Source organism: Microtus oregoni, unplaced genomic scaffold (assembly GCF_018167655.1).
Source record: "Microtus oregoni isolate MIOR12 unplaced genomic scaffold, Mior012 000019F_ref0000042, whole genome shotgun sequence".
In the NCBI taxonomy this organism is placed as follows: Eukaryota; Metazoa; Chordata; class Mammalia; order Rodentia; family Cricetidae; genus Microtus; species Microtus oregoni.
In genome coordinates, this window is record NW_024543078.1 from 3,710,881 (window position 1) to 3,835,666 (window position 124,786).

The 124,786-nt window shown below is 54.6% G+C and overlaps 7 protein-coding genes, 1 non-coding gene and 1 pseudogene across 19 annotated transcripts; 3 read left to right on the forward strand and 6 right to left on the reverse strand.

The window, feature by feature from the left end:
* The first annotated feature begins 490 nt into the window (after positions 1-490).
* Onecut3 (one cut homeobox 3) lies at positions 491-14,845 on the forward strand. Its single transcript, XM_041670015.1, has 2 exons — positions 491-1,679; positions 14,556-14,845. The coding sequence occupies exons 1-2, from the start codon at positions 491-493 to the stop codon at positions 14,843-14,845; spliced, it is 1,479 nt and encodes a 492-aa protein (XP_041525949.1).
* A 4,305-nt stretch (positions 14,846-19,150) lies between these two features.
* On the reverse strand, positions 19,151-39,116 carry Atp8b3 (ATPase phospholipid transporting 8B3). Its single transcript, XM_041668721.1, has 27 exons — positions 39,071-39,116; positions 38,659-38,750; positions 37,368-37,481; positions 36,456-36,554; positions 36,154-36,215; positions 35,340-35,412; positions 35,122-35,192; positions 34,709-34,791; positions 31,583-31,741; positions 30,891-30,979; positions 30,139-30,329; positions 29,838-30,046; positions 29,606-29,637; positions 29,338-29,494; positions 28,647-28,835; positions 28,454-28,566; positions 27,729-27,893; positions 27,523-27,634; positions 26,802-26,877; positions 26,615-26,714; positions 26,121-26,487; positions 25,795-26,018; positions 24,738-24,821; positions 23,779-24,018; positions 21,950-22,088; positions 21,685-21,812; positions 19,151-20,705 (listed from the first exon to the last, which is right to left on the reverse strand). Exons 1-27 carry the CDS (start codon positions 39,114-39,116, stop codon positions 20,112-20,114), a joined length of 4,008 nt encoding a protein of 1,335 aa, XP_041524655.1. The 3' UTR covers positions 19,151-20,111.
* Trnad-guc lies at positions 33,443-33,514 on the reverse strand. Its single transcript has one exon. It is a non-coding gene; the product is annotated as a tRNA-Asp (tRNA).
* A 3,750-nt stretch (positions 39,117-42,866) lies between the features above and the next one.
* Positions 42,867-61,990, reverse strand: Rexo1 (RNA exonuclease 1 homolog). Of its 2 annotated transcripts, none has more exons than XM_041669258.1 (16): positions 61,672-61,990; positions 50,346-52,066; positions 49,495-49,596; positions 48,774-48,987; positions 47,342-47,505; positions 46,932-47,063; positions 46,518-46,641; positions 45,814-45,927; positions 45,503-45,664; positions 45,258-45,371; positions 44,916-44,989; positions 44,571-44,681; positions 44,138-44,253; positions 43,916-44,054; positions 43,717-43,837; positions 42,867-43,637 (listed from the first exon to the last, which is right to left on the reverse strand). In XM_041669258.1, exons 1-16 carry the CDS (start codon positions 61,817-61,819, stop codon positions 43,549-43,551), a joined length of 3,645 nt encoding a protein of 1,214 aa, XP_041525192.1. In that variant the 5' UTR covers positions 61,820-61,990; the 3' UTR covers positions 42,867-43,548. The 2 variants fall into 2 exon arrangements, with proteins under 2 accessions (XP_041525192.1, XP_041525193.1); XM_041669259.1 differs by having other exon boundaries at positions 45,503-45,640; positions 61,672-61,984.
* A 5,765-nt stretch (positions 61,991-67,755) lies between these two features.
* Positions 67,756-78,068, reverse strand: Klf16 (Kruppel like factor 16). The gene is made up of 2 exons (XM_041668993.1): positions 77,134-78,068; positions 67,756-69,796 (listed from the first exon to the last, which is right to left on the reverse strand). The coding sequence occupies exons 1-2, from the start codon at positions 77,582-77,584 to the stop codon at positions 69,495-69,497; spliced, it is 753 nt and encodes a 250-aa protein (XP_041524927.1). The 5' UTR covers positions 77,585-78,068; the 3' UTR covers positions 67,756-69,494.
* Positions 78,069-85,727: 7,659 nt separating this feature from the next.
* Positions 85,728-92,407, reverse strand: Abhd17a (abhydrolase domain containing 17A, depalmitoylase). The gene is made up of 5 exons (XM_041668982.1): positions 92,270-92,407; positions 88,514-89,035; positions 87,632-87,826; positions 86,218-86,397; positions 85,728-86,140 (listed from the first exon to the last, which is right to left on the reverse strand). The coding sequence occupies exons 2-5, from the start codon at positions 88,843-88,845 to the stop codon at positions 85,915-85,917; spliced, it is 933 nt and encodes a 310-aa protein (XP_041524916.1). The 5' UTR covers positions 88,846-89,035; positions 92,270-92,407; the 3' UTR covers positions 85,728-85,914.
* Scamp4 (secretory carrier membrane protein 4) lies at positions 91,744-120,982 on the forward strand. Of its 9 annotated transcripts, XR_005975964.1 has the most exons (8): positions 113,103-113,814; positions 114,433-114,480; positions 114,839-114,967; positions 115,065-115,221; positions 116,137-116,238; positions 117,344-117,461; positions 119,504-119,644; positions 119,790-119,918. XR_005975964.1 is itself a non-coding variant. In XM_041668986.1 (7 exons), exons 2-7 carry the CDS (start codon positions 114,474-114,476, stop codon positions 119,964-119,966), a joined length of 690 nt encoding a protein of 229 aa, XP_041524920.1. In that variant the 5' UTR covers positions 91,744-91,757; positions 114,433-114,473; the 3' UTR covers positions 119,967-120,982. The 9 variants fall into 9 exon arrangements, 8 of the variants coding, with proteins under 8 accessions (XP_041524920.1, XP_041524918.1, XP_041524921.1 ...); XM_041668986.1 differs by lacking the exons at positions 113,103-113,814; positions 119,504-119,644 and adding an exon at positions 91,744-91,757 and having other exon boundaries at positions 119,790-120,982; XM_041668984.1 differs by lacking the exons at positions 113,103-113,814; positions 119,504-119,644 and adding an exon at positions 108,752-108,835 and having other exon boundaries at positions 119,790-120,982.
* LOC121459567 lies at positions 107,900-109,143 on the reverse strand (annotated as a pseudogene).
* Positions 108,775-113,359, forward strand: Adat3 (adenosine deaminase tRNA specific 3). 3 transcript variants are annotated; one of them, XM_041668980.1, is made up of 3 exons: positions 108,785-108,835; positions 111,648-111,730; positions 112,009-113,359. In XM_041668980.1, exon 3 carries the CDS (start codon positions 112,025-112,027, stop codon positions 113,078-113,080), a length of 1,056 nt encoding a protein of 351 aa, XP_041524914.1. In that variant the 5' UTR covers positions 108,785-108,835; positions 111,648-111,730; positions 112,009-112,024; the 3' UTR covers positions 113,081-113,359. The 3 variants fall into 3 exon arrangements, with proteins under 3 accessions (XP_041524913.1, XP_041524914.1, XP_041524915.1); XM_041668979.1 differs by lacking the exon at positions 111,648-111,730 and having other exon boundaries at positions 108,775-108,835; XM_041668981.1 differs by lacking the exons at positions 108,785-108,835; positions 111,648-111,730 and adding an exon at positions 109,060-109,193.
* Positions 120,983-124,786: the final 3,804 nt, after the last annotated feature.

Consider the following 124,786-nt stretch of genomic DNA (forward strand, 5'->3'; position numbering starts at 1 on the left):
GAGGTTTATTATTATTTTATGCATACGGGGTTGAGTCTGAAAAAGAGCCACGTCTTCTTATGGGGTAACAACTGAGTTCGGGGTACGTGTGATCATACCCCAAGGATTCAGGGGGTGTGCCAGAAGGGCCATACGGGCCAGAGATTAAAAGGCACAAAGATGAGACACATATACCCAGCCTCAGCTAGGGCGCCTCCCCCAATCCCTCGGGTTCTCTTGGCAAGCAAAATGGGGGGCACAAAGGAGCCATCCTGGAGCTCCAGGGGGGTTGGTGGGTGCAGGCGGAGCAATGGGCGGGGGCGCTGACGTCAGACCCGGGCTCGGGCGCCGGCGGCGGCCGCCCCGCCACATCCTGGTGGCCGCTGCACGCAGCAGCCAAAGCCGGGCGAGAGCACTGAGCGACTGGGACAGCAGCCGCGGTTACCTGGAGCGTCGGCCAGTGGGTGGGGAACATGCAGCGGCCTTGAGCGCGCACGGAGGGGCGCCCAGGATGGAGCTGAGCCTAGAGAGCCTCGGGGGGCTGCACGGGGTGACACACGCTCAAGCTGGCGAGCTGCTGAGTCCCGGCCACGCGCGCTCCGCTGCGGCCCAACACCGAAGCCTGGTGGCATCGGGACGCCCAGGCCTGGTGGCGGGCATGGCTAGCCTGCTGGACGGTGGTGGAACCGGGGGCGGGGGCGCCGGAGGCGCGGGAGCTGCAGGGGCCGCGGGTGGTGGCCCTGACTTCCGTGGGGAGCTGGCTGGTCCCCTGCACCCGGCCATGGGTATGGCGTGCGAGGGCCCAGGTTTGGGTGGCACCTACACCACGCTCACGCCCTTGCAGCACCTGCCGCCGCTGGCCGCCGTAGCCGACAAGTTCCACCAGCACGCGGTGGCCGGGGCGCACGGAGGCCACCCGCACGCGCACCCTCACCCGGCCACCGCGCCGCCACCGCCCCCTCCGCAGCGCCTGGCGGCCAGCGTGAGCGGCAGCTTCACCCTTATGCGCGACGAGCGGGCGGCGCTGGCCTCGGTGGGCCACCTCTACGGGCCCTACGGCAAGGAGCTGCCCACCATGGGGTCGCCACTGTCGCCGCTGCCCAGCGCGCTGCCCCCGGCTCTGCACAGCGCCCCGCAGCCGCCACCGCCTCCTCCGCCGCCGCTCGCCGCTTACGGGGCTCCGGGCCACCTGGCCGGGGACAAACTACTGCCACCCGCCGCCTTCGAGCCACACGCCACGTTGCTGGGACGCGCGGAGGACGCGCTGGCCCGAGGGCTTCCTGGAGGCGGCGGCGGCGCGGGAGGCGGCGGGGCGGCTGGCGGGGCGGCCGCGGGTTTGCTGGCTCCGCTAGGCGGGCTGGCCGCGGCTGGGGCTCACGGGCCTCACTCAGGTGGTGGTGGCCCCGGAGGGGGCGGTGGCGCCGGCGGAGGTGGCAGCGGCCCGGGAGCCGGCGCCGCAGCCGAAGAGATCAACACCAAAGAGGTGGCCCAGCGCATCACCGCCGAGCTGAAGCGCTACAGCATCCCACAGGCCATCTTCGCGCAGCGCATCCTGTGCCGCTCGCAGGGCACCCTCTCCGATCTGCTGCGCAACCCCAAGCCTTGGAGCAAGCTCAAGTCCGGTCGCGAGACCTTCCGCAGGATGTGGAAGTGGCTGCAGGAGCCCGAGTTCCAGCGCATGTCGGCGCTGCGCCTGGCAGGTAGGGACGAGGGCCCCAGAAGCTTGGCCCTGGGGGGGACACACTTGGCTCAGGGTGAGGAGCTGACTATCTAGGGCCCCTGGAGAGTGAGTCTCGGTCGGCTGGGGGGTGGGGGAATTCCCCTGGCCTAGGAGGCTGACCTCGGGTCTGCACCGCCAAGATCGCACCGTCGTCGCCGTCCCTGTCCTTGGGGGACTGTGTAGAGTGTCTGGTGTCTTTGGGGGACTGTGTAGGTGTCTAGTGTCTTTGGCGCTAAACTAAAACAGCCCTCGCGTAGACCCGTGTATGCGCGCGCGCGCGTGGCACACTCCTTCGGTTCCTGATCCAGTGTGTCCCCCGCGACCAGAAGGTGCCACTCCCCTCCTCATAGCCACCCTGCAAGAGGGCCCACCGGCGCCTCCCTGCACCCAGTCAAAAAGCGCCGGGTGGCTGACTATGCTCAGCCAAGGCCTGGCCACCGCTTGGCCCCCAGCCCCAGCACCGATCTCTCTTCCTGTGTAGCTCAACCCCTGCCACCGATCGATCCGCTAGTCCCCTCTCCCTCCCCCCTCTGGCTGCTGGCAAAGGTCATTTGAGATTGGGGGAGGGGCGACCCATGGGACCCTGGGTTCCGTGGCATCCAGCAGAGGCCTTCACACCCGCGGTGGCTCCCCGGGCCTTGCTGTCCTTGGTTTCTCTGTCCCCTTCCTACTTCTCTCCATCCACCGGGACAAATGGCAGTCGCTCTCTTTGGACCGGCGCTCGGGTTCCCAGTCCATTCTCTCTTTATTCTTTCCTTCCCTCGTGTCTTGCCTGAGACTCTCCCACACAAGCACACCAGCCAGCCCCTGGGGAGCCCGTTGTCTCCTCCTTTGGTCTAATCTATCTGCTCCCACCCTATCTGTGAGTGTGTGTGTGTCTAGTACCCTACATCCCGTGTGCTTGCGGGGTCTAGGCAGAGCGTGGTGAGGAGGGAGCTGTGTACCCTGTTCTAGGGACAATAGCGGTTTCCAGAGAGTCATCGATCCCTCTGCACACAAACACAGAGAGGGGCGGGGCTCGGTAAGGCGCCCCTGAGGCAGGAGCAAGCCAGCTAGCAGAGCACCAGGTTGACTGTATCCCCAGGCCACCCTGCAAGCTTGGGGGGGCGGGGCGGTGCAGAGAAGCAGGAATACTGGGTAGAAGCCGACCTGGTTGAAGCCTTAGACACCTGCTCCTGTCCCAACATTCCAAGCCCTGAGCCTCCTAGCCTCCTGCAGCCAGCCTCAGTTTCCCCCTCCGTGTGATGACTACTTGAGATCGGTAGGTAGGCAGGTGAGAAACACAGGTTTATCTGAAGGGTCCCGTTGCTGGTGACCTAACTGGGATAATGACACGTCTCAACACACAGCCCCTCTCCTTCACCTCGCTGATTGTCCTCAAGTGGGATCGCCAGGGACCAGTGTAGTCAGGGCCACAAGCTTCTGGGTGACTGTCACCACATTCTGTGTTCTGTAACACAGGGACACTCCCTGCCCTGCACCCTTCAGCAGCCATGCTGGTCAAGGTAGTGTTTCAGTTGGTCTTTCGTGGACACCATACAAAAGGCAACCACACCGCAGGTGTCTTGGGACATCTCTTGGGTGCAGGGTCCTGGAGCCTTAGGTCTAAATTCACATCAACACCAAGGCCGCTGGCCCTCTGTGTTAATACGGACAGGAAACCTAGGCTAGACTCGTCCTTTCTTGTGCTGCTACGGTGACCGACGTCTCCTTCTCGGGGACTGTATCATGTGAGGTGCTGGACGCTGAGCACACGCGGGGCGCACACTGTTGCAAATAATGAAGATGGTAGACCTGGCCTATTCCAGACCTACCTTAGCGTCCACACTCTGGCACTGCAACCAGAAGTGGCAGCCAGCCCAACCAGGGTCATTAGGTCCCAGTCTTTAGTTCTGGTCCTTGCACAAATGGAAAGCAGTTAAGTGGCGGTAAATTGTGCTGTTTAGCCGGTGGGGGAGGCGCCAGGCAAGTCCCTTCAACATACTGTGTTTTGGTGACAGCCGGAGGCCTGCAGGTGTCCCCACACCAGTGCCAGACCGGGAGCATCACTCCCTTGTGTGTCTACTTGGGGCAAAATTGGACCTTGGCTTCCATGAGCCCATGAGGGAAATTCTCCTTGCAAGTCACAGCCTCACTAGGAAAACATTGTCCCCAATGCTACCAACCTAAGAGTATCCTGCAAAGCAAAAAACAGTGAGAGAAAGGGATGGTGTGCGGACAGGGTGTGGAGGGGAGATGATAGAGGATGGATGGATGGATGGATAGATAGATAAATGATTGATAGGAGGATAAATGGATGGACGGATGGATAGACAGACAGACAGATGATTGATAGGCGGATAGATGGATGGACGGATGGATAGACAGACAGACAGATAGATGATCGATAGATGGATGGATGGATGGATAGATAGATGATTGATAGATAGGCAGATGGATGGACGGATGGACAGAAAGACAGAGTAGAGAGAGATGAAGAAGAAATGAAAGGTGGAAGAGAAGAGACAGAGAAAATAGAGAGGAAAAGAGAAAGAGATGGAGAGAAATGAGTCAAAGAGAGAGGGAGAAAGAGAGAGGTGAGTTGGAGAGACAGAGAAAATATAGAGGGATGGAGAGAGGGAAAGAGACCAAAGCAGAAAGAAACAAAAAGAAAGACTGGAGACAAAGAAAGGGAGGAGCCATGGCTCCGAAGGTGGGAAGGTGGCTGAGCTCAAGCCCGGGTCCCCTGGCTGCTCCTGACCCCAGATCCAGGAAAGCATCACAGCCTTCCCTTTCCTCATTTGGAGACCACTGAGGGTCATTCCTTTCTTTGTCCTTCCCAGGTAACACAGCAAAGAGCCCCAGAATCCTATCCCTACCTCAGTGTACATTGTTCCCCCCAAGCCTCAGTTTCCCCAATGTAAAATATCCATTGTGTGTATGGGGTGAGCTACTGGGGTCCAGGCTCTGGCCCCTAAACACTTTTCCCACCATGCTGGGGGGACATCTGTATCTGCTCCCATCCCACCTCAGAGTCCCCTCTCTGAGCTGCACTCCCCCCACAGATACCCCAGCAACAGCGACTGTGACTATGAGAGCCAGCTGGGGGAGGGGAGGCTCCTGGCGGGTGGGGCGGTCGATGAATTCGAATTACCGTCTGTGATTCATCACCGTGCAGGTCGATAGCCTCGGCCGGCTTCAAATATTGTTTAAATTGCAACTCTGGACTGAAAAAAAATTCTTTTTTTTTGTAACTGATCAGAAAAAATATACATATATAATAAGACATTCAAAGAAGGGGACAGGAATTCACACACACACACACTCTGGCACACACACCACAAACCATACACATCACACACTCACCATATGCATGCATACATACATGCACGCACACCCCCCCCACAAACCATACACACACATGCACGCACACACACACTTGCATGCACACACCACAAACCATACACAACATACACACGCCATACATACACATACCATACACACACTCTGTATACACATGCATGAACACACACCACACCACCATACTTACACATAGACACCATACAACCACCATACACACATGCATGAACACGCACACCCTCCCTTCTTCAGCCTCTGCCTTAGGTCGCTACACACTGGGAAGGGAAACAGAACCTGCATGTGGACAGGTGGGAAGAGCATGGAGAAGTTGAGGCAGGAAATGATGGTGGATCTGTGGGGTGCTTGATTCTCTGGGGGGCCACAGGGGGCTGGGGCAGAGGCAGCTGGCTGGCAGAAAGGCCTGCGACCCAAGGAGATGGGCCCAGCTGCGGGGTCCCTTGTGTACCGAGGGAGGCGAGGGAGGCGTGAGACAGGGTTTCCTGGTAATCCAGGCTGGCTGAGGCTGACCCTGAACTCTTGATCCTCCCTCCTGCCTACACCTCCTGAGTGCTGGGGTGACAGGCATATGCCATCATATCTGGTTTATGTGGCGCTGGGCTGGGCCTAGGACCCCATGCGTGTCAGGCCAGGACTCTCCCCACTGAGCTACAGTCCTGCCTCTCTTTCTTAAAGGCCAGGAGTCCTTGTGTAAACATCAGATGCTCTGACTGACAGACACCCCCACACACAGGAGGTTCCGCCCCCACAGGGGTTAGAAAGACTGTTTTGAAGGCTGTATTCACCTCTGTCTCATCCTTGACCGATTCTAGACAAAGGTCTTAGCCTGGGTTTCCTAATCTGAGAAATGGGAACAGTCAAGCGCCTGAGAGAGCAGCAGGGACTCTGGGAAGGTACCGGGTGGGTGGGTGGCACAAGCCCACATGGGGAAAAAGTGAAGACACTATTTGGGCTGTGGTGGCACACTCTGATACCAGCACGTGGGAGGCAGAGGCAGGCAGATCTCGGTGAGTTCGAGGCCAGCCTGGTCTACGGAGCGAGTTCCAGGACAGGCTCTAAAGTTACAGAGAAACCCTGTCTGAAAAAACAACAACAACAAAAGTGGAGCCATTGCAAGTGCCACCGAGAATACCCGACAGCTGGAGGCCATGTCCCCAGGGCAGACCATTCCCAAGGGGATGCTCAGGATAAGGACCTGCTGACCGGCTAGTTCCCTGAAGATTGCAATGGAAAGATTTACAACTTCTCTCAGCGCTGAGACCAAGGCCTCCTCAGCACGCTAACACCTGACCACGCCCCCAGCCCCTCACTGGGGATTGTGGGCGGGGCTCCACACTGATCACATCTCCATCCCCTCACTGGGAAAGACACAGTCCTTTACGGAGCAGTACCTGGTAGTCCTTGACACACCAAGCAATCACAGTGGTTTTGAGGCCTGTGTTTGGCCTCCAGCTCTCACGAAGGTGACAGTATCCCAGGCACTGGTGAGTTGTTCTGGAACACAGGAACACACAAACTCATGAGCGCCCACGCCTGCCCGCTTGCACGCACATGCACACACTGCCCAGGAGTCCTCAGAGACCCTCAGGGGAGAAGGAAGGCTTTGACTCAACTGGACACTGTAACTTCCTGTCCCCTCCTGATGCCAGTGTCTGAGGCCAAGTTCACACCTTCCTTCAGACCCAATGGCCACTTCCTGTGACCACACCAGAGTCTGGTAGACAGAAGGTAGACAATTGACCCCGTGACTGCTTGGTAAGAGGCTGGGCTGACTTGACGGGGAGTTTACATGGCTCAGTGGGGAAAGGCGAGGTCTGAGGACTTGGGGTCAATCCTGGGGACCCACATGGTGGGAGAGAACCCACTCCTACGAGTTTGTGACCCCAGCCACATTCATATACACACAAAACAAAATGTAGTTTTAGCTGAGCGGAGGTGGCTGATGCCTTTAATCCCAGTGCTCAGGATGCTGAGGCAGGAGGATCTCTGTGAGTTCGAGGACAGCCTGGTCTATAAAGTGGGTTCCAGGACAGTCAGAACTACACAGAGAAACCCTGTCTCAGAAAACAAAACAAAACAACAACAAAAAGAACAGAAAAACTTAAGCCCCTTTCAACTAAATTCCTCACCTGAACTAAGGCCCTGTAGATCCCCTATCAGCTACCCCCTGTCCAACCTGAAGCACAAACGACCATTTTCTCCCAGCTCATCCCTTGGCTGCACTCCCCACCGGGCCAGAGCCCCTAAGTTGCGTGAGGCATCTTCCCGGGACAGCCTTTCTCCTGCAGCTCCCTCAGTCCTCCCTGAGAACCGGGCTGGCGCAGGACAGGTGAGGAACAAAAGCCAGGAGGCAGCGAAGTCGGGGAGGCTGCCGGAAGCTGGCCGGCCCCCGCGGCCCCTTTGTATTAGCCGGCACACAGCCTGCTTTAACCAGGGAGTTCAAGCTGGTTTGAATCAAGTTTTTAATTAAAAATAGGCCGTGATCAATACCCTAGGCTGTGCTGGAGGGGGGAAGGGCGGGGCTGGGCCCGGAGGGGGGTGGTGACTGAGAGGTTCACGTGATCCTGAGGCTGCTCTGTGACACCTGTGGCCGCAGTTTCCCCTAGGCAAAGTGACCCGGACCCTCCCTCATCTGGGAGCCCTGCCAGTGGAGACAGCGGCGAGATTTACAGAATTATGGCCACGTTGAAAAACCACAGAGAGAAAGAGAACCGGCTAAAGAGGCGGCAGGAGGTCCCTGGTGTGGACACCCCAGGGGAAGAGGCCTGGGGACCCTGTGCTGTTGGGGTACAGGATTATTCAACTTGAGACACTGTGCCCAGGCTGCCAGTAGGCGATCCATGCCTCCGTTTACACCCAGACGCCCCCTCTGAGACGGTGCCCCCTACTCTGAGTCGGCGTTCCCCCCCAAGTCCAAAGCCCTGGGCGCCTCCCCACGTCCAGAGCCTGGGGCGTCCCCCACGTCCAGAGCCTGGGGCGTCCCTCACGTCCAGAGCCTGGGGCGACCCCTCAACACCGCCCTGCGGCCGTGGGGAAGTCGCAGCTCTGGAGCCCGGAAAGCCAAGGCAGTTAAGGCAACTGACTGAGCAGAGAGCCTGGGGATCCCCGCTGCTGGGAGGGGGCACAGCCCTCCAGCCTACCCTCCTCCCCGCTGCACCTGCCCTTCCTCCTCCCTTTGGCTGGGCCGCACAAATCTCTCAAAAGTAATTACGATTTGTTTTTGAGAGAGTCTCCTGTAGCCCAAGCCCTAACCCTAACCTTAAACTCCACCTCAGTGCAGCTGAAGATGAACTCTTGGCATGCGCCTTATTATTATTATTATTATTATTATTATTATTATTATTATTATTATTATTATTATTTTACTTTTCCGGATTCTGCAGGGTCCCGATGGATGCTCAGCTGGGGAGCTTCCTAGGTTTCCCCAGGGCCCACTCGTCCACACCCGGCCACCGGCCCGCGGCTTCTCACTGCTGGGCTCCAGCCGGTCCACAATCAGGTGTTTGAAAACTGTGGCCACCCTTGGGTGCCAGGACGTACTTCCGGGGACGCGGAGCCCTTATCAGTGGATTAATTCACAAACAATTGATCTGCTCATTCACTGCCCAGCCTGTTCTGGGTCAGCTTTTCTCTGCCTTCCTAGTCACCTGTTTCCTTTCCAGCCATCTTTTTCTAATTCTTCTCCCAGCTGCCACCTTGCCTCCTGCAAATGACCCTTTAAACGGCAGAGCTCAGCCTGGCGCGGTGGCACAGGCCTGTCAGCTTTGGGGAGACAGAAGGATGGCCGGGAGTTCTAGGCTAGCCTGGGATACAGGAGTGAGAACATATATATAAATGTGTGTATATACATATATATGTGTGCATATACATATATGTGTGCGCATACATATATGTGCATATATACATATATGTACATATATGTGTGTATGTGTGCACATGCATATGTGTGTATGCATACATGTGTATATATACATATGTGTGTATGCATATATATGTGTGTGTATACATATATATGTGTGTGTATGTGTGTGTATCCAAGTTTTGGACGGTGTGCTCTTCGCTGACTCGGTTTACCCCTGGCTGCCCCCGGTGGGTGACCCCGCCCTGTGACCCTTCAGCTCACAGGTGCCCCTCATCCTGGAGGGGCAGGCCAGGTGGGTGTGGACTGTTGGTTCGAGATAAGACTTTGAAAAATGGAGCCCTTAAAACCCTTTGGAAGGGAGGGAGTGGGAGAGCACAGGGAGGGCGGTAGGACAGACTGAGGTGCCTCAAGGGCCTTTCTAACCGCCCTGGGGACTTGTGACCCTGGCAGAGTCGCCCGCCAGGCTGGGAGGGTGGGGGGAGCGCAGCCCGGATGGGTTGAGTCATCTTGAAGAGGAGGGATCCTTGGTCCCAACACCTGCCCCCACCCTGCAGCTGATGGTGGGGCAGGACTTGTCACCAAGGAAACCAGCCATCATCCCAGCCGGAGACCAGGCTGGTATTGAGTTGTCCGCTGCAGGAGTGTGGGGAGGGAACAGGCACGCCATTGCTGCTGCTCACAGCCTTGGTGGGCAGTTGGGGGGAGAGGGTGTGGGTGAGAGTGATTCGGGGCACCTGTGGGGCACGGCGTACATGGGGGCCTGGAAAGGGACACCTGCTTGCTTTAAAAAAAAACCTGGAAGCCGGGCGGTGGTGGCGCACGCCTTTAATCCCAGCACTCGGGAGGCAGAGGCAGGCGGATCTGTGTGAGTTCGAGACCAGCCTGGTCTACAAGAGCTAGTTCCAGGACAGGCTCCAAAACCACAGAGAAACCCTGTCTCGAAAAACCAAAAAAAAAAAATAATAATAAAAATAAAAAATAAAAATAAAAAAAACCTGGATTATGAGGCAGGGTCTCATGTAGCCCAGGCAGGCCCCCAATTCCCTAAGTAGCCAAGGATAGACCTTGAACTGATTTGTCTGTGTCTTCCTCTCCAAGACTGAGAGGAGACCGGACAGGCATGCGCCACTGTTTTATTTAATGCTGGGAATGGAACCAGGGCTTCATGAAGGCTGGGCAACCACTCTTCCCACTGAGCCCCAGCCCTGGGACCAGATTTTACAGCGATGGAACCAAAGCTTTACAGGCAGCGACAGAAAGGGCTTCCTGGGGCAGGGGCCAATGCGGCTGGGCTTTGGGGTGCGTAGGAGCTGTCCAGTCAGTTCCTGCAACTCCTAAGGAAAGATCCCAGAAAGCTAGTGAGTGTGAGACCTTGCTAATAACGGGTCCTCATGGCAACATGAGAAATAAGACCCAGGTCTCACCTCTTCTCAGACACAGCCCCCCTGTGAATCTGGGGGGCCTCTTCTCTTCCCCAAATCATTAAATATTTTTCTGCCACTGCCTAGCAATGGAAAAAAGGGAGTCCTGCCTGGGAACCCCAGAACAGCCATGCGTCGGACCTGGACCTGGGGTGATCTGTGCACCCTCCGTGCAAATCCAGGATTCTAAGCAGATTCCCCCCAAAACTCCAAGGTATTCCTCCAGGACACAACCCGAAAGACGGGGGTGGCTTCCCTCTGCTGGACACAATGGGAACTGCAAGACAATGGGCGAGGTGGATGGGCACACGAATGAATGAATGAACGAACGTACGAATGAATGAATGTAAGGTTTAAAGCCAGGGAGTGGAGGCACTTGGTCCTATTCTGTGTTCTGTAGACACAGCAACAGGAGATGCTGGGCCGGTCTAGCCTAACCTACAAGCTCCAGGTCCAAATGAGAGAGCCTGTCTCAAAAAATAAGGTGAGGGGCTGGAGAGTAGGCTCCCTGGCTAAGGAGCACTCGTGGAGGGGGGGGGGGGGGTGGATGAATGGGTGGATGGATGGGTGGGTGGGTGGATGGATAGATGGATGGATGGATGGATGGATGGTGGGTGGGTGGTGGGTAGAATTTAAAAGCTGGGGCTATTGATGCTCTCCTCACCTTGCTGGCTCCAGTTGTGCCCTCGTCCAGGGATGAGCACCTGGTCTCCTGTGAGCACGGTAGCACAGTCAGGTCCAGAGGGGCCTCCCGCGAGAGTGGCCCCTTCCGTCCATCCTCCTGCTCTACCGTGACCAAATCTATGTGCATATATATGGGGCTCAGGATGGAAACCAGGGCCTCTGCACGCAGCAGCTTGCATTGACAGTCAGTTTTAAATGTCCCTTTGCAGCAACCCAGGACCACGTGGGAGGGAGTCTCAGTGGAGGACCGTGTGAATCAGGGTGGCTGTGGACCAGTCTTGAGGCAAACTCTTTGTGTTTTATTGCTGTCCTTTGTTTGAGTCAGGGTCTCTGTATTATATAGTCCTTGCTGTCCTGGAATTCGGTCTGCAGACCAGGCTGGCCTCAAACTCAAACCAACCTCTGCCTCCTGAGTGCTAGGATTAAAGGCGTGCGCCACCACGACCGGCAATGGGATTGTCTCTGTCCTTAGGTGGGAAGACCTGTCCTTTGTGAATACCAACAGTCACCGGGTTTGGGTCCTGGACTGCGGAGATGCCTCAGTGTTTAAGAGCACCTGGTACTCCTCCAAAGACAGGGATTCGTTCCCAGATCCCACACCAGGCAGTGGCCTGTAACTTCAGTTCCAGGGGAATCTGATGCCCCCTTCTGGCCTGGGCAGGCATTGCACTTACATATGCCCATGTGTGTACTTGAGCGCACAAATCTAAAAATAAAATAAAAATTTAAACACAAAGAGTGGAAAAAGGCATTTGAGCACAAGCAGCTTGCAAGCTGAGTAGTCATGAACTCGTTTCCCCCTCGAGTTTATTTTTTCTCAGGGTACTTTATTACAGCCATAGAAATGAACCGCAGAGCCCGGTGCCTCAGCGCCTAGGCTCGGTGCGTTCGCGCATGCGCACGTGAGGTCAGAGGGCTACCTGAATCCCTCGCCACCTTGTTTATTTCTATTTGATACATTTGAGTATTTTGCCCGCATGCATGTCTGTGCACCACATGTGTTGCTGGCCCCATCGGGGGTTAGAGAGGATGTCAGGTCACTGAACACTTACGGTTTGATCATGGTTCCTGTGAATGCTGCCCTCGGCTGAGCCGCATGGGCTGTTAGGATTGCCTTTCTCTCTCTTTCTTTCTTTCTTTCTTTCTCCTTCCCTCCCTTCCTTCCTTCCTTTCTTCCTTCCTTCCTTCCTTCCTTTCCTATAGAGCATAGCTTTTTTTTTTTAAGATTTATTTATTATGTATACAGTGTTCTGTCTGCATGTATTCCTGCAGGCCAGAAGAGGGCACCAGATCTCATTACAGATGGTTGTGAGCCTCCTTGGGGCTGCTGGAAATTGAACCTGGGTGTTCAGGAAGAGCAGCTCCTAACCTCTGAGCCGTCTCTCCCGTTCAGGATCGCATTTCTTCTTGTAAAACTCTCTGCAGACCCTGGAGTCACTTGGAGCCATGCCAATTCCCTCAACACTCCCAAACAGGATCCAAAGCCAACTCATTAAGACTTTTGGAAATAGGGGCTGGTGAGGTGGCTCAGAGGTTAAGAACACTGACTGCTCTTCCAGAGGACCCAGATTCAATCCCCAGCACCCACATGGCAGCTCACACCTGTCTGTAACTCCAGTTCCAGGGTTTCTGACACCCTCACATAGACACACATGCAGGGAAACCAATGATCATAAAATAAAAATAAATTTAAAATAACTTATGCCAGGCCATGGTGGCACACACCTTTAATTTAAAGATCTGTTTTGTTCGGGTTTTTGGTTTTTCAAGACAGGGTTTCTTTGTGTAGCCCTGGCTATCCTTGAACTTCCTCTGTAGACCAGGATGGAACTCAGATCCATCCACCTGCCTCTGCCTTCCTAACTGCTTGGATTTAGGGGGTGTGCCACCATTGCCTGGCTCTTATTTTAAATTATGTGTATGAGTGTGTCTCTGTGTGTGCCAGTTCTAACCAAGGCCAAAAGAGGGAGGAGGCTCTCCAGAGCGTCTGTTACAGATCTGGAGCGCTGGCTGAGACCTGGACTCGGGTCCCTGCCAGAGCAACAAGTGCTGCCTCCAGCTCTGACCCTGAAATTTTTTTCTCCTAGATTCTGAGCCCCCCAAAGCCATCCTGATTCTGGATGTTTCCATGGCACTTGCCTTTCCTTTTGGGAAGCTTAAGGAAATGTCTGTCTGTTCCCAGAGATGTGTCTGTGTCTTGTCTACTCGTGTACTACTGGAGTCTTCCTTACAAAGGCCACTCCAGGGGGCAAGGGTTCATCACCAGGGGAAGAGAGGCTGTAGGCGCTCCGGGAGATGCTCACACCACATCCACAGCCAGAAGTCAGAGAAAGCACGCATGCTGGGACTCAGCTCACTTTCCACCATCAGCCAGGATCCAGCCTAGGGGCCGGGCCACCCATAGAGGGCAGGTGTCGTTCCCCCCCCACCCCACCCCCCCGACAAACCAAGACACTCAGTTCCTAGGTGATTCTAGGGTCTGTCGATCTGACATTACTTTAACCATCAGGCCTATATATTTACATTTTATCTTATTTATTACTGTTGTGGTGTGTGTATGGTGTGTGTGGATACACCGGTCATGGTGCACAGACGGAGCTCAGAGAACATCGTTCTAAGGTTGCTTCTCTTCTTCTACCTCTGTGCAAGTTCCAAGGACTGAACTCTGGTCACTAGGCCTGGGTGGCAAGTTCTTTCACCCTCTGAGGTATGGCCCTCTTTCCTCCCTTAGCCGATCATCTGTTTCATCTGGTTGTGAGTGTCATTGAGAGCGGATGACAAACATGCTAACTCCAATGTGTAGGCCTTCTACCTCAGAGTCACACTCCCAGTCCCCTCCCTGGGGGGTTCTAGGGTAGCAGAAGACAAGGGCCTTGAACTCAGTGTCATCTGCTCCTGAGGGGTCAGGTCTGTGTCTTGCTTGCTGAGACTTGAGGCCTAGAGTCAACCATCTCACAGTCAGGAGTCCCATCCTGTCCCCAACAGTCTCCAGGTGGGATTGTAGCACGGCAGGGGGCTATGCCCTCCGCACCTGCATCCACAGTCTTTGGGGGAGAGGTCATGTTGGGATCGCGACTGGAATGGAAGGATTGGCAGTAGGAAGCTGGGACTGGTCACCCCGGGAGAGAGGCTTTGCTGAGGGGGTGACTGTGACATGCTTGTGTTGATTAGATGCTTTGCTTGGCTCCGTCCTCCGTTTGTGGCTGCCTATCTCCCACCCTGGTCCTGTTCACACTGCTAACGACCCTTCTCTTTCTTCTTCTCCCCTCCTTTTTCTCCATTCTCTGAACCTTTCTGATGTGCGCCCTCTGCGCCCTGAACAACCCTCCTTCTCTGTGTTCCCTGACTCGGCCTGGCTCCTGTACCCTGCACCTCCCTGGCCCTGGTACTCTGGTCCGCTTCCCTTCCCTTCCTGGGTGACCCACGCCCCCTTCCTCCCTATGTCCCTTCATCCTGCCCTGGCCCCGTGCTCCGGTCCCCGTCCCCTCACCGCCCCTCGTGGTGTACTCCCTCGCCCCTGTCCCTCCTACAGCCTGCAAGCGCAAGGAGCAGGATCAACAGAAGGACAGGGCTCTACAGCCCAAGAAACAGCGACTGGTGTTCACCGACCTGCAGCGCCGCACGCTGATCGCCATCTTCAAGGAAAACAAGCGGCCGTCCAAGGAGATGCAGGCCACCATCTCACAGCAGCTGGGCCTGGAGCTCAACACCGTCAGCAACTTCTTCATGAACGCCCGACGCCGCTGCATGAACCGCTGGGCTGAGGAGCCGGGTGCCACTCCGGGCACCGCGACAGCCACTGCCACCTTCTCCAAAGCCTGAGCCTTCCACTCCCCACCCCCACCCCAGCCCCAGGGAATCGCACACCCCAGCCCCGGGCATGGGGACCCCTCCCCCACCCAGCCAAAGGAAATCCCACCCACCCCCAGGGGACAGGGACCTACCCGAGCCCCCTTCAGTTTTGGACACTAAAGGTACCTCGAGGGAAGAGTGGGTCAAGAATCAAGCACACCTTACAAACAAAACCCGGGTATTTAAAAAAAAAAATTAAATAGAGAACCTTTCCTTCCCAGATCCCAGACCTCCTCAAAAGGGGGAAAGCAGACAACTGCCTGTTTCTCCGCCCCCCCTTCTCCTCCAGGCCAGGTCTCTCTGTCCCCTTGCCCCTTCCCAGGAACTGAGACTCGTCCCAAGTGGCCAAAAACCGACAATAAGCCGGATCCTTACAGCACCCATCCCCAAACCTTGCTCCAAACCAAGCCCTCTCTCCGGGCAGGAAAGCCCCTCACCGCGGAGACCCTGGCCGCCACCCCCACCTCAGCGGCCTGCAAATCCTGTGCCAACAGTCCCCTGCCTTAAGCCGGGGAGGGGAGCTACGAGAGCCCCCTGTCTCCAAGGAGACAGTGGCATATGTGGAGATGAGGGTCGCCATGGCCGCCTCGCCTCAGCGCCCCTGGTTGAGTTCGCTATGAGCACCTTGCTACGTGAAGAAAGCTACACAGGGAACAATGTCACCAGAAAGCAAAAAACGACACCCCAGATCTTGGGGGCACATCAGAGTCTCCAAATCCGGGGGTGCCTTGGATGCAAAGCTCTGGAAATCTCTGGAACTCATCGCCTGGTTTCTGGTTGCTTGGGGGTGCACATCTGGGCACCCCACACACCAGAGGACATTCGGGGGGGTAAGCCTCGCCTTGGTGACGCCTCTCTCAGAGGAGGAAGTGGAAAACTGCTCGCTCCGTTGTTTTGCCAAAAAATGTACAATGGGGAAGGGTCAGAAGCAAGGGGGCACCCCCACCCCGCTGCTCAGCCCTCCCCTCGCCTGGGAGCCAGATCCAGGAGGCTGCCTCTCCCCCTCCCCCTCTGGGGGTTCAAGATCCTGGGAACTACTCTCTTCTGAACCCTATCCCATGGCTGCTCCCAGGAAGGGCGCACCTTCAGTTTCCCTAGAGAATGCAAGAGACCTTTCTAGTGAGAAGAAGAAAAGGAACCTCCCATCCTGTAAAGGCTACCTCACTGAGTCCATGCTGTGATTCAAATATCACGTCTGATACCAAAGATTCCCCCACCCCCCAAGGGTTTGTGCTGGAAGCCAGGGTGTCCCCACCCTCACCCCATGGCTGTCCCCACCCGAGAGAGAGAGAGAGAGAGAGAGAGAGAGAGAGAGAGAGAGAGACAAGAGGACAGCGAGGTCGGTGAGTGCCTTTTTATTGAACCAAAGATGTGTGTAGAGAGTCCTCTGTCCTAAATGACTGGCTGCTCTCCCATGGAAGCAACTTGGATGGATGCTTCTAGAACCTTCTGGTGTGAGGCAGAATGCTCAGAGTGAAAAGAGCCCCCCCCCCTTCCCACTCAGCAAGAGACAGGTCTCCCCCCCACAGACACACTGAGACACGCACACATCAAACACACCTGGCTGGCTGGCAGGCTGGGGCGCGCGCGCACACACACACACACACACACACACACACACACACACACTCATCCGGAACTCTAGTTCCGAAGGACTCAGCGCCCTCTTCTGGTCCTCCCAGGCACCTGCACTCTCACACACCCATACACGATTAAAAATAAAATATGAGCTTTTTTTGTTTGTTTGAGACAGGGTTTCCCTGTGTAGCCCTGGCTGTCCTGGAACTCAATCTGTAGACCAGTCTGGCTTTTAACTCAGAGATCCGCCTGCCTCTGCCTCCTGAGTGCTGGGATTAAAGGTGTGCGCTACCACGGCCCAGCTAAAAGTAAATCTTTTTTTTTTTTTTTTTTTTTGGTTTTTCGGGACAGGGTTTCTCTCTGGCTTTGGAGCCTGTCCTGGAACTAGCTCTGTAGACCAGGCTGGTCTCGAACTCACAGAGATCTACCTGTCTCTGCCTACCAAGTGCTGGGATTAAAGGCGTGCGCCACCATCGCCCGGCTTTAAAAGTAAATCTTTTAAAACACACCCGTTAGCTCCCATCTGTGGGGACTCAGGCGCCCCTCTCACCTGCACTAGCACTGAGTCCTCCCCTTCCCTCGCTCCCACACTTGTGATGCAGGGGAATAGACAGAGCCTGGTGTGGTGGTCACAACTTTAATACCAGCATTCAGGAGGCAGAAGCAGGAGGAACTCTGAGTTCACATGGTAAGACCCTGCCTCAAAAGATCTATGACTCAAGTTAGAAAAGACCAATATATGTGTGCATCTGCATCTGTACATCTGAGGGCAAGGGCTTGCTCTGCAGCCAAGGCTACTGTCCAGGCTGAGCGCCCCTCCCCCAGCCTCCTGAAGACTAAGACCACAAGCGTGCAGCAGCAATCAGACTGAGTTTTGTTTTTCTCTTTGTCTTTTTCTTTTGTTTCTGGTGGTGATGGGGTTGGAATCTAGGAGCTAGTATATTCTAGGAAAGTATTCCCCCTTGACCACACCTCAGCCCCTCTACCTCCTGACCAGGCCCCAACCCACACTGGGGGATTCTAGGTGGGGCTCCACCTGAGCCACCAATGAAACCTTCCAAATACCATCACACACACACACACACACACACACACACACGCATGCACGCACGCACATCAGGACCCTCTCCAGGCCCCGATGGGCCTCCATCCTTCCACTTTGCCCCATACACCTTCTGGTCCTTCCCTACCAAAGATCTTTCCTACAGAGGGAGCCCACAGTCCAGCACAATTCCTTCTAGCCTTTGACAATTCTCTCTGAAATACCTCAAAATATTTAATGTATAGTTTATGTGCTAAAAACAAAACAAACAAAAAAAAACCTTAGCTAGTTTTGGGAACATGTGACTCGAAGCTTTATACCGTTAAATTATAATTTTGAAAATAATGGCATGTTTATCTCTGATCGGTTCCGTGGGAGACGCACTGAATGTCAGGGCAGCGAAGCCGGTGGTCCCTGTGAGAGCGAGGGGGGACCGGTGGCCTTCACAGATTTCCTATGTACAAGAGTCTCTTAGGAAAGAGAGAAGGGCGTGCTCTGTGGCTGTACCTCTCCCTGGCTTCTTCTGTTTCCTTGTTTTATGGAGTCGAGTCTTCTAAGAGTATTTATGATTCTATGTGTTCCGTGTTCAAATGTAATTTAAGAAAAAAATAAGAAAAAATGAAAACCAAAAAGGTGATGGAATTTGATTCATGTCTCATATATTTTGATGACGAAACGTGGAGGGGGTATCGCGTTATCATTGGCCCTGTCCCAGTACCCTCTGCTTACGGGTCCACTCCACCGCACTGGCAAGACCCTGAGTTAGAGAGGGCTCCTGGAGCAAGCCAGACCTGAGCACCATGGCCATTGCTTCCTCTCCTCTGATCCCGCCAGCTGTGTGTCCATTCTGGCAGAGAGAGGGCCATCGCTTCCCCTCCTTCTCCATTGCACCTGGCGAGCCTGTGGGTGGCTGTGGACCCCTTTCCCCACCCAGGTGGGGTTCACTTGAGCACAAACTTCCCACAACTAAGAAATTTGTGAGTGTAGTCAAGAAGCTTGGGTGCACCCCAACTTCCCCAGATGCAAAAGGCCTTTCAGAAACCCAGTCACCTGTCCTCAGACGCTCTCAGCTTTCCCAGCATGGGTAGTACCTTTCTGAACTCACGTGGGGACCCTGGAGAACAGGGCTCTGTGCAGCCCCATCAGTGGAGAAAGAAGTGGGGTACAGGCCACCTTGTGATTCTTGTGCTGTCTGCCCCGACCCTTCCCAGGGAGGTCTCAAGGATGCGGGACAAAAGCTGACTTCTAAGGACAGGTCCCATGTAATAGGATTGGGGTGAAAGAAGAGCTCAGTCTCCCACCTGCAGGATTACCCCAAAATGGTTCAACCAAAGATTGGCCACGGGGCTGGAGAGATGGCTCAGTGGTTAAGAGCATTACCTGCTCTTCCAAAGGTTCTGAGTTCAATTCCCAGCAACCACATGGTGGCTCACAACCATCTGTAGTGAGGTCTAGTGCCCTCTTCTGGCCTGCAGACATACACAGAGACAGAATATTGTATACATAATAAATAAATAAATATTTCAAAGTTTGGCCACCAGGTATAGGGCTTATCCTGGGGGCCTGTACGGCTCCCTGAGTGTGGTGTTGGGGGTGAGCTCAGGCCAGAGTGGTGTGAGGGATCTCCCAAGTATTCTCAGAGAAGGAATCAGTCTAAGGCTCCAACCCCTAGAGGAAGACAGAAGGGCAGCCGGTCCCCACCCTGCCCTTGGGTGACACAGGCAAGAGAAGCCGTCCGTCATTAACCACACTGTGCTGCTTTTGTTCTTTTGTTTTTTTTTCCTTCAATAAAGTATTCCCTGGTCATTCAGCTACATAGCTGTGCTGGCCAACTGTGGACTGGTACAGACAGGGAAGAATGGGGCTCCGCCACCCAGAAGGTAGCGAGGCAGGGGAAGACCTTGAGGTGGGCACACCACACCAGGACCTGCTTCAACAAGGGAGGTGGCCTGGAGGAGGAAGGGGCCCAGGTGGGTGGGGTGGAGACTGAGCACTTTCCTTTCTCAAAAGCAATGAAGCCCCATGAATTTAGAAGGGGGGATAAAAGAAAAGCCCACAAAAAGTTTCCTGAAATTTAACTACTTGACCAGTAGGGGTCAGTGTTTTGATGATTTGGGGGTTGCTGGGGTTGGTATTTTTATTTGTTTTTCAAGCCAGCGTTTCTCTGTAGCTTTGGAGCCTGTCCTGTAACTTAGCTCTGTAGACCAGGCCGGTCTCGAACTCCCGAGTGCTGGAATTAAAGGCGTGCACCACCACTGTCCAGCGGATATTTCTTTTTTAAGTCTGGAAAGGAATGTTCCCTGGCTTTTACCAAAAGAGAAGTTGGAGAAGGAGAGAGTCCAAAGCAGCCCTGGGGTCAGAGGGACCCTGTTTTATTAGAAAGGCAAGGGTGCGGCCCCCCTTGTCTTTGGATGCTGTTTGTTGACTGTCTCTGCCTATTCCTGTTGGGGCTGGGACGGGGGTAGTTGCTGTATACTTGAGCAGGGTGGAGATCTGACTTGAAAGGTCCCTGGCACCCGCCATGCTGCTGGGGCTGTGCCTTGGCCGTCTGCTCACTCCCAGGTGATGGTTCCACTGTACTGGATGACTGGGGATGTCCCAGCGAGGGACTTCTGGTCAACTGGAGGTGTGACTATGTTGCTTCTTGGGGACTTCCAGTTGGCTCGGCTCAGGAGAGGGTGGGTCCTTCCAGGGAAGTCCCTTCCAAGAGGCGGACCTGACGTCCAAGCGCTCTGGTTGGCTCTCCAGGGTGTATCGTGAAGGCACACTGTGGAAGGCCTGGTCATCAGAGGAGGACACCGACGTGGCACTTGGGGTGGAGGGTGGCTTCAGAGTGTCAGAGGGGTCCAAGTACAGAGTGGCCTGTTTCTCTGTCTGGAAGCTTGTATCGGTGTGGACCTCCTCCTGGGATGCTTTAGCATGATGCTGCAGTTTCATCTTAGCCAGGATGGAGATCTTTCGCGGATTAAATATCGACTCCCTGTGCTGTGGGGGTTGCTGTGGGGGTAGGTCTTCTTCAGACGGGTTCAGGGACTTGCTGATGGAGTCCTCCATGGACTTGCGCAGGATGGTGCCCTGGGTGATCAGGTCTGCATAGCCCTCACGGTGGGAGAAGGCATAGCTGGATCGGCGGGCAGGGACGCCGCGGCGAAGATGCCTCACCGCAGGCTCCACAGCCACTTCCTCTTCCTCACTTGGGACCTCCTCCTCCTGTAGAGCAACAGCCAGGGATAGCAAGGTGATCATCATGCTCCCATCCCCCCCCCACACTATATATAGAAAAGTAAATTTAGAATCCTCTGTGACCCACCCCCACTGGGCAATCAGCAGTCTTTCCCTGGGACCTGACTCAGAATTTTATATCAGATAACAAAATTTTAGATGGGCGGTGGTGGCGCACGCCTTTAATCCCAGCACTCTGGAGGCAGAGGCAGGCGGATCTCTGTGAGTTCGAGGCCAGCCTGGTCTACAAGAGCTAGTTCCAGAACAATCAGAGCTACAGAGAAACCCTGTCTTGAAAAAGAAAGAAAGAGAGAGGGAGGGAGGGAAGGAGGGAGGAAGGAAGGAAGAGAGCTGACGCCTCCGGCCTCTGTGGGTGCTGGGCCCACACATGGTACACATAACTGCACAGACAAAACATCCACACACACTACAAATAAAAAAAATAAATAAATCTTAAAGGTTTTTTCCCCCCAATTGCCACTTTAGCCTCATTTAAGGGCATTTTCTGGCTCTACACACATTCAGAAAGTTGTCCACCTGTTACTTCCAGAACCTTCCATCATCTCCAATAAAGCCTCATTCGACTGCCTTCTCTGCAGCCCTCGTCACCCAGTGATCCACTGCCCACAGTTCCCCTGCAGAGTCCCACACTGTGTGTCCTTTCTGTCTGCCTCTCTCGCTGACCACAGCGTCTCTGGGGTCCTTCTCTTTGGAGCACGTGACTGGGCCACATGTCAGCCCACGGATAGATACTGGAGCCTACTTCCCTTCTGGCCTAAACTACCCCGAAGCCGTCGTCCTCCCTCCCGGGGCTCTGAATGACACATGGCAAAGACCCCAAGGTGTCAGGAGTGTTCTAAGATATGGCTGTGCTCAGGGATTTGAGTCCCCAGGACACTGCCCCAGGCAGGACACGGTCAGTGTCCGTGACAGCTGGGAGGGGCTGGGGTCCCCTGCTCGGCCTCACCTTGGGGCGCAGTTTGGAAACAACTCTGTGGATGACGCGCAGAGCCAGGACTGGCAGCGTGCTCAGGGCCACGTTGAGGATAATCACCAGCAGGCTGCTGGGGTGGCTCAGCACGTTGTAATCAGCAACTGGAGACAACGGAGAAGCAGACGGGTGGGGCGAGCTCGAGTGTCCCTCCCACCCCTCAGCTTCCTCCCTCCAGATGACACCAGGGGGTCCCTGCAACCCTCCTGGCCAGGCCTCCCCACACACACAGGAAGCTCACACAGGAATGGGAAGGTCTTTGGTGAGATCTTGAACAACCACAGACTCTGAGTGAGGCTTGTCATGATGACATAGGAGGCAAGGCTGATCACGATGCAGCCCACACACAGGAGCGTCCAGTACTTAATGACAAGAATAACCTGATGGGAAGCCAGGAGGAGGTCAGTAACAGGAGGCAGGACGCAGAGCCCCCAGGTCAGCACGTGAGTCTAGGCTGAGGACCCGAGTTCCAATCTCCAGCACCCATGAGGAAGCTGAACGTGTGCTCTGCATGCCGAACCCCAGCACTGGGGCAGGGGTGCTCAGTGGGAGAAGCGGTCTCAGACTGGAGGCTGAGGAGTCCCAGGAGACATCACGAATAAAGCACTGGCTGTGTCAGCCTGAGGACCCACATAGAGCTGCTGGCTGGGTGTGAGCACGCCACCTGCCCTCCTGGCCAGCTCGTGGCTAGATGGGAGGCCGTGGCCAGGCAGTCTGACCACGTCTGCAGCTGTTCTGTAATCGCTTCCTTCCAGACAGAAGCACTCTATCCCTCAGGAAACTCCATGAGCAGGAAGGCAGACAACACAAAATGCTTCAGGAAGTCCCTGAAACTGACCAGATTCACTAGGTCCCTGCCTCCCAGAGTGAGACCAGCAGCCGGCCTGGAAGACACAGACACTTGCTGAGCTGCCTGGAGAGGCTTAGAGCCAGAGTTGGCCTGTCTGCGGTGCTCCAGCTTTTGGGAGCTGTCACCCAGACTGGGATGGGCTTGCACTGGTTCACCATGCTGGACTTCAATGGAATCTCTACTCGGGCCTGTTGTGGCTCCCTATCTGGGGTGAGTAGACAGGAGATGTCTTCTCACACAACAGCAGCAATGAATAAGACCATGCCTCAGTCAGAGCACACGTATGCACAGGCACACAGGCAGCCACGTCTACACAGCCTCTAAAAGCTTTTCTGAGTTGGACACGATGGTGTATATATTTAATCCCAGATGTCTGAAGGCAGACGCAGTGGATCTCTCTGAGTTCAAGACCAGCCTGTGGGCTGGAGAGATGGCTCAGAGGTTAAGAGCACTGACTCCTCTTCCTGAGGTCCTGAGTTCAATTCCCAGCAACCACATGGTGGCTCTCAACCATCTGTAATGAGATCTGGTGCCCTCTCTGGCATGGAAATACACAGGCAGTAGAAACGTTGTATACACAATAAATAAATAAATCTTTTTTTTTTTTTCGAGACAGGGTTTCTCTGTAGCTTTGGAGCCTGTCCTGGAACTAGCTCTTGTAGACCAGGCTGGTCTCGAACTCACAGAGATCCACCTGCCTCTGCCTCCCGAGTGCTGGGATTAAAGGCGTGCGCCACCACCGCCCGGCCAATAAATAAATCTTAAAAAAAAAAAAAAACCAGCCTGGTCTATCTACTGAATCCTAGATCAGTCGGAGCTACATAATGAGACTTCATCTCAATAAACAAATAAAAGAGGGGAAGAAAAGAAATAAAAATCATATATATATATATATATATATTTTTTTTTTTTTTTAGAGGGCAGCCTGGAGAGATGGCTCAGCAGTTAAGAGTCCTTAGTGCTCTTGGAGAGCACAGCTAAAATGAAACACATCTGTTTGTTTGTTTTCTGAGACAAGGTTCTCTGGGTAGGCCTCTACAGACCAGGCTGGCCTTGAGCTCACAGAGATCCACCTGCCTCGGCCTCCCAAGGACTGGTGCACCAACCACCACGACCCTGGTGAAACACAACTTTTTTGTTTTTGATTTTTTTTTAAAGGCTAGAATAGTCAGTGTGAGGCAGATGCCTCCATGGTTTCTCAGGTGTCATGGTCCACCTACCTCCAGGGTGATACACAGTAGCCCAGATATCGCCACCAGTACCCCAAAGGACTGGTAGTCACTAGAACTGCCAAACTTGGAAAAGTCACTGCTGACGAGCACTGGCAAGAAGAAGTTGATGAGCGATGTAAGCATGCCGTGGACGATGGCTTGCAGAAAGATGCTGTAGTTGAACAACTCATCTTTCTGGCCGGCCACGTACAACTCTGGCATCTTTAGGCTCTTCTCCGCAGTCACATCCTGGACAGGAGCCAGAGGCTCTTAGTGGGGACTGGAGTCCGCGGGTGGGGGAGTCCATGTGGGGGGAGGGAGTCCGCGGGTGGGGGGGACCGCGGGTGAGGGGGTCGATGGGTGGGGGGGTCCGCGGGTGGGGGAGTCCGCGGGTGGGGGGGTCCGCGGGTGGGGGGGTCTGCAGGTGGGGATTCTAAGAGTGTCTGTAAAAGTTCACTCAGCATGTGGAAACACATATTCATGCAAAATGGCCCAATTTTCCTCCCACCAACAACTAAATATTTCAATTTTTTTTATTTTTTTTAAATATTTATTTACTTATTACGTATACAATGTTCTGTCTGTGTGTATGCCTGCAGGCCAGAAGAGGGCACCAGACCTCATTACAGATGGTTGTGAGCCACCATGTGGTTGCTGGGAATTGAACTCAGGACCTTTGGAAGAGCAGGCAATGCTCTTAACCACTGAGCCATCTCTCCAGCCCCAATATTTCAATTTTAAATGTGAGATGGAACTGAAACTCTTGCTCCAGTCCCCCTGGTCCTCACCCAAATTAATCCCCCTGGCGGCATCACTCTGGATCATGGACGGGAGGCACAGCATGGGCTCTTCCTTCTGGTACCCCCTTCTTATTACACAGAAGGCCAGACACAAGATCTGGTTCTTGGGGTGCAGGAACCTCTCCAGCCAGAGGTCCCCCTCCCGCAGATACCCCTGCGTGCACTCACCTGCTCAAACAGACCGATGTAGAGAACCGGGAGTGTGGAGTACAGCAGATTAAAGAGAGCCAGGAACCAGCCTTCATACAGGGGCTGCAAGGGAGGCAACAGCTTCACTAGGGGCCCTGCAGCCAGCGGCTGGCACCCGGGACAGGTGACCAGCAAAGACAGACACCCAAGTCTGATGTCTGCACTGTGTAAAGCTTTGGAGAGAGAATGAGCTTCTAGATTGTTCTAGAATTGCATCAGATTTGATTCTGATGAGGGGAACTAGAGGCTAAAGAGCTAGGAGAAACCCAGCCAGACCAGTTCTTCTCTTGGAGCTACCTGAGCTAAAAACTAAAAACAAACAGCAGGAACCCAGAGTCCAAGCACCCCAACCTCGGGGGAAGCTGATACAGGAGGATGTCCAGTTGGAGGCCAGCCTGGTCTACGGCTGGCAAGCGCTCACCTGGTTCTGTGTCCCACCGCACACGTAGAGGCTTGGTTCCTCCCCAGGTTCTCTGCATGGCTACAGCCCTGCCACTCATTTTGTAGTTCTGAACCAAGGTCTAACCAACTGCCTAGTTACATTTTATTTTTTGGGTTTTTTTGTTGTTGTTGTGGTGGTTTTTTTTTTTTTTTTCGAGACAGTGTTTCTCTGTGGTTTTGGAGCCTGTCCTGGAACTAACTCTTGTAGACCAGGCTGGTCTCGAACTCACAGAGATCCGCCTGCCTCTGCCTCCCAAGTGCTGGGATTAAAGGCGTGCGCCACCACCGCCCGGCCCCTATTTTTTGGTTTTTGAAGACAGGGTTTCTCTGTATGCTTCTGACTGTCTTGGAACTCACTCTGTGGACCAGGCTGGCTTCAAACTCACAGAGACCCGCCTGTCTCTGCCTCCAAGTGCTGGGATTAAAGGCGTGCACCACCACCAGGCTTAATTTAGCTGTTTTGAGCCCATGGTAATCTTCGTGCCTTATAATCCCCCAAACTGTCATGATAGGCATGCACCACCACACCTGATCTGTCCAGGTGGTCTTAGACTAGTGGCAATCCTCCTGCCTCAGCCCTCACACCACCACACACCTGTGCTGTAAAGCCGTTGAACATGGAGAACCATATCTGAGCCATCATGCTGGCCACCGTCTTGTAGAAAAAGTAACGCAGGAACTTGCAGACACGCATGTAGGACCAGCGCCCGTGTACAAGGAGCAGTCGCTGCAGATAGCAGAATTGGGCCAGCACGTAGTCGCTGTTCTGAACCGCCTGCATGCCCTCCTGACCTGCCAGCCCCACGCCGATGTCTGCAGCTGCAGGGGCCATGGCAGCCCCTGTCAGCCATTGGGGGGCCTAATCCCCAGGCTCCAGACTCCCCCACCCCACCCCACCCCAACTACAGGTCTGCCACCCACTCTTGATCATGTTCACGTCGTTGGCTCCATCTCCGATGGCCAGCGTCACCACCTGCTGGTATTTCTTCACCAAGGCCACCACCAGGGCCTTCTGCTTGGGCGTCACCCTGCAGCAGATGACAGCTTGGCACTTGGAGGCCAGGTCTACAAAGGCCCTCTCCCGCCGAACCTCGGGGCTTTCGTGGATCTTAGAGGCGGCTGACGGGGACTGTGTCAGGGAGGATCCAATGTTTCGCCACATCTGGGAGATCCTCCGCGCCTGGAGGAAGTCCATCCTGGACATAACCGGCTCCTCAGGGGCCTCATCCACCACTGCATTCTGGACCAGAGCTCGGGGCTCCTTGCGCAAGGACAGGAGCAGCTGATCCTAGTGTCGGGCATAGGGGATGGGAAGGGGGCGAAGGGGCTTGGGTCACTAGGCCTGCATCCCTCTTCTTAGCATGCCCCCCCCCCAGGTTTCCCCAGCCCCACTGCTCCTGGCCCCCACCACTTACCAGGAACTCCCCGTTGATAACCAAGGCTATGTTGTGGTGAGTCATCATCTTGAACGCCCTCTGCTGTTCGCTTTCGTTCCAATAGTTCTCCAGCAAACGTCTGCGGAGACAAGGATGGTTGGAAAAGTGGCGCCATCGTCCTAGCCATGGGACGGTGTGAGAGTGCCAGAGAGCGCGACCTGCTTACTTGATGTCCTTATCTTCCAAAATGAGCATGTTCTCCGACAGCAGCTTGCACGCGAAGCCGATGTTCACCGCAGTCTCTGTAAACCCATCCGGGTGCACGCACTCTGGCTCAGGAGCCCCGCCCCGCAGGCCCCGCCCCGCAGCCCCCGCCCCGCAGGCCCCGCCTGCCACGAAGGTCCTCGTCCCTTGCAGCACCCCCCCCCCTGGCTGGCCGCAGTGATTGGCTCGAAGCGGCGCCATGTCATAACAGAACTGGCCAATCAGAAGTAGCCGTAGGACTTTGACTGCTGGGCTTGGGTAGGATGCTTGGGGTACCAGGGAGACGGGGTGGAGCCGGGATCCTGAGGCCCACCACGTTTTAAGCAAACACGAAAATGTCAAATTTATTTGAAAGTCAGAAGCGAAAAGTCAAAAAGAAAATGGAAAAAAAAAACCCAAAATTAAAAACCTCAAAAATTGTCAGAGCGGACATGTCTCTACATGGGCCCTAGGGAGCGCCTCAATGCTGACCTGGAGGCCAACAGGTCACCTCAGGGCAGGTGTGTCTCCAAGGGTGTGAAGAGGTCCCCACCCGGCTGTGTGATGGTCACGATGAAACTCCGGGAGCGCAGAGGTTGTGCGAGGCACGTGTCCCACTCCTGGGGACATTGCGGAGAGCCCTGCCGCTGGTGCAGCACCCCAGGTGCAGCATGTATTCTGTGGCAACAGTGCCAGGGACCCACCTGGCTTGTCCCCGGTCAGCACCCACATTTTAATATTCCCCTTTTTGAGGCACTTGATGGTCTCAGGGACACCGTCTTGCAGTTTGTCTTCAATGGCCGTGGCTCCCAGCAGCTGGGGAAGGCGAGCATGGGGTTCAGGCACCAAGAACCAGAGGGCAGGAGCCCAGTGGCCGGTCCCCCCCCCCCCCACCTCCCCCGTCACCCACCTGCAGGTTCTGCTCCATCTTGTTATACACCTGGTGCAGGGCCTGCGCCCGGTTCTGCAGCAGGAGGGTGGCCTCCTGGTGCTCCGGTTCCCACTGCTTATAAACCTCCTCCGCCACCTTCTTGTAGGCCAAGCACAGGGTGCGCAAGGTCTGCTCTGCGAAGGCCTGTGGGCACAGGCGACTGACCATCAGTCCTCAGGGCCCTTCTCATCCCAAGTCACCAGTGCCTTGGTGTCTCTGGACCTTTGCCCTGGGGGCACCCTCTCTCATGTATGCATGGCTCAGCCAGCTCTTTCCTAAGACTTGATAGCCCAGGCTAGCTTGAGTTCCTCACCCTCCTGCCTCAGCTCTGCAGAGCTGGGCTGGCAGGTGTGTATGTCCACACCCCAGCTGCTCAGTGATTTTAAGGTCCTACCCCCTCTCAGGGTCCCTGTCCCAAGACTCCTCCTAACATCACCATGGGGAGGGTCCTCCTCTCAGGCCTCCGAGCATGTCTGAAACATGTCACTCCTGAAGGCCAGGACGGCTATGGCTGACAGGGATTTGGTTGGGGTGGGAGCTTAGGCTTGACTGTCACACTGGGTCACCTCAGACAGGCTGGTGCTCTTCACTGGACCTCAGTTTACCCACCCGCACATGGAAAGTTCATCTATCTGATGGAGCCCTGGCTCTGACTGCGCCTGTCTACAGCCGTGCACACTGGCCTCCCCCAGCAGGAGACTCACGGCCAAGGCTTCCTCTGTGGTGGTCTCCATGGCGCCCTTCTTGTGAAGCCGCTCCAGGATGACTGTGTCAGCACCCTTGGTGTAGAGGCAGATGGAGCCCTCTGGGTTTCGGACTGTGGGGGACGGCAAGGTTCTGATGTCTGCTTGCCACTGTGCAAGGCACAGGAGTAGCAGGGAGAGGCCTGGGGCTCACCAAGCACTGACATCCGTTTTCGAACGCTGTTGAAATCCATCATGGCCAGAACCTGGTAGACCCGTTCCTCCCCCAGCTCCACCAGGGTGATGGTGTCCTGGGTCCGAGACCGAAACACGTAGCCAAAGTTCCGAGCAGCAGTGACCAATGCCTCCTCATCAGGGGAGGCTGCCTGATACAGCAGCTGGTCTGACAGAGAAAGGGAGCATGGGGGTGAGAAGGGGAGGGGTGGGGTGAGAAGGGGTGGAGTGAGAAGGGGAGGGGTGGGGTGAGAAGGGGTGGAGTGAGAAGGGGAGGGGAAGGGTGGGGTGGGAAGAGGTGGAGTGAGAAGGAGAGGGGTGAGAAGGGGAGGGCTGGGGTGAGAAGGGGTGGAGTGAGAAGGAGAGGGGTGAGAAGGGGAGGGGAAGGGTGGGGTGAGAAGGGAGGGGTGGGGTGAGAAGGGGTGGAGTGAGAAGGGGAGGGGTGAGAAGGGGAGGGGAAGGGTGGGGTGAGAAGGGAGGGGTGGAGTGAGAAAGGGAGGGGTGGGGTGAGAAGGGGTGGAGTGAGAAGGAGAGGGGTGAGAAGGGGAGGGGAAGGGTGGGGTGAGAAGGGAGGGGTGGGGTGAGAAGGGGAGGGGAGGGGTGAGAAGGGGCCATCTCCCAGCCCCTTGGATGGAGGCAGCAGGCGGAGAGCAGGCTGCCTGGCCACTCACTGTCATTCTCGTGTACCATCACGGTGTGGCAGATGGCGAGCAGACGCCAGAACTCCTGTACGACTGTGTCCTGCTGGCCTTGCACCATGTGTTCCAGCTCCTTATTGTAGAACTGGAGTTTGCCGTCGGCGAACGGGTTCCAGGCATATGGGTTGCGCTGGGAGATGGCAGGGTGCAGGCAGGGTTAGGTGATCTGGCACTCACCTCACCTAGGCCTACTAGGCTGCTACAGCGGCAGCAGCAGCGAGGTAGGCTCCACAGGGCTCACCTTCCGGAGAATCCCATGCTCATCATCCGAATCTGGGGAAGAAACCTGCTTCAGGATTTGGCTTCCCCAGGAGGCCACACTTAGGATCCCCTGGTTCCTGCTCCAACTTCAGACTTTCAGGGGACACCTTGGGACCACGTGGCCATTGGTCTGGTTTTGAGCTCAGATGCTCATTAACAGATCCCCAGGGCACCCTAACTAGGAAGCTGGGGGGCGTGGCTGGGGGCGTCACCGTAGATGCAGCCATTGACACAGCACTTCTTGAAAGTCATGATATTCTGTGTGAGCGTCCCTGTCTTGTCGGAGAAGATGTACTGCACCTGCCCCAGCTGGTCGTTCAGACTGGTGCTGCGGGCCTTAGCTGGCATGTCCAGGGGCTCGTAGTACATATTAAGGTCCCAGTTGATGAAAAAACTGTTGCCTAGGTAGATGAACTCGGCACTGCGAACGGCCAAGCCCATGTTCAAGTCAGTTTTGCTCCAAGTTCCACACCCTGTGGACAGGGACCCCCCCAGGCCTGCCCTGAAGCTTACATGATGAACATGGCCATGGGCACCATGACGCTCAGCAGGATGAGGAAGCCCCAGAAAATGAAGAAAGACTCCACGACCTCTGTGCGTGCATGCAGTGCCAACACGTAGTGGTGTTTGCCTTTGAATTCCTTCACCATGAAGGCGAAGCCCAGTGTTAGCAGCAGGGACACAATCACGAGGGATATGAAGATCTGTGGAGTGGACGGAGACGGGTGGAGGACCTGCACGTGGGGATTTATCCAGGGGCTGCCCAGGCTAAGGGAGGACAAGACAGCAAGAGGGCTCTCGGAGTCCTAGTCTGGCTTTGGGGCTCTTTGTCTTTAATCCAAGGTGGCCTCTGAGTCCTGATCCTCCTGTATCTGGGCTACCATAAAACACAATACAAAAGGAGCCCAGGGTAGGCCTGTCACCTTGGCGCTGGGTGCAGGCTGGAGGAAAGTTCAAAATTAGCCCAGAAGCCGGGCGGTGGTAGAACACGCCTTTAATCCCAGCACTCGGGAGGCAGAGACAGGGTTTCTCTATGAGTTCGAGACCAGCCTGGTCTACAAGAGCTAGTTCTAGGACAGGCTCCAAAACCACAGAGAAACCCTGTCTCGAAAAACAAAACAAAACAAAATTAGCCCAGAATTTTTAGGAAAAAAAAATAGGAGGAAAAGGAGGGAGGATGGACGGAGGATGAGGAGGCCACAGGGGACCCAGAAGCCATCGCCTCCCTCATCGGAAGTCCCCACAGGCAGTCCCGGACACCTTACCCAGATCACCAGCTTGTTCATCAGCAGGTCCAGCTTGGTTCTCTTCATATGAATCTTCCCACAGTTCTTCATGATCTTCGTGTCTAAACCTGCAAGATTTATTCCCATCTGTTATCTACCGCATAACATTCAAACGTCCATGCATGTACCCATCCACTTATCCATGCATCCACCCATGCACCCATCCACCCATCCATCCACCCATCCATCCATCCACCCACCCATCCACCCACCCATCCACCCATCCATCCATCCATCCACCCATCCACCCACCCATCCACCCACCCACCCATCCATCCATCCATCCATCCACCCACCCATCCATCCACCCATCCACCCATCCACCCATCCATGCATCCACCCATCCACCCACCCACCCATCCACCCACCCATCCACCCACCCATCCACCCACCCATCCACCCATCCACCCACCCATCCACCCATCCACCCATCCATCCACCCATCCACCCACCCATCCACCCATCCACCCACCCATCCATCCATCCACCCACCCATCCACCCATCCACCCACCCATCCATCCACCCACCCACCCATCCACCCATCCAACCAGGGTGCTGACCACTAGCCCATCTGACAGCACCCAGGGCCCACATCATGTAGGCTTTGAGGTCCCTCACCAGATTCACAGTTCTCCCTTAGTTCCCCATGCAGAAGCCCAATGCGCTGTACCAGCGTAGATGACCAGGCCGTAGCAGGTGTCTGTGTTGCGGATTTTGCAGCCACGTAGGAGGAGGTTCCCAATGTCCAGCGAGTACTTCATGTTGTTCCACTCAAGGCTCCCCACGAAATGATGCATCCGGCTGTTGGGTTCCTCACAAGTCACTGTACCTGTGGGACCCAGTGAGCGGCAGCCACATGGCCTCAGCACTGGTGCTGGTCCTGCAGTTTCCTGCCACATTGCTGTCACCATCCAACCCAGGCCACTCTCCTGGCACCATCTCCCAGCTCTCTCGAAATGCACCAGAGATGACCCATCATGGCCTCAGGTCGTTTGCATATCCTACTCTTCCTGCAGCCCAATTGCCTTCCCTCCCTCCCTCTCTAGCCCCATCCCCTGTGGCTGAAAATTGGATGAACATTGCTGCAATGCCCATGCCTTTGATGACATCGGTGTCTGCGACCTTCCCAGGCCTGCAGAGAGGTGACCCACAGGAAGCAGGAAGGCAGCTCTGCTCAGTGCGACACCGTAGCCAGAGATGCTTCAGACTTCTCGAGTCTCACCCACGGAACCATTTATTTTAGGCATATTTAAGTACGGCACAATTTGGTGAAAACTTATTCTGGTAGTAACTAACTCAATTCTGTGAGCACGACAGTGCATAGATAAATCTCCTTGAGGAGCAAGATAGGTCTGCATTGAAACTCTGTGAAGCCCATAAAGAAATGTTCTAGAAAGGTGGTAGCACACGCCTTTAATTACGGCACTCGAGAAGCAGAGGCAGGCGGATCTCTGTGAGCTCGAGGCCAGCCTGGTCTACAGAGGGAGTTCCAGGACAGCCAGGGCAAAACAGAGAAACTCTGTCTGGAAAAAAAATTAAAATTATTTTTAAAAATCAACAAAATGAAGAAAAGATAAGCATCTGAGGATGCTTGGTTCCAGTGGAAGGCAGCCTAACCCATGATCCTCTGCTGTCTTAAGAGACACCTTTAATCCCAGCATTCGGGAGGCAGAGGCAGGCAGGTCTCTGAGTTCCAGGACAGCCAGCCCTACACAGAGAAACCCTGTCTCCCAAAACTAAGAGAGAGAGAGAGAGAGAGAGAGAGAGAGAGAGAGAGAGAGAGAGAAGGAAGTACCTAGTTGTCATGTGTTTCCTAAGGAGGGACAGGTAGAGAAACTAGGCAGGGACTCGGTGTTTGGCATTTTCCCTGGATCCCAGACACCTGAGATGTTTGGCATGGACAATTTCTTAGGGTCCTGACTTGTTGATCACCAAACATTCCAGCAGGGGGCAGCTCTGTCCTTCAGAGAAAGAGACCTAAAGATGGGGGCGAGCAATGGAGCGCCTCAGCCACCACACAGTGTCTCCTATGGAACTTGCCCTTCTCACCTGACACACTAAATGAGCGTGTACTGTGTGCCAGGTACTATGCCTGTGGGGCCTGGGGTCACTGACTGCTGGAGGGTGGTAGGAGGCAGAGGTCTTTGTTTTCCTAGATAAGCACCAGGAAGGCCTGGAATGTGAAACGCAGCAGACGGTTCCTTCAGGGGAAGGAATTCAAACTGTTCTCCTCCCAGAGCTGGCGACCTTTGTGCCCTGAGGCCAAAGGCCACACTGAATCCTTTCCCAGACCCTTACTGTAATTGTTTTTTTTTTCTTAGTCAATTTATAGAACATATCTTTTTGTTTTATTTTATTTTATTTTTTTTTTTAGTTTTTCGAGACAGGGTTTCTCTGTAGCTTTGGAGCCTGTCCTGGCACTAGCTCTTGTAGACCAGGCTGGCCTCGAACTCACAGAGATCCGCCTGCCTCTGCCTCCCGAGTGCTGGGATTAAAGGCGTGCGCCACCACCGCCCGGCAACTAGCCGACCTCCCCGTCGGGGAATTGAACCCCGGTCTCCCGCGTGACAGGCGGGGATACTAACCACTATACTAACGAGGAGTCGTTGTTTTATTTTTTGACATAGAGTTTTTCTGTGTAACAGCCCTGATTGTACTGAACTCACTCCATAGACCAGGTTGACGTTAAACTCACAGAGTTCCACCTGCCTCTACTTCCCCAGTGCTGGGATTAAAGGTTAAAGGCGTGCCCAACCTTAATATATGTATATATATAACTTTACTTTATATGCACTGGTGTGAAGGTGTCAGATCCCCTGGAACTGGAGTTACAGATGGGTTTAAGCTACCATGTGGTTGCTGGGAATTGAACCTGGGTCCTCTGGAAGAGCAGCCTGTGCTCCTAACTGCTGAGCCGTCTCTTCAGCCCCCTCCCCCGCAACCATAAATTTTAAATTACACATCTATGCACAGGTGTGTGCACATTAATGTACAGGTGTGTGCACATTCATGTACAGGTGTGTGCACATGTATGTACGGGTGTGTGCAATCCATGCACAGATTGCGCACATGTACGCACAGGTGTGTGCGCACATGCATGCACATGTGTGTGCACATTCATGTACAGGTGTGTGCATGTATGTACAGGTGTGCGCACATGCGTATGCAAATGTGTACATCTATGCACAGGTGTGTGCACATGTATGCACACGCGTGTGCATATTCATGTGCAGGTGTGTGCATGCATGTACAGGTGTGTGCACATGTGTATGCAAGTGTGTGTACATCTATGCACACGTGTGTGCACATGTGTGCAGGAGCCTGTGGAGCCCAGAGGCACTGGGTCCCTTGGGGCCAGAGTTACTGGCTGTGGTGAGCCAATGAGAACCAAACCCAGGTCCTTTGTTAGAGCAGCCAGTGCTCTTAACCCGAGTCACTTGTCCAGCCCTCAGTCCTGGGTTCCTCCTGCCTCAGCCTCCTGGGTGCTAGAATTATTGCTAAGTTCTGAGGAAGGTTAGAGAAAGCCAGCCGGGGTGCTGTGCTTTGAGAGAATGGCTGAGTCTATACCACTTAGCGCTAAGACAGCAAAAGGCCAAACCTCCTAATTGGCCTTTACAATAGAACCGTAAAATCACCTCCAGCAGCATGGGCACTTTCCGAGGTGGAGGAGGAACTGCAGACGGCAGGGGGTCCCTCTCCATGGGTGGCACACTGAGCTGTGTAGGGCCCACCCACCACCCATATGGGCCCAACAAGGGAGGTGGAGAGAGGCACACAGGCTGCCTCCTTCCCTCACCCTGGAAGGAAGCCATCTTCTTCGGGCTAGTAAGCTCCCGGTGTGTGACCATCAAAGCCTGTCTGAACTTCAAGTTGGTTTCCCTGGGGACAAGAGCAAGGTGTAGAGTCATGAAAATATGGCCGTGGATGACACCCTGTGTTGAGAAGTTGTACTTCCTCCAGACCCTTGACCACTTTTGCTAAGTGCCTGCTGTATCCACAGAAAGATGACGCCCAGAGAAGGAGAGGCCTTGTCTGAGGTCACATAGCACACCTGCTCCCTGAGTCAGGGCTGAGCAGTGGCTGGCTGCCCTGGGTACAGACACACCGGTACCCTGAAGGGTTAGTTGGACTACCTGGCTATCTCTTTCAGCCACCGGAAAAGAAGGGTTGCTCTGTCGCCAAGCCCCCAGGGAAGCCATGGTCTCTTACCCATCAATGTCTGCGGTTTCCACATAGCACAGGCTACTGGGCTCTGTACTGGCCAGCAGGAGCAAGTCAGCCTGTGGTGGGGCAGAAAGGCACTGTTGGCAGACCCTCCCCTAGGGGCGCTCGTGGGAGGGGGCTCACCGGGACGATGCTGTCTTTGCTGAGACACACAGCATCCCCCACAGCAGACCCACCCCTAGGGGCACTCGTTGGGGGCTCACCGGGACGATGCTGTCTTTGCTGAGACACACCACATCCCCCACACACAGATTCTTCCATTTCTTCCACAGGAAACTGCAAGGAGGGGAGTGGAGTCACGGCGTGGGCGTGGCTTACTCCCCCATGTGCCCAGCTCCTCTCATGGAGCTGCAAGTTGCCACCTCTGGAGCCCTCGATCCTACTGAGTCACCACCTACAAGGCCCAGGTCGGCAGCCACTGTCCCCAGAAAACCTTCCCCAACCTGCTTCTGCCTTCAGCCAGGGTCATGTCTCCATGTGATGTGCTCCAGCACCACTAATGTCCTTCCTAGCCTTCCTTCAAGGGGAACCCCCTATGTCTCAACTCCACAATCTACAGAGCAAACTGTCAGGTCCCCATCCGAGAACCACCTCCCCTCAGCTGGGATGGACTAGCTAAGAAAAAGCACCCATTGTATTGGCCCATGGGCATGTCTTTATCTTGATGGATGATTGCTGTGGGAGGGTCCCCGCCACCACCAACCCCCCTGCCCCGCCCCGGCCCGCCCACTGTGGCTCTGGGCTGTGCAGGACAGCAGGCCCTACAAGCCCCGGGAACAGGTCCGTGAGCAGTGTCCTCCGGGGCCTCTGCCTCAGCTCTGCTTTGAAGCTCTGCCCGCCTTCCCTCATGATGGGCTGGAGCTGTGAGCTGAAGTGAACCCTTTCCTCGCAAGCTGCTTTTGTCGTGGCCTTTATCACAGCCACAGAAACCCAACTAGGGCAGTGTGGGAAGGTGCTAGCCGCTCTGGGGCTCTCCCAGGGTTAGTCTCCTTGTCCTCAGATGTCCCCAGCCCTCACCTCTTCCCTTTCAGGATCTGGCAGGGCCTGTTGTTGATGATATTATCACTCCTGTGTCGACCCTGGACCAATAAATGAGGATCTGAGAGGCAGCCCTGTCCCCTGTCCCCACTCCACCCCAGAGCGGATCCCCAAGAGAGAGGTAGAGGCAGAGGGTACCTGTCTACAAGTGCTCCCGGTCGAGCCTGGAGGCCCAGCACACCCTGCCCGAGGCCCCCTGGGCTCACTCTGCTCCCTGTGTGTGGTCTGGGGACAGTCCCAACCTCCCATACCCTGGCCCATGCCACCCTTGCCTCACTCACGATGTCATCCACCAGGTCACGGGTGGCTCGGATCAAAAGCAGACAGACCAGAGGGGCAAAGAGCGTGAACCAGGGCAGTGTGGAGATCTCAGGGATGCCCTGGAGGGGCCAGGAAGTCACACTAGCCTCTCCTCTCCCCCTCCCCAGACACCCTAACCTTCCCTTTCTGTCTTGTCCTCTCCGGAAGCCAGGTTCCTATTCCTTCAGACCTGAGCCTGTCCTCTAGCCCTTCCTAGACTGCCACTCTCCCCAGTCTCTGGCAAACAGAGCCAAGGCGGACAGGGCCTGGCTGACTCCCCGCACACAGAAGATACTCCATACATGTTTTGTAATTTGACAGGTTAAAGCAGAGCAGAAATGAGGTGCCAGACTAGTGGGGGTGTACTTGAGACACTATTCACAGCTGGGAGGGGAGGCACCTCCTCCCAGGGCGTACCCCTAGGCCAGGCATCAACCAGGTGCCAGGACCTGTCCCAGTGGAGGGCACCCACGCCGTTCTCAGAGCCCAGGCAGGTGGGTGGGGCCGCGGAAAGCCTGTGAAGCCCCACAGTGCTAAGTGCCTTCCTGATCCCGCAACCAGCATTTACTGAGTGCTTGCTGAATACAAGGCCCCAGGACAGTGTTTGCTGAATACGAAACCTCTCTCCCGCACCCACCTTTGGCTTTCAGCATACACGATACCCCTTCTGCCTGTCCGGGACTGTCCTCTAGCATACACAATACCCCTTCTGCCTGCCCAGGACTGTCGCTAGCATACACTGCCAGCACAGGAGAGGGGAGGCGGAGCGACTTTAAGACCTCCCATCACACAGTCTTCAGAGAGAAGCCCCCACCTATGGTGGTTCCTGTGACCCTGAGGTCCCACTTCACTTCACATCCGCCCACCACCTTGCCCCACCCTGCCCGGCCCACCTGTAGGATGATGATGAGAAGGAAGTAGAGATTGGACATACGATGAAACTGCTCAAACAGGTTCAGAGGCAGGAAGGTGAAGAAGTTGTACTTGGCTGTGTGGATGGCGTTGCTCTAGAATGAGAGCTATCAGTTGTCGGCATGCAGTACCTGCTACCCCGGTACAGAAGCCCTTGCCGGCCCTGCCCACGGCACCTGGCTCCCCACCTGTCCCACCCTGCAGACTCCCCCGAGGCCTTGCCAACATCAACAGCATACACCATGCCAGTACCGAATGCCTACAGGCCTTGGGGATTAGGAAACCACGAGGCTTCCAGCCAGCATCTACTGAGCACCTGCTGAGGGCAAGGTCTTGATGAGTGCCAGCTGAGAGCAGGCCTTCAACAGGCATTGTCTGAGGTTCTACTTAGGGCAAAGTCACGGAGCTGAGTGAGACATAGCGAGGGACTGTAGGTAGGCCTGTGGGAGTCCTGAACTGGCAGCTGTTGGATTAGCACCAGGAAGGAAATGGAATTAGGGACTTAGAATGACATCACTGTTATCATGGTTAAAATAAGGGCGGCAGAATGCCTGGTAGCACAGGCATGTCACCCCAGCACTCAGGAGGCTGCACAGAAGGATCCTGCCTGGCTGACAGAGGGAACTGAAGGTCACCCTATATTTGTACAAAGGGTAAAATGTGTGCTCTTGTGTGGAGCCCCGCCTAGAATCCCCCAGTGAGGAGCTGGGGGCGTGGTCAGGGTGGAGCCCCGCCTAGAATCCCCCAGTGAGGAGTTGGGGGTGTGGTCAGGGTGGAGCCCCACCTAGAATCCCCCAGTGAGGAGTTGGGGGTGTGGTCAGGGTGGAGCCCCGCCTAGAATCCTCCAGTGAAGGGCTGGGGGTGTGGGGCTGGGGGTGTGGTCAGGGTGGAGCCCCACCTAGAATCCTCCAGTTAAAGGCTGGGGTGTGGTCAGGGTGGAGCCCTGCCTAGAATCCTCCAGTGGGGGGCTTGGGGGCATGGTCAGGGTGGTGCCCCACCTAGAATCACCCAGTGAGGTGCTTGGGCATGGCTCAAGGGATGGAACTCCCCCCAGTATTCAGAGGCCTTTGGTTCCAGTTCTAATCCTAGAATAAATTCCCTAGCACTGGAGAAGCTGAGGCAGAAGGATCCTGAGTTAAAGTGCAAGTCAGGGTACCTAGTGAGATCTCCTTTCAAAAAAACAACTCCGAGACTCTCAGGGTGGATCCTGGCTCATCATAGAGTCAGGTGCTGGGCGGGGGCCCTGGGGTGCAGCTGTCAGGGGCAACTCACCTTGTACTTCTTCTGTCTCCAGCACAGGAAGCCTTTCTTTCTGAACTGCTTGTGGTAGGCACGGTTGTTGGCCTTCACCTCCCAGGTGAACGCTGCGGGGGAAGGGGGGGAGGGCGGGATGGCTGGTGCTGCTGGGGTTCCACCAGGGACAACTGCTAGCGTATCACCCTGGAGCCTGAAGGATAATAGGCCCCCAGGAGCCCCAGGTACAGTGATGCCCATCTCAGGCCTGGAACTTGGTAAACACCAGGCTGGACAGGGGGGCCACTGGGAGCCCAGTGGTCTCTGTGCCTAGGGTCCCAGGAACTCCAGCCCTGGCGGTCCACTCTGGTATGTGGTACGGGCTGAGGGTATACCCGTCACCCAGCGGCCTCCCTCTCCACACTGCCTTACTGGGGACACAGGACCGCACCTGTGTCTTTATCCTCTAGGTCTTCTCCAAGGTGAACATCATCCATGCTGGTGGGTCTGTGGGATTGGGAGGAAAGAGCCCTAAGTCACAATCACCCTGTCTCCACACTTCTTCCGGGTAGTGTCTGTCACTGCTCAAGGACCTCGAGGTCTCCTCTCTAAGAGTGCCTCACTGCTGGACCCACAATCCCCTGCCTGGCGCTGAAGCAGAATTGCTTTACAGTCCAGCTCAACGTGGGTTGCATAGCAAGTCCCTGTCTTGGGTGTTGCTTAGGGGAGACATTTATCTTGCTCACCCCTCTTGTCCATCTGAGCAGTCAGTCTTACGTCCCCCATCTATCCCCAGCACCCAGGACAAGGGACAGCATTGCTGAGATGCTGTGGCCTCCAGCCACAGCAAGGCAGCCTGGCTGCCCTCTAGTCTCCCCCATGCCCCTCCTGTTCCACCTGCTCCCCACACATACTCAGCTCATGTTCATGGGCTGACCCAATGGGGCCGAGGCGTGTGCGTGTGTGTGTGACATCATCTCACAGCCTGTGTATGTGAGCATACAGCCATTTAAACATAGATCTGGCCTGGTGTGGTGGCACATGCCTTTAATTCCAGCACTTGGGACATGGAAGGCAGGTGGATCTCTGTGTTCTGGCTGCTAAGTGTAGTGACAGATGTCAATCTGATAACCTTTCTCATGATTTTATTATGCTTCTCGAGACAGGGTTTCTCTGTGCCGTCCTAGCTGTCCTGGAACTCTCTCTGTAGACCAGACTGTCACAGAGATCTGCCTGCCTCTGCATCCCAAGTGCTGGGATTAAAGGCGTGAGCCACCACTGCCCGGCATGATGGTTTATTTTTTGAGGCAGGGTCTCACTATGCTGACCAGGCTGGCCTTGAACTCATGATTCTCCTGCCTCAGGCTCCTGGAATAGCTAGGGCGAGAGAGGGGTGCTACCACACCTGGATGGTCTGGAAACTTGAGCCTGGTGTTGCAGCTAGGGACCCTAGTTCCCATTTAAGTCTATACAAATTGTACCTAAGCAACCAGCAGGTGCCCCCCACCCCGGGAACACTTCACCCCATACCCCCACACTACAGCAATCTCCTAGCTTGCCCAGGTGTGCTGTGTGTCCCCCCCCAAACATCCTCCCCTCCCTGATAGGTTCCTCACCTTTCACTTCTCACTCTGTACTTCCCAGACCAGCTGGTCGGGATCCTATGCCTCCTCGGGGCTTCCTGAGTAGCTGGGGCGTCCCCCATCCCGCCTCTAGTCACCTCTTCTAGAGCTTTCACAGTCTGAGTCTGCTGCACCCCGCTTCTCTCCAAGGGACAGGGACTGTGGGCGTCTGAGTCACGTGTGTCCCCAGGGCATCCTCCTGGCTCAGCACCAGGTTTGTCTTGGGAGACTGAGTCCTGCCTCTCCCTGATCATCAGAGGAAAACTGAGGCTAGGGAAGGATGTGGGAAGGATGGGGTGAGGAGGCCCGCCAGGCAGCTGGGATTCTAGGGGACCCATAGGCGAGTGGTTCTCAACCTTCCTGATGCTGCGACCCTTTAGAGTAGGTTCCAGGTGTTGTGGTGACCCCAAACCATAAAATTATATTATTATTATTATTATTATTATTATTATTATTATTATACTAGTGATAATAATACTAGTATTTTTGTTTTTTTCGAGACAGGGTTTCACTGTGTAGCTCTGGCTGTCCTGGCTCTCAGAAATCCTCCTGTCTCTGCCTCTGAGTGCTGGGATTAAAGGCAGGTGCCCTCACCTGGCCCAGCTCCATTATTTTGTTACTATTTCATAACTTTAATTTTACTATTATTATTTGATTGTAAAGTTAATGTCTGTGTTTTCCGATGGTCTTAGGCAATCCTAAGGGGTCCTGACCTGTCCGAGTCAAGAGACGCCCTCTCCAAAGTGCATCTAGGGCAGGAACACCGCCCACTTACCAGACACGCCATTGGCAGTGTCCCCTCTTGGCCACAATGCACAGTCCCAGTAAACTCCATCTAGTGGTCACCAGACTGTCGGGTCAGTAACCCTCAACTCGGTGTCTGATTTTATGAGCCTCTAGGGGGCGCCATCTCCTGCACCCAATGCTGACACCCCAACCCTGTGACCTACAGAGCCCTGAGAGGTCACACAGATGTCCTGGGATGCACGGCTGTGAGTAGCGGTGCTCACCTGCGAGGGCCGGGCTTGGTGGGGCCGGGCTGCCTAGGGTGGGCCGCCAGCGGCGTCCAGGGCCGCCGATGTTGTGGGAGCTGTTAGCCTGGTGCCAACGGGTCTGAAACGGGCGGCACGGGCTTGGGGGGCGGGGCATTGGGAAGGGGCGGGGCCTACCAGGGCCTTAAGGGAGGGGAAGGGGCCGCCGGCAGCTGGACCGGGCCTGGAGAAGGTGGGGCTTAGTTGAGTGGCATGGATGTAAGGGTCGGGCAGTGTTGTGAGAGAGACCAGGTCAGTGTGGTGTGGCCAGGTTTTGTGGGCACGGCCATGCTTGTAGGTGGGCCAAGAATGGACTGGGCCATCATGAGTGGAGGCCAGGTTTCGTGGCATCTATGGATTGTGGATAAAGCCACGCCTCGTGGGTGGTGTCATGTTTCATGGGTGGAGCTATGCCTCATGGAGAGAGGCCCACCGTGGGCCAGAAACCAGAGTTGGGGTTTGGGCACGGAAGCTTTGCTGAAAGGTCAGGTAGGGGTCTGCTTGCAGCCTCTGAGGGCGAGGCCTCAGAGGAAAATTGTGAAAGGGTGACGTCATGGCACAGGAGGCAGGCTGCAAGGGACGGGGAGCTACCAGGGCAGGGCATTCCTGAGGTATCAGGAAGGGACCCGGTGTTGGGGTCAGTGGGCTTCGTTCTGCAGGGCCTTGAGACCCACAGATTGAGAACCACTGGTCTAACTATGGGATGCATTCATACCCTTTTGGATGGCCTTTATCTGGGAGCCCCCCCCCACCTGACTCTCCAGGGGAAGGGGTAATTACAATGAGGCAGGGGCTCCTCCAATGCAGAGCCAGGGTAGGCTAACAAAAAGGGGTGAACCTCCCAGGGGACCTTGACACGTCCAGGCAGCCACACACACCAAAGCACCCAGGGCAGACACTTGGACTTCTGTGAATACGTCGGCACCATTTATTTTTTTAAAAAAACTTGTTTATAGAAGGTAAAAGGGGACAAATTGGTCAAAAGAACCCCTGAGGGTAGATTGCCCAGCTTAACCAAAAAAGCTCCCATGGGTCCTGCAGTTCCCTGTCCACCAAATAGACCCGCCCCCCCCCTCCCAGGCTGCTGCTGCCATGAGCCGGAGCCCCCACAGGTGACTTGCACAGCATTTGGACTAGGCTCAAACAAGGCTCTGACCATCACAGTGGGGTGTCCCTGCTTGGCTTTAACTGCAGCCAAACCAGGGCCTGCTCACTCCAGATCTCACTGTGCTGCAGACAACTGCCAAGAGGAGGTCAACCAACCGAGGTCGTGTGGAAAATTTATTGTTTTCTGGTCTTAGAAACCAGAAAACCTTGATGGCTATAGGCCCCTTCTCAGGTGGCAGGGGTCCCTGGTCTCAACCCTGGACATTGTCTGAGTAGCTGGGTTTATACCAAGAAAAGAGGCATGGACCACACACCACCAGCCTGCACCAGGGACACTCAGGAGAGGGCTGTCTCACAAAGGTCCCCAGAACAGGATGGCAAGGGCCCTCTTGAGCAAGGGAATAAATTGTTTTGTCAACCCTGGCCAATAGGACAGGGGCCACAAGAAGGTGTCCTGCCTGGCCAAAGCACCACACATATGAAATCTAAACTTCATATAAACATTTATTCTGTTCCTACCCATGGAGAGGCAGCAGCTCCCCCCCCCCAAAGACGGCCTTGGGGCTGGCTTGGCTCTGAGGCTGGAGAGCTCTGGTGGGTTGTGGTGAGTTCTAGAAGCCACCCCACAAGGCAGGGCAGACATCCAGGCCCATGGGACTGACTGTGTGGGGTTCGGCCCCTGGATCCCAATGGCACCAGGGCTGAACTCCTCTACTGAGGAGTTGTGCAGGTCAGCAGGTTTAAATTAAAAATTAATAAAAATAACAGTATAAAGTAAAAAAAGACAACCCCTGTCTCAAACCACGAGGGCTTGTCCTGTCGCCTGTGTTATATACAAAGGAGGGAGGGCCACTGCCTCGAGCAGCAGGAGAGGTGGGGGCTGACTGGGCACGGGGGCCAGGCCAGCTCTATCCTGGGCAGCTGCAGGCTCAAGGACAGAAGTGGGGGGGTGGGTGACACGTGGGACTGTGTAGGGCTCAGGGCCGCTCGGTCTCAGCCCCAGCTCAGGGCCACTGCAGACCTGGAGCCTGAGCTTGGAAGCGCATGGTCAGCTGTCATGTTTTATTACACAGTTTGAAAAGAGGCCATGGGGCATAGGGGCTGAGGGCAGCCAGGGTCGTAGGAAGGGAGGGGCAAGGTAGTGGCGGCGGCGGGTAGGGGGTAGGGAGTCATCGCTTGGTCTTGGCGTCTTCTCGGATCTTCCAGATGACAAGGTGCATGCAGGCGCTGGCATCCTCGCTGGAGCTGTGCCCATCCACTGCAGGGCAGACATGTCAAGCACAGTCCTGACTTTCTGTATGTTTCCCCAGCCCCCACCCTGGACCCAGACTCCGCACCATTGTCTTGGATGATCTGTCTGAGGTAGTCGGCCATGAGGTTCCGCAGGGAGCGCTTGTAGGGCAGGCCCAGGCGGTGTGGGAACAACACTGACGTGTCCACCACCGTGCCATGGATCACCTACAGGGAGGAGGGTGGATAATGGACAGGACCCGGTAGGCATGGCCTCCCATCCTTAGCCACAGAAGGCACAGATACCTTGAGGGCCAGCAGGTCACTCTCCAGGCTGTGTCCGATGAGGATGGTGTCAGCACTGAACATGCTCAGCAGGACGGCCTGCACATCCCGCAGTGTGATACTCGTGTCTACAAGGTCGGCCTCCGTCACCCCTGAGAACCTGCAGAGGGCCGGATGTGAGAGGGGCGTTGGGCCGGGCAGGACAGAAGTGAGGCTGAGGCCCTGCGGGGGGCCAGGACACACCTGGTGTTGTAGTCAACAACTTCGTTGTCGGGCTTGACAAAGGTGTCGTACACGACCTGCATGTCTGTGTCCACGACTGTGACGCGGGTCAGCTCCAGGCCGTATGTAGTGTAGGACTGCGGGCATGAGACGGACACCAATGCAGTCGGCTGCCCGGCTCACCTCTCCCCGCTGTGGCTAGCCATAGCGGCTGCTCAGACCCCGGATGACACCAGGAGGGCAATGCAGCAGAGAGAGGCGTGGGCTAGAGACTCAGAGAAGCCTTCTCAAGTGGGCTGAGAAGACTGCCCCGCCCCAGGCCACTAGCCTGATAGTGCAAGACAGCCATTGAGATAGGACATCGGTGACAGCTCTTGGCCGGCTTCCCTTCCTCACCTTCCCAGAGTGGATCCAGCCACACACAGCACCCAGGTTCCTGAGACCCCAAACTCACCATCTCACAGTCGAGGGCGAAGACCCCTGCATGGGAATCTTCTGGTAGCTCCTTCTGGAAGGTGCGCACAAAGCCCTCCAGGTTCTCCTTCCGGCCGTCCTGCACGTGTTGCTGGGGAACAGGGGAGTGAGCAGCAGGGCCGGCACAGGCCACAAGTGATGCTTGGGGACTTCCCTGCCCTGGCTAGGCCTGGGACCAGGTGCCTGTGGAGGCGGGTGGGCCCAGTGTACTCCTCACTGGAAGGGCTGAGTGGGGCCACATAACAAGCCTGTACATAGCGCTCAGATGTGTCCCTCAACCCCAGTGCAGAAGCTAAGAGCAGGGCGTGGCCACAGCAGGCCTTACCTTGGCGACCTGACAGCCCACAGAGCCAACCGCAGCGGAGCAACACATATACTGGGTCTCCCAGCCCCCAGCCACTGGGGAGAGAGAGCAATGGTGTTCAGGGCACCGGGCAGGGAGCCTTGCGCACCCAGTCAGGGAGCAGGATCCAGGGAAGGCACCTGGCCAACAATGTCTCAAGCTGCTGCAGGCTTGGGGAAGGTCCCCCTTGGAGCCAAGCAGAGCTGCTCTGGAGGAAAATCTAGATCACAGAAGGCCAGGGCCTTCCCATGGAAGTGGGAAGCGGGGTGGGGTAGCCAGGAGGGTGTAGGCAGGGCTGTCTGTGGCCCAGTGGCCCAGCCTCACCTCGGTTCCGCCGCAGCCGCCCCCAGTGGTAGTGACACTCCTCACTGCGCACACAGCGGCCCGAGGAGGACACAAGGTACTCGGTGCCACAGCGACAGCAAATTCTGCAGGAGGCTGGGGGTGAGGACAGATGGACAGAGAGCACATGAGCGAGAGGCTGGCACCCAGCACCCCTGATGCCCCAACTCGGCGGGCAGCTCCCCACTCAGTGTTCCTGGCTGAGGGCCCAACAGGAGGAGACTCACGGTCTTTGGGCTTCTTCTCCTCAGCTGTGAAGATGACGGCGCCCCCTGGGCGCTCTGGGTGGGGGAAAGGATAGCCATTCTCCTTGAGCTGCTCCTGGGTGAGCAGGTATTCCCTGAGACGGCTGTACAGGGCATTCCCTGTGGGGACACTGGGTGTCGGTGCTGCAGGGGATAGGGGACATGCGCACACACATTCATACACACTGCTGCACTGGGCAGTCCCTACTGCAGAGGAGGGGGGACAAGATATGGAAGAGGGCAGGGTCAGGACGCACAGAGGGAGGTGTGGGTCAGCAGAGGTGCCAACTCACCTTTCAGATCCTCCACCCGGGGGCTGCTGGGACGGCTCAGTGAGAAGCTGGTCTTGGCTGCCAATTTGCCCCCCAGCACCACCTCATGGGACACAACCCTGCGGCCACTGGCTTCTAGAAGGAAGTGCAGAGAAGGCAGGGATGGGTGAGCCAGCTGCACTCAGCCCTCAGTCACCTCACTGCTGTCTCCTAGCCAGCACCCATCACATATACACTACCTTCTCCTGCCTACAGAGTCCCCGCTGGGAAGGGAAGGCAGGACAAGTCACCCCAGGACTGAGCAGTTCCCCAATCCATGCTCCGGGTGGACAGGACGGGCCCACTGTTCCTAACGGAAGGTGTGAGGCAGGGGCATGCTGCAGTAACTCAGGAAGATAACTAATGAATCGGCTTTGAGCTGTCACTGCCTCCAAAGGCCACCCAGACCCTTCCAGTGGGTAGGGGAGAAGTTAGCAGAGGCTAGGGTCTGTACAGGCAAGCGAGATCACTGTGGTGTGCCTTACGTGGCCTCTCAAGGGACAGAATGAAACATCTTAACCCTGTCTCCCAGCAAAGGCAGTGCTCAAGCACTCCCTGTGAAGAGGCCGCCCACACCATTAGCAGAGGCCCTCGGTGGGAGGGAGGGAGGGGCAGAGGGAACCGCAGGCGGCAGCCTCCATGTGAGGTACTGGGGACAATCCCCTCCCTGCAGAGCTGCCACTCACTGCTGAGGCTGGGCACGGTGTTGGGGACCAAGCCCCGCAGCTTTTTGAGGGTGTTCACAGCCACGTTCAGGTATATGTTCTTGCTGGGACTGCGCTCGTAGGCCACCTTTTCCTCATTCAGTGCCTGCGGAGGACACAGTGGCACCAGGAGCATGAGCAGAAGGTCAGCTCAACTGGGGTGAGAGCAGGGGCTGCAGGGCCAGGGTGCGCCCCACACAAGTCTCTGCCGTGGACTCAGGGCACACTGGCTAGGAAGAACCTGCCGCCCACGAGGAAGTAGTACAGGCAGTCAGTCTGGACCGAGATGCCTGGATGAGAGCCAGGGAGACAAACAGGCCTTCCTGGCTCCAGCTCAAGGCCACAGTGCCCAGGGCCCCATTCCGCCTGCTAAGGGACGTTCACTCCAGGGCCCACCTTCTCAATGGCCTCCTGGTTGGACGAGCAGAACTTGAGGCACTCCTCGATGAACAGGTTGAGATAGCGCTGGCGGACCACAGTGGGGACCTTGCCGCCAAATTCTTTTGGGATAATGGGCTTCTTTAGACTCTGGAGGAAAGAGACCCAGGGAGGGCGTCAGGGTGGGAGTGGGGTTAGGACACAGAGCTTCTACATAGGAAAGGGTTGTCTATAGCACGAGGCCAGCATGAACTCTAGAGGACAAGGCTGGGGGATTGCAGTTTGCATGAACTCTGGCTCACCCTCCCTACTAGGAAACAATACACTGTAAGGCCGACACGGAACCCTACTTGGTATGAGCCAAGAATAGCCCTTGGCCCCTCAGAGTCCCGCAGTGAGGTCGGGAGGCACCAGCTGGTGCATGGTACCTGGAGTGACGGGCTGTGGGCGATGCGCTTAGGGGTGACGGTGGTGGTAGTCTTGGATGCCATCCCTGACAACGTGCGTGTCTTCAGTGGCTGGCTGCCAGGCTCAGGACCGTGGGACACCTGGCTGCTGCTGGTAGGTAGCGCCCTCTTGGCACCTGTCGGGGCTGGTGGGGGACAGGGGACATGAGTACAGGAGGACAGCAGGCCCATGACGGAGCTGCGGAGCACCAGGAAGCTGCGGTCGTTGAGTGTGAGCAGGATGCGCATCTCGCAGCGCAGCGGGGGCCGGGGCACCGGGCTTGGGGTGCGGAAGGACATGGGACTCTAGCTGCTCTAGAGCAAGTCCATGGAGGTAGGGAAGGGCAACACGGCTGTGGAGGCCGGCTCAGGCAATGCCACGGTCGGGGCAGTCTGGCGAATGGCGTGGCGTGGCTGGGGCCTCTGCCGCATGTTCCAGTCCCCAACTCTGAGGCATTGACGTCTGAGGGGTAACCCTGGCTCCTAGGCACAGGACCAGAGGGCCTGGGATGCCCTGACCTGTTCATTGTGACAGGTTACCTGCCTGTCCCTGTAATGAGGTCACAAACCATACACAGTCTCCGCCCTGGCCCGGGGTGGTCAGGGATGCCCCCTAATTGTCCATGCAAGGGGTGTAGGGTGCCTGACCATCAGAATCCCTGTCCCCTAGTCAGGATCGTCTCTGGATAGGGCTCGGGGGCAAGACCAGGCTGCCTCTGCTCTCCTCTCTGGAACAAGCCCAAGGCTGTACTTGCCAACCACAAAGGGGCCCCCTAAGAAGGAGGGGTTCCCGGGGAGGAGGGCGCACCTACAGGGGTGATGCCCAACCCTGTGCACAAGCTATAGTGGGAGCACTGAAGCAGATCAAGGTGCGCGCCTGGAGGACAAGGAGAGTCACAGAACCAGAGCAGCCCCTAACAAGCTGTGCTGTGGCTGGGCCAGGACATGAACAAGAACAGAGAATTCCGGGTGCTGTAGCCCTGGGGAAGGAAGGGGAGGCCCAGGCCAGGCAGCTCTTCCTGACTGGTCACAGGTGCACATAGTGACTAGTGAGACTTGGTCTGTCCTGACGGCAAGACCCTCCCTCGGAGCCGGAAGACGATGGTGACACCTCACTGTCCCTCCTGGATTGGGACCACCACTCGGCACAGACAGGACTACCCCACACCTGACCTTCAGAGTTGCTGCCCACTCCACGTAGGCCCAGGCAAGTCCCACCAACCACTGGCTCCAGTGTCCCAGGGGACTGGATCTGGGAGGAAGCAAGGAGGCTGCCATTCTATCCCTACTCCACAGTAAGTCACCAAGGTCCCAGGAGGGCAGTGCGCAAGTCTATCAGGAACTTCTCAGGGTGCTGCCTCCTGTACCTCAGATGCTGGGGTTGGGAATATAAGAGGGTGGGGCCAAGACTTACCAGTGGCTAGGCGGGGGTTGGGTATGTGAGCGATCCTCCTCTTTTCCCCAGGGGCCGAGATATGCACAGTGGAGAGCCTGTCTGTCGGTTTCGGGGCACCCTGCAGCCAGCTAGCGGAGTCCCTCTGTGCCTGCTGTGCTCGCCGGTAGCACACCTCCTGAGCAGTGGGGGGCCGTGCTGGGGGAGCCACAGGAACCCTCTTTGAGGCCTCTGTCTGAAAGAACACAGGTCCTGGAGCCCAGCTCTGAGTCCAGAGCACTCAAGGCAGGCTGAATGAGGAACAAGTCCCAGGGTGGGGAGGACGCCCCCCCACCCCAGCCTCCCTTGGCTTCTGCCCAGCAGTGCAGGGCAGCGGTGGGGCCTGTGAGCTGTCGGTGCCATCTCCTTAGACGAACCCTTCCTTGTTTGCACCTGGGACCCTGCCCCACCTCCTAGGGAGGCTCTAAGAGTCCTGAGCTTGTCACCACAGCCCTGAGCAGGCTTCTCTCTCCTGGGTCCTCGTTGCCTTCCGGCCACAGCTGAGGCAGCCTGGCCTCACCCCACACTTCTCCCTACACTGTCCCCATGACCAAGTGAGGGACAACAGGGCAGACAGTGGTCAGGACATGTTTCTCTACAGGACACCAGCTTACCAAAGGCCAGCAGCAGGGGGCCTGGGATCTAGACTGGGGTGGCAGACCTCCCTCCAGCTGCCCGCCCTTATCCCAAATCTGGGTCTTACCTCCTTGCCTTGCTTGCAGAGATGTGAGACCCTCCTCTTCTGCCCCGGGAACAAAGTAGTCAGGCCGGCATGCTCCTTCTCCGAGGCTGCCTCCTTGGGGGTCTGAAAACATACACGCACTCCTCACTCTGGGTGCCTCCGTGGGTCACACTCCTGCCTTTCCACCCAGCCTCATGTCACCACCAGATCTCAGGCCCAAGGCCCACACAGCACCTGTCTCACAGGCTAGGACAGCAATTCTGTGAACAGGAGGACAAGTGGGCATGGCCCCTGCTGCTGCCCCACACCCAGCCCAGGATGATGGCTCAGATATGAAGTGCCAGTCAATAGGCCTGGTGCTGGAGGGAACTGACCAAGTCCATCTTTGTCTGCTCAGGGTGAGCACCCCCTGGTGGCCAACATAGGGACATAGGAAGAAGGACACCCAGATGGATCAAGGTTGGCCTGAGCAGGCAAGCCAGGGAAAAGGGGAGAGAAGCGGGACAGAGGCCAGAAAAGGAGTAAGAGTTGGGGGGGTGGGGTAAGAAAAGCCAAGGAGCTGGGGACAGGAAGTGTGAGGCAGGCTTGGGGCGGGAGGGCCCGGTACCCCTTTGCCGGTCAGTCTGAACGGTCAGTCGGACGCTGCCATGGGAAGCCGGCTGGGTGGGTAGAAAGCCAGCATCCTCGTTCTGGGCAGGGTGCAGGGGGGCAGCAGGCGGCCACCGAGAGTTCCTGAATTTTGGATGGAGTTAAGAGGCCGGCGCTGAAGGAATGGCTTCCGCCTGGGTTGCAGAGGCTGGAGATGGCTGGAGCTGGCTAAAGGAGGGAGTGTCCCCTCGCAGGGCCCTCGCCTGCAGGGCCAGCGCCCTCACCTGCCGGGCCAGCCGGCCCTTGTCCTCTGCCTTCACACTGGTGGACTCATTGAAGATCCGCAGGCACTCCTCCATGGGGTCCGCATCGAAGTCCACCTCCTTCTCCAGGGCCGAGTAGTCCACATCCTCCTCTGCACACTGGCTGGCGCTCGAGGAGGAGGAGGAGGACAATGGGGAGGGAGGTACGGGGGATGTGGGTGGCACGGCCTTGAGACGCTTGCGCACCTGCGTCTCCCCCAGGCCCAGGCTGGAGTCAGAGTCTGAATCTGAGTCTGAGCTGAGGTTGGGCAGGGTGGGGGGCCAGACCCGGAGTGCCCTGGCCCCCAGGCCCGAGTCCTCTTCCTCCTCACTCTCATCCCCAAACAATTCAGCGTGGCTCAGGGCCCGTTTCTTGAGCTTAGGGGTGCTCTGGGAGGCACTCTCATCCAGGGAGCGGGTCTTGCGGTCCATTAACTTCCCCGATGATGACTTCCTAGCGCTGCCACCTTTACAGGCCAGTGGCGGGTGAGGACCAGGCCCAGAGTCTTGGGGCTGTGGCCCTCCACTGGAGGAGCGACCTGGTCCCCCTTTTCCTGAGCTGGCACCAGTGGTGGTGTTGGATGGCTTTTTCTTGGTCCCTTCAGAGCCCTGGGTCTTGCCCCGAGGGCTGCCAGCTTGTGATTTCTTCTTGTCTGCACACAGCTTCTCCTTCTCCCGGAGCCGTCTTGGGTCCTTGTCTTTTTTCTTGTTTTTTTTGCGGGCTTTGTCCTTGTGGCTGAGGCTGGCCAGTATCCCACTTTTCTTCTTCTTGGCTTTACCATCCTTGGGGACCCCAACTTCTTGAGATGCCCTGGCTGGGGAGCCAAGCTTGGCCAAGGCCACTGTGTCTGCTGCTTTGGGAGGCTGCCCAAGGTCTTCCACGTCATACTGTACCGCCATCTCCTTGGTGCCCCGCAAACTGCCCTCCTCGGAGGCACGTTTCCCAGGTGCCTTGCTTTCAGAGTCAGCTTCAGCCTTGGGGCTGCCCGCATCAGCCTTTGGTGGGCTGGCTACATCGTCTTCTGAGTCTGAGAACCTGGCCTCACAGCCACCAAAGGGGTCACAGGGCTTCTTAATGGCAGGTGTGTAGGGCTCAGCACCCCGGGAGCCTCGTGGTCGCTTGGTAGCTCTCTCATCCCTGGCACTGACCCTGCCAAGGTGCCGAGCTGAGTAGTTGGACAGTGGGTCATACTCCAGATCTGTGGATGGCTTTGAGCTGTCCACTACGTACTTGCTACCAGACACGGGTCGGCCACAGTGGCGCGACTGGCTCACAGCCTTGGGGATATACTCCAGGGCACTGGTGCCCCCTCCAGCTCTGCTCTGACCCCTCTCTGAAGGGGCCAGTGAGTACTTGTGACCTGGCTCAGCAGGGGCGGCCAGTGGGGTGGGCTGATAGCCTGAGTCTGGGCTCAGCAGGCCACCTGGTGTATAGGTGAGGGCCAGAGAGAAGGTGTCATCGTCATCCAGGCTCATGGCAGGGCTGCAGGGCACCAGGGTTGAAGACCCGGCGCCATGCCCCCGTGCTGTCTCCAGGAGCTCCTGGTAGCGCCTCTGCTCCAGCTCCACCTCGCCACGCACAGCCTCAATGGCCTGGTTGACCAGCTCCAGCTCCAGCATGCCATCACCTTGGCCCAGAGTGCCATTCTCCCTCTGTGCAGGAGGCTGAGGCAGCTCTGGGTTGTACGGGTCATAGCCAAGCCCTGGAACGGAAGAGAACACGGAATAACCACTGAGCAAGCCTGCCAGAGATGAGCAAGGTAAGAGAACCAGGTTTCCACAGCCTACTGCACAGCAGGCTTGGGCCCCCAGGACATCTCTACCATGACACCGTGATGCTGATGTGTTGGGAATCACCTGCCCTATGGCAGGACCTGTGCAGAAGATTACAGAAGGGTGCTGGTGCGCGTGAGTGTGTGCATGCGCATGTGGGGTGGGTCTGGGTCTTTGCGAGCAGAGCACTGCCAGGGATGTACAAGCTTCACCCCAGCACCACGCAGACCAGTCATGGTGGCTCACGCCCATCACCCTGCTCTAGTAAGGTACAGGCAGGAAGGAAGAGGGTCAGGAGTTAAAGACAAGCCTCGGCTACATAATTCAAAGCTAGCCTGGGTTGCATGAGATCCTAAGTCAGAAGGGGGTGCAGAGAAGCAAGGTTCCCAAGGACCTCTTGGCATGGCCTGGAGACCCCAAGGTGGACACACTACCCACAGGGCCTACCAGGAATTAACCCTACAGCTGAAGGCTCTTGCCGGCCTGCAGCCCTGCTCTCAGTCAAGTAGGTCTCACTTAGTTCAACTCAACCTCCTGGGGCGCCACCTCCCCAGTGCTGTGGTCACAAGTGCACCCCACTGTGACCAGCTTTTCTGGAGTGGCCACCCTTCACTGAGCCCCTCATGCATTTTACACCTTTGCAGAGGACTTGAAGGGCTGGAGACGGCAGAGTAAGGACTCCACCGCACTGCAGACGGATCTAGCTGACACCCTAGCCCCACAGCAGGACACCTCTGGCCTCCGTGGGGGCCTGACTCACACAGCCTACACACACACTCACATATGAAAAGTAAAAACCGAGGGCTGGAGAGATGGCTCAGCGGTTAAGAACACTGACTGTTCTTCCAGAGGTCCTGAGTTCAATTCCCAGCAACCACATGGTGGCTCACAACCATCTGTAATGAGATCTGGTGCCCTCTTCTGGCTTGCAGGCACACATGGAAGGAATGCTGTACACATAATAAATAAATAAATAAATAAATAAATAAATAAATAAATATTAAAAAAAAAAGAAAAGTAAAAACCATTTTTAAGCCTTAATAAAGCAACTATGTAGTCCCACCAGTAAAAGCAAGAATTGTACGACCCAACTATGAATATCTGGAAGAGGTGGGGCCCAGATACATTATTGCTATCCTCTCTCCAAGCACTGCCCCCAAGTGAGCTGCAGAGTCAGGGAGGGTAGGTTGTTACAAACCAGTTGGCCTTCTCAAGAGCCCATACAGTCCTGCAGAACGGTCACACATTCAGACATGCGCAGTTCACGAGGTGACCCCATGGCAGTTCCCTGTGGCTGTCTCCAACTGACATCCTGTCCTGTCCCCAGAGCCTGTGGCTGATGACCCTGAGCTGGGAACCATTCCTCATCAGCAGGGGCCATGTGCCTCCACAAGGTGGTCTCAGGGGAGGTGCGACTGGGAATCATGAGGGGACACGGCAGGGGACTTCACATCTGCAACTTGAAGGACAAAAGATGGGGTGCTCACTCTAAGCCCCTGCTGCCTAGAAAAGCAAGGGTTTGGGGACAAGAACCCAGCACACACTGGGACCCAGCCAGAGCCCACTGGCCTTGGAAGGGACTGGGGAAAACCAGGAAACAGGTGAGTTGCCTTCTCACTAGTCCTTAGTTATCTGAGGTGGGATCTCACAGTGGTGTAGCCCTAGCTGGCCTGAATATGCAGCTGAGGATGACCTTGAACTTCCGGTCCTCCTGCCTTCACCTCCTGGGTGCTGGAGCGGTGCGAGGCTTTCTTACTTTCTTAGAAAGTAACATTGCAATGATTAGAGGTAGCGGGCCAGCAGCAGGAGGCTGAGGAAGGAGGATCAGAAGTTCAAGGACAGCTTAGGCCAGCAAGGCCCCATCTCAAAACAAAAAGATTAAAGTGGGTTGGGGGTTCAGTAGCAAAGAGCCTGCATAGCATGTCCTGAGCCCCTGGGAAAGGGGAGGAAGGGGGGGATGAGGAGAAAGGGGTGGGGATAAACTACAAACTAAACCATTCAGCCAGGGCTAAAATGAATGTTATGCCCAGGGCCTCCTGCAAGCAATGCCCTACTTAAGCCCAGTGAGAGTGGGCAGGGAAGACACCCGGATGAGGGATACTCTGCCTGGCTTTGTTATTTGGAGAATGGCTTCTTATTTTGCAAGTAGAGGTCAGAGGACAGCTTGAGTCCGTCCTCTCCCTCCACCAAGTGGGCTCCAGGGCTTCAATTGGCTTAGTGGCAAGTGCTGAGACATCCAATGTTCATCGCATGGGCTGTGAGAAGACCCGCCCTACACTTGGGGACACCATTGCATGGGCTGTGAGAAGACCCGCCCTACACTTGGGGACACCATTGCATGGGCTGTGAGAAGACCCGCCCTATACTTGGGGACACCATTGCATGGGCTGGGGCCCCAAACTGCCCCCATGCCTGTGTGCTATGGTGGACCACAGCTCCAGCTGTGAGCCAGAATAACCCTCCTAAGCTGCCGCCGCCAAGTGTTTTGTCACACACATCACTAATACAGATGTTGACCCCAGGAGTAATCACACCTGTTATCCCAGTTGAGGCAGGGCAGGAGGATCACACCACCCTAGGCTTCATAAAATCTACAGTGACAAAGGAGGAGCCTTCTGTGTAAATGTGGTGTACTTGGTGATCTCTGGAGAGTGGGCTGGGCTCTTGGAAATTCCCCACCTGCAGAGGAGGGTCTTGAAGTCCTAGGCGGGGGTCGGATTCACACACCACCTACACTCCCCACCTGACAGACCGCTCGACAGGGAACTGGGTCCTCAGGCTGGAACAGGACGCCTGGAGCAAGTTCAGACTGTCTGTGGGAGGAGAGACACAAAGAGGCGGAGCCAAGCAGCATTCTCCTGGGTGACCGTCAGGCCACACCATGGGCAGCAGAGTCTCACTGGGCCTCTCCTGCTAACAGGAAGTCAGCCCCCAGCCAGCACCTGGGGGTCTCCACTCAAGGCCAAAGGACTGCTAAAGCTAAGGGACTGCTTAGCGTCCAGTCCAGCCCTGAGGTGATAAGAGCGTCCAGCCCTGCAGCGGAGGACAGTCCATATACATCTTAGGGAGGAGAGGCATTATGGCCAGTGCTGGGTGCTAAGTCCACTCTGGGCTGTTTCAGATGGATTTGGATTCTGACTGGCACAGTTCTGAATAGCAGCTCCACACTGCCCAAGGCCCCCATTGAGGACTGTGAGCCATCTTTCTGGGCCTTCCCACATACATTCCAGGCACCTACATTCCCCTGCACTCAACACCACTGGATGGATGAGGTCACTCAAGCAGGGTCAAGCTCCAAGGCTACCTTGGACTCAAGCACAGAGACCACACACATTGCAGCAGGACACCAGAAAAAAGCTAAGGGAAGCTGCACACAAGTATGAGTCTGGCCAAAGAGGGTGACACCAGGCGTGCCCCTCAGCCTCAGATGGGTGCACAAGTCTTATCCTAGGCAGTCACCTTTAAGGAATGGGCCCAGGATCCCTGTGCCCCCAGGTCACCCTCTAGAACCTTCTCATGACTCTACAAGGTCAGTCCTTTAGGGTGATGGCTTTCAGGCAGGCAGGTGTGGTCACTCAGTGGGGTACAAGGAGACAGCTGCCTTGAATTCCTAGGATGCTGGGCTCTCTGAGGCAGGGACAGGTCTGAGCCACTGTCTCCCCCCCCACCCCCACACACACACTAGAGCTCAGAGGAGCTGATAAGCAGGCTAACATCACCCTGGGCAAGGTTAGATAGAGGTGGCCTTCCTTTCCCTGTAAAGTACTTTCCAGTACAAGGAAGAAAATTCTCGATTCTCAGCTACTCTTTCCCAGAAGCAGACAGGGCCAGTATGCAGGCCTGCCTGTCCTCTTCCCACAGAGTCCCATAGGTATAAACTGAGTCCAGAATAGCCAGAAAGACCTTCAGAAAACCTCGGGGTACACGTGCCCAGACCACTACCACCCCAAAGTCTCTGGCAAAGAGAAGCAGGGCCGGAGAACACCCCCAGGCTGCTGTGGGGCAGAAGTCCATTCTTGGGGGGGGGGGGGCTGCTTCCAGAAAACACTGGCGCACTATAGGTCCCAGGGACAAGTCACCCTCAAGGGATGGAGTGTGCCCTAATTCTCTCCCATGAGTCTCCTGACACCACAGGCCCTGTTTAAGGCTTGGCATGGAAGAAGTCCCCTGCAGAGGCCATACTTCCAGGCCTCTGCCAGACTAGCCTCCCCCTTGCAGGCCTACCAATTCCAGACAGACTCAATCCAATGCCCCTGCCTCTGTGAGAGGGTGTCCTCAAGAGAGGATGTCAGTGCTACTAGTTCTACTCACTAGCAGTCCCTTGTGTAAATGGCACCGGGACAGACAGGCCACAGAACCAGGTCAAAGGGGCCAGCTGAACGACGGCCTCAGAGAGCAGCAGTGTCCAGCTGAACTCGCAGGGAACAAAGTGGTCATGAACAGAGAGGAGCCACGGCCAGAGGCAGATGTAGGACAGATGCAGGACGGGTGGCTTGGGGACTCTTCTACACTCATCAGGCACCCACAAAAAGCACTCTAAAGACAGCACTGGTTGGGGCTAGAGAGACGGCTCAGCAGTTAAGAGCATTGCCTGCTCTTCCAGAGGTCCTGAGGTCAATGTGATAAGACCTGGCCCCTCATCTGATATATAGGCGCACATGCAGGGGAATACTGTATACATCATAAATACATAAATCTTTAAAACAAGACAGCACCGGGCACATGTGCCAGCTGAGCAGCAGGAGGAAGCATCCTGTCTTGCTTTTACAACAGCCTTCTGCCCTCCAAGCCACCTTCCCCTGCAACGCTGGACCAGTGGAGCCAGCTGCCCAGCACCAGCAGGTGGCCGTGAAGGGCAGGACTGTGCCTGGAAGAGGCAGACGGGAAGGTAGTCACCGTGCAACCGGAGTAGGATGGCGCTACTGTATTTCAGAAGACAGCTGGGGAGTGACGTCTCACCTTCTAACGCACAGGTGTACCCACACACCCACAGTGCCAACTATCCCTGACTGGACCTTTTGGGAGGCACAGCTGGCTAGATGCTGTGGCCTGGGGCACCCTCTGCTGGCATTTCCCGGCAAAATGGATCTTCCCCTAGGAAAACCGTTTGTCAGTTACTCTAGACCTTAGCCAAAGTTGGTTGCTTCAACATTGCAAATGAGACTTTGTGTGATCGCCCAAGTAGCCAGTTATCTCTGTGCATTTTGGAAGCTGCTTGACTGCACTTTCTGCCTACTCAAGTAATATAATCTCCCTTCTCAGGCCTTCGATGGGGTTGAAGAGTAGATAGTCATAGTTACCGTCAAGCAATTTCCCATACAAGACTTAAGACTCCTTAGGATAGAATGTTTATTAAAACATTTAGCATTTGTTCCTTGTTTAATATTGTTTCTGCTGGTTGTGATCCTAATCTTACAGCTGGTGTCTGTTCCTAGTGTATGTGGTTTGTATGGGATTTGGAACTCTCCTGTGTGTTCTGTTTGGTTTTTCTGAGGCGGGGTTTCTCTGTGTTGCTCTGGAGCCAGTCCTGGAACTAGCAATGGAGACCAGGTTGGCCCTGAACTCACATATGGTGAGTTCTGCCTCCCAAGGGCTGGGATTAAAGGCCTTGGAATTCTCTTATTTAGAAAAAAGGGGGAGGTGATGGGGAACCTCTGTCAACCAGTGACCTTTAAGAGATTAGACCAGGTTAGAGCATGACCTTTTGGTACCCAGAGAAAACCACAGGCCTGCCCAGTGCTTGCTGTCTCTGATTCCTGCGTCACACACCTGAGGTTGGACTTCTCGTCCTGTTCTGTGAGTTTGCCCATTATAATAAGGGAAATCTAAGAAAAAGACCAGCGTCCTCACCAACAACAAGTGGAGCCACAGGGGGCCCTTGGCTCTGTGAGGCCACTGTACCAGTCCCTCTATGTATACCAGTCAGACCCAAACAGCCCCAAAACCCAAGCCATCATGAGTCCCCAGAAAAACCCAAGCCTGGCCCTGTCACTCAACTCCCCAGCTCTAACCTGCCTCACTGGTGTCCCTCAGCCTGTCTCCCCGGCATAGCACTCAACCATGCCTCAAAAGGCTAACCATGTCTCTCCAGCTGAGCTAAAGGCCAGCCCAGCAGGGCTGCAGGGCCAGTTGTCTCTGTGGCACCTTCACCTGCAGTTCTGAGCCGCTGGAGGCCAGCCACATGTGAGTTTGCTTTGCTGTGGGCACAAAGGCCATGGAGGGCTACTCGAGCGAGCCCAAAGGATGCCACCAAGGTTGAGGCATTTGGATCCTATCCTAGCCCAGAGTCATCCAGGCCCAGGCCTCCTCAGAGGGCTGCTGTGGTGCACCAAGGAGAGGACAACAGGTCACAAAGGTCCCCAGAGCAGGAAGGGCTGGGCTCTGTCTGGGTTAGAGACAGTAGAAAATGCCTGTCCTCAAAACTAAAGAGCAGGGTGTAAAGGACAGCGCCAGACCTCCAACACGACCCTCTGTGGCACAAGACAGCATGTGAAGAGCTGAGGACTAACACTCTGCTCAGAGATGGGGCTGACTGGGTACAGCTCGGCACACAATGGCCATGCAGGAAGCTCTGCCTTCCATCCTCACACAGCAAAAAGGAAGTAAACGTTAAAAGTCAGGATATCCCTAGACCAAAGGATGTGTCGCATGCTGACACAATGGCCCCTTGAGGTCCAGAACCTGCACCTTTAACCCCAGCACTAGGGGAGCAGAAGCAATCCAGGCCAGCCTGGTCTACATAGCCAGTTCCAGAACAGACAGGGCTACACAGTGAGGCCTGTGGCTGAGTAGTAAGGAGCACTGGCTGCTCTTTTGGAGGGCCTGAACTCTCAGCTCTCGTGTCTGGAGGCTGACAACCACCTGGAACTCCAGCTCTAGGGGATCCAATGCCTCCCTCTGGCCTCTGCAGAAACCCACCCAGGTGACAGACACGGAGACAAACAGGAACATACATACATACATATAAAAAGCAAACAAAAGAAACTGCATGCCACCTACACCAGACACTCAGTGGGCTAAGATATGCAGAGCTGTGTCCTTGCTCCTCCATGGCAGCTTCCCCAGTGCCTGGGTGGAGTACCCAGCTGAGGGCCAGATAAGGAACCTAACCACTAAGGATGAAGACCACTGCTTTAAGCCGGTGTATGCATAAAACTGGACTCAAAAACAACAGATTTGGCAGTTCATGCCTGGCATCCCAGTGCTCAGGAGGCAGAGACAGAAGGATCACAAGTTCAAGGTCAACCTGTTTCATAGAAACACACCAGCAGGGCTTAGAGAGATGGCTCACGGCTTGAGGATACCAGCTCCTCTTGCAGAGAACCCGAGTTGGATTCCTAGCACCCCACATAGCGGCTCACCACCACCCCTAACTCCAGTGCCAAGGGATCCAATGCTCTCTTCTGCCTCCTGGACACTGCACACATTTGGAACACATACATACATACATACATACATACATGTATACACACACACATACATGTTGTTTGGTTCTGGTTTCTAGAGACAGGGTTTCTTTGTGTAGCCCTGGCTGTCCTGGAACTCACTCTGTAGACCAGGCTGGCCTGGAACTCAGAGATCCACCTGTCTCTACTCCTGAGATTAAAGGTGTGTGCTACCATCAGACTTATTTTTGGGGGGATTGTTACAACACTTTCACTAATTTTTTTTTTTTTTTTTGAGACAGGGTTTCTTTGTAGCTTTGGAGCCTGTTCTGGAACTAGTTCTTTTTTTTTTTAATATTTATTTATTTATTATGTGTACAATATTCTGTCAGTGTGTATGCCTGCAGGCCAGAAGACCCCATTACAGATGGTTGTGAGCCACCATGTGGTTGCTGGGAATTGAACTCAGGACCTTTGGAAGAGCAGGCAATGCTCTTAACCTCTGAGCCATCTCTCCAGCCCCTGGAACTAGTTCTTGTAGCCCAGGCTGGCCTCCAACTCACAGAGATCCACCTGCCTCTGTCTCCCCAGTGCTAGGATTAAAGGTGTGCGCCACCACAGCCCGGCTTTAACACTTTCAAATAAATATTTACTTAAAGAAAAACAAACTGAGACAGACTGGTATCTGAAATCAATCTGGGAACTGGAGATGAAGCCAGTGCTGAGGCTCGCCTCTCACATGTGAGTGTGCGCCTGTCTCCAGGGCTGCAGCAACAAAGCAGCTGGGATGATGCACTTGTCATGTCAGCAGGGGGCATCCTTGGCTGCGCAGACTCTGAAGCCAGCCTACACTACATGAGACCTGCCTCAAATGTATAAATAAAACAAAGGAGAGGCCCTCTGAAGGGACAGAGGTCACCAGGGGTCTAAACAGAACTCTATTCAATAAGCCCTTCCTCCAGCCTTTTCCTCCTAATGTCTGCCCGTCTTTCTGTTTTAGAGATGGCCACATATGTAACTCAGGCCAACCTTGAACTCAAAGACATTCACTTGCCTCTGCCTCTCTGGTGCTGGGATAAAAGGTCACGATGCCTGGGTGCAGTGCCACTTTTTAAGTTTTTTGTATTTTTTATTAATTTCATGCATAAGAGTTTTGTCTGGATGTATGGATTTGCACCACACCTGGATGTATGGATTTGCGCAGAACCGGACTGCATCAGGTACTGGAACTGGAAGTTATATGGATGCTGGGAAGCCAATCCCGGGTCTCTGCAATAGTAGCAAGTGTGCTCCCCTACCCAACCCCACAGGATCTCACTATCTATGGTTTTTCTGGACCAAATCCTCATGTAGACCAGGCTGGCCTCGAACTCAAGAGGTCCACCTGGCTATGCCTCCTGAGTGCCGTGGGACTAAAGACGTGCCCCCGCCCACGCTCCCAGTCAAAACGGCAAATATGAGCCATCTCTTCAGTCCCACAATGTCATCCCAGAACTCGCTAGATTGAACTGAGGATCCTGGGTCCCAAGCTAGTCAGGCCTACTCAGTAAAAACAAACAAAACACTAACTAACAAAATCCTAATTTCTCCCACTGTTTTTTTCTAATACAGTACCTCCTCCACACTGCCTAATCCTCGAGGCCTTCAGAAGCGCCATCACGGCAGTCATTGCGACACGCTCCCCGACAAACTCAAAGTCTACACTCATCCAAGCCAAGAGGGTTTGTAGCTTGACAAACAGCAGGTGCCCCTAGGGCCTTGTGTTTCCAACTACTGGAGACGCCCGAGAAAAGTGTCGCGATCATAAACAAGATGTACCACAAGCGCATAGGGTTGGGTGTTCGGTGACAGGAGGGGAATGACATCCCGTTTCAAACAATGAGGACGGAATGAGGACCGGGGGAATCGCACCGACTGCACCAACGGACAAATGTAGGCTCGGACGCCTACACTGTCTCTCCCTCCGCCGAGTAGGCATTTACGTTTTACTCAGTGATCAGAGAGGCCTAGACACTTGCACAGCATCGCGACAGCGACTAGGGGAGGAGGAACAGCACTGTGAGGGTGTGCGACCAGGCTGCACAAGAGGAACATGCAGCACGGGCGCGCTGGCCAAGCTGCGGAACCGGGCGCAGTCGTGCGGGCTTTACCTGCTGCGGGAGACGCCGCGCCTCCGCTGCCGGGGCCCCGAGCTCCGCGGTGCCGGAAGTGGCAGTAGGGCCGCCGGCAAGGCCCCCCGGGAGCTCCTGCCCAGTATGGGCAATCTATGGAGCGGAAGAAGCCGGTAGAACGTAGCATGGTCCGTTCCTCAGAGGGGCCCCGGCCCGGAGCTACCCGGGACCCCGGGACCCCTCCTCACACTCGCTCCGGAGGCCGCCGCTCGCGCCTCTCGGACCCCGCCGCCGCCGCCATCTTGTTCCGAGGCCCCCAGAGGCCCCCGGGACGCTGTCGCTAGGGACGCCGGGAAAGACTGCCCGAAGTGCGCCTGCTTGCAATATCGGCTCCCTTGGAATAGTGGCCGACGCAGGTCTAGAACAAGCGAAGCTCTAAAGAAAGCTTAATTATCTGTTCCTGGTCCCTAAGAACCTTTCGGCACCCGACTTTCGCGGATACAGCCTCGTTATCTTGAACCTCAAGCCTCTGAGGAGCCTGGACTGTCCAGAGCGCGCCTGACTGAAAATGTCCCTCGGGTCCCCGGACTGTGCTTATTTTCATTTCGCTACATAATGACTTTGTGCGCCCCCTGGAGGACGAGGAGAGTGTTACGGTCTCTCCCACCCTCCCTCCCTCCCTCCCTCCCTCCCTCCCTCTCTCTCTCTCTCTCTCTCTCTCTCTCTCAGGATTTACTTTGTGTTCGTATGTATGTGCAAACATGATGCTCGCAGAAGACAGAAGACGGAGTCGAATCCCCTGGAATTGCAGCTACAGATAGTTGCCAACGACCATGTGAGTACTGGAAATAGAACCCAAGTCTTCTGCAAGAGCAGCAAGCAGCAAGTGCTCTTCATCACGGAGCCAACTCACTAGCCAGGGTCTTAGTGTTGAGAGACCCACGCCTGTCTGAGTTGACGCTCAAATATTCACCTAACCGTGAAACGGGACATTTCTTAATTTTGCAGAGCCTGGATACCACTGAGCCACTCCGGAAACTTTTTTTGATTGTTTTTTTGTTTCGTTTTATTTTTGTTGGGCGGGGGAGTGTTTTGAGGGGTGCAGGACTGTGTGCTCACATGCAGAGGCTAGGAAGGTATAGCTTTCCACCTTTTGCCCCCCCCCCCCCTTTTTTTCTTTAGTCTTCTTTTGAGATAGGCTTCTTACTGCAGCTACTCTATCTGGCCCTCGGGCTTCCAGGATCTGCCTCCATCTGACCATGAGGCTAGAGTTTTTTTGTTTTTTTGGTTTGGTTTTTTTTGTTTTGTTTTGTTTTGTTTTTTGTTTTTTCGAGACAGGGTTTCTCTGTGGCTTTGGAGCCTGTCCTGTAGACCAGTCTGGTCTCGAACTCACAGAGATCCGCCTGCCTCTGCCTCCCAAGTGCTGGGATTAAAGGCGTGCGCCACCACCGCCTGGCTGGAACTAGCTCTGTAGACCAGTCTGGTCTCGAACTTACAGAGATCTGCCTGCCTCTGCCTCCCGAGTGCTGGAATTAAAGGTGTGTGCCACCACTGCCCGACTTCCAGGCTTATTTTAAATTCCATGAAATCCAACTGCCAGCCTCAGCTTCCAGGGCCCCAGGATTACAGGCGTGAGCCAACACATGCAGTTTTGAAAGGCTATTTCAACAGTCATGTCACCACCATTATTTAAAACATCTCATGGATAGAAGTAACCTAGATCAGTACTGATGCATGACAGATACACACGGAGTGGTCCATGCACGTGCTAGAATATTACATAGCCTAAAAAGGAAATTCTGCCGGGCGGTGGAGGCACACTCCTTTAATCCCAGCACTCAAGAGGCAGAGACGGGCAGATCTCTGTGAGTTCGAGGCCAACCTAGTCTACAAGAACTAGTTCCAGGACTGGCTCTAAAGCTACAGAGAAACCCTGCCTCAAAAAGCAAAAAAAAAATAAAAAAGGAAATTCTTGTGGTCCATACCTGTAATCTCAATACAAAGGAGGAAGAGGCCACAGGATTCATTCAAGATCATTCTCAGTTACCTAAAGATTTCAAGGCCAAGCTGGGCGGTGGTGGTGCACGCCTTTAATCCCAGCACTCGAAGGCAAAGGCAGGTGGATCTCTGTGAGTTTGAGACCAGCCTGGTCTACAAGAGCTAGTTCCAGGACAGGCTCCAAAACCACAGAGAGAAACCCTGTCTCAAAAAACCAAAAAAAAAAAAAAAAAAAAAAAAAAAGAATTCAAGGCCAGCCTGCTGGATTACCTGGAAACTGACATTTAAAAATAAATTGCTGGTCAGTGTGGCGTGGGAATGGAAAAGGAGAGAGAAGAAAGGAAAAGAAAAAGAAAAAGAAGTAAATAAAGATTTGTTGTTTTAGACGGCATTAGGCACACTTAGAGAGATGTACTACGGAGCTCCACTCCCAGGAGCCAGTAAGATGGAGAGGAGTGTGGTGGGTGGGGACTGGGGTCGGGACAGCTTCAGTGTGGGAGGGGAGGAGTGTGGGGACCGCTGCACAGCCCTGTGCATGGGTTTCATGGTCCAGGCTATGTGTGGAAGTGAGGTTTAAGTGTATTTTCTGCAATAATTATAAACAGATAGTAAGCAGAGCAATGAGAGGGGCATAGAGAACCCGGGATGACCCCAGACCCAAAGCCTGACTCCGTGGGCATAGAGAACCCGGGGTGATCCCACACCCAAAGCCTGACTCCGTGGGCATAGAGAACCTGGTGTGGCCCCAGACCCAAAGCCTGAAAACCGTAGGCATAGAGAACCCGGGGTGACCCCAGACCCAAAGCCTAGCTCCCCGTGGGCATAGAGTACCCGGTGTGGCCCCAGACCCAAAGCCTAGCTCCCCGTGGGCACAGAGAACCCTGTGTGGCCCCAGACCCAAAGCCTGACTCTGTGCCATGTGCCCTAGGACAGGAGCTGTAGTGACCCCCATGTCAGGGTGCCTGTATAGAGCCACAGTGAGGTTGGCGATGGGGTCCTGGGGTCCACAAGAGAGGTGTTCCAGGAATAGACATTTCTCATGAAGTCCTCAGGCAAAGCAAGGCGGGGACACAGGGAGATTGCATGTCAGCCAAGGCAGGAGAATGATGGAGAGCCTGGACTGTCCCTGACAGGTAAAGCTCTCAGCTGTGTTTTTCCGTCTGACAGTTTGTATCCCTGGGGACATTACTCTCAGCACCTTCCCAGACATCTTGCCATCTAAGAGCATGGTTAACTCACTAGTACATGGCTCCTGTAACGCCCACCGAGCCAGCGTTCAAGTCCTTGTGTCCCAGGGTACTCAGCATCCATCTGTTCACTGAACATCTGGCGTGGCTATGACTAGGGACAGGACAATATTCTCCTTTTGTCTGGCCTTGAACTGACAGCCATTCTGCCTGGCATCCTGAGAAGGAAGATGGCAGACCTCTGTGCAATAACACATAACATTTTGTTTTGTTTTTTGAGTAACTATGGAGCCAGTCTTGGAAGTCACTCTGTAGACCAGGCTGGCCTCGAACTCACAGAGATTGCCCTGCCTCTCCCTCCTGGATGCTGGAATTAAATGTGTGGTCTGCACATCCCTAGCCCACTTTAGCCACATTTATGATTGTGAGAAGAGCCGCAGGCAGAGAGAATAACACAGTGCCTCCAGAGCCAGCTTTTCTTTTCTTTTCTTTCTTTCTTTTCCCCCCCAGGGAAGAAATTGGCATGCAGGGACTTATTATGTAAGCTAGGTGGGCAGTTACCACTCAGCCACTCACCCTGCCCCTCTGGGGAATCTCAGAAGGTATCTATGAAATATGCTCAGCAAGGGAGATGGAGAGGATACCATAAAGTCTTGCCAGTAGTTCCTTAGATGCTTACCAAAGAGAAATAAAAACACACTTCTATCCAGGAACTTAAGTATTAGTGTTCTTATCAGCATTAATCGCAGGATTCAAACTTTGGATAGCACTCACAATCCATACATGGGTAGGTGATGAGCACAGTCCTCCACACTGGAGCCTGGTGTAGAGCAGGCTCCGCAGTCTAATGCAATCATCCCTTACTTGTGTTGTTTTTGAAACTTTTTATTTAGGTATGTATCTTTTTGGGTGTGAGTGCTCTGTCTGCATGCATGCCTGCAGGCTGGAAGAGGACATTAGATCCCATTACAGATGGTTGTGAGCCACCGTGTGGTTGCCAGGAATTGAACTCAGGACCTCTGGAGAGGCAGCCAGTGCTCTTAACCATTAAACCACCTCTCCAACCCCTTGTTACCACCCTTTAATATAGTTCAAGTTGTGATGACCCCAACCATAAAATTATTTTTGCTGCTACTCCCTAACTGTAATTATGCTACTGTTTTGCTTGTTTGTTGTTGCCTCTGCCTCCTGAGTGCTGGGATTAAAGGTGTGGGCCACCATGTCTGGCTAATTTCGCTACTCTTGGGAAACATGATGTAGAAATGGGCTCTGGAAAACATGCTCGGCAAGAGAACCACGCAGAAGAGCAAAGCTTAGTGTGGACCGCACAGAGAACGGCCAGAGCTGGGAGTGTAGATCTGAGACGAGCATCCGTGCTGCTGGGGAGGGGAGGCGATGGCAGTTAGAGGGGCAGGGGCTGATTTTCGCATAAATAATGTTCTTGGCTAGGCAGTGGTGGCACACACCTTATTCCCAGCACTCGGGAGACGAAGGTGGGTGGATCTCTGAGTTCATGGCCAGCCTGGTCTACAGTTAGTTCCAGGACAGCCAAAGGTATGCAGAGAAACCAAAAAAAGAAAAAGAAAAACGAAAAAAAGAAACCAATTAGTGATGGTGCGTGGAACAAAGCAGATGTGAAGACCTGTCTGGGGCACCAGTGATTGGTGCTGGCCTAGAGTCCCTCAATGAAAGGCTGGGGCGTGGTCAGGGTGGAGCCCCGCCTAGAATCCCCAGTGGGGGGGCTGGGGGCGTGGTCAGTCGTGGAGCCCCGCCTAGAATACCTAGTGAGGGGCTGGAGGCGTGGCCAAGAGGTAGAGCCCCTCAAGTATATATGCAAGGGACTGGATTCCATCCCCAGCCCCGCCAAAATAGTTTTAAAAAGGCGAAGAATTTGGATAGGTATTTCGTTGAGCCTCAAAAGCGCTACTCAAGCTCTCCGCACTCAACTGCACAGCACGAAACTGCGGAGTGTTACAAAGACCATGGGGTGAACCTTGTGACAGGCACGGGCCAGCGTGACAAGGGCGGGGCGATGAGATACAGTTGGAGGCATCTAGGGAGTCGCAGGTGGATATTCAAGGAGTCAGACAAGGATGGTGTCTTTTGGTCCTATGAGGAAGCGTAGAACCGTTGGAGCATGCACTGCTAAAGTATCGAGGACACTGGAGAGGATCAGAGAACCGTGAGGAAGCTGGAGAAGCCTAAGTGTTCATGAATGCCTGGAGCTGGGGGCGTGCTCCGCCCAAGCTCTCCAGGGAGCCAGTTAAACACACCCCCTAGGAGCAATTCCCCAGCAGACTCCGACCCACAGTACTAGCTCTGGCCACTAGGTGGGGTGCAGCGCCTCCTCTGGCACAGCAGGTGCAATGGGGCAGCTCAGCCCCTCCCTACCCCACCCCGCCCCACCCCCAGAGCTCTGCAGACCCCTGGGATCTGGTGTCCTCGCCAACAGGGATTTAAGCTCTCATCAGCTCCTGAAAGCTCCCAGCCTCTTGAATCCCCACTCACACCCCTCCTGCACCAAGAGGGTATGCAGTGGGCATTCAACTTTTGGACAATGGGATGACATAGCAAGGCCCGTGTGGCGGGAGAGGTCCTGAGGCACCTTTTGAGCTTGAGTTACTCCACTATGTTCAGCTCTAGGGGTCTATCCCCACCCCCACCCCTCCTGCTGGCTCCGGAAGGGGGCGGTGGCCAACGCCCCCAGGAGCCCTGTCACAGATCTCTGGTTGCCGGGTAACGGGTGTGCAGCTGCACCAGGCGTGGGTGACTTTGTGTTGTGCACAGGCTGCGCAGGCAGCCCCCTTCCAAGGTCTCAGAGGGTCCTAGGCCATTCCTCAATATATCAGCAGGCTCCCTCAGTTTCCCCAGGATGTAACTAAGAACCAGATGGGGGTGGGACATGGGAACCAATCAGACAGACATCAGGGCAGGTTTTTTAAAAAGGGCTTCTTTAATTAAATACATGGGTGAGAGGCCAGGCAGAATGAAAGGAGTGCCCCTCCCAGAAAGAACAAACCCCTTAGGACTCCTGCCTTGCCTGTGTCACAGACACTACCTCTCAATGGTTAGACCCAAGTTCCAGTGACCTACCAGAACCTGAAGTGAGGGGGAGCTTCCTCCCAAAGTCCCGGGACCCTAAGACCTTTCCCCTGTTTCAGGAAGGGCATGGGACCAGGAGCCGGGATGGAGCAAGATACATCCAAAAAGACACAAAAAGAATAGGGTCCCAACCCCTACTCCACCAACTAAGGCATCTCCTTTCTGTGTCCAAAGAGAAGGGGCAGATGGAAGTACCTGGGAGGGTGGCTGGCCTAGGACCCTCCGAGCCCAGCTCCAGAAGGGAGGCGTCCCTCCAGGTAGGCTCAGGGGAAGGTGGTTGTACCTACAGTCTCCCTCATTGGATGATGGAAGGTTCTAGAACAAATGGAAATGCCAGAAACCTCCTACAGCCAATATAGGGCAGCTCAACTTTCTCTGGGTTCCCAAAGAACCCTATGAGAGATTCTTCCGCGAGAGACCACCCAACCAACCCTCATGTTCAGGTGAGACCCCCTCCAACACTCATACCCCTGAGGATAGTGGCCACACAAGGGGGCCCCTGAAACAAGGAACTGGAGCCTGAAAAAATAGTCTATCCCAGCAAAAACAAAACAAATAAAAACAAAACAAAAAAAACCCGAGCTGTCCCAGAAGGCCCAGGAGCTGAGCCCCTGCTTCCAGTCCTGGAGTTCAAGACCACCTCCGCAGACACCCAGGAGTGTGGAGGACACGAAGGGCGGGGCAGAGCCCTGCAGCCTTCGCCTGATGACCACACAGTCCTACAGAAGATTGTCTGAGACGCAAGGCCACAAAGGCCCAACTCAGGGACCCTAGTCCAGCGGGAGTAGGGAGGCAGGGCCCAGGCACCAGACGCCCACTGTCTCTCTCACACATACACACACCCAGACGGAGGGCCAGGCCCCCCATGCCAACAGTCAAGAGAGGACAATAAATAATTTGTTTCCCACCTGCCCAACAGCACACCCCACAGTGGGTGCTGACACTCGATGAGGGCACCTCCACACCCCACCTGCGTCCCCAACCCGAAGTCCTCTGAAAACTGCAGTGCCTCCTAACTTCCCAGGGCTGGGGATGTGGGTGGCCCTTACTGAGGGCAGAACCTGTGGACACCTGAGATTTGAGTACCCATGTTGGGGGGTCAGCCAGGCTGCACCCCCTCCATTTCCCTGAACTTCGGCCAATGGCTTTCAGTGGGGTGGGGGCAGGTCGGGGCCCACGGGAAGCCCCAGTCACCTATGGCTGTGTACCTGTGTCCCAACCTAGAGGAGTGACGAGGGGGCTGAAGATTAAGGAGTGGGATTGTGGCCAGGCTTCATGCCCAGTGCCACCCAGGAGGAAAGGCAGAAATGGCAGCAGGGGACATGGACCTGCTGACTGCCCATTTGGGGGTTCCTGCAGAGGGAATGGGACAGTTAATCGTGGTTATTTACACAGAGCCCGAGACCACCTCCCAGGCCCCCTGGTGACCCAAGTCCATTCTCAGTCCCCTTGAGGCTTCCTTGATATGGGCTGGGACTCCAGAACACGGGCTCTCCAGAGGGCAGATGTCCCTCAATGGAAATCCCTGCCGAGGCCTAGCAAGCAGGCCACTCTCAGGGTGGACAGACCAGGGCTCTATAAGCTGGCAGGAGCTGGGCTAGGGACAGGGCTCGGTGCGGGACTGCCAGCCAGGCTGCAGGGCAGTGAGTCGCTGGGCGAGGTGCTCCGGGCACCAGGTCGTCGCAGTAGTTCCGGGCGGAAGCCGGGGTGGCGTCGGGCGTGCTTGGTTAGATGGTCACTGCGGGTGAAGCGCTTGGTACACAGGGGACAGGGAAACCGCTTCTCGCCTGTGTGCGTCCGGTGGTGGCGGGCCAGCTCATCAGAACGAGCGAATTTCTTGTCGCAGCCAGGCCAGTCACAGGCAAAGGGTCGTTCACCTAGACAAAAAGACAACATGGTGGGTGGGCGGGGGGCAAGGAGGGGGGTTCCTGTAAATCCCAAGACTTCCACCATCTACAGAAGTGGCCCCGGCTAACATGGCGTGTCTAGCAACTGGGCCGAGGGCCTCTCCATTATCTGATTTCCATCTCCTGCTCTGAAATCACAGGCACGGGCCACTGGCTTATGTGGTGCCAAGAACAGAACCCAGGGCCTTCTACATGCTAGGAGAGCACTCGCCCTGAGCTACAGGCCTGTGGAGGCAGGGTCTTGATATAACATACATGACCCCAGCCAGCCAAGAATAAAGGAAATCTTGCCTCAGCCTCCCAAGTGTTGGAGCTACGGAGTGGGCCATGTCCACGGCTGACCTATGTCCATTTATGTATGCCCACCCTAAAGAAAGGTCCTCGGGAGTCCTAGTCCTCAACAGCATCCTTTCTTCCAAATAACCGTGGGGCACTGAAAGGAGCCATTTTCCGGGTCCTTGTACACACAGATAAGGGGCAGGCCCTCCCCCATACCATGGGCCATCAGCAGTCTCGAATCAGACCGGATAGTTTTCGTCTGGGGTTCTGAAGCGGGGGTATAACGCAAGGCTTTTGTTCCCCCACAATCCCAAGCTTAGCTTAAATTAAATCACCGGGTGTAGAGAGAGTGCCCAGGAGTGTGGTCTCACAGGGGACTCAGTCAGAAGCAGCAGGTGCCTTTGAGCCGAGACAAGACACCACTAGGCCGCTTCCTCCACTGATCGCTCCCACCATGACTTAAGTGGCCCCCCTGACCCAGCCTAGGACCCACTGGCCATAGCTCTTGTCCCCCAGAGACACCCCCAACACCAGACTTCACCGAGTGATTAGCACCTTCCAGGCCTCCATGGACCAAGAGGCCCAGGGGACTCACCCGGGGCCCCCATGCCTTGGACCTGGCCTGTCTGGCCCTAGGCTTCCAGTTCTGGGGACAGGGCCTGGGTGCTCTGGACACCCAGAAGCCTGGAATTCTGAGGCCCAAGGGTTGGAAGGGTGGTTTGCACACACAGAATGTGGACCTGAAACCCCTGTACATTTCTGCTTGTGAAAGTGCTCAGACTCCGGAGGCAGAGGGCAGAACCAAGTCACTGGTGATCAGAAGGCCTAACCTCTGCTAACTCACAAGGGGACTAGCACCAGGTCACCTGGTGTGGTCCCAGGCGGATCCACTGGCCAACAGGTACTCAGGACTCATGTCCCTCAGAATGTGGCCAAGGGGCCCTCCAGACAGGATTCATGGAAGTGATGGAAGGAAGTGGGGAGGCGACCAGAAAGGGGAACAGATACCAGGCTGGGCCGAAGGCCCAGGGGATCTGGTGTCATCTTCGCTGTAAGTAGCTCAGGGAATCCCAGGAGAAAAGGACCGGGGAAGGGGAGGGAAAGTGGGCGGGTCCAGCACTAGGCGGGACACAGCCAACCCTGGCCCCAGGAAGCAGTCAGAAGAAGAAACTATCTCTGTCCGGTCCCCTGCAAACCACACCCCCACCATGGGGGTGCAGAGGCCAGGAAACTGCTTCTGGGGTGCCCATGTGCCAATTTTGCATGTCATCCAGGCAACCTGAGGCCCCAGGAAGTTGCGACCCTAAGCAGTAAAGGAAGAGAGAGGGACTGTCAGCAGTCCTTAGCATTTCCAAAGTGTCCCCTAAGTGATTCGAAATGCCAGGTCCCAACAAAAGTGTTTGTCAGCGGGTCCAAAACAGTCTCAGAAAGGACTCCTCCTCCTCCTCTACCCCAGCTCCAGCACAGTGCCCAAGGGGCTCATTCTGAGGGGGAGGGACGCTTAGTTATGGGGTGAGGTTCCTAGCTTTGCAACAGATCCTGGGTGAGGAACTCGTCCTATGTCCGTCCAAGGGGGACATGTAATCCTGTCGCCATTTTGCGGACAGAGGAGAGGAGGGAGGGGGTGTGAGAAAAGGGGACACCCCTTAGCATTCAATCAGCTTATTTCCCCTTTCAGGGCCTCCCTGTGGGGCTGGCTCCCACCACCTCCCGCCACCTAGTTCCACTTAGCCAGGGGCAGGTCGCAGTGGAGGCAACCGCTGCCAGGTCGCCAGCCCGCCAGGGACTCAGCTGCTGCACTAGCTCGGCAGTGGCGAGCCGGAGACACAGGCGGTCCTAACCGGCTTTGCTCACGTGGTCTCAGCTCCCGCCCTGGGGGAGGCAGAGGCCGCGGCCAGGGTCGCCTTGGGGGGGGGGGGGCGCTCGCTGAGGCGGGAGCCTGCCAGATCCCGCCCCACGCTAGGGTATTGGGGAGCGCACGTGTGCACACCGGCGCACGGCACCCACCCACCCCACCCCCCACCGCAACGTCGGGTGAACACTTGCCAAATACCTGGCCTGGCTGTGCTACTCTAAGTATCTGGATCTACCGAGAGGGCTGGGAGCTGGAGTTAACTTGGGGGAGCTGCAGGCGAGTCCCCGCACAGCCCCAGGCTACTTGACTGCTGGGAGGAGAAGGGTCAGGTGGGTGGGGACCACTCAGGAAGGGCCCTAAGGGCTTGGCTGTGGACTTGACCCTCTGACTCAGGCGGGGCTGGGGTGAGCTGGGGACAACTTCGGAGCCTCTAAAACATGGAGGTTGTGACATCCTGTGAACTTGTTCCAGGAGCGGAGTGGCCAGCAGAGGGGGACCTGAAGGTTTAGCTTCCATCAGCCTCACCCTGCCTGAGTCTGACCTCCTCGGGGAGGGCTGGACTGCTGTGAAGGCTGGCTGGACCTCCACCTTGGCTGGGAGTAGATGGTGAAGTCCAAACCTCGGCTTGCTACCCCTTCCCTGTGGAGCATCACCCCTGCGGCGGGCCCCCTAACTCTGATGGTGGTCTCCCCATGTTTCTCCTTCCCCAACACGCAGCTGTGAGCTAGGTTCCTAAAATGTCACAGCCTGAGTTTGGCGTGCAGTGGGTGCCTAATGCTTACTTAACTGTGGGAAAGTCTATAGGCCTGGACTCCCACTATCTGCCCACATACGGAATAGGACAACGGGCTAGTGAGGCGCCTCTTGCCACCAGAGGGACCTTAACCCTAACCTGAGTTAGATCCCCAGGACTAATATGGTGGGAGAGAATCAACTCTCCAAGATGTCCTCCGACCTTCACATATGCACCACGACACACACATATGACCCATATACCACACACGTACGCACACAGCAAATAAACAAACCATTAAACCAGGGGTGGCAGCGGATCTCTGACTTTGAGACCAGCCTGATCTACTGAGTGAGTTTCATGCTAGTCAGGGCTACTGGGATAAAACTGTGCCTCAAAGCCAGGAGGTGGTGGTGCACACCTTTAATCCCAGCACTCCTGAGGCAGAGGCAGGAGGATCTCTCTGAGTTTGAGGCCAGCCTGGTCTACTGAGCGAGTTCCAGGGCAGGCGGGGCTACACAGGGAATAAATAAATTCTCCAATTAAAGGGTGGCAGCAGGGCCTCACATCCCCTTCTCCCTCCCAGAGGGCCAGGATGTCTGACTACTCCCCACCTCTCGGGAGCTCTTGAGACTGGGAAGTAAGGAGGTCATCCCACGACACACACCAACCCACCCCTCCAAAGGGCAGCCAGGCCTCTGGCTGGTATCACTTGCCAACTCCCACCCCATCTGGGCTGCTTTTATCAGAAGCCTGGGTGGGGGTGTGGTTATCACCCCCAGCAATGTAGCCAGCCCCAGCTGCTGTGTCCTCGAAGGAGGAGTTGAGGATTTGAGTAGGCTAGCAATCCCCAAAGGCCACCTGAACCCCTTTCTACAGGGCTTCAAATCACACTGGGAATCTTGCCCCTCTGCCTGCAGGTGACCAGGCTCCTTCCCATTTCAGGCCTCAGTTTCCCCATCTGTCTCTCCTCTTGGAAATAGCTTCAGACAAATTAGAACCGCTTCTAGGACTGACCGCAAAGCTAGGGGTGGCCCTAGCCTCTTGGCACCCCACCCCCTCAGACACCGCCTGACTCTTCCATCCTAAGCCCTCCTCTATAAAGAAAAGGGCAAGTCAGCCGAGACACCCCAACCTTCAGTAGCTCTCAAAATCCCAGTCCTAGGGCTAGCCTGCTGTTCCCACGCCAGCCACACTGTTCCCAGCCCCGCCCAGCTACACGGTTATGGATAAGCAAATCCCCACCTTCAGACTTCACGTTTAGTGGGCACAGGGACAGAAGACGCCCAGTGACCCTGCACAATCCCAGTAACCATAAATACTAACATTTTTTCAGACGTATGTAATGTTTTACATTACTGTGGAGGTAGGTGAGTGGCAATGGGTGGGCTTCCTTCAGTGATGCAGGCCTCTGGGGTGCAGCAGGCTCTGCAGTTAGCACCCCCATTACCCTATCGCTTCTCAGACCTAAAGAAGCAGATTTCCAAATATATTAGAGGTGACCAGAGGCCCTCCAGCAGATACTGGGCAGTATCTGGGAACGTGTGTGGCTGTCCCAATTAGGGGGAGCCCATGGTTGAGGCCATCCTGCAGCACCCAGGACACCTTACTGAGAACAACCTGGACCCAGAGGGGTGAGACCCTGCGTGGATGAAATCAGGTCTCTCAAGCTTCAGGGACCGGATCAAGGGACGCCCCCCACCCCCTCCACCCAGGTCTAGGGAGAGAGGGTGCTAGAGATGGAGGGGCTTGAGGAGCAGAATCAGCAGCCAGCCTCTCCTCCCGCCCCCGCCCCAAGGCTGGCTCGCTTGCAGTATCCATGGCAACCATGTCAACATCTCCCACAGCCCCTAAAGTCCTTCTCCACCCCAAGCAGGAGCTGGGGTAACTGTGATGTTCAGGAGTGCCAAGCTCTGCCTACAGCCTATAGTCCCTTGGATGGGGGTGTTCCGTAAACCCCCAAGTACAACGGGGTGGGCATAACGGGACCCTTCGCCCTCTTCTGTCGGGATCCAGTCTCAAGGCAGGCACAAGTGGGTGTCTGGAGACGCGGCTCCCCCTCCAAGTGCACAGCCTTGGGGCATGGCTCTGCCTCTGCAGGGGACCAGATCTATCTATCCCTGCTCTGCAGCAGAGGTGAGTCCCACTGGCCCTGGGACGGGTCCTGTGCCAGCTTCCCCTGCGGTGTACAAGAAATAAATCCCTTTAATCCCAGCACTCGGGAGGCAGAGACAGGCGGATCTCTGTGAGTTCTAGGCCAGCCTGGTCTACAGGAGCTAGTGCCAGGACAGGCTCCAAAGCTACAGAGAAACCCTGCCTCGAAAAACTAAAAAAAAAAAAAAAAAAAAAAAAAGAAAGAAAGAAAGAAAAAGAAACAAATCCCCTTCCACGGATGAGGCTGGTTTAGTCAGAGGTGGCTCTTGCTTGTCAAAGCCAGGCTGGGCTACAGAGTGAGAACTTGTCTCAAAAAAAAAAAAAAAAAAAAAGAGAGGCTTTTAAATCAACTGTATGGTTCCAAGTATGGTGGCCCACGCCTTTAATCCCAGCCCTTCCGGAGGCAGGATCAGGTGGAGCTCTGTGAGTTTGAGGCCAGCCTGGTCTACAGAGCAAGTTCCAGGATAGTAAGGGCTACATTAAAATAGACAGGAGTCTATCAAAACAATCGTTTAAATTAACTATATAGCAATACTCAAGTCTATGTGATCCCCAGACACCCCCAAAATGACATTAAGGTGCCTGGATTCAACATGGCTCTCCTGGTCGCACAATGGTTATTATATGGGGAATTTGGGGACATGAGACCCAGGAAGGGCATCGCATCCTCCCCCATCGTAAAAACTGCCTGTAGTCATCCCGTGGACTTCACTTCTTGGGCCTCAGTTTTTCTGGCATATCAGACAACAGGATTGTCTCTTGATGTCCCTGGAGTGGGGGAATGTGCTGGATTCCTCTTTCATAGACACCAAGAAGCCAAGTTCTAAGAGCTAGGAAGAAAGAACACAGGTGTCGGCCATACAGCCAGGACACCCTGGACTGCAGTCTGTGGGAAAGAGAGGTCTTTCTCAAGAGTCAAGAGGAAAAACAACACAAACAAAATCTATCTTGCTATCGCTTTGCCCCCTTGAAATGTTCCATAAAGATAAATGTGTAGCTGTACAACAGAGTGGGGAGCTGCCCGGCCCAAGTTCTGTCCATTTGCACACCAACATGGGGACTCAGGACAGCAGCTGAGGGACAGAGTGAGAGGAGGCACCATCCATGCCCACCCTCTCTGGCTCAGCAGACACCAAAGATGGCGCCTCCATCCCACTACCTACCCTGAATATGCTTGGAGCCACCCACACAGCTACGGAGGCAGAGACTCTCTCCCAGTGTGACCACAACGGGAGCCCCTGGACCAAGTTCTCTTTGGGTGCTCCGTTGCCCACAGCAAGAGCGGGGCTGCCTGTATCTTTTCTGTAGACAGGAGATGGCAGACCAAAATCAGGTTAAGTTAGGCGAATGACAGAGGCGGGTCGCCCTACCCCCGGAAAGCTGCAAAACTGTTCATTCGACCACCGCTAAAGAGGTGGGTTTTCAAATCCTAGTGCACATTCCCAGCTAAAATGGATAAAGCCTTGGGGCGACCAGGACGGGGGAACATCCAGTGGCTAGCAAAAGGTTTCCCCTAACCAATCCCGAGGGACTGGACGTCCCAGAAACCCTGGTGTGGCGAAGTCTCGCTGCCCACCTTGGACTTTGCGCAGATCCATCACAGGTGTGTGAAGAGCGCAAACACGGGGTTGGGGTGGAGATTTTAATTTCCAGTTTTCCATTGGACTGAAGACCCAAACCCCTAACTTCAGGTCCAGACCGCGGCCTCCCTCCGCCACAAGTACACAGAAAGGAAAGGAAACCAACCCTCACCCCCACCACCTCCTGGCCCGGCACCAGGTACTTCGCCGCCCTCCAGAGGGAATCCGCGCAGATACCCCGGAGGCAGTGACCAGGATCCTCCCACCCTCTTCACAGATAAGGAAACTGAGGCTGGGGGTGGGGGGGGACCGAGAAAGAACTACGGAACCGGATGTTCTGACCACCTAGCGCAAGAGACCATGAGCACTGAGAAACAGGACAAGAACACGAAGCGGGATTGAAGGGGTGAGAAGCTGGGGGACACGATCGCGCGCGGTGGCCCCACCGTGCCGGGGTGGATCCCGAACAGCCACCAGGGCCGCCCTCCGCGCGCAGCGCGACCGCGTGGCCGCCACGCCCCCTGCGTGCGCCCCACCCACCATGTCCCCGCCTTCCCGGTCGGCGGGGTGGCTGAGGGCCGGGCGCGCCCCCCTCCCCGCCCCCCACGCAGTTTCGGGGTTCCCAGCGAGGTGGGGGAAGGGGGCTTCCCGAGAGCGCTCCAAGGCTCCCCCTGAACCCCACGGGGGCTAGAAACGTGGGGTTTACCTGTGTGCGTCCGCAGGTGTGACTTGAGGTGCGAAGACTTGTAATAGGCTTTGGCACAGCCAGGGAAGGGGCAGCGGTGGCTCTTGGCGGCGCCGGGGGCGCGGCCCGAAGACGGCGACGAAGCGGCCGAGGAGGAGACCGGAGAGGTGCCCCCCGCGGTGCTGGCTGCGGCGGCGACTCCGGGCCCGCCTCGCAGATCAGCCAGGATGCTGGCGGCCAGCAGGTGGGGCGCAGCAGTGGCGCCTCCCGGCCCCGGAACCGTGGCTGGCGGTGGCGGTGCCCCAGGGGTCCCCGGCGGCGTGGCCTCACGGCGCGTGGCGCGCACATCCAGGCCGGCTGTGGGGCCCGCGCCCTCGGGGCCGGGTCGCCCGCGATGCACCACGGCTCCAGAGGAGATGGCCATGAGGACGTCGGCGGCGAAGTAATCCACGCACGCCACGGCCGCCGACATGCCGGGCAAGGACGCGCGGGCGCGGGATCGGCGGCGGGAGAGAAGCGGAGGCGGCGGGAGCTGCGCCCGTCCGGCCGGCGGCGGCTGCTGGAGTGCGGGAGGCGGAGGAGGAGAGGGAAGAGGGGAGGGAGGAGGCGGCCCCGGCGCGCCGCCGCCACCCGCGCTCAGCCCCGCCCCGCCCCGCCTGACGCGCCCTGACGCACCGGAGCCCGCGGGGGCGGCCGCGGCCCGCCCCGCCCGGAGGACGCCCCCTCGGGGCTCAGTGGCCACGCCCTCCCACCGTGGTCACGCCCCCTCCTGCCGGGCCCTCCACCGTCCGGAGAGTCGCGCGCCACCGGGGGTGGGCGGAGCTCACTCTGCCAGCTGCCGGTCCTTCCCCACTTCCACACCCTTGTGCGCTGGCAAAGCACCCGGCGACGCCCAGCACCCTAGATCGTGCGCTCTCCACACGAGAAAAAGCCAAACGGAGAGAAACCCTGCCCGCGGCCTGATACGCACTACCCCCACCGGTGCCCTTTCCGGATTGCCACCTCCCCACGCGCTGAGAGTTACGCCCACTCGGCGACACGCCCACAAGCCCTACCCCAGTCTCGGCTGCCCCACCTCCCTCCCCATTGCTCGCCACGCCTCCTCCGGGTCCGCGCTCCTTCTCGCGGACGCGCCCACCATGCTGTGCGGGGTGCGCAGACGCCGGGCGTCCTCCCGTCTCCAACTTGTCCCTCCCACACACACAAGCACTGGGGCGCGCCCCTGTCCGCGAAGGGGACGGGACGGCAGGGATCCGCACGTGGCCAGGGTGGGGGTGCGGAAGCCCGGGTCCCCGCCCCCGGGCCACGTGCGCAACCCTTCCCCCCTTCCTCTCCCTGGCGCCTGGCAGGAACCCGGCAGCCTTGACTCCCCACTTCTGGGGTCCCCAATGCCATGCATGTCTTGGGATCAAAATATTCCGGCGGTGAGACTTTGGAAGTACGGTAGTGCCCTACACCCCACTTGGCCGAGCGAATCTGTAGAGTTCGGTTTTGCACACGGAGATTCGGGAATAATCGGAATGGCAAAAGTGAGCGGGGCTGCAGTAAAAAGATCTGTCTCGGTCCCCCGCTCGAAGCTAGAGACACCGGAGTTCCGGGCGTTCCTTCCCTTCCTCGGTTGGGGGCCTTTGAGACTGGAGCAGGGAAAGTGCGGCTAGCTGATGGAGTGATTGGAAACTCCCGTGGCTGATTCGGCCAAGTTGTGAAATGATGGTCCCCTAAAAGCCCCAGGCCCCAGTCGCCCGGTGCGCGGAAGTCGGCGCCCAGGCTCCCGCCCCTTCCCCACTCCCGCCCGGTTGTGGAGGCCATGCAGTGGCCCGGTCGGCCTCCAGGGGGAGAAGCACGCCAGCCGACAGCAGTCTGTCAGTCAAGGCTCTTCATGGTTGTTCCCAGCAAAGGCTAGACGGTGGCAGTGATCCTGACTGAGTGTCATCTCTACCTTCCCCACATTGCACCCCCAGCTGACTTCCCCAGGTTCTACCTCTCTGCCCTCGGGTAGGCCATGTTTCCCCAAGAACCCTTTGTACTTGGTGGTGACACCTATGTCCCTCAATGACTGAAGTTGGATACTCTGGGGGTGGGGGGCAGCAATACTCTGACTGGACAGGAGTGGGCCAGGAGGACACACCTGCCCTTTCTTCCTCAGGCTTGCACTCGAACAACCAGAACCATGTAGGTCCTGGCCCAGCTTCTGTGTCTTTGAAGGTAAGGGCGGTATCCTTCCTGCAGGAATTTGTTGCCCTCCCTCCGCACCCTTGCACCCACCCTTGGCATCCCCAGACACACACACCTGAAGAGAGGAGCCATGAACAGTCCTTTGCTGAGAACTACAGCCAGGATGAATGAAGATTAGCGCAACCCTTGGCTCAAGAGGTCACACCTAACAGCCCTACAGTGATAAGTTTTGTAAGGCCACCCACCAGGTGGTGCCACTTAGCATGCCCCAACCATATATCCTTAGACCCCAGTAGTGATCCATCACCTAGAGCAGCCCTGGGCGGGCGCTCATATACAACGCCTGCATATTCTCCTTGCATCCCAGCCCCCCCCCCCACCTCGAGTCAGTTTGATACTATGTGTCAAACCATGGAAGCTGCGGCTGACCCAGGAGGGGCCTTACCTTACAGATGGTACTGTCAAAGCTGGAACTCTGTGCACACGATTCTGGCGCTGAGGGTTCTGGGAAACTACCCAGCTCGCTCCCACAAGGCCTGACTGGTGAGAATTGCCTTGCTCCTTCTGTGATAGTACCCCTGGGGCTCAAGCACAGGTCCCTGGGGCTTCATGGGTGATTTTTATCTCCAGACAGGATCTAGGTGGACCACAGGTCTGAGCTACTGTGACTACCCAGTTATCTATATGTATTTTAAGGCTTTTTTGATATGGGGTTTCTCTGTGTAGCCCACAATTGGCTGTCCTGGAACACACTGTGTAGACCAGGCTGGCCTCAGACTCACAAGAGATGCGCTTGCCCCCTGTGTCCCAAGTGCAGGGATTAAGGTGTGACCACCACAGCAGGGCTCAAAGGTGAACTATTAAGCACCCTGTTGAGCACTCTGGGTTCCATTTTGAGGGACAGGATGGACCCCAGAGGTCTGTCACCTCCTGGAGTCTCACAATGTGCCTGCTTTGCCTGTTCTGAGCTGTACACAGACTTGGGACAGGTAAGACAAAGCACAGACCCAGGTCATTGCTGCTTCCAAGCCCCGTGGCTGAGGAAGGTTGATGCCAAACCCTCCAGCACCCAGACAGCCACTTCCTAAGACTGGCTTGATCCATAGCAACATCCAGCAAAGTAGAAATATGAACAGAGCTGCATGGATCCATGCTCTTTGTTTCTTTTTTTTTTTTTTTTTTTTTTTGGATTTTCGAGACAGGGTTTCTCCGTAGCATTTTGGTTCCTGTCCTGGAACTAGCTTTTGTAGACCAGGCTGGCCTCGAACTCACAGAGATCCACCTGCCGCTGCCTCCCAAGTGCTGTGATTAAAGGCGTGCGCCACCACCGCCCGGCCATGCTCTTTGTTTCTGTTTGTTTGGAGGGTTGTTTTTAATTATCTGGGCACGTAGTACATTCCTTTAATCCTAACACTCCCAGGTGAAGGCTGGACATCAGGAGATTATTCTAGTCTATATAGTAAATTCCAGACCAGCCTGGGTTTTGTAAAATCCTGTTTAAAATACCAGCACTGAGGCCAGGCGGGTGGCACAGGCTTTTAATCCCAGCACTTGGGAGGTAGAGGCAGGCAGATCTGTGAGTGAGAAGCAAGCCTGGGCTACAAATAGAGAATTCAAGGATAGTCAGGGCTACACAGAGAAAGGCTGTTCCAAAAACCAATAAAATAAAATTGCAGCATTGAGAAGCAAAAATCCAAAATGAACAAATCTGAATCACAAACATGTACCATCTCTGTGGACCCTCAGCCAAAAGTAGCCATGCGCCTAACACATCCTTGTCCACTGTATACCCTAGTAAGGGAGGTAACTGTCAGAGACCTCTTCCAAGTCCAAAGAGATGATGCGTTCAGGAGAAATTCGAACCCCAAGGCAGGCATTGGCCTTTCTTGCCCTCACGTGAGTCCGGCTGCTGTCCACAGAGAGCCCTCAAGACTAGAGAGGCCAGAACGACCTGAACGTCAGGCGTGGGAAGGTTCGTGTCACTGCTTGATGGGTACATCTAGGGCACATCTGATCCTGTATTCTAAACTCTTTGGGGGCCACTAAGTCACTTAGGAGGTAAGCCATGTATCGGGAGCTTGAGGTGACGGCAGGACCTTGTGGCCACGTACTGGACTGGGAGACCACTGCAACTGGGGTGTGAATCAGTGCGGCTGGGAAATTCACAAAATGGAGAGCTAAGGTAGACCCTGTCCCCAGGTGGCTTCCTGGGGTCGACAGTGGCCTCTGGGAAAGGGGTGTATGTAAAAATGAGCAAGACCCTCAGACGTAAAGACAGCCACAGACAGTAACCTAGAAGCTGGGGTGACTGTCCAGTCCGAAGTCCCCAAGGCTCCATCCACACTCTCCATACTCCATACAAGGCTCTGGCTGCTACACTCTGCATCTTGTGGGGAACGCGTACACAGAGAAAACACACACAGGTGCACACATGCCCCAGAGGCCTGTGGTTGCTGCTGACAGAGACACGGGGTCAGCAACTGAGCTGTCCTCATTTAATCAGAGGATCCAACAGCAGGAGCCAAAGGGAAGTTAGGACTGTTACTTAACATAACAGTTTCATCAGAATTTTATCTCTGGATGTGAGCGATTTACATTCATTTCTTGTTTTCTTTTTTTTAAAATATTTATTTATTTATTTATTATGTATACAATATTCTGTCTGTGTGTACGTCCGCAGGCCAGAAGAGGGCACCAGATCTCATTACAGATGGTTGTGAGCCACCATGTGGTTGCTGGGAATTGAACTCAGGACCTTTGGAAGAGCAGGCAATGCTCTTAATCACTGAGCCATCTCTCCAGCTCCCTTCTTGTTTTCTTTTGCAGCTGCTCACAGGGCGATACTACGCGGGGCTCCACCCTGACCACACCCTCAGCCCCCTCTCTGAGAGGATTCTGGGCGGGGCTCCATCCTGACCACGCCCCCAGCCCTACAAAGATGATCAGAATGAAAGGAGATCTTTTGCTGTTCATGAGAAAAAAGAAAGCCCGAGCACTGAGGGGAGACAGGACCTGAGAGTATGAGAAGGAGTTCCTACAACTTGAGTTGCCGGGCAGTGGTGGCGCACGCCTTTAATCTCAGCACTCGGGAGGCAGAGGCAGACAGATCTCTGTGACTTCGAGGCCAGCCTGGTCTACAGAGTGAGTTCCAGGACAGGCTCCAAAGCTACAGAGAAACCCTGTCTCGAAAAACCAAAATAAAAGAAAAGCTGGTTTTTTATGTGTGCAGGCAACCCTAGCAAAAACCTGTCTTGTAAAAACCGGGGGTGGGGGCGGGGAACAGACTTTTGCAACACAGTGAGATGGGTAGAAGTCTAGAATCCTCCTATGAGCATGTGGATAACAACCGTCAGGCCAACCTGGTCTACATGGCAGTTCCAGGACAGCTAGGGTTACACAGCAAGATCTTGTCGCAAAGAGACAAGATTGGGGGCACCCTAGAGACACTGCTCAGGGGTTAAGGTACTCGCTGGTCTTTCCAAACCCCATAGTAGGCGGCTCAGGATCACCTGCAACTCTGACTCCAGAGGACCTGACCTCTTCCAGCCTTGGGCCACTGTTGACACATAGGATTTGCTTACACAGACACATTAACTTGTGTAAAAGAGGAAACTACCCCCATTGTAGAAGAAAACAAAGTATCTTATGCACTTGAAAGTTCAGATAATGTTTCCTTATAAGTCTGACTTGCGAGATAAAGCTGGGCAGTGGTGGCACACACCTTTATTCCTAGCCCTTGGATCAAGGTGGCAGTGGTGGCACATGCCTTTATTCCTAGCTCTTGGATCACGGTGAGTTCCGTATCACCCACCCCATGGGAGGCAGGCACATCTCTGTGACTGAGACCAGCCTGGTCTACAGAGAAAGTTTCAAGACAGCCAGGGCTACACAGAGAAACCCTGTCTCAATAAAACAAAAAAAAAAAGCAAAAGCAGCCAGGCAGTGGTGGCACATGCCTTTAATCCCAGCACTTGGGAGGCAGAGGCAGGTGGATCTCTGTGAGTTGGAGACCAGCCTGGTCTACAAGAGCTAGTTCCAGGACCAGGACAGGCTCTAAAACCACAGAGAAACCTGTCTTGAAAAAAAAAAAAAAGCAAGATAAATTACCAGATACATTGGTGGCACACATCTTGTCATTCCAGCCTCAGGAAACAGGCCAGAGGATCAGGAATTTATGGTCAGCCTAGGCAACAGTGAGTTTGAGACGCTCTCAAAATGCCAAAATAAATTTTTGAAAATACAGATTTCAAACCACCACATCTCTAGTTGCTGCACTCTCTGTCAGTTCCAGGAAAGACCCTGTTTCAAAACACAATGGGGGAGGGGGGGTCTAGCATGGTTCAGAGCAGCACCCATGTGGGGCAGCTCACAGCCACCTGGAACTCCAAAGGACCTGAGACCCTCTTCTTGCCTCCCTGGGCACCTGCCTACAGGCCAAGCACCCACACACTTAAATGATCTGTGTGTAGGAGCTCAGGGTCCACAGACTTTGGATGCCCCGGAGCTAGAGTGACAGGAACTGAGCCGGGTCCTCTGCAAGAGCAACAAGTGCTCATATCCACTGAGCCTTCTCTCCAGCCCCCAGTTTCCTTAACATATCAGATGCTTTAGCAAACAACAAAACCAACTGGGTAGAAAAAGGCCGTAAAATACAGACTATTTAAATATACATCTTTATAATAAATGTACATTTATCCAACTTTTAAATAACTATAGTGACAGAGATGGCTATTACAAAACAGCATATGGAAGCATTTTATTTTTTATTATTATTATTTTTTTTTTGGTTTTTTGAGACAGGGTTTCTCTGTGGTTTTGGAGCCTGTCCTGGAACTAGCTCTTGTAGACCAGGCTGGTCTCTAACTCACAGAGAGCCGCCTGCCTCTGCCTCCCAAGTGCTGGGATTAATGGAAGCATTTTAAAAGCTGGCTGGAGGGACAGCCAGATGGCTCAGTGAGTAGACACTTGCCTTTAAAACTCCACATGGTGAGAACTGATTCCTGACAGTTGACCTCTGACCTCTGCACATGCTGGGGCACATGTGCCTCACCCCAAATAAATGTGGGGTTTGTTGTTTATTCATTTGAGACAGGGTTTCTCTGTGTAGCCCTGGCTGTCCTGGAACTAGCTCTGTAGACCAGGCTGGACTCGAACTCACAGAGATCCACCTGCCTCTGCCTCCAGAGTGCTGGGATTAAAGGTGTGTGCCACCAAGCCCCAGCCTGGCTGGTTGTTTGCACTGGCTCTGGCTCCTATGCTGGCTCATCAGGTCTCACTCCAGCAGGGGGGAGATTGAGGTCGTGGGGCTGCCTCTCGTTGGAGGCCAGTTACATGGCAAATTTCAGTCTGCCAGGCTAAAAACAGAGATTCTGTCTCAAAACAAAAGGGGGGGCTGTGAGTTCTCTTCTGGTGTGCCCTGCACCAGAATCCAAGTGTGGCAGGCCTCAGGGTCAGTTCAAGATCACAGTGAGCTACAGAGTAAGACCATGACTCAAAAAGCAGAAAGAGGGTTGGGGCCACAGCTCAGCAGGTGGAATGTTCTCCCCCACAGGAAGAACCTGGTTCCAGTACCCAGGAAACCAGACTTTGTGGCCAGCAAAAGCTGGGCTTGAGAAGGTCTCACTCGCTCTTTACCCTGTGCTTCCCTCAATATTGGTGGCAATCCTCCTGCCTCAGTCTGATTCCAGGATGAGCAGCTGGGGACGAGGCTTGCTAACTGTGTGCATTCTGGGCTCGGGGCAGCTGCTTTTTCCCCAGCTGTGCCAGGGTCACAGGAGACTTAGTCCTGGGGCAGCCTGGGTTCTCAATTCAGCATTTCAGGGGGTGGAAGGGAAGAAGCAGGAGAGACAACTCTGCAGCAGGTAATGGGGAGGAGGTAGTCGGTTGGACTGCAGACAGGGATCTGGTCAGGGCGTGGGTAACCTGAGGTCCGAGAGGAGTGGCTAGACAGTCAGGGATGCTCCACTCCGATTTGGGGAGGCTTTCAAGGGTCATGGACTTGGGAGTGAAAACCAAATGTCACTTCTGCTACAGCCACACCCCACATATTCCAGCCCCCAAATGTACCTTGCCGCATCAGGAGTCAGTTCAGAGTGCTGGCCTCCTGCAGACAAGCCCTTCCTCCCTCAAGGGACCCTACTGCTCGAAGAGTCCCTAGCTAGGGCTGCCCTGCAGTCCTGAGGCGATCACCTCAGCTTCTTTGGCACAGTACATGGCCTGGCCCCGGGGTCTACTGGGCCTGTCATCTCTGCATCTGAAGTAGGAGCTTATGCTCTGTCCACAGTGGGGGTGGGGACTCCTGCAGAGCAAGGCGCTGCCCTTCAGTCCGGGTGCAGGCTAGCAGAAAGGACCTGACAATTTCCTAACAGCCCAGCACCCGTCTGGTCCTTGCGATCTCCCAGCCCCAGGAAGGCGCACTGGAGCCATGAAGAAGCCAGGGCAACCCTAAAATCTTAAACCTTTAATTAGTTTCCCTCTTTCCTTCTCTTTGCATCCACGAGGAAAAGAGGGACCTCCTTCACCTGCACATGGCTCGTGGCCTGTGGGGTACCGGGAAGGGTCCTGAGCGCCGGGTCACATGCAGCCCCGGCAGGAGGCCCGTGTGCTGCTGAGGTCCCTGCGGCTTGGCTAGGTGCGTTGGCTGGGCAGCTCCTGGGAGATGAAGCGGCGCAGGCGCTCCAGGTACTGACTGTAGAGCTCAATGTCGTTGTGCCCGGCGCCCTCTACCCACAGTGGTTCCACGGCCTTTGGGCAGCGCTCATACAGTGCCAGCCCGTGTGAGAAGTCGATCACCTCATCCTCCGTGCCGTGGATGATGAGCACCGGTGATGTGATCTTCGACACCTTCTCGATGCTGAGAGAGAAAATGGTCAGGCTGGACCCGCCCCGCTACCTCAGACCCCGCCCCCAGGACCCACTTGCCATGCTCACTTAGGGAAAGCATCGAAGCAGTAGGTCTTCTTGGTGTCAGGGAAGGCCACCCGCATGCCCGAGGTGAGAGGCGAATGCAGGACCACTGCAGCGCACTCATAGCGTGACGCCAGGTCCACCGTGGGCACCGTGCCGATGCTCTGGCCATACAGGATGATGCTGTCCGGGCTGATGCCGTACCTGACCGACAGCAGCGGCAGGGTCAGCAGGAGGCCTGGAGGAGGGCAGCTCCCAGGGCCCTGCCAAGCCGCAGCTCCCTGGCTTTTCCCTCAGCCCCTTTGACAGTGCCTGAGTGAGCAGGCTGGGGACCTAAGAGTCCAGACCCAAAGTTCTGGTTCCATCCTGACCCCAGAGAGAAAGCGGGTCTGTCTCTTCCCATCGCTGATTCTCCACAAGCTTGGGTTCTGGGAATATAGAAGACTGTGTCCCCGGATGGCTCGGCCCAGTTTAGGGTCCCCTGAGTTCCCTGCTGCCAAAATAGAAGCTTGCACAACACAGGCAGTGCGGCTGCGCAGGTCCTGGGAGCCAGTCCATTCCCAGCTATCCTGTGGCCCCTCCTACCCCAGCAGGTTGCTGTGGTCACTTATCCTGGCTGAGCTGGCCTAGTGCCGCCCTGACTGCTGCCCCTGTCAGAATTCCCACCTGTCTGTCCACAGGCCCCTCCCCTGATCCCAGGCAGGAGCTGGACCACCTGGGGGCAACCTATACTGCCCATGTGTGCTGACCAAGACCCCCAGCTCTGCCTGCTCAGCACTAGGCACAGCTCAGGCCTAAGCTCCCCTCACCACGGGGGGCAGCCCCTCCAGAAGTCACCCCACCTCCCCTGAGGCTTAGCTATGGTGCTGGCAGAGGCCCCTGAAAGCCAGTGCCATGGTGGGGCAAATGGAGAGAGCTAAGAACACACGGAGCACTCTCCAGGCTGGACGGTGTCCACAGGGGGAAGCCAGCCCAGTGACACCTCCTATCTCCAGGGCAACCAGGGTCCCCACTTCCCCAGGGCTGTCAGAATCCCAGTACCACATGGGACCTCCAGAACTAGAGACGACTAGCCTCTTCTAACCCCCTGCAAGGGCTCTGCTCGGTGACGGAGAAAAAGGAGCCTTCGTGAGGCGGGTGAGACTGGGGTGACTGGGATGTACAGTGTGACAGAGGAGCCGAGACTAAAGGTCTGGAGTGCAGGCTGGCGGGCTAAACCTGTGACTGCTGCCACCTGGGCACCCTCTGGTCCCGCTGCCCCAGAACGAGCTGAGCTGACAACACGGAGTCCTAAGGTGTCCTAGCCCTTGGGCTACCAGGTCCCTCAACAGCCATTTCCTGGACCCAGTGGACAGCAAGGATCAAGGAAGCTGTCTTCTGGGCCACAGGTGCCTATCCCGCTGGTCCCACCCCTGCCCCAAGGGGCCAGAGCCCTCACCTGGTACGAAGGGCTTGCCAGGCCGCATCAATGTCGGCATAGAGGTTCTTCTCTGAGGGCCGGCCAGAGCTGATCCCGTAGCCAGAGTAGTCATAGGAGAAGATGTTGCAGCCGATGCGTGTGCCCAGGCCAACATAGAAGCTGCACATCTGGCCCAGGTCCACTGCATTGCCATGCGAGAAGAGAACTGTGTACCTGGTGGTCGGGGAAGAGGGGCATGGGCACAGACAGGCTGACCATCTGTGCTGGTAGCCGACAGCACTCACTGTCCCATCTGCTCAGCTGCTAGACTCCCAGAATGGAGGCAGTATTGGGTGGGAACAGTTAATCCTGCACCCCTGGTGTCATCAGCCAGCGGGCCTTAGGCTGCCCATCTACAGGGAACACAGAGGGACCCACAATGAGTTCAATCTTTAACAGGAGGGCGATGGCCGTCTCCCTAATGGCATGTACACTCCACGGTGCTGGAAACTGCACCAAGGAAGAGCCTGTTCCCATGCACTCCACGAGTGCACAGTCTTGCTAGGGGAGGACAGGGACCCAACCCTGGCCACTAGCCAACTCTTAAGGGCCATCCTGTTCCCAGTTGGCCTCTGCCCAACCCTGACAGGACTATATAACAAAACAGGGCCTGCACCAGGTCAAGGCCATGCACCTGGGTGGCCCTGCCCCTGAAGCTTCCTGAAGCACCTGCCCGGCTCCTCAGTAAAGGACTTGCCCTTTGGACTTCAGACTCCAGCTGAGATGTCACCCCCTGACACACACCTCACCCTCTGCTGGGGACCAGAAAGCATGAACCCAAGAGCAGGCTCTTCTGTCCTTTACAAGAAGAGTAAGATGGGCATGCACCCCCGGGGAGAGCCCTGGGACCCCTCGGCTCACCTGGCACTAGGTACGCAGCGCACATACATGCAGGCGATGCGGTTGGCGCGCGCGCTCTTGGTCAGGAAAACCTCGATGGTGTCCAGCTCTCGCTGGCCGTACTGGAAGTCAGCGCGCTCAGTCAGGTGGATCTTCCAGCGCCCGGGGGTGGCCGCTGAGGTCCGCAGGGGACCCAAGGGGGCAGCGCCAGCCCCGCCGGGCCCCGGCTCGGGCTCAGGTACCAGCAAGTAGGTGGGCTCAGGAGGCAGGAAGGCGAGCTTGGCGGCGATGCGGCCCGGGCAGGGCGGGCAGCAGAAGAGGCAACAGAGCTCGCTCACCGACAGGCCGTTCATGGCGGGCACCGGGCCCGCGCCGGGCCAGGGGAGGGGCAGGGGTGCTCCGAGACGCGGGCAGCGGGCGGCCAGGCTCGCGGGCCGCACACCTCAGTCCGGTTAGGAGGCCGCAGCCCGGCCCCATCGCGGTCCAAGGTGAGCCCCCGGGAGCCTCGCAGCCACAGGTCTCCATGTCGTACAGTGGGACACCCTGTAGGGGACACCAAGATATGGGTTCCCTCTAGGAAGCTAGGGTGGAACTAGGTGCTAGACCGTGCCAGGCAAAGAGGAAGGCATGTCCCCATATCCAGGGGCTAGCTTGTTCCTCTTGGTCTGCCCACAGCCCTAGCTCACCCTGCAGCCTCTCCTGGCCTCTGATGCACAACTCTGCGGTCTATGTCCCCAGCCTCTGCCATTCCACTACCCCATGGCCTATGTCCGGATTGTCTTCCTGCCTAGCAGTGTCTCCCTCAGTCCTTTTCTTTCTTTCTTTCTTTCTTTCTTTCTTTCTTTCTTTCTTTTTATTTTATGTACGCTGGTGTTTTGTCATGGTGTCCAGTTCCCTGGAACTGGAGTTGCAGACAGCTGTGAGGTGCCATGTGGGTGCTGGAAATTGAACCCTGGACCTCTCTCTGAAAAAGCAGTCAGTGTTCTTCATCGCTGAGCCAGCTCTCCAGCCCCACCCCTCAGTCCTTTACAGATTTCTATCCTCCAGGAACAGGTGACAAGGCAGCCCAGCCCAAGGCTTGAGAGGAGACCCAAAGGCTCCCATGCAGGGGGAGGGGGGAGGGTACGCCACAGGGCCTTGGAGCATAGAGACAGAACCCAGGGGAGGAAACAGACACAAAGACCAGGAACAAGGACAGGATGCATCTCAGAGGCAGGGCCCCATTGGCTGGGAAAATGGTTTGTCCCGGTACTTGAAGCCAGGTGGGTCTCCCTGGGGTCAGGGCAGCTGAGGCCTCCTGCAGCTGCAGCCTCAGGGTTGAGTCACCCAACCTCCTGGGTCTGCAATCCTTACAACTACTAATGTGCCTCAGAGTGACAGGTGGGAGTTAGAGAGGGGACAGGGCCTGACTCCAGGGGAAACTCAGGTGCTCCATTTCTGCAGGACACCCTGAAATGAGTTCAGCTGACACCAAAGCCATGACCACTGTGTGCAGAGCTGCCCAACAGACAGAGACCTTTCCAGAATAGTCCGCCACTAATCATGCCTACCATCTCTCACTGCCAGGGAGGAAGCAGGAGACATCACAGTTCAACTTTAACAAGAGGATATCCATGGGTTTTAGGTCACAGCATATAAACCCACAGGACAGATGGACACATAACACTCAGGCAGCTGTGGGCTCACAGACACATTTCTGCTCCCTGTGTACCTGAAGTGTGCAGCCTGGGGCTGGGTAGAAGTCCCAGTCCATGCCAGTGCAGAGAGAAGAGAGAAGAGCCAGAGCAGGGACAAAGAGGTGTTAAAAAATCCCCAGTTCCCAGCAGGCTGCCGTGGCGCACGCCTTTAATCCCAGTACTAGGGAGGCAGAAGCAGGCAGTTCTGTGAGTTCTAAGCCAGCCTGGTCCACAGAGTTCCAGGATAGTCAGAACTCAACAGAAACCCAGTCTTGGGAAGAAAAAAAAAGTCCCCAGCTCCCATGTGGCAATTCTCAGATGCAGGTGAGGCTGTCTCTAAGAGATTACGAGGCCATGCCTACACATCTATAACCAGGAACACTCCTAGCAAGGAATGGGTGGAGACTGGGGACTCTGTCCAGGACCCTGAAGAGCCCAGAGCAGCCCTAGAAGGCAATGATCCTGCCCCAAACACCCACAGCTTTATAGTCCTTTATAGTCCAGGCCTCATCAGGGAACACCCTGTAACCCCCGTGGTTCCAGAGTTTGGAAGGATCTGAAGCCCAGGGAGAAAGAAGCCCTGACCATGCTGGCGAAGAACAAGGTGAAACAAGGCCCTACTACCAAGGCCAGAAAAGTGGGTGCTATCACGAACACTGCCCTCCAGTCCGCTAAAATGGCTCCACCTGCCAGCCCACCTTTCCCCTACTGCACTCTAGCCTCCTTGCCTGGGTCACAGCTCAGTCCCCATCATCCTTTGCCAGGCTGCTCCTTCTGCCGCACACACCCATCAAGTGACCTCCCTTTTGGGGTGTCCTCCTCCCTGTTCACAGACAACATCCCTAGGTACAGTTTATCCGGGTGCAACCCCTGGGGTGTCATCTTGCAGCACACTTGTAGACAAGTCAAACAATGGTAGGCCTCAGTCTCCCTCCTGAGCCCTCCACATGGTCACTCTTCTACAGTTAACCAGATCTCCACCCTGCAAGACACTCCATGCGGAGGGGGCCAGCAAGACCAGCAAGCACCTGCCTCACTCAACAACCATGTGTTGCGCAGCCAGAGAAAATAAGGAAGTTGTAGGAGAAAGACATAAGCCTCCAACATCTGCCAGTGTTATAATAGAGGGGACAGACAGCATGTGGGACCTCATTCACAGATGGGTGCCACTGGGGAGCGCAAGCCAAGATATTTCACTCAGTGCCACTCAAAATCCCAGGTACTGTGATCACAAACATAAAACCTGGCCCCGGTGTTACCCGCAGCCAGTAAGTAAGTAAGTAAGTAAGTAAGTAAGGGCTTTAGGACGACCTACATATGCCTGCTTGTACCGGCATGCCTGACCCAGCCAGTCAGGCTAGGGAGGCAACCCCCCTAGAAGCAGCGCAAGCCGAAAACTGCAAGAATGTCGACGGGCTGAGGGAGGTGGAGCAGCAGGTAAAGGCACTTGCCACCAAGGCTGAAGATCAGAGCTGTATCATGGGGACCCACAGAGTGGGAGCCGACTCACTCCAGAAAGCTATCCTCTGGCCTCTGCGTGGGCGCACCATGGGAAAAGGGAAACAGTCAAGAGACACAGGATTGGAGAGGTAAACCCCGGCGGTGAAAGAGGGTTCCCGGGGTAGCAGGGACGGCTCAGCTGCACCTTTGGGCTCTGTTGCAGGATGAGGACTTGATCGTGGGGGTGAGGGAGAAACCTGGAGTCCTGGGCTGCATAAGGGAAGTCTGATGTGGACCCCAGCTGTCAGGAAGAGACCAGACATGGGGCAGAGGTGGACGGGGAGTGTCAGCAGGGAGATGCAGGCGGAGGTGGTGTGGGATAAAGGCAGGTTCCGGAGCTGGCTCAGGGTCGGCGGCTGGGCCCGGGCGTTTCTTGGAGCAGAGCCGCGTCCTGAGGAGGTTAAACGGTTGCTCTAGGATCGCTGCCCGGGGACAGAGAGACGCGAGGGACAGGGTGGGTACGCTGATCGTGCTGTCGTGCTGCCATCCTCGGAGGACGCAGAGGTGTCTCGGACGCAGGGCCCCCGCTCGCCTCGGCCCCGCTCCGCGAATCGCCGCCGCCGCAGGCCCGCACTCCCCGCCGCCGCACGCCCACACTCACCGCCGCCCGCGTCCGCCGGCTCCGGGGCCGCACTCCATGGCTCCCGGCTGCCCGCCCCTGCGTCCGTCTGTCTGTCCCTCGGGACCGCGACTGGGGTTCCTGCGCCGCCACCACCGCCGCTCCGCCGCGGGCGGAAGTGAGCTTCGACCTAACACCGCCCCGGAAGTGATGCGAGTGGTGGTGGGGGGACCGCGCAAGCCGGGAGTCCAGAAGCGGATTGGGTGGATTGTGTGGGAGTTGCAAATTCTGGAGGCGGGGCCACGGGCGGGAGGAGCCGGATTGAGTCCTGTGTAGAAGGCGGGGCCTGATTGGGTGGGGGCGTGGTCATCACCGAAGAGGCACCTGGCGGCTTGGGGGCGGGGCCTGAAATGTGGGCGGACCCGAGTGGGCGAGAGGCGTGGCCTTGGTAGGGTGTGGCTCATTGGAGTGGAGCAGATCTGCCTAGAGGCGGGGCTTAAGCGGGGAGCAAAACTTGGTGCAGTGGGCGGAGTCTGCATCCCCTGTTGGTTTTTTAAATCATTCTTTCCGCATTCCTGGAGAGGCGGATAGATCAAATCATTCTCTCTCAGGGTCTGGAGACAGAATCTGGAGGGGTGGTTCAGCGTTTAAGAACACTGGCTGCTCTTACAAAAGACCAGAGTTCGATTCCTAGCACCCACAAGGTGGTTCAAAACCGTCAGTAATTCCAGTTCTAGGGGATGCCCACGCTCACTCCTGGCTTTTCAGTCACCAGACAAACTATAGAAACCACAAGCAGACAAAACAACTTTACATTAAAGAAAAGATTCTCTTTCCCAATTTTTTAAAAAGATTTATTTATTTATTTATTATGTATACAGTGTTCTGTCTGTATGTATGCTTGCTGGCCAGAAGGGGGCTCCAGATCTCATTACAGATGGCTGTGAGCCACCATGTGGTTGCTGGGAATTGAATTTAGGACCTCCGGAAGAGCAGTCAGTGCTCTTAACCTCTGAGCCATCTCTCCTGCCCCCTCCCAAATTTTTTTTTACTTGGTTTATTTGTCTGTACGTATACATTATTGTGCCATAAATCTCCTGGTCAGAAAACGGCTTGTGAGAGTTGATTCTGATTTAAGTAACAGGGACTGAACTCAGGTATTCAGGTTTAGTGGCAAAAAAGCTTATATTCAATGAACCATCTCAATGGCCCACTTTTTCTTTTTGTTTTATTTTTATTCATTTTTGACTCAGAGTCTCTCTGTGTAGCCCTGGCTGACATGGAACTTACTCTGTGGACCATGCTGGCCTTGGACTCACACAGATCCGCCTGCCTCCTGAGTGCTGGGATTAAAGGCGTGCACCACCACCGCCAAGCTCTATTTTCTTATTTTGTATGTATGACTATTTGGCTGCATATACGTATGTACATCACATGTGTGCCTTGTGCCCAAGGAGAAGAGGTTAAATTCCCTGGATCTGGAGTTACTGATAGTCAGGATGGTCATGAGCCACTGTGTGGCATCTGGGAACCAAACCTGGGTCTTACACAGCACAGTAAATGCTCTTAACCACGGCGTCATCCCTCTAGCCTCCTCCTTTGTTTTTTGAGATAGCATCTTGATCTGTAGGCCAGGTCACTGGGGAACCCTTATGTAGCTCAGGCTGGGCCCCTGAATTTAGCAGTCCTGCTAAACTGACAGACATGTGCTACCATGGCAAGCTGAGTGAAAGTCTTTTCCAGGGAGGTGAGGGGACCCAGAGTGACTTCCATGAGACTGTGGGGTTAGGCATGTGTCACCACACCCAGTTTTACTACATCTTCATTCCTTCCCCCACCCCTACCTTCTCTTTTGCGGCAAGAGTGTCATGCAGCCCAAACTGGCCTGTTCTTAAACTTGATAAGGAATGGAGGCTGTACTGTATCCCTGATCCCCCTGCCTCAGCCTCCCAAATGCTGGGAAAACAACATTGTGTCACTAAGTCAGGTTCCTAAGAGCTACAACCCAGAGCTTTATGCTGAGCAAGGATTCTAAGACAGGGTCCTGCTGTGTAGACCAGGCTGGCCTCAAACTCACAGATCCACCTGGCTGGGATTAAAGGCGTGTGTCACCACACCTGGCTCTTTCTTGTGTCTAAAGACAAGGTCTCCTCTGTATTCAGGGTTGGCCTAGAAATCGTTGCCTATTGGATGTTAGCATTTGAGAACTTGTCTCCACACCTAGCTTTGTATTTAATACTCTATGAAAATATATAACACATTGTTTTGTGACATTTTACCCCTTTGACTTTTTGGAGGGCCCACCACCCAGTGTAGAAGGAGGAGTGGTGGGCTGCGTTCCTGCCCAGCTCCACAAGGCTAGCTTTACCCGAAATAATTACACGGAAACTGTATTCTTTTAAACACTGCTTGGCCCATAAATTCCAGCCTCTTACTGGCTAACTCTCACATCTTGATTAACCCATTTCTATTAATCTGTGTAGCACCACGAGGTGGTGGCTTACCAGAAAGATTCTAACCTGCATCCATCTCGGAGAGGAGAGCTATGGCGTGTGCCTGGAGAGGAGAGGCATGGCGTCTGGCTCACTGCCTTCTTCCTCCCAGGATTCAGTTCTGTTTACTCCGCCTATCTAAGCTGCTGTCCTATCAAAGGCCAAGCAGTTTCTTTATTACTTAAACAATGAAAGCAACAGATAGACAGATGACCCACCTACATCAACCCAGTTCCCAAATAAATCACACAGAGGCTTACTTATTATTACTTATAAAAGCCCAGGCTTAGCTTGACTTGTTTCTTGCCTGCTTTTCTTAACCTAAATTATTCCAACTCCCTTTTCCCTCTGGGCTTTTTTCTTTATCTATTTCTGTATTACCTTTCTTTTTGTTTTCTGTCCTGGAACTAGGTCTTGTAGACCAGGCTGGCCTCGAACTCACAGAGATCCACCTGCCTCTGCCTCCCAAGTGCTGGGATTAAAGGCGTGCGCCACCACCGCGCGGCTGTATTACCTTTCTTTACCTTTTTTTCTCCATGGCTTGCAGTGAAGCTGGGTGGCTGGCCCCTGGTGTCCCCTTGTCCTTGTTCTCTCGTTGACTCCTTGCTCTCCTTGGCCTTGGTTTTCCTTCTATTTATCCTTTCTTCCTGCCAGCCCTTCCTGTCCTTGTTCCTGCCTTGCTATTGTCCGTTCATTTCTTTATTAGAACCATCAGGTATTTTAAACGGGCACCATACCACAACTTCAGACTTAAACAAATACAGTGTGAACAAAAGTCACACACCTGGAAATACTATTCCCCAACAGTGCATGGGCCAGCAAGATGGCTCAGTAGTAGCTGACAAGTCTGGGGGCCTGAGTTCCAGCCCTGGGACCCATACAGAAGAAAGGAATGGTTCCTGCAAATTGCACTCTGGTTGCCACACCGCGGCAGGCATGCACATACAAAAGAAATGAACTCTTGCAGCCAGGCGGTGGTGGTCCATGCCTTTAATCCCAGCAGAGGCAGGTGGATCCCTGTGAGTTCAAGGCCAGCCTGGTCTACAAGAGCTAGTTCTAGAACAGGCTCCAAAGCTACAGAGAAACCCTGTCTCAAAGCACATACCCCCCCCCCCCAAAAAAAAAGAAAGAGAAAAAGAAAAAGAAATGAAATGTTGCCCAGTGGTGGTGGTACAGACTTTTAATCCCCGCACCCTCAGGAGGCAGAAACAAGAAGATCTCTGTGAGTTCAAGGCCAGCTAATTCTACAACAGCCAGGGCTACACAGAAAAATTCTCTCTGGGGGCTAGAGAGATGGCTCAGCAGTTAAGAGCATTGCCTGCTCTTTCAAAGGTCCTGAGTTCAATTCCCAGCAACCACGTGGTGGCTCACATCCATCTGAATGAAATCTGGTGCCCTCTTCTGGCCTGCAGGAATACATGTAGACAGAATATTATATACATAATAAATAAATATAAAAAAAAATCTGTCTAAAAGAAAGAAGGTCAGGGGCTGGAGAGATGGCTCAGTGGTTTAGAGCATTGCTTGTTCTTCCAAAGGTCCTGAGTTCAATTCCCGGCAACCACATGGTGGCTCACAACCATCTGTAATGAGGTCTGGTGCCTGCAGACATACACACAGACAGAATATTGTATACATAATAATAAATAAATAAATAAATAAATAAATATTTAAAAAAAAAGAAAGAAAGAAGGTCAGGGAGGCTGTCACGGCCACCCTCAACCCGCAAGGATGATGCGACACCTGGAGCTCTTCTTACTGCAGTTTTATTCAGGACTTTATTCACAGCAATCTTTCTCCTTCTCCTGCTCTCTCTCTCTCTCTCTCTCTCTCTCTCTCTCTCTCTTTCTAGGCAAATCTCTCCCAGCCCTTAAAAAGACACAGGCTGCCAAACCCGGATATTGCCAGGTGGGCACTGCCCATAGGTTCACGCATATGCAGGCAGCTGATGATCATTGCGTGATCATTGATTATCACAGAGAGCACTCGCTTTCGGGATTGCGGAGGGCAGGAGCCAGCATCATCAGGTGCACTCCACGCAACTCTCTACAGTTCCCCTTTTTGTTTTGTAAAGCACCAGGCAAGAGTAGAGGTCTGATCTCTGTTAAAAATGGAACATATACTAGTGTCTGTCCAGGTGTCATCCACTCAGAGACACTGTCCGGTGTCTTTTTACAGAGGTGGGAGTTAGACACCAACCCACATGCAATCAGACTTGCTCTTCTTGAGGCTGATGTATGCTTACCTCAAGTGCAGTGTGCAAGACTCGCATCCTGTGCTCAAATATAGATAACCAAGCTTGAGGGAACTGTCCTGCTTCAACGGCCATGAAGGCCTGAATGATCATAACTGCATTGCAATGCTGTGAAACCCTTATGTGACAAATGCACCATAGGCATACCAGGGAGGCAAGCACCATTAAGCCTGTTAGGGCTCTTATTCCCACCCACTCCTTCAGATGATTCATGGCTATGATGATCCAGGTCATGGAGAACTGGCATCAGCTTGGGAAAGGCTGACAGAATCCCCCACCGCAGCTCCGCCATCACTTTCTCCGTTGAGTGGGTGAGGAACAGGCACAGGATCCCCAGACATATCCGTAACATCCTTTTCTGCCTCCGTCTGCACTTGCACCTTCCTCACCAGGCGTTCTGGCACCCAAATAGGTTTCAAATGATCCTGTGGAAAAACACAAACAGCGCCTCGTGCCCATGCCAGCACAGGATCGGGTCCATGCCAGACCCCTGTTTAAGCATCCTTCCAGGTCACCATTCCTTTTGAAGGACTGGACGGACATGAATGCCTGTCTGTGGCAGACTGAATGGAGTTATCCAAGTTTAAAAAATTTAAAGTAAGCCAGGCGGTGGTGGTGCACACATTTAATCCCAGCACTCACAAGGCAGAAGCAGGTGGATCTCTGTGAGTTCGAGGCCAGCCTGGTCTACACGAGCTAGTGCCAGGACAGGCTCCAAAGCTACAGAGAAACCCTGTCTCGAAAAAACTAAAAAAAAAAAAAAATTTAAAGTAAATAAGGCTAAGGAAAGTCTATTCTTAGGGGTTTGCTTATGGCCTATTCCCCCTTTTTGTTTTTGAAGTATCTCCTTTAGAGATCGATGGGCACAGTCCACGATGCCTTGTCCTTGTGGATTGTCTGGCAGTCCATGAGTCAATTGAACACCCATACGCTGACAAAATGAGGTGAATTTTTGTCCAGTATAAGCAGGACCATTATCAGTCTTTAATTGTTGGGGCTTGCCGCAGGCTGCCCATGCTTCTAGACAATGAGCAATCACCTGAGTCGCCTTTCCACCTGTCATGAGTGTGGCATGAATAATGCCAGAATGTGTATCAACTGAAACATGCACATATTTCAGCTTGCCAAATTCTGAAACATGTGTAACATCCATTTGCCAAATTTTAAGAGGGAGTAATCCACGTGGATTGATTCCCAAGGTTTGAGGATGATGATAAACAACACATTGTGGGCAGTCTACAAACACTTTCTGTGCATCAGCACGAGAGATATTAAATTTTTGTTGTAGGGTTTTTGCATTAACATGAAATTCCTTATGAAAATCATATGCTCTCTGTAAAGCAGAGGCGAGAAATATCCATTCTTGTCTGGTACAACGATCTACTTTGTCATTGCCCTCAGCTAAAGGACCTGGTAATCCCGTATGTGCACGGATATGTTGTACAAAAAAAGGATTTTTTCGCTGCCAGAGTAAAAGCTGTAATTGTACAAGTAGTACATGTACGGGACTGGAAGACCTAATAGGTCCCACGCATTCTAAGGATCTTAAGACATTAACAACATAACATGAATCTGAAATTAGATTGAATGCAAAAGGGCAGGCCTTCAACACTTCTATTACAATTGCCAATTCAACTTGTTGAGGGGCTCCAGGAGAAAATTGATGTGTAACAGGCTCCAAGGAATCTACCATATAAGCGCCACAACCGGTCTTATATCTATCTGTAAAAATAACACTGGCTCTTGGAATGGGATGTAAAGTAGTAATTTTAGGAAATATCACTGGGTGTTCCTTAAAGAAAGTTAGCAATGAATGTTTAGGATAGTGGCAATCTATAGACCCCGGATAGGAGCAACGCAAGATGGCCCACTCATCTCAGGTAGCACATAAAATCTTTACTTGATGGTTGGAATAAGGCACTATAATGGTTGCAGGGGTAACCCCAAAATATTGTAGGCACTGCTGAATTCCAGTTAATGCCAAAGTCGCTACAGCAGTAGAATAATGCTCAAGAGATTTAGCTGGAGATATCTTAGGATATATCCAAAGCAATGGTCCACTCTGCCATAAGAGTCCTGTGGGCTGGTAATATGAGGGAAGAATGCATAAAGCAATATCTTGACCCTCTTGTATCCTTTGTAGGAAAGCATCTTGTAACCTGTTTTCCACCTTTTTTAATGCTTCTCGTGCCTCAGTAGTTAATTGCCTTGGAGAATCCAAAGCGGAGTCTCCATTTAAAACACTATACAGAGGCTTTAACTCATAGTTTGGTAACTTCAAATAACATCTAATCCAATTTATATCACCTAACAGCTTTTGAAAATCATTTAGCGTTTTTAAACTATCTTTCCTTAACTCTATCTTTTGAGGGATGATCTTTTTCTCACAAACTCTTACTCCTAAATAATTAACAGTTTTATCCTTTTGTACCTTTTCAGGGGCTACATGTAGCCCTCTCCTTTCAAGTAGCTTAATAAGCTCCACATAGGCCTGATCTAACATTCGTTCATTCTTAGCAGCCAGCAATATATCATCCATATAATGAACGCATCTTAGAGTGGGAAATTTTTTTCTCAGGGGTGTAATAGCCTCCCCCACATACAGCTGACACATTGGAGCACTATTGGCCATTCCCTGTGGTAAGACAACCCACTCCTATCTTTTGTCTGGTTCTTCATGATTAAGAGATGGAACTGTAAAGGCTGTCTTTATCAAACAAAGGAATGGAGAAAAAGCAATCTTTTATATATCTATTACAATAATAGGCCAGGAGGCAGGCAAAGAGGATAGTAATGGCAACCCGCATTGCACTGGTTCCATGACTTGCATTTGATTATTAACAGCTCACAAATCATGTAATAGGCGCCACTTTCCCAATTTTTTCCTGATTACAAAGATAGGTGTGTTCCAGGGGGAAATGGATGGTTTAATATGGCCCAGAGTTAACTGTTCCATTATTAAATCATTGGCAGCTATGAGCTTCTCAGAGGAAAGAGGCCACTGAGGAGCCCACACTGGCTCCTCTGTTTTCCAAGCAATGGGAATTCCTTCCCCAGCAGCCCCTAAAAAAAACCCACCCCTTGTCTGGGTTTTCTTAGTTCTGCCACTATCGGATCTTTCTGTCCTTGTAAATACCTTCCCAATTCGGATGGCAGCCCATATTTTTCATAATGGTTTGAGCTTTTTCTGAATATTTATTACTTAATTTAAAACCCATAGATTTCATGAGATCTCTTCCCCATAATGATACTGGAAGTTCAAGAACATAAGGTTGAATTACTCCGGATTAGCCTTCTGTATCCTGCCAATTTAATAAATTAGCACTAATATTAGAAGCACCTGCATATCCTAATCCTTGTAAGGTGTGTGATGAGGTCTGTATGGCCATCCTCGTGGCCAATCTTTACTGGCTATGATACTTTTATCTGCCCCTGTATCCAAAAGGCCTGTGTGTGATCTTGACTCCATTAACAGTTAGTTGTAAAATAGGCCTTTGGTCCAAATCCAAGGATAAAAATGTTAAGTCTGTACCTGATGAACCTAATCCCTTATCTCCTCTTTCAATGTCTTTAACTGGATGTTTGTCATGTAGACTAGGCAAAATAATAAGTTGAGCTATCCTATCACCTGGGGAAATCACGGTAATGCCTTTAGGCGACTCAACCATGATTTTAACAATGCCTGTATAGTCTAGATCAATTATCCCTGGGTGAACTCGTAAGCCTCTTAAGGTGGTAGATGATCTCCCTCCCGTGCCAGGCTGAAGGCGTCCCTGAAAGTCAGAGTCTACAGTTTGGACCCCCATTTGAGCTGTCAATACGAGTCTGGTGGTGGCACGAAGGTCCAATCCTGCTGAACCTGCAGTAGCTCTCCGCAGTCCTTGGGATGTCTGAAGGTTGGCCACTGCTCGTGACTCCCTTCTCTGCTCCGATCCTCCATTGCCCCATGTATTTGGGGGCCCTGAGACTGGGGGCCCCGCTATCCATTTTTTGGCACAGTAACATTTATTAGAGGTTGTCCATTAATATCTTTTACTGACCTACACCCAATCGCCCAATGCCTCCCTTTTTTACATCTGGGGCATAGTCCTGGAATTGGGCATTGACCATTTCCAGCTTCCTGGGCATGTCCCTGCTGAGTGTTTCCTCCTTGAGGACAGTTACGCCTTACATGGCCTGCCTTGCCACAACGAAAGCAAGTTCCCATAGTTCCCCCGTTCTTACTTAGCCGGAGTACAGCAGCAGCTAGCCCAGAATTGGTTAACGGACCTCCTAGCTCTCTACATGCTCTCATCCAATATTCCAGCCCTCTGTTCTTGTAAGGGGTAATGGCTGCCCTGCATTCTTTCGTACATTGTTCATATGCTAACTGCTTGACTAATGGCATAGCGGTGTCAGGATCACCAAACATCTTTCCTGCCGCCTCCACCAGTCCAGCCACAAAATCAGAAAAAGGCTCTGTAGGTCCTTGGATAATCTTTGTCAAATTACCTCTTACTTCCCCTCTATTGGGTAAAGACTTCCAGGCTCGAGTAGCAAGATTGTTAATTTGCTCATACATCTGAGGAGGGTATCCATTTTGCTGATTGGCAAATCTACCTTGTCCGAGTAGCATGTCCATATCCCAGGCTGCTTAAGCTCCTCCAGCTGCTAAATTTATCGCAGCCTGGCCATTGGCAAATTCTTTCTTTTTCTTTTTTCTAAAATATTTATTTATTTTTTATTTTTTTAAAATATTTATTTATTATGTATACAATATTCTGTCTGTGTGTATGCAGGCCAGAAGAGGGCACCAGACCCCATTACAGAAGGTTGTGAGCCACCATGTGGTTGCTGGGAATTGAACTCAGGACCTTTGGAAGAGCAGGCAATGCTCTTAACCTCTGAGCCATCTCTCCAGCCCCTGGCAAATTCAATTAAAGAAGCTTTCCAATCCAAATATTGACCAGGGGATAAGCAAGCCTTTGCAAGATTCATCCAATCAGCTGGGGTCATAGTGTATCTATGTAAAGCCTCCACCTGAGCCACTGTAAAAGAGGCTGAAACGCCATAGGTCCGGACAGACTCTGCCAACGTCTTAATAACTTTGAAATCTAAGGGCTCATGGTATCTGTTGCCTTGCTGATCTTGAAACACTGGGAAAGCAGTCATCATCCTATCTCCTTTCTGGGTCATCATTTCCGCTCTGACTTCCTTCCACACTCCAGGGCTGAAAGAAGTCCCTCCTTCTGCTCCCATGACCTCAGGATACTGAGGGGGGCTGAAGGAGTTACACTCCTTCTTGTACATTCAAGTTGTTTTTGCTTCTGTTCCTCCCTTTCTTTCCTCTTGATCTTACGGACAGATTCTAGGGGGACTATATAAAAGCCCTCCTCTTCCTCCTCCTCCTCATCATCATCATCAGACTCTGAGGGAGTGGAAATATCCGACTCCTCCAGTTCTGACATACTAGAATATAATTCTGTTTTTCCTTTTCCTGGGTCCTTTTTCCTTGTATCTTTACCTGACCCAGTGTCAAACATAACTTTTTTAGAGGCTGCTCTCTCAGATCTCTCCTTCTGTTGAATCTCTAAGGCAGCCTGGCTATTCTCTATTGCTTCATTATGCCTTTGGTCTTTCAAGCAACGCCACAGTAGCTTCCAAACTGACCTGACTCCTTTAAGAGCTAAAAAAATTGGATGTGAAGGTGAAGCGCCCATCTGAACAAATGTTAAATTCTTACAATTTTACTTTTAATCCGTCCACTCTGTCGTGGCTCTACTACTTGCTCTCCCTTTTTCTATTGGCGAGAACAAAAAACCAGCCTTACCTGAGGACTGTCGGTGCACCCCCTGACTGCAGCAAGTTCTGGGCTCCACGGAGAGAGGTTTGGAGGTTCCCCATATGAGGCCACCACTTGTCACGGCCACCCTCGACCCGCAAGGATGATGCGACACCCGGAGCTCTTCTCACTGCAGTTTTATTCAGGGCTTTATTCACAGCAATCTTTCTCCTTCTCTTTCTCCTTCTCCTTCTCCTTCTCCTTCTCCTTCTCCTTCTCCCCCTCCCCTCCCCCTCCCCCTCCCCCTCCCCCTCTCCCTCCCCCTCCCCCTCCTCCTCCCCTCTCCCTCCCCCTCCCCCTCCCCTCTCTCTCTGGGCAAATCTCTCCCAGCCCTTAAAAAGGCACAGGCTGCCAAACCCAGATATTGCCAGGTGGGCACTGCCCATAGGTTCACGCATATGCAGGCAGCTGATGATCATTGCGTGATCATTGATTATCACAGAGAGCACTCACTTTCGGGATTGCGGAGGGCGGGAGCCAGCACCCTCAGGTGCGCTCCATGCAGCTCTCTACAGGAGGCAAGTGCTTACTACCACAAAAGTTCCAGGACCGGAGTTCAAGTCTGCAAAAGTCATGTAAAATGCCAGGTTCCTGGATTGTAATCCCAGTGCTAGAGAGGCAGAGACAGGCCGGTCTGGGTGCTTTGTTGGCTAGCTGGCCTAGTGGACGGCTGAGCGCCAGGCCAAAGAAAATACTGTCTCAAACAAGGTGGAAGAACTTCCCTAAGGTGTCTCCTATTCCTGCACATTAACATGCTTGCATGGAAAGATGGATGGGACTCAGGAAGTGGCTGAGCAAGTGAAGCAACTTCTACCAAGCCTGACCATGACCTGAATTCAACCCCAGAACCCTCAGAAAGGTGGGTAGAGAGAAGCAAGCCCACAGATCTGTGCTCTGCTCTCCACAGGTGTAGCAGGATGCAAACACACACAAGTAAATGTAATTTTTTTCAAGATCAATAATAATAATAATACTTTAATATTTAAGTTTACATTTAGCTGGGTGTGGTGACACACACCTTTAAGCACCATATCATGAATAGACTCCTTCCTTCAAACCCAGGACTTCCTCCAGGCCATTCCAATTTAGGGCTGTGAGAAGCCAGGGCTGGCTAAGCCAGAAAGCCAGGCTATATGTGGGATAAATCATAGGGAGTGAAGGTAGCCCTTGGGCTGGGGGTGAGAGTGGCCAGGACAGGACTCTAGTTGGTGGAGTAAGACTCAGTTCTTCACTGAAGTCTGTCCTGCTCTCTCTTCTGTACAATGCTGCCCACATTCCCCAGGACACTCTGTAAAAGAAAAAAAAAAACATTGTTGTAGCCAGACATTGCAGTAAGCCCCTGTAACAACACCCTAGGAAGGAAGCAGAGGCAAGAGAGGACCACCAGGAGTTCAAGGCCAGCCAGTACTACACAGATATATCAAAAATTAAAACACAGGGGCTGGTGATCCAGTGCGGCAGGTGCAGGTGCAGGTGCGCGCTGTCCAGCCCGGTGATCCGGTGCAGTGGATGCGCACTGTCAAACCCGGTGATCGGTGCGGCAGGTACAGGTGCACGCTGTCCAACCCGGTGATCCGGTGCAGCGGGTGCACGCTGTCCAGCCTGAAGGGCTGAGTTTAATCGCTAGGACTCACAGAGTGGAGAAAAACACAGAACAGAGCCTGTAAGCTGGCGTCTGACCTGCATTCACCCACCCACAGACGAAACCCCACACACAAAGTAATACAAGCGCACTATTTCGCCAGGTGGTGGTGGCAAACACCTTTAAGTCCAGCAGGAAGGAAAAGCTAGTTGTGTTAATGTGGAAGGAAGCTGTGGAGGACAGCTAACACATCCATTCCAGCACTTGAACTCAGGAGACAGGCACGGCCCAGAGTTCTGTGCTACCTTAACCCAAAGAAGACAATGTCTTAAAAAACTAGCCAACCAACCAAAAGAAAGAAAACTAGGCTGGGGCTGGAGAGATGGCTCAGTGGTTAAGAGCATTACCTGCTCTTCCAGAGGTCCTGAGTTCAATTCCTGACAACCACATGGTGGCTCACAACCATCTGTAAAGAGGTCTGGTGCCCTCTTCTGGCCAGCAGACATGCACACAGACAGAATATTGTATACATAATAAATAAATAAATAAATAAATAAATATTTAAAAAAGAGAAAAAATTAGATAAAATTTTAAAAAAATAAAGAAAAGAAAACTAGGCTGGAGAGGCAGCTCAGCAGTTACTGGCAGGGGCCGCCTCTCAGAGGACCTGGGTTGAGTTCCAAACACCACAGGGCACAAGCACCTGTAACTGCAGCTCTGGGATCTGAGGCCCTCTTCAGGCCTCACCACACACGCACACGCTCTTGCACACACGCATGGTGCACACATGCGCATGCACATGCACACGCGCACACACGCGTACATGCACACACACACACGCAAGGTGCACAAGTGCATTATACACATATAATTTAAAAAAGGAAGGAGAAAACCAGAATTAAGTACTATTCACAAAACTGCTAAGATGGAACCGATCTTAGGGCCAAACCTGCTCAGATGGCCCCATGCCTGTCAGGCTTAATGGAGAGTAGTCAAACTGCAGAGATTCTTTTCCTGAAGCTTAAGTAATGACACCACATAGTATCTTCTGTTCTTTTTAATTTTTTTTGAGACACAGTCTCAACCTAGCTATGTAGCCAAGGATGGCCTAAACTTCTTTTTTTTTTTTTTTTTTTTTTTTTTTGGTTTTTCGAGACAGGGTTTCTCTGTGGCTTTGGAGCCTGTCCTGGAACTAGCTCTGTAGACCAGGCTGGTCTCGAACTCACAGAGATCCGCCTACCTCTGCCTCCCGAGTGCTGGGATTAAAGGCGTGCGCCACCATCGCCCGGCTTGGCCTAAACTTCTTGCTTCCTGCCTCTGCCTCCCTGTGCTGGGGTAACAGGTGTGCCTTGCAGGTTTGCATGGTGCTGGGGGCAGGATCTCTGGCTTTCTACATGCCAGGCAAGCCCTTTACTCACTCAGCTACAAGAGTGTTGCTACTCAACCCAGGCTAGTCACCATGCAGTGGTCTTCTCGGCTCAGCCTCCTCAGCGCGGGGATCATAACGGCGCCAGCCCAGGCTTCTTTCCCAATTTACAAAGCAGGTTCCAAATCTTGGGTGTCACAACTGCACAGCCCGAGACTGTGCCTTGAAGACAGCTGTATTTGGCGAATGCATGCCCAGATGTGTCCAGATGATGGCTGATTTCAAGGGGCTGAGGCAGAGAATGGTTTCTGTGGAGTGTATAGGCCGGGCAGGAAGTAGGGGATTCTTTTTTTTTGGGGGGGGGGGGTTCGAGACAGGATTTTTCTGTAGCTTTGGAGCCTGTCCTGGAAACTCACTCTGTAGACCAGGCTGGCCTTGAACTCACAGAGATCTGCCTGACTCTGCCTCACCAATGCTGAGATTAAAGGTACATCACCACCGCCCAGCTAAAGACTGATTGATTGATTGATTTAATGTATATGAATGTTCTATATGCCTACACACCAGAAGAGGACAGAAATTCCTACTAGAGATGGTTGTGAACCATCATCGGGTTGTTGAGAAATGAACTCAGGACCTTTATCTGGAAGAGTAGTTGGTGTTCCTAATCACTGAGCCATCTCCCTAGCCTTGAATCTCACTTTTGTAGACCAGGCTGGCCTCAAACTACTGAGATCTGCCTGCTTCTGCCTCCTGAGTGCTGGGATTAAAGGCGTGCACCATCGTTGCCCGGCAAACGTCAATCTTTTTTCAATTCATCTTTTTTATGTTCACTGGTGCATATGTATCTGTGGGAGGGTGTCAGAAGCTCTGGAATTGCCACGTGGGTATTGAGAATTGAACCTGGGGCCACCTGAGAGCACAGACGTCCAATTAAACCTGGATATCTTTTAATTTGGTCTGATTTGGTCTGACTGGGATTATTTGTGTCAGCAGAGAGGCTCATCTCTCATTGGGGTCCACAAAAATAGTAAAATAACTAGCATGGCTTTTCTGTTGACCCGCTTCCAGTGTAATGACCCAAAGTCCTGGTTTTTCTCCAGAGTCCCTTGGCTCATGTGGCCTCCTGTAAGTTAGACGTAGCACCTAAGGTCTCTGGCTTTCTGACGTGGATCACATCACGTCCACACTAATCTCCCACTTACCGGTCTTGCAAGTGACCATAAACTGATCCTGTGGAACCTATTCTGGTCTGATAGCTGGTCACAAGACACTCTTTATTCCAGAAAGGTCCTGGCAGACAGTCCGAGAAGATTGCAAAGAAGCTGATTCTGCGGACATCGGCCAATCCAGGTTCTCTGGCGCCCGTGTCTACCTTGCTGGCAGCCACTGCTCAAGCCAGACAATCTGCAGTTTAGTCAGGGCTGCTGCGTGAGGTCCCCATGAAGCATCAGATCCTGGCTCCTTAGTCAACAAATCAATTAAAAAGTATTGCCTGCTCTTAATGTTAAACTATTTCTCTAGTCCCTACTATTTATTCATTAATTTTATTTCATCTTTGTTTGTTTGTTTGTTTTCAAGACATTGTCTCATGTAGTCCCAGCTGTCCTGGAATCTGCCTGCCACTGCTTCTGGAGTGATGAAAGGCATCTCACACAGGTCAGCCTAGGTGGAATTATTTGTGATCCTCAGCTTGCTCATGCTGGCATGAACCCCATGCTGTTGGCATGAATCCCCATGCTTGGCTTCACTGTTTTGTTTTTTAAAATGTCTGAGTGTTCTATCTACATGGATGCCTGCATGCCGGATGAGGGCATTGGATCCCAGTACAGATGGTTGTGATCCACCATGTGGGTGCTGGGAATTGAACTCTGGACCTCTGGAAGAGCAGCCAGTGCTCTTACACTCTGAGCCATCTCTCCAGCTCTGGAGGTGTCACCGTTCATCTGCATCCCCGGAACTTTCGTTCCTTGAGACACGGTTTCTACCTGACTCTGCCTTCAGAGTGCTGAACTTTTTCTTTTCTTTTTTTTTCTTTTTTGTCACACATCTGCCTTTATTGTAAACAGCAGTTGGGACACTTGTAGCAATGGTAAAAAAAAATAATTTACAAAAGCAGGGACTTGGTGAAGCTGCCTGGTGGGTACCCTTGGGGACTCATATGTAGATGCCAACCCAGAGCAGGAGGAAGAGAACTCCAAAGCCCATGAAGAGTGACCACCAAGGAGATGAGGAGCTCTTTGTAAATGTCACGAGTGTACTTGGTGGAGGTAACCTCGAAGAACCAGGCGGTGAAGAACATGCTGATGGCCAGAAGTACCACGGTCAGGTGTGGGAAGACGGCTGGGTTGACAGGGCTAGTGTACCTACCACGGGAAGAACACGTCGGCAGAAGCAAGCGCGTTAAGCCTGAACTTTTCCTTCTTTTTAAGATTTATTTATTTATTATGTATACAGTGTTCTGCCTGTGCGTACACCTGTGAGCCAGATTACATTACAGATCGCTGCGAACCACCACGTGCCTCCCCCACCACAGTTTGTCCCCTGAGCGGCGGGATGAATTCTTATGTGCACTAGCCGTGTTGGGGGATGGAATCAGGGGTCTCCTGGATGCTAGGCAAACACCTTACAAACGTGCTATAGCCCAAACCCCAATTTTTATTCAAGAGTCCACATATTTGCTTCATCCACTGTAGGGATGGGGAAAAGGAGGGCCTGAGTGGACCCGGAACCCGGGGAACTTCCCAGTAGTCTGAGGGCAGATGCTCTTTGAGTGAGTTTCCTTCTGCCTCAAGTCTCCCCTCTGTGGATGTCTCAGTGTCAAGCAGGGTCCATGTTTGGGCCATCCATTCGCGGGTCTTGAACCGGCAACACAGCGCTCTGGCCCCTGCAGGACACAAGGAAAAAGGCCCCCAGATACACTAAGATGGCGTGAAAGGGCACGCGCGCGGCCTTATGGGAATTATAGTCAGCTCTCCGCCTCGAGCAGGCCCCGCCCACGAACTATGTTCCCGTCGTGCCCCGCGGCGGTAGGCGGGGCGGCCCGGTTGCTAGGACTTGGAGCGGCGTGGCGTTCTCGCGGGCGTCCCTCAGGTGAGCAGCCGCCGTAGGGACTCGGCTTCCACTGTTCCGGATACGCCACCGGGCAGCGGGGAGAGCGACACGATCCGGTCGGTGGACGGGAAAACTAGGCCCTGCCGGGGCCGACGACGTAGGCTCCGGGAGTGCTGCGCGCGTTCCGGGAGGGGGTGGGCGTGCTCGTGCGCTCAGTCAACGCGAGTACGCGTGCGTCGAGGGCTTTGTACCTACCGCACCCTACGCCGTCGGTTTGCTGCGCACGCGTGTGCCCCTCTTCTCATTCCGGAAACTCGTAATTTCCAGTAGCGTCTGTTCCGGGTCATCGCAGTTAGTCCCCTGCCTCAGGGTTGTCCAAACACCGTCTAAACAGCAGGTGTGCAGTTTCCCTTTAAGCTATGGTACCCTGTGGGAATTGTTGAGGTAGTTCTGGCGGTACCAGGTATCGAATCCTGGGCTTTGGTCCTGTTAGGTGGGCACCGCTAACCCACGTCCCTTCCCTCCGGTAGCTGATTCCACCCTTACCCCCTCACTGGAGGTGGGTAGGTTGTCAGCGCTGCCCTCTGCCTTCAGTCCTTTATATTTTTTATTTCGGAAGGTTTTGCTTTCTGTCTCAGACTGGCCTGGAACTCAGCATCCTGCTTACTGAGGGCCTGGTGTTTTAGGCTTGAGCGTTCAGACTTGACGCCGTGATGCTGTTTGCTGTCCTCCCCTGTAGCCAAGCCAGTCGACAGCCGTGGCCCCTTTCTGTGGGACCCTGGACCCAGGGCCCATTGCTAGCCTGCAGTTCTTAAGTGCGGTGTGCTGAGGTTCCTCGGAGAGAGGCAGACTTCCTAAGCCACTTTAGGGAGTGTCGGCAGGCCCCAGGTCCCTGTCGGGGCTCATGGGGCAGGAGCTCCTTTTGGGACCTGTTTGCATGCTGACTCCATTTATGCTGGTGTCCGCTTCAGTCCCAGAACGTGGGAGGCAGTGACATAAAGATGATCGCAAGTTTGAAGCTGATCTGATAGACATGGTGAGCCCTCGGCTAGCTTGGGCTACACGGGGAAACCTTGTCTCAGAACAGAACAAGAAAGCAAGCATACAGAATGGACCTTGAAGGACCCCTCTGGCCACAGCCTTGGCTACCATCCTGTCGCTTTCAGACTCCTCCCCAGAGGTCTGTAAAGCCAGGCACCTGTCCCCAAAGCCTTCTTTCTGCGTCCCTGTTTGTAGTCTTGAGGGGACAAACGCAGCTGTGTCTTCTGCCCTGCAGACAGTAGTGCTTTGTGGTCCCCGCAGTTGGTGGGGGTTATAGGCGTGCTATGTGCCTGGGAAGGCCAGATGTCACCATGGCCCCTCATGGGCTCTGCCTGCCCTGGGGCCTGTCAGAGGCAGCCATGGTGCCACTAGGCTCTCAGACATGCCTGGCACCATTCTCCCCATAGAGCCATGCTCCACTGACCTGGGCAGCCTGGGGGAGCTCTAGAAGCCAGCAGATGCCCACCAGGCCATCATGGTGGCCGGGGGACACCACAGGGGTGGCGGTTTGTGGGTAACGCAGACAAGCCCCTAGGCAGCCCTGCAGTCGCCTCCCTCGCGGGAGCTCTTGTTCTGTCTTCTGGTGTGTTTCTTTGATGCTCAGTATGTAACTCAGGTTTCAGTGTGGCAGCCACGTTCCTGCCACCTTTGAGCCACGCTCGCAGCCCCTCCATGGCGGCGCTTTGATGATTGTGAAGAATGTGGGTGTCTAATCGTTGCCTGTAGATGGCGGTTAGTCAGCTGGCATGGTGGGGCAGAGAGGTAGGTGACAACTCAGCTGACATAAGGGTGGCAAGTGGTTTTGGGTAGCAGGGTCTGTGTGGAGCCTGCAGTATGGCTGCCGCCGGGTCGCACCTGACGTCCTGCTTTGACTGACTGTTACTCCATGGCAGTGTGAAGCAGTTGTCTGCAGCCAAGGGGATCCTCTGTGGCCTAGCCCTCACTGTGCCTCTCACAGCCTGGTGTTTCTTTTCTTTTCTTTTTTTTTTTTTTTATTTTTTCTGACAGGGTTTCTCTGCATAACCTCCCTGGCTGTCCTGGAACTCACTTTGTAGACCAGGCTAGTCTTGAACTCACAGAGATCCCCTGCCTCTGCCTCCTGAGTGCTGGGATTACAGGCGTGTGCCACCGCTGCCCGGCTGAGCCTGGCTTTTCTCTTGTGTATCACAAGGTGACGCTAGTTTTGGCTGTCAGCTCAGGTTTCTTTGGGGTGCTGGCAGAGCCTGCTGGAATGGGTCCTGGCCACGTGCCTGCCTTGTTCAGCAGGGCCTGTGTTCTTGGGATAGATACATCTTAGGTCTGCTGCCTTTTTCTGGGGTATTAAAGTGGGGTCTTGCCCACTCCAGTTTACAGCCATCATTCTGCCTCTGCCCCACCAGTGCTGGGGTGACATTTGTGTGTCTCTACTCTGGTCCACTGTGACCCCAGTAGGCGCCACCTGGGGTCGGGGGGATGTGAGTGTGAGGGCTATGCCCTTCTGTGGGTGGTCCTCCACCCCACCCGTCAGCCCTGGGGCCATAGCCAGAAACATGTGCTGTGGTCGCCTCTTCTGCAGGTAGAGGTCCCCGTGGGGCTGTAGGCACATATACTGGACAAGGCATGTCCACACCTCATACTGCAGGCAGAATTCTGTTTTTCCTGACTATATGCCTGAGCTCTTCAAGCCAACCGAAGTGTGGCAGTAGCCCATGCCAGACCTGTGACCTCTGAGGCACAGATCAAGTATCAGTTGTCTGTGGATGGGTGACCGTGGGCTTGCTTAGGGGCCAAGGACTGGATTTTGTTTTTCATGGACTTTTTTTTTTGTTAGAGACAAAGTATTATGTAGCCCAGGCTGGCCTCAAAGTCACCATGAGCTCCTGATGCCCTGGCCTGCTCCTCCCAGGATGATAGGTAGTGTCACTGGGCCTGTGCATGCTGATGGGGTGGGTTCTGGATTTGGCAGTAATGAGTGACTGTCTCCCCACTGTGTCCGTCCTGTGCGCGATGACTGGTCAGAGCCCTGAAGAGCCCGGCACGGTTATTCCTTGTGCAGCCTGGGAGTCAGCTGATTGTACCTGGCGCTCAGGCTCCTCCTTCCCAGACCTGGCAGGATCCATAGCATCCCAGGACAGACCCCGAGCCACTGAAGCTGACGGGTGACGCTCCAGTCGCATCTTTGTCTCCCACAGTCAAAGCTCGCTGAGCATGGATCCCACCGCGGGCCTCGCAGAGCAGCCTGAACCTGAGAAGACTGGAAGTGAGGAGCAAGAGCCGGTGCAATGGCAAGCCCTCCCTGTCCTGTCGGAGCAGCAGTCGGCGGCCGTGGAGCTGGTGCTGGCCTATGCTGCCCCCGTCCTGGACAAACGCCAGACATCACGCCTCCTCCGGGAGGTGTCTGCTGTCTACCCGCTTCCAGCCCAGCCCCACCTCAAGCGGGTGCGCCCCAGCCGCAGTGCCGGGGGCGCCCACGCATCGGATCTGCTGTTGTGCCTGGCAGGGCCTTCAGCGGGCCCCCGCTCTCTGGCCGAGCTCCTCCCCAGGCCGGCCGTGGACCCACGTGGCCTGGGCACACCTTTCCTGGTGCCCGTGCCTGCCCGGCCACCCCTCACCCGGAGCCAGTTTGAGGAGGCGCGGGCACACTGGCCTACATCCTTCCACGAGGACAAGCAGGTGACCAGCGCGCTGGCCGGGCAGCTCTTCTCTGCGCAGGCGCGAGCAGCCATGCAGAGCCACATGCAAAGGGCCGTGCGTGCCGCCCAGAGAGCAGCTGCGCAGGGCCTGCGGGCGGTGGGCGCTGTGGTGGTCGACCCAGCCTCTGACCGCGTGCTGGCCACAGGCCATGACTGCAGCGGCACCACCAGCCCCCTGCTGCACGCTGTCATGGTGTGCATTGACCTGGTGGCCCAGGGACAGGGCCGTGGCACCTGTGACCTCAGACGTTACCCAGCTTGCTCCTTCGCCCCGGCCTCCACCGCCCAGGGTGCACGTCCTGGCAGCGTGCGCAAGCTGGAGGAGGATGAGGACAGCCTGCCCTACGTGTGCACTGGCTACGACCTGTATGTCACCCGCGAGCCCTGCGTCATGTGTGCCATGGCCCTCGTCCACGCCCGCATCCAGCGCGTCTTCTATGGGGCGCCCTCACCAGACGGCGCCCTGGGCACGCGCTTCCGTGTCCACGCGCGGCCAGACCTCAACCACCGCTTCCAGGTGTTCTGTGGCATCCTTGAAGACCAGTGCTGCCAGCTGGACCCCGACCCATAGGCCTGGTGACCGTCTGCTTCCAGACCTCTGTGTCCCCTGAAGCTCCACGGCCTTGGACCCGGGGGACCCACCCTCTGTATCTGTCTAAGGACACTGACCGCCTGTGTTAGCGTGTGTGGGACCCTTTCAGCCCCAAGACAGCGGCCTCCTCTCTGCTGGCTGTGGCGACCGTGGGCGACTCTGCTTACAAGCCCAGTGGCTGTCTTCCAGTTCCGGTGGTCCTCCAGGCTCGGGGCAGGGAGCAGCCATCGTGTGTGAAAATAAAGCACCTCAAACCAAGTTCCTGTTTGCACCAAGGGGCCAGGCTGTGTGGCTTTGAAGGGGAAGGTGGCAGCCCTGCTGAGTGCAGCCAGCTCTGGATGCTTCTAGGGGCAGAAGCAGTTCAGGAGACGCCCGTGCCTGTCTCTGCAGTCTGTCTGGACACCTGTTGGCCTGGGCTGTTCATGGCCCTTCTCTGTACCTCTCTGCTGGGGAGGCTGGGGCTTCAGAAGGGTCCGCCTGAGTGTGGTGGGCTGCTAGGCCTCTGAGCAGGACGCTGCTGCCCTTAGGAGACTGGCCTGGGGGCCCTCCCAGGCTGAGGGGACATGGGGCTTTGCCAGTGGTGAGGGCCTGCTGTGCGCCTGCTGGCCTTGGGCAGATGTGGACAGCGGAGCGTGGCTCAGCCTAGAGCAGACGTCGGGTTTGGGTTCCTGCCTGCATCTTCATGTCCTCCCTTACAACCTTCCTCCTCCAAGGAAAGCCAGGGCCTGTTGCTACTCAGATGACCAGGAGGCAGGGTGGGGCAGGGTGAGGCTGTGAGGTGTCCCGTCTTGACACTGTGGGACTGTGTCCAGCCAGTGGCACCTGGTTGAGCAGGGCCTGGACTCTGAGACCAGGGTGGACCTGCAACCTTTTTACTTGAAACCTCAGGGGGGCTTCCCCGGCCTCCTCAGAGCCATTCAGGTGACTGGGGCTGTGCCAGGGCCCTGTGAGCTCTCCTGGGTGAATTCCACACCCACAGCTGCTGTGACCATGTGATTGTCACATGGCAGGAAGCTCTGTTCTGGGTGGTTCCCTTGAATAGGAATCCTGAGGGTTGTGTCGGGAGCACTTAGCGTCATCTTTGGGGCCACATTTGGGTCAGTGTTGGGAGGACAAAAACTGGGGACATCCTGGCCCCAAGGCTGCGGGTAAAATCAGCTGGTGGCTTCACCCTTCCCCTTCCAGACTTCTCTGTGGGTAGGTGACATGCAGCCCCACACCTGGGACCAACACTTGCTGGGCAGCAGCCATCAGGGCCTGTGTGGGTGGACTGGGCTCGGGTCTTCCTGGGCCTGGTGACTGCAGGGGCCCTGATACTAGTCTCCTTTCAGGTGGCCCTTTCTGCCTGGGTGCCAGGCCAGCTGGGACAGAAATGGCAGGTGAGATGCCCTGTTCCCCAACCCCACTGAAACCCTGGATTCCTGAGCTACCCCAGCTTCTACCCTTGTGACACGTTTAGTGCTACAGTGGGGCATAGAGCCACCAGAGAACCACCACCTTCCAGCGTGCAGATTGAGGGTTTGAAGTGTGGCTCGGAGGGGTGTACAGGGGACCCTGGGGCTGTGGAGGGCCTCTGGCTGCCTGGTCTTTCCTGCCCTCCCTGGCCTGCCAACCTAGGGCGCGTGCACTGCCTGGCCACTCCTTAGTGGTGTGGCCCTGGCCGCAGCCTTCGAGGGGACGGGAGGGCAACCTGCAAAGGTCCACGTCCTGTGCAGCCTCGGTGGGGTCCTTCTGCAGGAAAGGAGAACAACTTCCCGCCGCTGCCGCACTTTGTCTCGCTGAAGCCCTGCTTCTACCAGGACTTCTCTGAGGAGATCCCTGTGGAGCACCGGGTGCTGGTGAAGAGGATCTACCGCCTGTGGATGTGTGAGCCTCACGGGGCGGAGGAGTCCTGGTCCCTTCGTGTGGCTCCTCCGTCCTTGCTGATCTGCCCCCACTCTTCTCCACCTGTGTCCCCCTCCAGTTTACTGTGCCACTTTGGGGGTGAACCTGGTGGCCTGCCTGGCCTGGTGGATTGCGGATGGGACAGGAGCCAACTTCGGCCTGGCCCTGCTCTGGCTGCTTCTCTTCACTCCCTGCAGTTATGTGTGCTGGTTTCGGCCCGCATACAAGGCCTTTCGGTAAGGCTGGTCCAGGGGCCGGCAGGCTGTAGAACCTCTCTGTCCTGCTGGACTTTCTGATCCATGTCCAGGACAGGCTTCCGCCCAGTTAACTGACATTTGTCCTCCACTTGTCCAGTGTGGCTGCTTGTGTCATGGGCAGCAATCTGTGACCGTAGGCCACAACCAGCTGCTGGGATGGAGTCCAGGGTGTGAGACTCAAGGCAAGTGGCACTGGCTGAGCCATGTCCCCTTCTTTGGTGCTTTGAAGTTTGGTGGAATTACACCACAGGGAGGTCTGGTCACAGCACCCCTGCCTCAGCCTAACTTGAGGGCACCTGCTAAGTCATCTTTGGAGTCCGTACCCTGATTTTTGGTTTACAGTTGGCTCGTGCACTATAGTTTCCTGAACATAATGCATGGTGGGATTGCAGTGTGGTGGGTTAGCCTTGCTGGTGCTTGCTTCTAGAAGATTCCATCATGCAAAAGTCTGCTCTCCGGCCTCCACAAAGCCACTTCTGTCTCTGGACAGTGTCTGTTATGGAGTCACACACGTGTGTGACCTCCCGTGTTTGTCCCACTGCGGTGTGTGTCAGCTGCATGCCTGGGTGTCCGTCATCCATCCACCTTCAGTTGTCTCTCCTCAGCTGGCTTCTCCCTTCTGGGACAAGTGTGCCTGAGTTACAGACAGAGGCTAGAGTGGGGCAGGGAGACTCCACCAAGCCAGAGCAGAGGCTGTCTCCTCCCACTCTCTGAAGCCGCCTTCCTTTGCCATCGGGGTGTCTAGGCTTTATCAGCTCTCCCTATTGGTGGGACCCCCAAGTTTCTCCAAGCCGTCCCCAGAGACACTGGCTGAGTGCCTGGTGGAGGGTCCGTAGGTCCATCAGGGACCAGGGGACTCGGTGCTTCCACCCCACCGTGCTCTTTCCCTTGCAGAGCTGACAGCTCCTTTAACTTCATGACGTTCTTCTTCATCTTCGGAGCACAGTTCGTCCTGGCCGTCATTCAGGCCGTCGGCTTCTCGGGCTGGGGGGCATGGTAAGCCGACTAAGGGATGTGCCTGTGTGAGAGTCCGCGTGGGCCTTATCGGGAGGAACCAGCAGAGGGTGCTGCCGAGCTGCTCGTGGCCCTGCCAGTGCCACCCTCTTAGATTTCATCCTAAAGCGACCCTTTCCTGCCACTCTGCCCTGGGCTGCCTTGGATAGACACACTCCATATATGGCCTTGACTGGCCTGGACCTGGTAGTTGAAGTTACGAGTTTTATCTGCCCCACTCCTGAGTACTGGGATAAAGGCATGTGCCGCTGGGTCTGGGCCCCCATTTCTTTCTCACGTGTATTACACCCCAACAGTTCTCCTCCGCTCCACTCTTCCCAGCACCTCCCTTTCTTCCAGATCCATTTACTCCTCTTCCATTTCCCTCCCAGGGACGTCAACCAAACAGGAATAATGAGTTACAGTAAGAGCAGGCACAGCCTCGTGCATGGCTGTGAGACAGCCCAGGACAAGGCTCCTGCACTCCCGCTGTTGGGAGCCCCTTAGGTGTATGCAGAGGACTTAGGTCAGGCCCTTCCGGGCTCCATGGTTGTTGCTTCAGTCCCTGGGAGAGCCCTTAGGAACCCTGCTCAGTTGACGCAGTGTGGCCTCCGTTTCTTTTGTGCGTCCTCGTCGAAGTCCATGTAAGGTCCTTGGGCACCCTCTTCCCCTCCATGTTTCTCATATGAACCCTGCCCCCTACCTTCCCTGGCAGCTGGAGTCCACAGCCTTGGAACGGGCTGTCACCCACTCCATCCCTAGCCATGGCATCTCCAGGATGGACGGGCTGCCAAGGAGGGCTGTTTAGCGTGTCCCACCCAGCCCCACGTACTTGGTCATTTAGTGGTAGCGTGGAGAACGGCTTGGAGGAATCATCGAGGCCTTGCCTTAATACTTTTTTTGAGATGTGTTTGGTGTGTTTTGTTTTTGTCAGTCACCCTTTGGTCCCTAACTGAGCTTGGGCTCCTTTACCTCTTGATCCGTTGGAGCTCTGTACATATGAAGGATGAGGCCTATTTACACATTCCTTGTTGATTTGTCAGAGCTCTTTGCATGTGAAGGACTTGGTGGGCCCTCCTTACCCCTCGTCTCCCTTTTCACTCTGCAGTGGCTGGCTGGCGGCTGTTAGATTCTTTACGGTCAATGTTGGGGCTGCCGTGGTCATGCTGATCCCGGCCATCCTGTTTTCGTTGTCTGCTGTCATGATGGCCATCACTCTTGTGAAGGTAAGTTGGCAGGTCTGTCTCCACAGAGCACCCGTGTCTTCTGGTGTGGCTGTGAAGAGTTTTGACACCTGGGAACTCACAGGCTTGGTTGGGGAGGACACATGGCCCTCTGCAAGGTGTGCAGGTCCTGGAGGAGGTTCAGGACTGGGCATCACAGGTGGCACTGGCCCCAGAGCAGGGAGCGCAGGAGACCTGGCCGGGTTCCCTAGACACCACTGTCCCCTGTGGCAGCTCTGCCTGGCTGGACACATCCTCAAGGTAGAGCACAGGTTCTACTGTAGTCGGCTGTGTAGGGGCAGGAACCTTTTAAAAGGCCTTTTTTTTTTTTTTGACGCCAGGCAGTGGTGGCACACGCCTTTAATTCCAGCATTCGGGAGGCAGAGGCAGGTGGATTTCTGTGAGTTCAAGGCCAGCCTGGTCTACAAGAGCTAGTTATACAGAAAAACCCTGTCTCGAGGGGAAAAGCCTTTTTGGGGGTTTCTTTTCTAGAGGATAAACTGAGCCTTGTGAGCTCCAGGCAGCCCTGCTCAGCACAGAGCCGCTCTTCCATTCTCGAAGCTGATGCGTGTCTAGGAGTGAGCAGCCCACGTCCCTAGAGCTGTGACTTATCTGCAGCATCCCCGGCGTTCCCAGGACAGTGTTGACAATCCAGGAGGCCCGTGTTTCATATTTATTTATTTATTTATTTATTTATTTATTTATTGGGTTTTCGAGACAGGGTTTCTCTGTAGCTTTGGAGCCTGTCCTGGAACTCCCTTTGTAGGCCAGGCTGGCCTCGAACTCACAGAGATCCGCCTGCCTCTGCCTCCCGAGTACTGGGATTAAAGGTGTGCGCCACCACCACCCAGCGCGTGTGTCATCCTTATAGTGTCTACCCAGCCCTATCTGGGTCACACTCCCCAAGTGCATGCCGCTGCCCTCCTCCCAGTCGCTAACTAGCCGTGGAGGAGCGGGTGTGCTGTGAGGAATTCTAAAGACACAGCCCCCAAAGCTGCCGTGAGCCCTGCACATGGGAGAGAAGCTGCACATGGCCACTCTGGCCTTACGGCCTCTGCAGGTTTTTGTTTGAGTATTTTTTGTTTTGTTTTGTTTTGTTTTAATTTTTAGAGGCAGTATCATGTAGCCCAGGCTAGCCTCAGACTCACTGTGTAGGCTGAGACTGACCTTGAACTCCTGATCCTCCTGCCAGTTTACTGTGCCACTTTGGGGGTGAACCTGGTGGCCTGCCTGGCCCGGTGGATTGCGGATGGGACAGGAGCCAACTTTGGCCTGGTCCTGCTCTGGCTGCTTCTCTTCACTCCCTGCGGTTATGTGTGCTGGTTTCGGCCCGCATACAAGGCCTTCCGGTAAGGCTGGTCCAGGGGCCGGCAGGCTGTAGAACCTCTCTGTCCTGCTGGACTTTCTGATCCATGTCCAGGACAGGCTTCCGCCCAGTTAACTGACATTTGTCCTCCACTTGTCCAATGTGGCTGCTTGGGTCATGGGCAGCAATCTGTGACCGTAGGCCACAACCAGCTGCTGGGATGGAGTCCTGGGGTGACAGGTGTATGCCACCACAGCTGGTTTCTGTGGTGTGGAGGGTAGGATGGAACTCAGGATGAGTGTGCCTTACACGCTGAGCTGCATCCTCAGGATGAGTGTGCCTTACACGCTGAGCTGCATCCTCAGGATGAGTGTGCCTTACACGCTGAGCTGCATCCCCGCTCTCAGCCTGGCTGCCCTGGCTCTGATAAAGATCTGCCTGCCTCTGGCTCCCACCACACCTGCCTTTTTGTTTATTTATTCATTCTTACTTTTTATTTATTTAGTTAGTTTTTTCAAGACAGGGATCCTCTCTGTAACTCTGTCTGTGCTGGAACTCGCTCTGTAGCCCAGGCTGGCCTCGAGCTCAGAGCCCACCTCTGCCTCCTGAGTGCTGGGATTGAAGGTGTGCACCAGCACACTGTGCTTTTTTGTATTTTTTAGACAATGTCCTCCTACCTCAGCCTGAGTGATGAGGGTCTATACCACCCTGCCCTGCATTATCCCCCTTTCTTCCTCAGGCTCCCTAAGAAAGATGGTCAGAGGTCACACACACTAATGACAGTGAGGTGTCACAGTAGGGTGAAGCGTACCGCCCTGGAGAAGCTGTTGTTGAACTGGTGTGTCCTTTGGGGCTGCGGGGACAGCAGAGTGGAGATGAGGTACCCAGGGCACAGCGAGGGCGCACCCAGGGCACAGCGAGGGTGTAGGGTCTGTCATGCCTTGTGATGTCACCTGAGGATTCACAGTGGGTCTCTGTCCCTGCCAGTGCCTGACCTGCTCTCTGCTCTTGTCCTTACCCTTCAGGTGCACAAGATCTACCGTGGGGCTGGTGGGAGCCTGCAGAAGGCACAGACGGAGTGGAGTGCTGGTACCTGGAGGAATCCCCCGTCGAGGGAGGCCCAGTTTAACAACTTCTCTGGGAATAGCCTGCCTGAGTACCCCACTGTCCCCAGCTACCCCAGTGCAGGCCAGTGGCCTTAGGCAGCTGGCTGGCCCTAATATCGTGCCTCTGTCTCCTGCCATCACCCTTGGTCCTGAAGCCCGAGCATCTCCCCAGGGTCACAAGAGGTTCTTGGCCTGTATTCATCTTTGTCCGACCCTCAGCAAGCTCTGCCCAACAGCTATTGTCCACTGTCAGCCCCCAGAGCCAAGCTGTGTTACTGCCCCTCCTGTCCATGGAGCAGCCTCGAGGGCCAGGCTCCTGCCCGTTGTGTCCCAGAGCACTGAGGGTGGAGGCAGGAGCATGGCTGTTGTGACCGCATCCTTAGCACTGCCATCGGGTCTACCCCTGGGACAGGGTCCTCCAGCTTCTGTGGCCCATCCCTAGTGGCAGTGACAGCCTGCTGGCCCCACAACCATCCAGGATTCTGAGTAGACCTCTGCCAGTGCAGGCAGTGATCACTGGGTTGGGGCTGCTGTGGCTCCAGGAGGCCCTCCCTCTCTCTGTGGGAGGAGAGACAGGCTCAGCTACACAGCAGGCTTCACCCCTGCCAGAGGCTAGCCAGGACCACAGGCCCTTGGTCTGCTGGGAGCAGAGCCAGGGACAGAACTGTGCCTTAGAGAGAACCCTGCTTTCCCTCACCCTTCGCCTTCTCAGGGTAGCTGTGGCCTGGCCAGGAAAGCCACCCGAGTTATGGAAGGTCCATGGCACCCCTGATGACATTGGACTCAACATTTTCCCTATGACCTGCTGGTGCCACCAGCTAAGCCACTGCAGTGGCTTCCTACGGCCTCCCCACAGAGCCGTGCCCTTCCTGCCGGTGTCCTGCCAAACTGCCTGGGCACCTGGATGCCCAGAGGGGGCCAGAATAGAGAGTTGCAGGCAGGCGCTTGGGGATCAGCCTCGCACACTGAGGTACAGAAGGGGCATGGGGATGGAGCCCAGTACCCCCAAGACACTTACACAGCTTTGCCCTGCCATCCCGGGGTATGTGTACCCACATGCCAAGTTGGTTTTGTTATGTGAGAATATTCTGGAAATAAATTCTCTTTCTGCAGCAGGGCCTGTACTTGTGTGTACATGTATATGTACCTGTGTGTGTGTGTGGAGCCTAGAGGTTGGCGTAACAGACAAGCACCACCATAGCCTGCTGTTGACTTGGGTTTGGAGCAGAGGCAGGTGGGTGTCTTGAGTTCCATGCTGGCTAAGCCTACGTAGCAAAATACATATGCCCCAAAATAAGAGGATTATCCTGGGATACATGGGTCTCGGTCTCAAAAGGCTTTAGAGAATGTGGCATCATGGAGGACATGCTCCAGAGTGGACCAGCATGGTCTACTTTGTGTCTCCTGTTCTCCCTGCACTAAGGCCCTTCCCCCAGAGCCTTGGCAATGCCCATGAAAACTGCATCTTGCTGGGTGGTGGTGGTGCACGCCTTTAACCCCAGCACTCCAGAGGCAGAGGCAGGCAGATCTCTGGATCTCAGAGTTCAAGGCCAGCCTGGTCTACACAGTGAGTTCCAGGACAGCCAGGGGCTACACAGAGTCTCAAAAAGCAATAAAAAAAAAAAAAAAAGATCCAAAAGCACAGATACCTGCCAAGGGAAGGAGAGATGGGCAGATGTATCTAGAGGCCAAGGACACTGAGGTCACTGGCTGCCACATGCCACTGGGCAGGACTGGACTCCCTACAAAATCAGTGGGGTCAGCCCTCCTTGTTGACCTCAGAGTTCTGTCCCACAGAAGGGAGATGAGCTTGTGTTAGCCCTGGTGTATGGGGCTTTCCCTGTAAGCCTGTGTCTGCACACAACTCACTACCACACATAGGGTGGCAGTTCTTTCAGGAGCAGCAACAGTGACCCCATAGTTATGAAGTGCCTCACGCGGCATCTCTTCAAAAGTTATGGTGCCATTCTGTCTTCAGCCACCAGGGGGCACTCTGGGTTTCTCGTACCCATTGTCCTCGGCACCCACACTGGCCTCCCATACTGAGTCCTGTCTCCAAAGTCCCCAGTACAATATCACATGCTGTAACCCGTTCTCTGCTTTGGCTCTTTTAATCTTTTCTAGGTTTGTTGTTTGGTTTTTGGTTTTTTTGAAACAGGGTTTCTCTGTGTAGCCCTGGCTGTCCTGGAACTCACTCTGTAGACCAGGTTGACCTCTAACTCACAGAGATCCTCCTGCCTCTGCCTTCCAAGTGCTGGGATTAAAGGTATGCACCACCACCAACCTAATTACTGGTTTGTATTTTTAATATGGTCTCCTGTACCACAGGCTGGCCTCCAGCACGCTGCATAGCCAAGGCTGGTCCTGAGCCCTCTTGACTCCACCTAGTGTATCTGAGCACTGTTGCTAAGCTCCTCTCTCATCTCTGAAGCCAGGAAGAACTTGGAACGATTGTGCCTCTAATCTTCAGAAAGTTCTGGAATGCTTTAAAATGGGGAAATACAGGAAAATTATAGAATCACTGTTGTCAGAATCTGGAGGCAGGAGGGCTGCCCTGTTGAGTTCATCTACCTGGTAGGTAGATAAAACTGCACTGCCTCTTCCCTCCCATGCAGACATCACCAATCGATTGACAAATGAATGATTCCTTCCATGTTTTGCACAGGACAGGCATTAAGCAATCAACATTAAGCAATCAATCTGCCAGCCAATGGTGCTGCCCATTCTATGCACAAGTCAGGCGTCAATAAGACCTTCTCAGCACACAGCACTCACCACGAGTCAATCTGTCAGCAATGGCCTCCTCCATCTATACATAGAGAAGTGACATCAAGAGGAAACCACATAGCATCTTATTTCCAACTCAGACTTCCTGAAAGACACCTCTAAGCTCATCCTGGGACAAGGTGAACTCAGGCAGGGCAGCCCCTCCTACTCTCACAGAACACTGTCCAGGATTAGCTTGGACGCTAGCCTCTGGGGCAACATCAAGAAAACATCAGCGTGTGCCTTCCAAGGCCAGTTCCTGCTTGATGACCGAGACTGTCCTATCCCCTCAGAGGGAAACTACCAGGCCTAGCTGGAAAGTGTGGGCACCCTGCCACTCAGTAAGGAAGCCATGTGTAGCCGGAGTCCCCGTGGTTACCAGCGCAGGGTATGGGCAGCTGTCATCTCTTCAAGGTCCTCCACCTGCTGCCAGGAACAAGATGAGCTCCCTTGGCCCAAAGGGGGACTCTTCCTGCCTCCTCCAGCTGCTGAGGAATCCTGGCACCTCGCCAGCAGGTGATTTAGCCACCTGCTCTGCTGGAACTTTCTCAGTGTGGACATTACAATCTCAAGTCCGGGCTGGGCTCAGTGGGTAGTGTTCCCTAGATCCCAATGCTCAGTACATCAGGAGTTGGAGTTTAGATCACCCTTTGCTACATATTGGGTTTGAGGCTAGTTTGAACTACATGTGACCCAGTCTTAAAAAAAAATTATTAGCCATGAGATGGTGGTGCACGCCTTTAATCCCAGCACTTGGGAGGCAGAGTCAGGCAGATCTCTGGTCTACATAGGGAGTTCCAAGACAGGCTCCAAAGCTACAGAGAAAACCTGTCTTGAAAAACAAAAACAAAAAAAAAAACAAAAAAAAATCCCAGAAGGATATAATATTACCTAAGTTAACAGGAAGTGCATAGTAAGCGACTTCTAAAACTCTAGAATTGACAGAGACTTCTCACTGCCTGGACAGTCACCCAAAGTTCTTCTGTAACATTGGGGCATCTGTCTTCAGCCTACAGGCCCATAGTATCCGCAGACTTTTCCACGAAGCAGGAAATTTCAAAGACAGTTCCGCCTATATTGGCAGTTTGTCAGTCACTATTTTTTTTTTTTTCGAGACAGGGTTTCTCTGTGGTTTTGGAGCCCAGTCACTATTTTTTAATTATTTTTTTTAAGATTTATTTATTTATTATGTATACTGCTCTGCCTGTGTATCTCAGGCTATCCTGGAACTCACTCTGTATGTCAGACTGACCTCAAACTCAGAGAGATCCCCCTGCCTCTGCCTCCTGGGTCGGTGGGACTAAAGGCATGCGCCACCACCGCCCATACATTACATTTTCTTTTTTGTTTTTGTTTTTCGAGACAGGGTTTCTCTGTGGCTTTGGAGCCTGTCCTGGAACTAGCTTTGTAGACCAGGCTGGTCTCGAACTCACAGAGATCCGCCTGCCTCTGCCTCCTGAGTGCTGGTATTAAAGGCGTGCGCCACCATCGCCCAGCACATTTTTAAATGAGTTGCACAAACACAAAACCTTAATCAAGAGCAGAAATATATAACAAAATTGACCTTAAATTTGTATCAATAGTCCAAGATCCATAGCAATGCAAATCTGTATAGCATATCCCCCTTTAAATGTAACCAAACATTTATAGACATATAATATAATGTAATATTTGGGGATATGGGCATAGTTTTCTCCAAACTGCTTCCTGGTTTTTGTTGGGCAAACTATTTTTGAGGGTGTTCATGGCGACCTTTTGGGGGATTTTTGTGCATCAAACCACATTAGTCTGAAATTAATTCCTGGGTTCTCATCTTCTGTGGAAACAAGAGCAGAACCTCTTTTCCTTTCATTTATTTATTTATTTATTTATTTATTTATTTATTATGTATACAATGTTCTGTCTGTGTGTCTGCAGGCCAGAAGAGAGCACCAGACCCCATCACAGATGGTTGTGAGCCACCATGTGGTTGCTGGGAATTGAACTCAGGACCTTTGGAAGCGCAGGCAATGCTCTTAACCTCTGAGCCATCTCTCCAGCGCCAGAACCTCTTTTCCAAAGTCTAATTCTTAGACTAAAATTCTGAAGTCAACACACCTTTATGTTGGTTTGACTTGGCAGTCCCCACAATGAAATGTCTCTCGTGTAGC

Excerpts from the sequence above, each read along its gene's own strand:
- Scamp4 (XM_041668983.1), top strand. The coding sequence starts at position 113,784 with ATGTCCTCCCTTACAACCTTCCTCCTCCAAG. Across the intron at positions 113,815-114,432 it reads TACAACCTTCCTCCTCCAAG|GTGGCCCTTTCTGCCTGGGT; the intron begins GAAAGCCAGGGC and ends GTCTCCTTTCAG. Across the intron at positions 115,222-116,136 it reads CCCGCATACAAGGCCTTTCG|AGCTGACAGCTCCTTTAACT; the intron begins GTAAGGCTGGTC and ends TTTCCCTTGCAG.
- Abhd17a (XM_041668982.1), bottom strand. The coding sequence starts at position 88,845 with ATGAACGGCCTGTCGGTGAGCGAGCTCTGTTGCCTCTTCTGCTGCCCG. Across the intron at positions 87,827-88,513 it reads CGCTGCGTACCTAGTGCCAG|GTACACAGTTCTCTTCTCGC; the intron begins GTGAGCCGAGGG and ends CCCGACCACCAG. Across the intron at positions 86,141-86,217 it reads TGCTTCGATGCTTTCCCTAA|CATCGAGAAGGTGTCGAAGA; the intron begins GTGAGCATGGCA and ends TTTCTCTCTCAG.
- Adat3 (XM_041668979.1), top strand. The coding sequence starts at position 112,025 with ATGGATCCCACCGCGGGCCTCGCAGAGCAGCCTGAACCTGAGAAGACT.
- Klf16 (XM_041668993.1), bottom strand. The coding sequence starts at position 77,584 with ATGTCGGCGGCCGTGGCGTGCGTGGATTACTTCGCCGCCGACGTCCTC. Across the intron at positions 69,797-77,133 it reads ACACCTGCGGACGCACACAG|GTGAACGACCCTTTGCCTGT; the intron begins GTAAACCCCACG and ends CTTTTTGTCTAG.
- Atp8b3 (XM_041668721.1), bottom strand. The coding sequence starts at position 39,116 with ATGGATGATGTTCACCTTGGAGAAGACCTAGAGGATAAAGACACAG. Across the intron at positions 30,980-31,582 it reads CGGCCTGGTCATCTACGCTG|GTTTAGACACGAAGATCATG; the intron begins GTACAGCGCATT and ends TAAATCTTGCAG. Across the intron at positions 27,894-28,453 it reads CCACAGAGGAAGCCTTGGCC|GCCTTCGCAGAGCAGACCTT; the intron begins GTGAGTCTCCTG and ends CTGTGCCCACAG.
- Rexo1 (XM_041669258.1), bottom strand. The coding sequence starts at position 61,819 with ATGCTACGTTCTACCGGCTTCTTCCGCTCCATAGATTGCCCATACTGG. Across the intron at positions 47,064-47,341 it reads CCCACAGCCCGTCACTCCAG|AGTCTAAAGAAGCCCATTAT; the intron begins GTACCATGCACC and ends TCTTTCCTCCAG. Across the intron at positions 44,682-44,915 it reads TGGGCTGTCAGGTCGCCAAG|CAACACGTGCAGGACGGCCG; the intron begins GTAAGGCCTGCT and ends CCTGTTCCCCAG.
- Onecut3 (XM_041670015.1), top strand. The coding sequence starts at position 491 with ATGGAGCTGAGCCTAGAGAGCCTCGGGGGGCTGCACGGGGTGACACAC. Across the intron at positions 1,680-14,555 it reads GTCGGCGCTGCGCCTGGCAG|CCTGCAAGCGCAAGGAGCAG; the intron begins GTAGGGACGAGG and ends TCCCTCCTACAG.